The sequence below is a fragment of the Schistocerca gregaria genome, chromosome 1 (assembly GCF_023897955.1).
Source record: "Schistocerca gregaria isolate iqSchGreg1 chromosome 1, iqSchGreg1.2, whole genome shotgun sequence".
Lineage (NCBI taxonomy): Eukaryota > Metazoa > Arthropoda > Insecta > Orthoptera > Acrididae > Schistocerca > Schistocerca gregaria.
Window position 1 is genome coordinate 153,690,711 of NC_064920.1, and position 144,179 is coordinate 153,834,889.

The 144,179-nt window shown below is 40.1% G+C and overlaps 2 protein-coding genes across 10 annotated transcripts; one reads left to right on the forward strand and one right to left on the reverse strand.

The window, feature by feature from the left end:
• Nucleotides 1-8,116: 8,116 nt before the first annotated feature.
• On the reverse strand, nucleotides 8,117-75,766 carry LOC126335150 (uncharacterized). 9 transcript variants are annotated; one of them, XM_049998139.1, is made up of 6 exons: nucleotides 75,688-75,766; nucleotides 24,487-24,676; nucleotides 22,453-22,655; nucleotides 21,833-22,041; nucleotides 18,530-18,804; nucleotides 8,117-10,854 (listed from the first exon to the last, which is right to left on the reverse strand). In XM_049998139.1, exons 3-6 carry the CDS (start codon nucleotides 22,530-22,532, stop codon nucleotides 10,504-10,506), a joined length of 915 nt encoding a protein of 304 aa, XP_049854096.1. In that variant the 5' UTR covers nucleotides 22,533-22,655; nucleotides 24,487-24,676; nucleotides 75,688-75,766; the 3' UTR covers nucleotides 8,117-10,503. The 9 variants fall into 9 exon arrangements, with proteins under 9 accessions (XP_049854096.1, XP_049854080.1, XP_049854124.1 ...); XM_049998123.1 differs by lacking the exon at nucleotides 75,688-75,766 and having other exon boundaries at nucleotides 24,487-24,988; XM_049998167.1 differs by lacking the exon at nucleotides 75,688-75,766 and having other exon boundaries at nucleotides 18,530-18,786; nucleotides 24,487-24,811.
• A 2,006-nt stretch (nucleotides 75,767-77,772) lies between these two features.
• LOC126335201 (uncharacterized) lies at nucleotides 77,773-115,432 on the forward strand. The gene is made up of 4 exons (XM_049998215.1): nucleotides 77,773-78,851; nucleotides 87,498-87,672; nucleotides 101,994-102,175; nucleotides 113,874-115,432. Exons 1-4 carry the CDS (start codon nucleotides 78,705-78,707, stop codon nucleotides 114,051-114,053), a joined length of 684 nt encoding a protein of 227 aa, XP_049854172.1. The 5' UTR covers nucleotides 77,773-78,704; the 3' UTR covers nucleotides 114,054-115,432.
• Nucleotides 115,433-144,179: the final 28,747 nt, after the last annotated feature.

Sequence of the window (144,179 nt, forward strand, 5' to 3'; positions counted from 1 at the left end):
ATCTAATCTTCCTCGACAAATCACTGCAGTGCAGTACACAGTCTGTTCTAAAAAAAAAAAAAAAGGCACACAATGCCTGGAGGTGCTACATCCAAACTCCCCGGTGTGTTTCACAAGATGGGAGAAGCTTCATAGTGAAAACAAACACTGTCTCGTCCATAAAACAATTTAGGCGCTGTTTTGGTGAGTTGCGGTGGCATTTAAGAAATGATGTGACATCCGGAGAAATTTGTCGTCCCGTCTCACTGTGTATGCTGTTCTTGGAATAAACACATTAGGCAGGCACCAGCCCGACCCCACTTTACCTTGATCCGCACACAGTATAGGGACACCAGGCTCCCACATCATGTCCATTTGCTAATAAAGCAGTAAGAACAACGCAGTCAGTTTCTAAGGAAGTGTCACTTCGCATTCAGCCATGGCATTCCCACACTCTTGCTTGGCTCCTAGTGGAACAAGGCAATCTTCCAGAATGGCATCCCACAAACCACTGCCCTGCAGGGCCCACAGCTGTTTCAGTGACCAAAAGGAATCCGCTAACTCGCTTGCTGCTCGGGGAAAGTTCTAAAGTTGCCCCTAAGGCAATGGTTACCTCCAGAATCTAAAAATCTGTCTCTATAGCCGAGATTAATTCTAATAATGCTACTAAAGTCATGTAAGTACTGTTAAGTTCAATCAGTGGTTTACCCTAACCATGGTTTATAATATTGATATCTATCGGGGAAAATTTCGACACACCAGAGGCAAATGAAATTTTATGAGAAATGAAAGAGGAAGTGCCCGACAGGTATTACTACAGCAGTGGCCTGCCCGGAAGGCACCGCTGTCTTTCAATGGTGCTTAATATTGACATAAGCTGTCCTTTTTCAGGATTGCTATGTATTTCTTGTTTTTGTTTTTTGGAAATAAGTCAACTTTGGGTTTTCAGCCTTCTCTGCATACCAGTACTTCATCCCCACATAATAACCAATTTCAATTTGCCTTCATGCCAGAAGTTCCAGATACATTCAATGAATGTAGATATGAGAATAAGAACACAGGAACGAGAGAGAGAGAGAGAGAGAGAGAGAGAGAGAGAGAGAGAGAGAGAGAGAGAGAGAGAGACTCAATGACCAAATACTTGTGCTTCTAAAAAGGACAGTTTCTAACAAAGTATTTTTTATTTGATGCAATGTTTCATTTTCACATGTAAAATAAATACTACAGTATCTACAGCCCAAAGTGTTTTGTTATTGTTAATACAGTAATTCATCTCAAAGACAAGATAGGCTGAAATATCTAGATGTCCAAGTGAAGATAGAGCTGAGGCAAGAAAGTAACGTAGTAATTATGAAGGCAACCACAAGCAAAACTAATGCTTTCCATGCTATCACACTTATGACACCACCATTGAAAGGTCTTATCCTTGAAAATCAAAATGCCTGCAAAGCCAAAATTGCAATAGTGAACAAGATAAACATAAAATAGCTAAAACCTCGTCTTCAGAAATTTATCAGGAACACATACAACCATTTCACTTTATTTTCGCCGGCCACTGGTGGCCGAGTGGTTCTAGGCGCTTCAATCTGGAACCGCGCGACCGCTACGGTCGCAGGTTCGAATCCTGCCTCAGGCATGGATGTGTGTGATGTCCTTAGGTTAGTTAGGTTTAAGTAGTTCTAAGTTCTAGGGGACTGATGACCTGAAATATTAAGTCCCATATGCTCAGAGCCATTTGAACTTTATTTTCTTGGCTCACGATTTCCTCTTCGTTGTCAGCAAATTTTACTCTTGCTAGGCACTTCAGGCCTGCAAGAACCCACCAATGCTGTTCACTGTGAAAGAGGCCACACCTCTGTTTATGACTAAGGCTATTGGCCCTTTCCACACAAGTCAACTTCTTGTCTTTAGATTGCTGCAGAATCATTTTTCGCCGCTACAGAACAGCATTATTATGGCTGTTATGTTCATGAAAGCTAGAAAGCACATTTTCTACATGTGTTAGTAAAATACCATTTATGTTACAATATGGTGTGGAGCCACAGTAGTTGTGAGCTTTTTCAGTCTCTTCATTCTTGGAACAAGGTGCAAATGCCTTTCGCAAGAAAATACCGAGGTTCTTATCTTGAATTTTCTTTTAAGAGACAAGACCAATGTCCAATAATGGCTAAGAGGTTTGGAGCTCATTCATATTGCAATGTGTTCCATTCTTGCAGCTACAGTGTGTTTAATGGGACATCATCCTCTAGCATTACTTTTCCTCAACAGTGGTTGTCGATACCATTATTGGTTTTTGAATTTTGGACAGGTCAATATCAACTCAGTTGCTTTTCTGGAAACTTTTGTATAATTTTATACAAAGTATACTTCAAGCTAAAATGTACAAAAAGGAATTACCTTATAAGGTATTTTAATTTATATATTATAATCAGTAAGTACTAGTCCTGAATGTACAGTTAAATTCCTTTTTTAGAAACATTTGGAATTAATGACTATTTGCACACTTAAAATTTCTATTATTAATTGCACAATCTTGTACTGTTTACTATGTTTATTTCTGGATTCATTTATGAAATAACAATCAAAATTAATAATGTAACAAAAACTTCATTTGTTCAGAAAAATTGTAAGCCCTTTGGGATATTGTTATTCCTGCAGAGAGAGAGAGAGAGAGAGAGAGAGAGAGAGAGAGAGAGAGAGAGAGAGAGAGAGAGAGAGAGAGAGTCGTAAGCTTGCCTCTGATGTGATTGGACATATTTTTGTATAATTGGTGCAAACAATGTAATTATGGCTTTGTTAATGTGAAAAAATACTGCATGATATACTGAAATGTGAGAAAATCAGTGGAAAATATATTTACATAAAAAAAATGCAGCAACAACCATCTTCTAATTTATTAAGTTCAAAGAACCTAACAGATTTTCAGCTTCAAGAATCAAACCCCTAGACAAGAAGAACTGGAGCCATCTCAGCATGACAAGAAGATTACAATAATCTTTGCTTCTCTCAAATCTTCAAAAAAGACTGCTTATTAATTACTTGAACTGGTCATTGTTTAGTGTGGATACTAGATTGAAGAAGGAAGGAGAGGGGAAATCACAACAGGCATCTTTAAAAATGCACTGAAAGAGGTAGAGGTCTTTCTACTCATGTGAAGGCTAAAAAACTTCAACTTGGGGCATACAAAGTGTCCTCTTCACTGTTTGCAGCACCACCAGCATTTGAGCACAGGTACTGTACACTTCCAACTGAAGCCACATTATGCCAATACTAAGTACGCTGTGTCACATTGACTTTGCAGAACATTTCTGCCAACACAGTGGGGAAGCATGTGCAACCCCCTGGTAGAGTGGCAGTGATCTAACAAAGATTGCAAGACGAATAGCACAATGTTTTTCATACACCCTCAAGAAACCCACAGAAACAAAGCCAGTACCAACATACTTTTAATCTGTTGCTGGTAGTAGGTATTGAATTATTAGAATTTTTATTTAAGTTTTATGTAGTACTTCCTCTTTGCAGGTTATGTGCCAGATGCAGCACTGGAAAAATCAATGAACTAAGTAATATCTCTGATCTAGTACACTACTACTGTTTTCATTAAGACATGATAAAGCTATATTCCCATATTTATTATACAGGGTGTACATAAAGTTCGGGAACACTTTCAATTCCACAAGGACCAAACATTTTACAGATATCAGACATGTCATTTTAAAGAGAAACCTTGAAAGATTTTTCCATGTATACCGCTTCAGTGTAGTTTGGTAATTTGCCAACAGTCAGCACTAGTTGCACACTTGGCGAGTTCAGGTGCCGAATATTTACTGCCAAAGACACTTTTCACTTCACTGGGACAGTGGACAGGCATAACTGTCGAGTCTGGGGTACAAAGCATCCACACAAACACATCGAATTTGAGTGAGATTCCCCAAATCTAAATGTTTTTTGTGCCTTGTCGCTTCAAAATCTGGACGGGCCATCATTCTTTGCTGAGAGCACTGTCACTGTCTATTCCTACTTACAAGGGAACTTCCCCATATCACATCACCCCCCCCCCCCCCCCCCATCAGATTTAGTCGTAAGTTGGCATAGTCACTAGGCCTTGAAAAACTGAACACAGATCAATCGAGAAAACAGGAAGAGGTTGTGTGTAACTACGAAAAACATAAGCAAAATATACAAACTGAGTAGTCCATAATGAAGATAAATAACATCAAGGTTATTTGTAGCTCAGGAGCGCCGTGGTTAGCGTGAGCAGCTACGGAACAAGAGGTCCTTGGTTCAAGTCTTCCTTCGAGTGAAAAGTTTAATTTTTTTATTTTCAGACAATTATTATCTGTTCGTCCAATGCGTGGTAACTGCACCGTAGTATGGGGACTCTACACCTAAACGAACATCGAAACAAAACATATGTTTTGACGGAGCACAGGGAAAATTGTGCGACTGTGAAACTGTTGCGTTCATTTTTTGCAGTTTATGTGACAGACTCTTACGTTTTCATCACTTTTTTGGGAGTGATTATCACATCCGCAAGAAAATCTAAATCGGGCAAGGTAGAAGAATGTTTTTACCCATTCGCTAAGTGTACAAGTTAGCTGGGTCGACAACATATTCCTGTCATGTGACGCACTTGCTGTCACCAGGGTCATATGGAATATATCAGACGTGTTTTCCTGGAGAAGGAATCAGTTGACCTATGGCCTTGCGATCAAATGTTTTCGTTTCCCATTGGAGAGGCACATCCTTTCGTCTACTAATCGCACGGTTTTGCAGTGCGGTCGCAAAACACAGACACAACACTTATTACACTGAGCAGAGACGTCAATGAACAAACGGACAGATCATAACTTTGCGAAAATAAAGAAATAAAACTTTTCACTTTAAGGAACACTTGAACCAAGGACCTCTCACTTCACAGCTACTCACGCTAACCACGGGAACACGGCGCTCCTGTTGTCCTTGATGTTGCCTATCTTGCACATGGATTACTCTGTGTATTTTGCTTCTTTTTTACATAGTTCCGCACAACTACTTCATGTTTTCTCGATTGATCTGTATTCAGTTTTTCAAGGCCTATCCACTGTGCCAACTTTTAACTAAATCTGAGGGGGGGGGGGGGGGGGGGAGGGGGGTACGATGGGGATGTTGCAGCAATGGCCAATGCCTTAAATGCTATTAGACTCTCCATTCATGTTTCAGCAGGCTAGGGTTCCACCCCACTTCCATTGTGAAGTTCATGGATACCTGAACACGGAGCTGCCACAGCAATGGAGCAGACGAGCTACAGAAGGGGACAGCTGTTTCATAAAATGGCCTCCCCGATCACCAGATCTCACTCTGTGTGACTTTTTCTGTACCACCTCTACCACATAATGTAGCATAACTCCAGGAGAAAATACGGGAAGCAACTGCCACAGTCCACTATCCCATGCTGGGACGCGCATTGCAAGAATTCGATTATAGAATTGACGTCTGCCGGGTCACTCATGGATCATATATCAAATGTTTTCTACAAACTTTGAGACTCACTCAATTGTTGTTGTTGCCTTCAGTCCTGAGACTGGTTTGATGCAGCTCTCCATGCTACTCTATCCTGTGCAAGCTGCTTCATCTCCCAGCACCTATTGCAACCTGCATCCTTCTTAATCTGCTTAGTGTATTCATCTCTTGGTCTCCCTCTACGATTTTTACCTTCCACACTGCCCTCCAATGCTAAATTTGTGATCCCTTGATGCCTCAAAACATGTCCTACCAGCCGATCTCTTCTTCTAGTCAAGTTGTGCCACAAACTTCTCTTCTCCCCAATCCTATTCAATACCTCCTCAGTTACGTGATCTATCCACCTTCAGTATTCTTCTGTAGTACCACATATCAAAAGCTTCTGTTCTCTTCTTGTCCGAACTAGTTATCGTCCATGTTTCACTTCCATACATGGCTACACTCCAAACAAATACTTTCAGAAACGACTTCCTGGTACATAAATCTATATTCGATGTTAACACATTTCTCTTCTCCAGAAACGCTTTCCTTGCCATTGCCAGTCTACATTTTATATCCTCTCTACTTCGACCATCGTCAGTTATTTTACTTCCTAAATAGCAAAACTCCTTTACTACTTGAAGTAGTCTCATTTCCTAATCTAATTCCCTCAGCATCACCCGATTTAATTTGACTACATTCCATTATCCTCGTTTTGCTTTTGTTGATGTTCATCTTATATCCTCCTTTCAAGACACTGTCCATTCCGTTCAACTGCTCTTCCAAGTCCTTTGCCGTCTCTGACAGAATTACGTCATCGGCGAACCTTAAAGTTTTTACTTCTTCTCCATGAATTTTAATACCTACTCCAAATTTTTCTTTTGTTTCCTTTACTGCTTGCTCAATATATAGATTGAACAACATCGGGGAGAGGCTACAACCCTGTCTCACTCCCTTCCCAACCACTGCTTCCCTTTCATGTCCCTCGACTCTTATAACTGCCATCTGGTTTCTGTACAAATTGTAAATAGCCTTTCGCTCCCTGTATTTTACCCCTGCCACCTTTAGAATTTGAAAGAGAGTATTCCAGTCAACACTGTCAAAAGCTTTCTCTAAGTCTACAAATGCTAGAAACATAGGTTTGCCTTTTCTTAATCTTTGTTCTAAGATAAGTCGTAAGGTCATCATTGCCTCACATGTTCCAACATTTCTACGGAATCCAAACTGATCATCCCCGAGGTCTGCATCTACCAGTTTTTCCATTCGTCTGTAAAGAATTCGCGTTACTATTTTGCAGCCGTGACTTATTAAACTGATAGTTCGGTAATTTTCACATCTGTCAGCACCTGCTTTCTTTGGGATTGGAATTATTATATTCTTGAAGTCTGATGGTATTTCGCCTGTCTCATACATCTTGCTCACCAGCTGTTACAAAACGCAATATATATGTACAATGTTTACTTCTTATGCAATAAGTAATTGAAAGCATTCCTGGACTTTATGTACACCCTCTATTTCGTCTTCCCGATGTAGCAACAACTGCTTATATTTCCTTTCAACTATGTCTATTATTTTGAAACAAAGTTTAAAATAAATCCTGGTAAATTTAATACAAAAGAAAAGAAAATATTTGTTCTAATTTCATTTTATAAACCAACTGTTCCTATATTAACTTTCTTTCTGGAAGATCATACAAAAATGGAAGGCCTGGTGGTGGAGATCTTTTATGTCAATTATTCAAAGCGACAGTCACAATTGCATTATTTATTCTGCAGCTAACCGGTTTCAAATTGCGATGGGGTCTTCTTCAGGGCAATTTACACCATTTGGTTGCTCGCTGCCTGTGCACGGTTGGTAACTATCATGACCCCATCACGGCTTGAAACTGGTTGGCGGCAAAATGATGTGATTGTGACTGTCATATTGAACAACTGATAAGTAAATTAATCACTTATCTCCACACAACTATGTTGCCTAAAAAGAGAGAGAGAGAGAGACCTTTTATGATTCTGTTTCCATAATTAAACATTTTTGCAACTGACACTCGTGTCTTATTTACCTTGCTCAACACTGATACAAAGTAGCCTACTCAATATCGATGTTTTTGTAACCGTGTGGCAGATTTATGCTTGCACTGTAATACAGTAATTGAAAAAAGGATTGGAATTTACTGCAACACATTGTACAAGGCAAATTAAACAAGTAAAATTCAGTGGCAGGAATAAACACATTCATATTTTTTTAAAAATAGCTTGAGTGGTTGGAAAACAAACATTAGTCTAGATTATTCTGTAGTGTTTATGAATCAGAGGCTGAACAAGGTGACAGACTGCTGATATTTCCTTTGCATTTATGCAGGTAAAACATGTACCAGGAAATTTGAATTGTTTCTGTACTGTAAAAAAGAGAATCTATTGAAATGTTAGAAACTAATCGGGAGAAAAAAAAAACATGAAAATAAGTTTTCCCTTTAAACAAATTATACACTCCATACACTTTTAGTCTGCATTAACTACACCATTATACAGCAGAAATTCTAAATGTACCTAATGTTACGAAGTCCAGCAGAATATGATTCTGTATTCACATCCTTATTAACAAATAAGACCATTCTGGCATAACATAATGAAGTATGAAGACTGAATTAATAATTCACTTTCACAGTAGAAATTTAGCTCATAACTTTTATTAAGAATTTGTTGCACCAAATACATCAACTATTACAATGTTTCTGCACTGTAAGAAATGCAGTTAAAATATATCACTTTTAATTGACATTCTTGGTCCATGACACCTATTGTGAAAAATCAGTCTACTGCACAGAGTATTCTCATTATTTTTTTCCATGTTATAAATCACTCAGGAGAAAATATTAAAGTATGAATACACTGCACATCACATTACTGAACCAAGTAACAACAATACACATGATCTTTGTGATTAAAAAACCTATGCCAAACTCAAGAGAAAATACAAATCAGCAATACAATGTCATGAGCATTGTTTTTTTGAGTATTTTGTTACTGGACTTTAATCACATAAGGAAAAACAGTACTGAGAATTTTTTTTTATTTTTGCGCAATATTATAGCAAAGGGTAGGGCAAACACCTAATGTAAAACTTCAGTGAAATGTTTCTCGACAAGCATTTTGAGCATGATGATTCAGGTTCTGGAGCTGTAGTACCAATTTGGAATAAAATGATGTTACAGGTTGTAATTTATTTTTGTTTTAAGTACTGGGATTGGTTGCAGCCAAAATCATTGTCCCGTTGCTACATTATGCTCAGCCATCCACATGCAGTTTCAGTTCTGGAACTGGCTTTATTTTAAGACTAGGCTGGTCACTCTTTAATGAATCTTAAGGAAACTCTTTATTCACCCCCTCCTCCAGTTCTTTAATAATTACACTGGGTGGCTAAACAAGGACCAGGGAGCTTCCTGATACCTCAAATCAACCCATCTTTTTTAATTCATATTGTTTTCTTGTGATCCACAGCTGCCGTTCTACACCCATGGAGAAAGTAGTACATAAATTTCCACAAAAACCATCTTGTTTTTGCAGAAATTCTCCAAAAGTGGAGATTGACAGCCATGGACTAAAAGAGAACTATCTGAATGAAAGAAGAGGAATCCGGTAAAGCACCTCAGTGGCCCTGTTTTATCTATCCAATGTAAATGTAAAAGAAGAATTGGAAGGTGTGAACTGACAGTTTCTTGAAGACCCATTAGAGACTGAAAAATCTTGTCTTCATATAAAGGAAGATCCAGGACTGAAACTGCATGTTGATGGCTCCGAGTATAAAATAACCACTGGATATTAGCCTTGGGGGGGGGCCAAAACCGATCCCGGTGTTTATTATAAAAAGTGTAGCTTGTGCCATCATTTTAATCTCATTCATTGAAATAATTTAACATCAGAGTTCTTTAAAAATTTGCCTGTATTTCTTGTTAAAACCTGTCATAAATGTTTTGGTATTTTGCCAATATAGCTTATAAAGAAATTCACCAGGCATTTTTTATACTTTGTAAAACAAATAATCTGTTGACAAGGCAAGAACAGAAAGGCAAGAAAGAAAATTACAATGAAACACTTATGGGAATAGGAGGCCAAGGTACAATGCAAATTAGACAGGTTACTAGGAGGCAAATTTTGTAGAAAAAAGAAGAAAGCTTCACACATGAGCAGGTTGACAAGTCACTGAAGTTCAACAGTTATGCCAAAACAAAAGATACCACCTTACAAAATCTTTACACAAAAGATGTCCATGTATTCTGGTCTGTTCTCAGACTTTTTTTTGCTAGTTACCCTGCTCATTTCTAGGTTAACATAGAACTCAAAACCCCATATTTCACGTATTGGTATCAACACAGATCAGTTTTCCCTAACAAAGTGGATGGCAGGTCTTGAGCAAAACAAATTATTATTGATCAACTGATAGTCAGCAATAACAGTACCGAAATTTAGACAACCAAATTGAATGTTAGAGGAATGATGTTTACTTTTGTAGACAATTTTCAACATTACACAAACAACTTCAAAATACCATGTGCAAAATGACTAACCATCTAAAATTTGTACTGTGTTTCATAAAAATCTTCAGTGCAGTATGAGTGAGATAACTACACTATACTACATAACTATTAAACAAAGTATGCCAACTAACTTATGCAGGAAGTGCTACCAGAAGCAATGCTAAAAAGTAATGAAAATATGGATTCTAACAAATAACTGAGCACCAAGGAATTACTTATTAAAGGACAGATCCAATATGAGTACATTTGCTTTATAGATTATATGTATTGTTTTAAACCAGAAACACACAGAGCCAACATGGCATGTCATAACTATTTTAACGTCAACAAAGAAACTTCTGAAACACACACACAGCATCATCATATTTACTTTTTTTTTTACACAAAAAAACAAAGAAGGCACAAAATAAAGACTTCTGAACAGAAATAATATTCAATGTCAAATATCAGAACAATATCTTCACACGTACTAATAGCTAAAATACTTTATGGTAACAGACTTCGTGTTTTCACATAGATGTGGGAGACAAGAAATTCATCTCTCTGAACTCAGATGGTTTTGCACGGAAAAACATTTCCTTCTTGACAAGACCTGGTGAGCTCTCACCATCAGATGAGCTCTGGTCTTCATCTCTAGAACCTTCCGTAGCTGTTCGAACAAGTGATGAAGAAGATTTATTCCTGCGTACATCACTTTGTTTTCCATCATCTAATGATGATCTCTGAGATGCTGTCTCCTGAATATTTGTTTGATGTGCAGCAATATCTCTCTGTCCCAAAACTCCAGATAAAATCCAGCTTCCAGGGTATTGGGTAGGGACTCCAAATACACCTGTGAAGTACCTGTTCTGTGGTTCCCCCTGTAAAACAACAATTATGTTACTCAGGACTGCTAATTTATTGCTTTCTACTTACATTGCTTCAATTTCAAATTCTGCTTGATGAAGGGTCCATTAGTATGATTTTACTCCCACTATCTAAGGACAATTGCACCACGCTCATCACAATATGAATGTATGTGTGTATCTCATGCCTCAATTCTGTGGACAAATCTGAATACTTTACAAAGAATTTATTTAGTGGATGCTCCTGAGAAAATTATTTTACAATATGTGGCATTGAATTACTTGTTACAGTATTTTGCAGACATCATTCTAAAATTTTCAATTAAAAAGTATAAAATCTAACATTAATAGTTACATAATTTAATGATATAATATCCTAAACAAATGCAACATTTAACTATTAGAACAGTAACAAATCTGCAGTACCTACAATAATATTCCTATATTAACGTCATTGTCATGATTGGTTTCAGAAATCTACCACCCCTTGTTTGAAAGTGAGATCAAGAGTCCAAATCAAAAGAACCAGTTAATTATTAAAGTATTACATTTTATACTAATCCATCATTGGAACAATTAAGCACAACTGAGGCTATACACATTAACTCATTGCCAACATAGAAGTGTTTAGTCACCAAATCCAACAATTGACAATAACTTTGGTGGTACTGATGACATTCCAACTATATTGCACCAGCACCCTTATCATTAACTGTAATAACTCCTATAATTACAAATTTAAGGAAACTGACTGACTGACAAAAGTGTTGCCAGTAACTACCTTCACATAGATGAATCAAAACTTGAATGCTGGAAATAAAATTACTAGTTATGTAGTGCCTCTTGCATCATAGTTTACGTGCAATACATGTACTAATATGCATCTAAACATTATGATTTTTAATTGCAAAACAACTTTTCTGAAGTTCACTGGTAGTTTTAGTTTTTACACCAACAGGTGCATCAAATTTACATTTATTTCAAGAGCTGCCTGACGAGATTTTAAGAAACTAAACAAAGTTTAATATACCTGACTGACTAGTCTTTTCCCAAATTTAAATACTTGTTCACACTAATATAACAGCTTTGCATTATCTCTTCCTGAGTTCTATGCTTACAGCCACTTTATTTTGGAGTTGAAAATAAGCCAGATGCAATATATCTTTAAAATGTCGCAAACCAACATTAAATTGCAGAAGTGAATACAATTTCAATGAAAACTTGACCAACAATGAAAAAGCTGTGTATTCAGAAAATAGCCCACTATCACTAAAGTTGCAAGTCCCTTGAGCTGAAATGCCAACAGCACTGAATATCAGATAATCACCAGAACCTACAGAATGTCCGGAGAAAAAATGACTTCAGCAGCTTTCTGAACTTCTGCAAGAAAAATTCCTTTCCGTGGTTCATTATATGATCCTCCCGAATGAGAGTCCAGTGTGCTAACCACTGCACCACCTCTCTGTGTTTCCAGTGAGGTGCACAAATGGTAGTTGCCATTTGCGGACACTATCTTGAACCAAGCACATGCAATGCAACTTCTGACAAGCTCAAGTTGCAACGGTGGCTGTCTGATCCAAACTAGATGGACTTGCACAGTTATGTGGGTGCAGTTGCCACGTGTCATCCACAGATTGTGGTCACATTACAGGGAGACAGGGTGAACAAAGTCACCACCACATTATAACCCCATGTGAAGACCAATGTCTATCTCTGCAGTGGGGCAGCATGTCCAATCAGACAAATGAGCAAGTTACAAGAAAGAACGTCATGATCCCGACATCAAGTGCCCCCTGACATCTTGCAGCTGACCTTCAGTTTCGCCTTCACATGCCAACTGGCAACTTTGTCATTGGCAAAACGTGTTATTCGCACGTGAGTCCAAATGTCCTTGGATGCAATGTGATGGCCGTCTCCATATGTGATGACTGGTACATGGCAAATGTTGTCCAGAAACCAACAGATTTCCAAGTTTCTGTGGTGTAGGGTAGCTTCAGTGTTGACAGTCCTTACAGATCTTTTCATTGTCCACTGTCACCTTACCATCAAGCAGTACATCGAAAAGAGCATGTTTAACATGATGACAGCTCCCGCACATGATCGTGGCCCTGAATTCCTTCTAATGCCAGGCCTATGTAGCAGGAATCAGCAAGATGCCTTGCAAAGTCCCAACAAACCCCAGCGTGGATGTGTGGAACATTCAGACAAATGAGTTCACGGTCATCCTGTTCCACCAGACTCTGCAAGAACTCTTGTAGGTGGCTCTCTCTGCAGAATGGGTATGGATACCACCGCGTGATCTCTGTCGACTCATACAGAGCATCCCATGTAGGTATCATGCAGTGATTAACTGCTCAGTGAAGGCACACATTACTTGAGCTCTCTAAGTCCAATAAAAAGCACCCTGAATGACTAGCTGAATGATTTTTCTACTCTGTTACACATTTCAGTTCTTTTGTTTAAACAATCAAGAACGTAATGTTATGTTTTGTTTTCCACTTAATTTGTGAAACACAGAACTACAATTTTGTAACATTCCCACCCCTCAATTATTGCTCAATAAAGTATGGCAGACACCTGAACTCACGTTTCCTTAACTGTTTCGAGCAGTGTACACTGATAACCCAGAACATTATGACCATCTACCTGATAGTTGATATGTCCATCTTTGGCATGAATAACAGTGGCAAAGTGTCGTGCCATGGAAGCAATGAGGCCTCGGTGGGTCACTGGAGGGAGCTGACACCACATTTGCACACTCAAGTCACCAAATTCCCGTAAATTCCAGGAATGGAGGGCAATTAGCGCTCACACTGATGTGTTCAATCAGGTTCAGATTTGGTGGGTTGGGGAGGGCCAGTAAAACAAATGGAACTCAACACTGTGATCCTCAAACCACTCAGAACACACACTTGCCTCTGTAACATGGCACTGCTGTTAGCCAACACAATCGTTAAGCAATGTATGTGGCCTGCAACTGTGTGTGATTCTCCTTGGTTGTCATGGTGCCCTGCACGAACTTCGCTGGACCCATGGATGCCTACAAGAATGTTCCGCAGAGCATCAAGGAACCACCACCACCACCACCTAGGTTAGGTTAGGTTAGGTTACCACCACCACCGCCACCACCACCACCGCCACCACCACCACCGCCACCGCCTTTTCTCTGTTCTGCAGTACAGATATTGAGGACTTTTTCTCCTGGAAGACGATGGATTCGTGCCCTCCCATTGGCATGAAGCAGGTATCTGGATTCATCAGACCACGCAATGCTCTGCCACTGTACTGAAGTCCACTACCAATGGTCTTACGCCCATTTCAGTTTTATTTACCAATGATGGAGTGTTAACATTGACTTATGCATGGGTCATTGGCTGCAAAGCCCCATCATTAGTAGTTTTCAGCACACTGTGAGCTCAGACACACTGTTACTCTGCCAGCATTTATGTTTGATGTTACATCTGCCACAGTTCACCACCTATCAGCCCACCCTATGACATCCAACATCTGTAAAAGAAGTGGCCGCCCAAGACCACGAAGTCTGGATTTGGTTTCACCATATGTTGAAGACACCACATCACTTTTAGAACACCCAACAAGTCGCGCAGTTTCCAAAATCTGCATGCCAAGCCTCTGGGCCATCACAATCTGCCCTCTGTCAAACTCAGATTGTGCACCTCTCCCATTCTACACATGTACACCACACTCAATGATACTACATGCAGTACACATGTGTGACTAGCAGTCATTCCTCGATCCTCACCAGGTGACTGCTATCACCTGGATGGGTTTATACCTATAGTAGGTTGATGGTCATAATGTTCTGGCCGATCAGTGTCACTTCAACACATACAGAAAGTTACACCTAATTTCCTCACAACAAAAGTATCTTTTGTTCTTTCTTGTATTACTATACAACAATTTTTCCCTTTCAAAACAGTACATGTTTACAAATTGTTTTTCCAAATAAAGTTGATCTTTCCATATTTTTCAATGCACACACAACTACGTTATTAACTGTGCTAACGTTTTGTACATTTTTCCACTATGTGACAAGTGATCTTAGAGGTTGCACACGTCTATATATGAGCATGTAGCTTTTCTTCTGAGGCAGCTGCAGATGAATCAGTAAAGAAAAGTAAGTTAATATAGTTTCAGTTAGATGTATCTGGAGTCCATTCATAAAAACTACACACGACTTCCTTTTGTGCATGCGAGTCACTACAAATGTTTACTCACAAACTAAGCAATCTGCTCTGCCAAGAAATATTTGTGATATAAATCCATCTACTAGCACTCTAAGATGGGGTGGAGTATGAAGATGAACTAAATACTTACTGACTGCTCGGAATGTTATCTGAAGTTTAATGGTGCCACTACACTACTACTTTGATTTCGCTTTGTTGTAGGGTATCCACATTGTACCAATCATACAAATGTGAAAACTAATCACCTGCATCTTACTGACAGCATCCAAAAACATTTGCCTACTTTACTTTCTTCATTATTTGCATTGGTTGATCAGCATTTTTGGTACCCACCTTGCTCACGATTTACAATCTTTTCCCTTCATGACAACCATGTACACAGTGGTGTTTCCAACATGAGGAAAGTCAGGCAGAGAACCGATTGTCCATCAGATGGTAGGTTTTCGTTTTTGTGCACAATTTCACCTGTCTTGACATTCAAATCTTCGCCTTGCAAATCTGAACAGCCACATAAAACTCTCACACACTTACTAACCTTTTCTTCATTTATTACTGCAAGTCCATAATCTAGGCACAACTGATGAATGAGTGATTTTACATCTTTTTTATACATGAAAGACTTATTACAGCATACACTTTGCAAATGGCTGGAGCAACAATTTTTGAAACCCATGTCTGCTTATCTATTGTCTAATAGCTATAGATTCAAAACTATCATTTCTGTACCACTGAAAATCATTGGGAGCCACTGCAGTAATTTTACTTTACTCTGAAATGTCAACAATTAAATTTAAGCAGTCAGATCTTACTCTTTGAATGAGCCTTAGGCCATTGCCAATGATTGCATTAGTCTGTTCAAAGTGAGGCAATGAAGGAAGATTGAGTAAATAAATATCTGGACGAAGACGTTCATCTCAGTTAGGCACAGGAAAAGTCTGCTATGGCCTTTAAGAATCCATCCAGTGAAACGACAGGGATGATTAACGAAAATCTAAATCAGCATAACTAGACAGGAATTTGAATCCCTTCTAAAATAAAGAGGCCAATTTGTGAAACAATGCACCATCAATCTGTGTGAAACACTGGTGGCACCAAAATCACCTAATTAATATTAACTCCATGGTATTTTAATTACAAACAACTGCATTTTCCATGAAGTGTAAAAACGCTCTTCTGTCAGATTCTTCACATACACAATGAACTTCCGAAAATGCGCAAAATTGCTATGAAATTTTATTTCAGTAATGGTCTTTATGTAAATAGTGACAGCAACTGGACTGAGATTTTAGCACTGCATCAATGTGTTCAAACAGGTGTGAAAGTATCGAGAAAAGTATACAGAACAATAGACCAGTCACACTAACTCTAATGTCTATGGTAGTGGTTACTTACGAACACCGCTGCCTCTGCCAAACAAAACCAAATGAGAAGCAAATGATATACAAAATACCATAATGGATATTGAACTAACAATAAGGAATCAAATCTGAAGTACAAAGTTAATATTGGATGAGCCTGGTGTACCAACCAAATTTATCAAGTTTTAACTTACCAGTACAATCAAACGTTAGCTACAAGTTTTTCAAAGCAGAATCCTTGAAGAAACAGTTCAGTTTAGCTGCTGCGTCAAATATGGATAAAATCCCAAGCTTTCTAAGTGACTCTGCCATCATTGCTAAGGGGCTAAATCTTACTGCCACAAAAGTGGTGACTGGATTACGCCATAGTATCACGAAAATGGCATGTAGCCGAGATCTATGGCCACAGAACTACAAGACTGGCTTCCTCTGTGCTGTTTCTTTATCAACTGCACATTTCCACACACTGCTACATATTTTCACATCTCATTCTCCAACTCAGCCAACCTATGTATGGCAAGGGAGGAAAGAAGAAGTGCACACTTAATCACCCGTTAATGGATGTACCTTTAACAATCCAGTTCAGTTCAGAAGAGATTTATGCTCAACACCCTAGTATACAGAGTCAGGACTATTTCAGTTAAGGACCATCTCTGCTCCTAGATTAACCATCTGACAATGGTGTTAATGGGGAATGGTTATTCTGTCTGTGATATTAGGACAATGCCACTGAGGAAACCGACACTATTCAACCAAGCCAGGAGGACCAACATATGGCACAGCTTCCATTCTGTGGTGCAACAACTAGCAAAATCCACGAAAATAAAAGAAACATTGTTACCTATTAAACGTAATTTCAGCCCAAGACTAAAGAGATTTCTTGCGAATGTGGTAAAAGTTACTTGGGCCGGTCCATATAGACTGTTGCCAATCCGTATGTTAAGCTTCCACGTCACCCTGAATACAGTAATTTCGAAAAATTAGCAATGGTATAGCACAGCCCGTTAAACCTAAGATTTAGTTTGAATTAACCAGCATTGTGGCTCACACTTCAAAGCACTGGGATCTGTGATTAGACAAGCCATGGAAATCAGACTATGACAAATAGCTCATTACAGATAACCAGTACGCAGTTAGCAATTCATGGAAGTGTGCACTTGATAATAGAAGAGCACATGCCTTAGTTTACTGCCTGATGCAAGTGATGGCTAACAAGTGACTACAGATGGTGTGTGCAAATTTTACCTATGGACAGATAGCAACATCTCAATACGCACCATTTCCATGATATTGTGCTGTCATTCAACCACATACCATACTTTGGGCATAGAAGTGGGAGCCACACCAGTTCCATGAAAGAGTTACTCCCTGATTATAACAATGAAGGCAATTATGCAATTTTACGCAGCAACTAAACCGAAAACTTTCTGTTCACTATCAGACATTGTGATCATTGACAATACTACAACTAAATAAACTGTGGCAAACACTGTCCAGAACAAGAAGCATTACATTGAAAAAACATAATTTAAATAATTTTGTATGCCTGTAGATTATGTAATCAGTGCTGGTTTAGACAAATTAACATCTACGTAATGAGCTAGAACAAAACAGCACATCTGATCTCCAGTATATAGACAGGCTGCTTCACACAACCACCCCCTCCCTTATTTCCGTCCCGTAACGGTGCACTAAGGTACTGTAGAACAAAGGGATTTTAGTGCGTACCAGGACTGCAGACATACCCGTAAACATAAAATTACAAGATTTCAATTTTTCATTGTGATAATTGCTAGCACTCTTATGAGATGTTTATAAATTACTGATCTACACATAAAATCATAACTTGTCCATTGAAATGTTGCCCAAAAGCTATCTAAAGTACACTGTTACTACATGCCCCAAAAACATCTGATCATGTCTTACCCGAGCCCTACACCCTTTACATGTTATTACCTTCCTTTTTCACAATTTCACAACTACTCACGCAGTGTGAGCAAAGCTTATGACTGCCACTATTGACTTAAAATTTAACAGCATGTATAAGGACACGACCATTAGAAATGAGAAAGTGAAATGTTTCGCAACTATAGTAACAAAGCAATGTTATCACTAAAATTGTACCTGTTTCTTTCTCTGCAGTTTAGGGGATACACTTGGTGAGCCAAGCGGGCTTGTTGGGAGAGATTTGCTGTTGCGCCTGTGACGTTCTTTTGGCGGCATGGCTTGTTCAGCTCCTCGCAATGTCAACCTGTTACCTGCAATCATTTGCTGCGCAACTTGCACGACTGATTTGCCACATGCAGCAGCTTCTCCCACATATCCATCGTCTGTTCCCTGTGATTTGTTGACTCTTGACTGCATCTGCGTTGCACCTCCTACTAATGAGGAAGTATTTTCTGTAAATTAACACATTGAACTAATATACTGTAAGCAACTATTTGGCATTGTTCAGAAGGGGAGGGAATATATATGAGAGAGAGAGAGAGAGAGAGAGAGAGAGAGAGAGAGAGAGAGAGAATACTATGCCTGAAGATCTGAAACCACACATCACTTTTGTTACAATAAAAAGCTACTTTGAACACAAACTTTTAAATCAATGTGCTTAAGAGGGTTTTGACCATTTTATGGAAATGGTCTAATATTTTTATACTCCTAACATGCTTTTTCTCCTTTTAATTTCAGTTTTCTTATATAAAAATGGAAATGAGATTCAAATAATTTGAATGCCCACTAAAACACTCCATTCACATCGTGTGATGCTTCTGAAGTTCTGGCTAGCTTGCTGCTGGGACTGTCATAATGCTAATTCACAACAATGTCTTGTTTTGGAATTTGTTTCCGAAAATGGGTTACAAATGGTGTGTAGTGCTTTACTGTACAAATACATTGATAAAAACTCCTGAAAAGTTGTTTTCGCGTGTTCTAGAGAATGAGACGATACATAATATGTGGCTGCAATGTAACGGCAAATGCACGAAGTCCCTAACTTACATCCGAGGTATGATCTCCCACTGTTATGATGTAGGATTGTGTCACTCAACGAAATCTAACTCTTTGTAAAAATTGTCTTTTACCTAACTACATCTCAATTATTTGGTAGTTCATTTCTTAGAGTGGTAAGCCATCTAATTTTGTATAACGATACCCATAGATCACTGGTAGGTTCGAATCCATCTCAAAAGAAAATTTTAACTTATTTGTGAAACGACTCTACAGTCTTCTCTCACATTAAAACAAAATTTCACTACTACAATTAGTTCTTACCACCACTATTGTGGTATTTCGTGTAAGAGTTTTAAAATATATGACCCTTCCAGGATTGAAACACGTGACCTCTTTCTCAGAACTTGAATGTGCTATCCATTGCATATGGAACACCTGCTGAATGAGGCATCTCTGCTCTGTCTTCTACACAGAAAATCAGTACCAAGTTTTGCCAAAAATAATTCTATTATGCTTTGGGTCATAGTTTATGATTGATAGTCGACGAGCTAGTTATAATGTACAGGCACATTTGCAAAAGTTCTTCAGTTCCTTAGTTTTGAGCAGGTTTAATGATGTTTTGCAAGAAGCAGCGAAAACGAAGTCCATCGTTGCACACATCGCCACTCTGAATGGAAGAAGTATAAAAGCATCAACTTTCGCAAAGCTCCCACTATCAGTGTTCACAAAATTCCTTTCTATTGTTCCTTAAAAGTTTTAATTGCATTTTCCATCACTAAATCACTGTACTGTTTGCAGTAAAAGTACATCAAACCCCAACTTCGGCTAACACTCCTACAACACAACTAAAGCTTCATCTTACTCTTAGTCTGATGTCACCGGAGCATCAACAAACAACAGTGTTTTCAATCACATTACCAGATCTCTATATGCAAGCTTTAATTACATTAAAATAACACATCTTGTGAGAATATTTATCACAAATGCTATTTAAATGTTACAATCAACAGAGTGATAACAATCCGAACTATATTTTTTTAACACAGGAAAATAGCCTATTATTGCAACATTATAAAGGTAGTAACTGAGTTTCCATGACCACACAAACTTCATTCATTATAAACCTCCACCTGCCACAGTATGAGAACCAATTTCATTCAGAAAAGATTATGAAAGCAAGAGTGCTTTAAACAAATCTGGTTATTACAGGTATATGTGAACTAAAGCACAGTGCTTCTGTTTAAAGAGACTGAATGCTTGCTTACAACTAAAATGTTCTAATTTGTGGCATTGTGGATGGACCATGATATTTTGTAGAATGGTGGTATTGTTCGGCAGGACTAACTACTACTAGTTTCCAGAAATGAATGTCATACCCACATATTCCTGAAGACCCAGAATGGTCTAAATACCCTAGTCCCACTACTTACATACCATCAATCGGAGGCAGTGCAACCTGAGAAAGCAGCCATGGCGTACAGCCTCAGATGCTGTTTCGACACTGCATTATTTGTGTTTGTGAGCAGCAAATAGCTGTCTGTCCAAATGAATGGTCTCTGCAAACTGGCTAACACCACAGCAGACCATCAAGTGGCAGAAAGTGCTGAGCAGATGATCCTATTTCAACAGCTAAGTTACAACCCTCGCCATCTGGATCCTTTCCTCAAACACCAGTTTTTGTGGACAATTCTAATGGGAGTTGTTCTTGCAATACACCCTTTATCATCACAATCACTCCCAACTACCTCCACTTGCCGCCTCCTGCCCCACGCCCACCCTGCTCTAGGACCCCAACTGCGCTTGTTTTGCACCCACATCATCTTCCCTGAAGCCTTCTGTTTCTTTGACTTTAGTCCCCTTCCAGTACACTCCTCCACATCCACATTATCGTCTCACCCATAACACAAACTGACTTATGCCGGTCCCTATATCGCACAGTTATTCCATGAGCAAAGGTCAAAAAATGATTTGTCTGAAAGCTAGCAAGTTTTGAAATGTTTATGTGCCTGTCAACAATTCAAATTCTCTATATGGGGAGTTATTAACTTTGCTCTTAAATTATTTACATTCTGCCAGGACTTCCTGTTACCAATTTCAAATCAAAAAGTTATTGCATCCAAATATAAATACAAGAAAGAAAGTACGGAAGGTGTCCTATGCACTGCACGCAAAGCTAATTTTATAAATTTCCAAAAATACAGTAAAACACATTGAAAAGATTTTTGTTTTGCAGTTAATTATTTAAATTATACAAAACTAACTTATTTAATTCGCAGTGTCCTTTTTGTTTGTATCAGAATTCACAAGATTTTATAATTGGTAACACACACACACACACACACACACACACACACACACACACACACACACACACACACACACACACACACACAAGATTATATAGGGCAATTATAAAAAGCATCAGCCAGCAGAAGTCTGATGGATTTAAGAAAACTCAAAAAATATTTTAAACGCCCATACCTTTTCCATTTGCTTCAGGAATGAATTCTTTGCAAGGCTGTGTGTGTTTTGAGAAATCTCTCTGTTTCAAAGGCTTCTCTTCCAAAACTTCACTGATTGGACGATAACTGTCATTCTCTGGTTGAGCTACAGGCTTTGATTTTGGATAACGTATGTAAAAGAATGTGTCATCGTGTGTAGGTGGTGAAAAAGTTTCCTCTATGTCGTACCTATAAACGACCGACAAACGAAACATTTAAATGTGAGTAATTTTATGCATTTGATTCTGTGAGTAGTTTAATGTGCATTCAGCAAAATTCAAAAACGGAAATGAGAAAGACTTGACAAGTTCCAGTGTTATAGGCAGGGATCCTCACCTGGATTCCCAACCTAGTCTGGCACATTACCTTGATAAATGTAAATACCAAAAAACTTAACATTTCTTTACATCAATGAAATTAAAGAGTACTGGAAACGTGAAACACATCTAATAAGGCAAATTACAGCCGATTAACAACACTAAGTGAAATTTATTGAAAACATATCATTCTAGTAAAGAGTTAAGAACAATAGTTGAAACACATTATGGATACAACAATTGCGCAAAGTTGTGTTTTACATATTGGAATGAAAAATCTCACCTATCACCAATCTTTGATTTCATCCACTGTGGAATAGAAATGCCAGAAGAAATAGAGCGTTCTGAATCTGTAGAACCCATGGTGGTCAGTTATTTGTTGTAGTCCTTATGAACATGTACAGATGTGTGAAGTAGACTTGATCAAATGGATATGCACTTCAGCTGTGTGCCAAACTAGGAGTATGCTTCCAACATTCTGTTAATCTGAGAAACATAATTTGGTTAACAAAAGCAATTTCACAAAGCTGCAAAAGCAAATCAGTCTGTATTAAGCACTTCAAGGCAAAGCAATATTTTGTGCTAAAGAAATCATATGAACAAACATTACACTACTGTGGTTAAAACAGCACTCTTAAGAAAGCTATAGGATTTTTTATGTCCTTAGTAAACATAATACAATATAAATTTAAGAGACATCAACTTAGTCAGCAAGTTACATGTTGTCTTCACAGGGGTCAACCCATAGTTAAAACAAGATCTTAAATGAATCATCCAGGCCCAACCTTCAAAACAAAGAAGGCTGGGGAAAAAAAGCCATGCACAAGCTGTTTGTCATCAGCCAATGCAACTAGCACCCATAAATTTTGTTTCAGTAACAGTAAACCATTACAGTTCTCAAGTAATTACATTTAAACATTACATTATCACTCACGTGAATGACAAACACCGTCTAATAGGTCTAACCAAAAAGAATTATTGTTCACACTTAATGTTATTAGGCTCAGCATTTTCAAATACACTTCAAAATTTCAGTATACAGATAATCTCCACTGGTATCAAAGGCAAGAAAAGCCAATTTGGGATAAGATTCCTCATATCAAATATAGGACTATGGAGAACGAAGCATACACTTACAGGTGCAAATTCGTTTCAGGTATTCGATATTTTTCACTGCTGCACTTGCTCTCAGACCAACTGCTGAACAAGCATGAATGTCTTAACTTATGGAGACATGACAGGTAAGGAGTGGCTAACCCTATCAATAACAACACAGTGTTCGTAACTTACTGCAAAAGGGGGCAGAGTGTACTTCATGACCACAAAAAATGTGTTGTAATTCACTTTTATTCTGAGCATACTTTTAAGGAAAGATGTTTGTGCGCACATTTAATAAAACTGAAAATATGAATATTACATTCATTGCGAAACGTCACAACCAACAGTAGAACTATCTTAAATTTTTGCGTTATGTGCAACCGAAAAACTTAAAACAGTTGTGGAAACAAAGAATTCATGAAAGACATTTTTCAAAAATTTACAATATGAAGTGCACGACTACATTACTACATCATCAAAAGGTGGCCGTTAAGTACGCTATTGTTGGTATTGCTGGGATTAAAATATGGACAGACAAAATGTCAGACGAATATTATTGCCGAATCTGAAATTAAATCTTTCATAACACACACATTATAGAGAATGAATAGTGTGCAGTCATGTATTTCTCTCACTGCACAAGATGATTTTTTAAAAAGTATTTCCACATGAGTTACGCACAAATTGCCAGTACCCTGACTAACATATATGTCAACATACAGGTGTGAAGTAGTTATCAAACACGACGGGTCTCAAAATTTTTGACACTTATGACAACCGCTCGTATTTCCGATTTTACCTTCCTAACATTTTAAAAGCATAGGGCATGTTCTAGACCAGTTAATTTCAATCATTTGACGAGATCTGGTCTGAATCCAACAATTGTCAAACCAACAAGTTCTTGTTTGTCAGACTGTTCTCCTTGTTAATAAACAGCAAAGCGTACAAAAAAAATTACATCAGAGCAACATCTGAACTCCATGTCACGGGTACATAACTAAATTTCTCACTGTCATTGCGTGTCACTGCTCCCTAACACTTATTAAACACAAATAGTTTATTACTTTTGTATGAAAATACAGTGTGCGCCATAATGTCTCCCAAGCACTGACCTTGAAGTTTACATAGATTAGCGACGCAACTTCGCTTACATAATTGGTACAGAGTTCAATCTACATCACGCCTTCCGTATGACAAAAGTATAACGATGAAATCTTACTTTGCTACGTTTATCTGTCACAGCATTGTAAGTGGCACGACCCATCTTCTTTCCCAAGTTCTACTGGACTACTGCATCACTGCATCGTTTCTGCATGTCCCACGTATGGAAGTCTTGGCAACGCAGCGCATAAAGACAGTTGAATGCAGTAATACACATATCTTCTATCTTGTAATGTAGTGAACTGGGACTGGGGGAACAATGAAGTATTGCTATCGTTAAATTGAGTTCTGGCCACACTTAAAATTGAATTTAGAGTATTCCTTCAAACTATATTTCAAAATATTCAGGTGATACATGCGCCGCAAGAAATCGTTGGCAACACTTGTTCCAGAAAGTTTCAATAATTTTTCATAGGCCTATCGCTTCTGTTAGTATTTGATTTGACTATTTTTTGTGTGAAAGAGGTTGCTGATATGTTCGTTAAACAAATATTTCGCGGAGGGAGGGAGGCAAGAACAAATAGCGTTAAAGAGAACCGCTCAGAGCCGTTCATGAAACAAATGTACACGATAGAGCATCACTTCCCCATCCACTCTCACTGCCGTATATTCTTTTTTATTTCTGCCGCAGCCGACCAAATATTACTAGTGGAGAACATTACAGATATATAACTAATATTCTCAAATAACCGGTAAAGAATGTTACCCGCAACAGATTATTTCAACAGTGTACATTAGCATACAGAATGATGCAAACTTGGGGTATGTAAAATGGGCAGATCTTATTTCGGCTTATTGGCAGTTTGATAAATTGCGTTTTCGTTTAGGCGATGTTACACAGTTTATACATCAAATGTGAGAATGAAAATCATGTACAATTAAAATCGCCTTGTGCATATTACTATAATAGAAATTTCCTGTGGCAATGTTAAATTACTTTAAAAAGAGATTAGTAGTTCTTCAGCAAATGCCAATATTTGTTGAATTGAGAATGCACTTTGACCTTTACTATTCTCAGCAAATAAGGTTTATGGTGGTTAAGAGTGTGAACAAAGAGGGGCATTTTTTTTGACTACTCACGATAGCACCCTAATAGTTTTTTATTTCTCAGTAAAACTCTTGACATTGTCATGACAGCTGCTCTCCAAAATTGAAAATTAAACACCTCAAATAAAAAAGCATAAGTGTTGTGTGATACATGAACTGACACTTCCTGTTGCCTCCTGTGTCAATGTTATAACTTAACATGTACGTAAAGCAGTCCTAAACCTCACTTCATTTGACTACCACAATGCTGTACAAGTGATGGTCTAATTGGAGGTGATATGGCCTTGCCTCCCTCAAATTGTGAAACTGACTTATCTAGCCAGTTATAAGACAACCTACTGGTTAACATGGACTTCAGACAATTTTATGACTCGACCCTGGGTTTTTCACATTGTCAACTATTGCCAGAGATGAAACAAGTGAGAAGTATAAAGTTTATTTCAGTCATTGCTCACATAAATGGCTTAATACCTACACATGTTTCAACTGAATAGCCCATGAACACTGCGGTAGGAGCTTCACGGAATGTTGACTCCTAGCATGCTTTGTAACAGTGCATTCAGCTGAGAAATGTTTATGAATTATTGATAATGACTAGTTAGTTGAAACCCGGTGTAGCCATTAAACAATTTGTGTGTGTACTGACAGAAAAAACTTCATTGTTAAGAATAATGTGCTTATTGATGCTCTTTGCTGATAACATGGCAAATATGAAAAAGTGATGAGCGACAGATTAAAATTTCTCTTGCTGATTGTGGATCAAACCTTGGTCCTTTCGCTGTAGTCTGATGTTTAACTATTGGGTCACTGAGATAAAATAATAAATTAGTTATTAAGGAACAAATAATAAACATAAATTGGATATCCACTGACTGTAATGACAGCATAGCGATGTATGCAATTCATGATTATGAAAATAAAATCAAACGAGAGAAATGTTGGACAGTTATATACACAATATTAAGGTGATAACTTTACAGGCAAGTTAGTTTTGACAGAAGGGACATTCCGCTGGTGTGAAGCCACACTATCTTGAATTCACACATATTAAGAAGTTCAAGAAATTTCAAAATAAAGCCCTTAAAACAATTGTTGACTCTCCTGGTTTCAAGTCGTTTGTACTTTACTTATCAGTGAAAAACTGATCATTCCCAGCTCACTCATTATACGTCCAAAACAAAGGCACAGCTCTTCACAAAATATCGGAAAATTCTCGCCATGATATTATTTAATCTCTCAGCTCATGGCATTGTTGAAATCAGTTATAGAAATTCCGGGTAACTCTTCCCCATTGTGCTGAGTGAGGCGGTGGTAGTGGTTAGCACTCTGGACTCACATTCGGGAAGATGACAGTTCAAATCCGCATCCAGATATGGGTGTTTTGTGATTTCCCTAAAGTGCTCCAGGCAAATGCTGGGATAGTTCCTATGGAAAAGGCCTGACAAGTTCCTTCCACATCTTTTAGTAATATAAGCTTGTGCTATATCTCTAACGGCTGAGATGTTAAACTCTAATTTTCATTCCTTCTCTGTATGTACTAGTAATAACAGAATATAAGTGTGAATTAAAGAGTTTTCTTTTAGGCAACTCCTTGTACTTCACTTCACAGGGACCCTTAAATCCAGGCTATAATGTAAATAATATTTCAGTATAATACTATGATCTTTTTTAATATTAGCCCATTTATCGTACTGACATTATAAAATGTACATCCTTTTCCATACATCCCAGATATTCTTTGAATATGTTTCCTATTTTTTTTCTGAATTTCTGTATCCTAGAGGAAGAATTTCTGTATCCTAGAGGAACTATTGACAGAGGAGACCAGCTTTATTGATTTTCTGTTTCAAAGTCAAGTTTCTGAAGAGCATTGTCACATGTCGTGTATTAAAAGGAACTTTCCACAAATTTCAGTCAGTGCAGTGGATTGGATCAAATTCCATGTGACTGCAGACTAATGAAATTACAAGCAAAGATAATACTGTATGTCTTTCTACAGATATAATAGCAGACTATCAATATATACCGACTGATCATTGACAAAAGTTGATAGATATAGAAGTCAACACATGAGCGTGATTGATTAATTGGGAGGGGTTATGGGACCAAATGGCAAATCATCAGTCCCACAATTCTGAAGTTAGTCTCAGAAGAAAGAGGGTCTGCTAAAAGTGGACAGATCCAGCCAGGGGAGTCAAATTATAAAATAATAAACATTAAACACACACAATAAAAGGCATAAAATTTGAAACCAAATCTAAAAACTGGAAGAAATCGGTGGTCATAGTGTCGCATACCGAGAAGACTGGAAAAGAGGTTCCAACCACAGCCAACCTGCCCCTGCTCCAAGATTAAAGTAGAGCCTTATACTTGGAAATAAAAATCACTTTCACATAGGAAATTGTGGACCAGTTCAACCATCCATGAATCATCTGCTAATATTAAATTTAAGAAGTCAGGGAGACGATACTTAGCACGAAGGGCCAGAAGAAGGGGACATTCCACCAATATGTGGGATACCGTCAGTCTGGCTCCACAACGACATTGTGGGAGTGGATCATTACATAGGAGGAAACAATGAGTGAGCCTGGTACAATCAATGCATAGACGTCATAAAACAGTGGACTCCCTCTGAGAGGAGCGAAAGGAAGAGCGCCAAACTGCAGTAGACTTCTTGATTGTGTGGAGTTTATTACTGTGAAGAGTAGTGCACCAGATGTCATTCCATTTTTGAGCAAAGATAGATTTGCTATAGATCTGCATATCAACATATGGAACCGTAAAAGGAAATGGGGGAGGGGGGAAGGATAAATACCTGCTTCTCTTGCCAAACACTCAGCCAGTTCGTTCCCTGAGATGCCCACATGCCTTGGGACCTGGAGAAAGACAACGGAACAGGCAGCATGGCCAAGGGCAGAGAGAAGGTCGTGGACAGCAGAGACCAAGGGTGACAAGAGTAGCATCGGTCAACAACCAGCAGGCTGTTCACTGAGTCTGACAAATTAAAACACTGTGAAGGGAGGCCAGAGAGACAAAACGGAGGGCTCTGTGAATGGCTAGAAGCTCTGCCGTGAACATACTATGTGATCCAAGCAATAAATGGTGCTCTAAGCCAGTGGAAAATGTGAAAGCATATCCCACCTTATTGATTGTCTTAGGACTATCAGTTTAAAAGATGGTGGCAACCTGGAACTCTGCAAGGCTGCACACAAGACGCTGGAAAACCATAGGAGTAACATCCTGGGGGGGGGGGGGGGGGGGTAGGGAGGTTTCACAGGAAAGGCATGGAGTGCATTCCAGTGAGTGGAGATGGAGATTGCAACAGAGGAAAGTGAGACGCTTGCCAACTGGAAATCCCACCTGTGGATGGTTGTCAGGAGGGAGACATGCCTCATTGGTAAAAAGCACAGAGTACACGGGATGATCAGGAAACCGGCAAATGGCTATTGTATAAGAAACCAAGAGTTGGTTCCGTCATATGCGTAGAGGGGGAATCCCTGGTTCTGTGAGAAGACTATCAACAGGACTAGTGTGAAAGGCACCAGTAGCCAGATGCACCCCACAGTGGATTTACTGGGTCAAGCAGTATCAAAGTGGAAGGAGATGCTGAGCCATAAACCTGACTACCATTATCTAGTCTGGACAAGACCATAGCATGGTAAATACGGAGAAGAGTGGAACAGTTTGCACCCAAAGATATGTGGGCCAGAAGGCAGAGAGTATTAAGCTCCCGCATACATGTAGCCTTTACATGGCGAATGTGGGACAGCCATGTCAGCTTGTTATCAAAAATACGGCTCGAGAAACGAGACTGTGCTACAATATCGAGGAGCTGGTTGACTAAATAAGGTTCTGGTTCGGGGTACACAGTGAGTCAACGACAAAAATGCATAACCCGCGTTTTGGAGGGAGAAAACTGGAAGCTGTGGGAGGTGGCCCACGTAGAGGCTCATCAGATGGCGCAATGGAGCTGGTGCTCAACAGACGCTACCGAGTGGGAGCTGCACTAGATGCAAAAATCATCGACGTACAATGTTGGGATAACCAGAGGCCCAACAGAGGTCACAAGCCCAGTGATGGCAATGGGGAAGAGTGTTACTCTTAGCACAGAACCCTGTGGGATACTGTTCTGTGGGACACTTTGGAGTGCTGAGTGAAGTGCCAACTTGAACCCAGAACAGCCGGTGAGATAAAAACTTGCAGATAAAAATCGGAAGGGGAGTGGTGCTAGTTGAGTCTATCAGTAGATCGGGTTTCGCTAGGCATGGCCTTCACCTCATTAATTATGGGAAGGGGAGGCTGGCAAAGTTTATAGGTGCAGTGTAGTGGGTGGTGGTGGTGGTGGGATCACTCATGGAAAAATTCCTGTAGTAGTTGGTGTTAGAGTTGCACCTTTTTTTAGATTGAAGTCAGCTGATATGAATACCTGCTTAAAGGAAGTCACTCTAGTTAAGGAATCACCTTCAGAGAATGTTATGTTTCCAAGTAGAGAAGAAATTAGCATATTTCATCAAAATATAAGAGGTATTAGAGTTAAAGTTAGTGAACTGCGTATAGATGTTTACTCTGAAATTATTGGTATATCGGAGTACCACTTCAATAATTTGACAATTCAGACGCTTCCTTTACCAGGATACAGATTAGCTTGCTGTTTTTCAAGGAGTTCCTTGCGGTGTAGGGGAGTGTCCATGTACATAAAAAAAAAAACAGTATTCCATTTGAGTCTGAGACATATCACAATGCTGAACTGAACAGATATTTCAATGTTGTACATGGCCAGGTGAATTAAGTGAAACTAAACTAGTAATTTTTGTCTTTTATAGGTCCCCTAACTCTGACTCATAGCATTTTTGCTCAGACTAGAGATGGTTCTTGATTCACTTTATAGGAAGTGCCAGAAATTAGTTATACATGGTGAATTCAGTATTAATTTTGTATATGATTGTGCAAGAAAAAAGATGTTGGTAGATCTCCTAAATTCATATGATCTGATGCAGATTGTGTTGTTTTCCAACTAGGGTGGAGGGGAACTGTAGCACAGCCATAGACAATATTTTTATTTATTCTTCATTACTAGATGGGTATTATGTTTGTCAAAGGGTGAATCTCCTTTCAGACAATGATGCACAAATTTCAACACTAAGAGGCTTTTGTACTCAAACAAATGTCACATATACACTCCTGGAAATTGAAATAAGAACACCGTGAATTCATTGTCCCAGGAAGGGGAAACTTTATTGACACATTCCTGGGGTCAGATACATCACATGATCACACTGACAGAACCACAGGCACATAGACACAGGCAACAGAGCATGCACAATGTCGGCGCTAGTACAGTGTATATCCACCTTTCGCAGCAATGCAGGCTGCTATTCTCCCATGGAGACGATCGTAGAGATGCTGGATGTAGTCCTGTGGAACGGCTTGCCATGCCATTTCCACCTGGCGCCTCAGTTGGACCAGCGTTCGTGCTGGACGTGCAGACTGCGTGAGACGACGCTTCATCCAGTCCCAAATATGCTCAATGGGGGACAGATCCGGAATCTTCCTGGCCAGGGTAGTTGACTTACACCTTCTAGAGCACGTTGGGTGGCACGGGATACATGCGGACGTGCATTGTCCTGTTGGAACAGCAAGTTCCCTTGCCGGTCTAGGAATGGTAGAACGATGGGTTCGATGACGGTTTGGATGTACCGTGCACTATTCAGTGACCCCTCGACGATCACCAGAGGTGTACGGCTAGTGTAGGAGATCGCTCCCCACACCATGATGCCAGGTGTTGGCCCTGTGTGCCTCGGTCGTATGCAGTCCTGATTGCGGCGCTCACCTGCACGGCGCCAAACACGAATACGACCATCATTGGCACCAAGGCAGAAGCGACTCTCATCGCTGAAGACGACACGTCTCCATTCGTCCCTCCATTCACGCCTATCGCGACACCACAGGAGGCGGGCTGCACGATGTTGGGGTGTGAGCGTAAGACGGCCTAACGGTGTGCGGGACCGTAGCCCAGCTTCATGGAGACGGTTGCGAATGGTCCTCGCCGATACCCCAGGAGCAACAGTGTCGCTAATTTGCTGGGAAGTGGCGGTGCGGTCCCCTACGGCACTGCGTAGGATCCTACGGTCTTGGCGTGCATCCGTGCGTCACTGCAGTCCGGTCCCAGGCCGACAGGCACGTGCACCTTGCGCCGACCACTGGCGACAACATCGATGTACTGTGGAGACCTCACGCCCCACGTGTTGAGCAATTCGGCGGTACGTCCACCCGGCCTCCCGCATGCCCACTATACGCCCTCGCTCAAAGTCCTTCAACTGCACATACGGTTCACGTCCACACTGTCGCGGCATGCTACCAGTGTTAAAGACTGCAATGGAGCTCCGTATGCCACGGCAAACTGGCTGACACTGACGGCGGTGGTGCACAAATGCTGCGCAGCTAGCGCCATTCGACGGCCAACACCGCGGTTCCTGGTGTGTCCGCTGTGCTGTGGGTATGATCATTGCTTGTACAGCCCTCTCGCAGTGTACGGAGCAAGTATGGTGGGTCTGACACACCGGTGTCAATGTGTTCTTTTTTCCATTTCCAGGAGTGTAATTACAAACTATGTAGAAAAGTTAACCCAATGGAAATAGAGTTTTTTAAACCTCATCAAGGAACAGGTGTGGGAGGATGTGTTTATAGTGCCAGTAACATAGATGACAAATATAATACTCTAAATGGGGTACTAGCAGTGAAAGGCAGCCTGGGTGGCTGACGAGTGGTATAAGAATATCATGTAGAACAAAGCAGGAATTATATCAAAATGCTAGATGTAGTCACAATCAAGCTACAAAAGCCCATTACAAACAGTATTGTAAGGTGTTTAAAAGTGTTATTAGGAAGACTAAGAGTATGTGGTACGTGAATAGAATAGCTCAATTCACAGCATAAAATTAAAACCACATGGTCAGTTGTGTAGGAAGTGTTTGGTCAGCAATACAGTAAAAATATTTCTGTTACTGATAAATATGTACAGTATTTAATAATCTTTTTCTGAACATTGCTGGTGAATTAAACAAAAATTTAGTTTCTGCAGGGAATTAAATAACTCCCTTGGCAAATGCCTTTCCGAGATTGATGTCTGAAATACTCCTATGTGGTATAGACAAGGGGAAGACAGAGTCAATAATTAAATCACTGAAGACTGAGGACTCTTATGGATATCATGGCATGCCTAGCAGAATATTAAAGTACTGTGCTGCACTTGTTAGGCCTGTATTTAGTCATATTTGTAATTTTTCCTTCAAGAATGGTCAGTTTCCTGAACAACTGAAGTACTCAGCAGTAAAGCCACTTTATAAAAAGGGAGAAAGGGACAATGTACACATCCTTAGACCTATTTCTATGCCATCAGTGTTTGATAAAGTTGTTCATAAGGCTGTGTTTGTAAAGACAATTGATCATTTTATATCACGTAATTTGCTATCAAATGTACATTTCGGTTTTAGAAGTCGTTTAACAACTGAAAATGCTATATTCTCTTTTCTCTCGGAGGTACTGGATGGGTTGAACAAAAGGTTTCGAATGCTAGGCATATTATTTTGATTTAACTAATCTGTTTGATTGTGTTGATCACAAAACATTGCTCCAGAAGTTTACGGAATACGGGGAGTAGCTCACTATTAGTTCACCTCTTACTTTAACAACAGACAGCTAAAGGTCATTATTTACAGTGTTGAGAATGGCTGTGATATGGAGCCTGAGTGGGGTATGGTCAAATTGGGGGTGCCCCAGGGATCAATGTTGGGGCCACTCTTCCTCTTTATTTATATACATGATATGCCCTCTAGTATTATGGGTAATCTAAAATATTTCTGTTTGCTGATGACACTAGATTGGTAGTAAAGGATGTTGTGTGCAACACTGACTTGGTTTCAAATAGGGCAGTTTATGACATAAGTTCATGGCTTGTAGAAAACAAACTAATGCTAAATCACAGTAAGACTCAGTTTTACAGTTTCTAACACAAATTTCAACAAAACCCAATGTTTTAATTTCACAGAATAGAATGAACATATGATTAGTGAAACTGAACAGTTCAAATTTCTAGGTGTTCAGATAGATAGTAAACTGTCATGGAAAGACCACATTCAGGATCTTGTTCAAAGACTTAATGCTGCCATTTTTACTATTTGAACAGTATCTGAAGTAAGTGATTGCTCAACATGAAAATTAGTCTACTTTCCCTTTATCATTTGCTTATGTCATATGGTATTATAATTTGGGGTAACTCTTCCCATTCTAAAAGGATATTTTTGGCTCAGAAATGGGCAGTTTGGACAATAAGTGATGTAAGTTTGCGAACCTCTTGTCAACCCCCTGTTCACTATTCTGGGTATTTTGACATTTGCCTCTCTCTCTCTCTCTCTCTCTCTCTCTCTCTCTCTCTCTCTCTCTCTCTCGACTTACCAAACGAAAGTGCTGGCAGGTTGATAGACACACAAAATTCAAGCTTTCACAACCAACGGGTGCTTCATCAGCAAAGAGGGAAGGGAGCGGGTAAGGAGTCATTCCAATCCCGGGAGTGGAAAGACTTACCTTAGGGGGAAAAAAGGACAGGTATACACTCGCATACACACACACATCCATCCGCACATACACAGACACAAGCAGACATGTCTATCAACATGCCAACACTTTTGTTTGATAAATTACATCATCTTTGTTTTTTTCTTTGTTGTTGTTTCTTGTTAACAATATCAGCTTATTCTCAAGAATAAGCAGCTTTCACTCAGTTAATACTAGGCACAAATCCAACCTGCATTTGGATCGGACTTCCATAACTCTTGTGCAGAAAGGTGTGTACTCTACTACTGCATCCATTTTCGATAAGCTACCACAAGAACTCAAAAATCTTAGCAGTGATAACCGCACTTTCAAATCGAAACTGAAGAGTTTCCTCCTTCTATTCTGTTGAGGAGTTCCCTGAAAAATTAAACTGATTCTTATGTTATATTGTTAATGGCATTTACTTAAACTTATAGCTTTACTTTTTATGGGTAGTTAAATGTTTTATTATTATCTGTTATTACTTTTATGTTGTAATTTCATGTACTGACAAGTTCCATGACCTTAGACATTTGCTCCTCAATTTGGTCCTACAGAACTTGACATGTAAACAAATAAATAAAATACCACAGAAGCCCCAGTTGTGGAGGGTAACTAAAATGTGATGGCGTCAAGCCATGTTGTAAGCCTTATGTAAGTCAAAGAGGACCACTACAAGGTGCCGGTGAAGAGTAAAATTCTTTCAGATTACTGATTCCAATTGGAGTAAATGGTCAGTTGGAGATTGTCCTGCCCAGAAGCTACACTGAAACAGGGACAAAAGGCCCAGAAATTTGACTACGCAACATAATCTGAAGTTAACCATCCTCTTGAGCAGTTTACAAAGTACATTCATCAGGCTAATTGGGCGGTAGCATCGAGAGACATTGGGTTCTTCCCGGGCTTAAGGATGCAGATAACTATACTGTCTCACCATTGTGATGGAAAAGCACCCATGAGCCAAATACAGTTGAAGACCTGAGGAGATGTTGCCTCTTGCGAACATCCAAGTGTTTGGTCATCTGGTTGTGGATGGAATCCGAGCCTCGGGCTGTATCTCATGGAGAGCTAAGAGCCTGCAACAAATCCCATTCAGTGAAGGGTTCTTTATAGCGCTCAGTGGGGTGCAGGATGAAACAGGGGGAGGGGGGGCTGTTCAATTCTGCATTTCTGCCAAAGAAAGGTAGTAAGTGTGTTGTAACAAAAAAATAAAAACATAAATATACATATGAAAAACATTTTGAAAGGGGTAATACAATTGTGTTATTAGAAATGTTGTGTGTTTGTACAAATTTTGAGGCTATCAGACTTCGTCTCTTACATTTCAATTGTAGATGCAGGCAACGGACTCCAAGTATACCATTGTATGTCATAATTAAGAAAATCCTCCTTACTTGGTTTCACTTCACTCGAATAAAAAATACTTAACACTGCTATCAAATTTTTTCTTATTTTGTAACATGTATGATACAAATCACTCGTAGCCCATCATCCTCTGCACGACACTCATTAACAGAACTTCTACATTCAAAGGGCATTCAAAAAGTGTTGCACAGTCGTCTTTAATTTTTTTATTTTTTGCAGGAGGAGAATGAAATCTTCTGTGAACGTACTTGGAGCATTTAGCTATCCATTGAGCCTTCTCAATGCAGCCTCCATCAGCTGTCACACATCTGACCCAAAGTTCTTTCCATGATGTAAATGCACTTTGGTAAAATTCTGGAGATTGACTTTTACACCATCAGTTGACACAGGAAATAAGGTCTTTCTCACTAGCAAATGTTTTGCCGCGCAGGTGGGCCTTCAGATGACCAAAACGGTAAAAATCAGTTGGAGCCAAGTCCAGACTGTAGGGAGGATAAGGAACAATTTTCCAACCCATTTCCCTGATTTTCTCCTACATCATAAGGGCTGTATGGGGTTTGGAATTGTCATGGTGTAGTCTGATGGACTGACACAGAAGCTGTGGTCTGTAGGTCTTGATGGCTTGTCACAGCTTGTCCAATGCCAAACAGTTACGGTCCCGGTTAATTGTGAGGCCAGTTCCAAAAAGTCAATGAAAATGACTCCACACTGATCCCAGAAGAAGGAGGCCATCACCCTTCAGCCTGCTGTTCGTGTAAGTCTTGGTTTCTTCTTCTGATGGGAACCCAGATGATGCCACTCCATGGATTGGCTTTTGCTCTCAGGTTCGGACAAAAACAACCATGTTTCATCCTGGGTAATGACACCGTCAAAATACTGTTTCCGCTCTTCAGCAAAGATCTTCAAGGGACCATTGCACACATTCCTTCCTCATTGTTTTCATTTCTCTTGTCAATAATCTAGGCACCCAAAGAGCACACTGGTGACTGTACCAGTGATACCACACTACCCAATGACAAATGAGTCATTTCAGCATGCTGTCGTGTCATCACACACCTGTCATTTTGGATGTTTGATCAATGGTCTCCTTATTCACATCACACTGCCATCAATGGTCTACCGCATCGTGGATTGTCCATTAGAGAGAAATCACTTTCTTTAAACCTCTGCAACCACCACTGGATATTGCTGCAATCCACTGTGTGCTCCCCATAAACAGGGAGCAACTTCCTATGAATCGATATGGTAGAGTCATCGCCAGTCTTGAAAAGGAACTCCATCACCGATCGTTGTTGCAACCTGACATCTACTTCATGGTCCATTTGGCTCATCTGTAAATAAAATAAAACACTTTTATGTACCAACTTATAGCTAAATGTTCCAAGTATGTTCACAAAAAATTTCATTCTCCTCCAGCATAAAATAAAAAAATTAGACACAAGTGTGCAAAACATTTTGAACACTCGTTGTACAACAGAGTGTGAAAGAAAATTATGTAAAAAAATGAAATGGTGGTTTTTTCATTTGTCTGCACTTTACTGTGCATTCATAATTAACGTCTTTGCCAACACTTATGGTTGATTGGTGTTTCATTTTTTGTTTTTAATAAATTTTAACCTTATGATAGTCTGGGGGTCTTTTATCACGTACCTACACAATTGCCCCCACACTGTATGTTGACATGGTATGGAGACATACAGTGTTTTATGCTTGTACATGTTTACATTTGCCAATAGGGGTCAATGCCCTTTATTTGTCAGTTTCTTTTTATTTAATGGAATGGATATGTCAGCTTATCTTATGTATGTTAGAGTTCTACAAGAAATTAAAAGATTATATATATAAAGATTCCAAGACTTACCAAGCGGGAAAGCGCCGGTAGACAGGCACAATAAAATAACACACACACACAAAATTACGAGCTTTCACAACCGGCGGTTGCTTCGTCAGGAAAGAGGGAAGGAAAAGGGAAGATGAAAGGATGTGGGTTTTAAGGGAGAGGGTAAGGAGTCGTTCCAATCCCGGTAGCGGAAAGACTTACCTTAGGGGGAAAAAAGGATAGGTATATACTCGCGCGCCCACACACACACACACACACACACACACGCACACACACACACACACACACACACACACACACACACACACACACACACACACACACACATATCCATACATGTGTGTGTGTGTGTGTGTGTGTGTGTGTGTGTGTGTGTGTGTGTGTGCGAGTATATACCTATCCTTTTTCCCCCCTACGGTAAGTCTTTCCGCTCCCGGGATTGGAACGACTCCTTACCCTCGCCCTTAAAACCCACATCCTTTCATCTTTCCTTTTCCTTTCTTCTTTCCTGGTGAAGCAACCGCCGGTTGCGAAAGCTCGTAATTTTGTGTGTGTGTTTGTGTGTTATTTTATTGTGCCTGTCTACCGGCACTTTCCCACTTGGTAAGTCTTGGAATCTTTGTTTTTAATATATTTTTCCCATGTGGAAGTTTCTTTCTATTTTAAACATGGTACTGACAGAAATAAAGCTGTGAGGATGGAGGTGAGTTGTGCTTGGGTACTCAGTTGGTAGAGCACTTGCCTGTGAAGGCAAAGGTCCCGAGTTCGAGTCTCGGTCCAGCACACAGTTTTAATCTGCCAGGAAGTTTCATATCAGTGCACACTCTGCTCATTCTGGAATACAATAGTCCTTTACATACTTGAATTTAGGGTGCACTAACAATAATGTTCAGTTTGCTTCACTCTTGCTGCCAGGTTTTGTGCTAGCACTTTTGCAGATTTGGTGGCTAAGAACTAGTTGCCAATGGTCAACATGTTAGATGTTACCATTGCATGAGCATGTACTCATTTTCTTAGTGCTGATTTCACATTGAGTGTCACACTTACACCTGAGTGTCATATATTGAAGAATTTCCATAGCATTTGTCTTCATTCTGGATGCAGTGGGTGTGTGCTTATAGTTCAAAATCTGACGCTGTGGCAGGATATATAAACAAAGTGAAGGGCAAGTTCCCATCTCCAGAGTTCTGACAGGTTGGTGTTCATGGGAAGTATCCAGATAACACGGACAGTGTAACACTGTGCGAAGATGTGCTGGCCGTGCACCAAGGCATGTTTAGCCACAGGGTGATCCTCATTACCAACAAACAATGTCTGCCTGTGTCCATTCATGCAAATGGACAGTTTGTTGCTGGTCATTCCCACATAGAAAGCTTCACAGTGTAGGCAGGTCAGTTGGTAAATCACGTGGGTGCTTTCACACGTGGCTCTGCCTTTGATCGTGTACACCTTCCGGGTTACAGGACTGGAGTAGGTGGTGGTGGGAGGGTGCATGGGACAGGTTTTACACCAGGGGAAGTTACAAGGGTAGGAGCCAGAGGGTAGGGAAGGTGGTTTGGGGATTTCATAGGGATGAACCAAGAGGTTACGAAGGTTAGGTGGACGGCAGAAAGACACTCTTGGTGTAATGGGGAGGATTTCGTGAAGGATGGATCTCATTTTGGGGCAGGATTTTAGTAAGTCGTATCCCTGCTGGAGAGCCACATTCAGAGTCTGATCCAGTCCCGGGAAGTATCCTGTCACAAGTGGGGCACTTTTGGGGTTCTTCTGTGAGAGGTTCTGGGTCTGAGGGGATGAGGAAGTGGCTCTGGTTATTTGACTCTGTACCAGGTCGGGAGGGTAGTTGCGGGATGCGAAAGCTGTTTTCAGGTTCTTGGTGTAATGGTTCAGGGATTCCGGACTGGAGCAGATTCGTTTGCCATGAAGACCTGGGCTGTAGGAAGGGGACCGTTTGATGTGGAATGGGTGGCAGCTGTCATAATGAAGGTACTGTTGCTTGTTGGTGGGTTTGATGTGGACAGACGTGTGAAGCTGGCCATTGGACAGATGGAGGTCAACGTCAAGGAAACTGGCATGGGATTTGGAGTAGGACCAGATGAATCTGATGGAACCAAAGGAGTTGAGGTTGGAGAGGAAATTCTGGAGTCCTTCTTCACTGTGAGTCCAGATCATGAAGATGTCATCAATAAATCTGTACCAAACTTTGGGCTGGTAGGCCTGGGTAAACAAGAAGGCTTCCTCTAAGCGACCCATGAATAGGTTGGTGTATGAGGGGGCCATCCTGGTACCCATGGCTGTTCCCTTTAATTGTTGGTATGTCTGGCCTTCAAAAGTGAAGATGTTGTGGGTCGGGATGAAGCTGGCTAAGGTAATGAAGAAATAGGTTTTAGGTAGGGTGGCAGGTGATCGGCGTGAAAGGAAGTGCTCCAACGTAGCGAGGCAGTGGACGTGCAGAATATTTGTGTATAAGGAAGTGGCATCAATGGTTACAAGGATGGTTTCTGGGGGTAACAGATTGGGTAAGGATTCCAGGCATTCGAGAAAGTGGTTGGTGTCTTTGATGAAGGATGGGAGACTGCATGTAATGGGTTGAAGGTGTTGATCTATGTAGGCAGAGATACGTTCTGTGGGGGCTTGGTAACCAGCTACAATGGGGCGGCTGGGATGATTGGGTTTGTGAATTTTAGGAAGAAGGTAGAAGGTAGGGGTGCGGGGTGTCAGTGGGGTCAGGAGGTTGATGGAGTCAGGTGAAATGTTTTGTATGGGGCCTAAGGTTGTGAGGATTCCTTGAAGCTCCGCCTGGACATCATATATATAGAAAGAAACTTCCACATGGGAAAAATATATTAAAAACAAAGATTCCAAGACTTACCAAGCGGGAAAGCGCCGGCAGACAGGCACATGAACAAAACACACAAACACACACACAGAATTACGAGCTTTCGCAACTGGCAATTGCTTCGTCAGGAAAGAGGGAAGGAGAGGGAAAAATGAAAGGATGTGGGTTTTAAGGGAGAGGGTAAGGAGTCATTCCAATCCCGAGAGCAGAAAGACTTCCCTTAGGGGAAAAAAAGGACAGGTGTACACTCGCGCACACACACACACACACACACACACACACACACACATATCCATCCGCACATACACAGACACAAGCAGACATATATATATATATATATATATATATATATATATATATATATATATATATATATATATATATATATATATATATATATATATATATCTGACATTCCATCCATTGCTTGTACTACAAACATAAATTTCTTAAGTTTTAAAAAGTCATAAAATTTTCATTACCTGAGTTCTGTTACTACAGTTTGTTTGTTACCTTCAACTTCTCTTCATTCACATCACATATACAAATTAATTACATATAGATTATCATGATACAATACTAGCATATGATACATTTATGCTTCATTGTATAGATGGGCTTTTATCACTTATGAGAGCTCATTGCTTCCTGAGGTAGAGGAGGGAGAGAAACATTGGAAAGAGGACAAAAACTACGCATTGCTGGCCTAACTATACTTGGCGCTGCCTCCTTTGTTTGGAACAGAAGAAAGGAAATAACTGTGTACTGATTCAAGGATTTATGAGGAAATGTTACTCATACAGACATGGACTATTTACAAAGGAACTTTTGTTTCATGAAAATAATGTGTAATGACTAATAGTTAATGTAGTATCATGTTGTTTCTTTATGTGCTAGTGCTATGTACTTCAGTTCACATGTAGCTTAGTGCAAAATATGACATTTTAATTGCCGTAGACTTATCTCTCTCAAATACCTGGAAATTAATTGGTTTTTGTAAAATCTCATGTTTAAATGTTTATGTGTACTCTGCAGTGAATAGGTACTGATAATTGTCACAGATATACACTGCAATGATGCATTTTTCATTTGTCTTATGACCTTTGTATTAATATCTTTATAACTAAATTCTTTACTTGAGGTGTGAACCGTTTGGTTATTTGGTACCTGCTACTCTCGACGTAATTCTCTTCTTCTGCACTGTGACAATGAATTGGTCACTGAAAGAAAAAAACTTAAAAAGTAATTGCATTAAGTAGCTCGGTGGCCACTGATACATTTGGCCATTGCATAGGTGCACAAATATTTCCATACTTTGTTTAAAATCATAGACATTTGTTTATTCTGTTACCCATTATGATCATTTACTCTGCAAAGGAAATTATTTAACATATCTTACAGTATTTTGTCATTTGTCCTTAGCTTACATGTCTCGTATAATTTTTCATAATGCTTCCTTTTGCTTGTAAATACGTTGTATATAGCTTAGTATTTAATTAAATCTCTGGGTGCACATCTAATTTTGTTAATGCCTTCCCTTCAGATTAAGCAGTGCAGTACTTCTCATCACTTTTAATTTTATGCCTATGTGTACAAATCAAAAAAATTACTTATGCCTATACACATCAATTTATCTTAAAATACACTCCAGAAGAAAAATTACACTTAGTGTATGTACACTATGTACTATCTTGTGATAGAAAGAAAAGATGCTACCTAGTTTCATCATTCTGTAAAAGCTTTTATATCTTTGTGAGGGTGAATACCGCTGTCTCTCTTTGTTTTCTCACAGACTAATCTGTATGTCCCAGGGTGTGGTATTTTGAAAATTATGTATGGTCCTGTATAGAGTAATTCCCACTTCTTATTCAGTTTGCCAAATTTTGGCGGTTTAGGGTGTGTCCGTAAGAGGACTCCTTACCCTTCAAAAAATTGTGTAACATGTTCCAGTTTCTTATTGTAAATTTTCTTTCTATATTCGGCCCTGTTTTCTAATGTAACTTTGGCTTGTTTGATTTTTTCTTTTAGTGTCATTTCCTGCAGTGGGTACCTTTGGTATGGGCAAGTCCCACTCATTCATTTGTTTTGTCCAGAACATCAGTTCATTAGGTGTGAAACCTGTTGAATAATGTGGAAGGTTATTGACAATGTGCATGAAAGGAGCTATGTATTCTACCCATCATGTGTGTTTATGAAGGGTGTATGTTCTAATAAACCGTTTAAATTCTTTAAAGACTCATTCTGATGAGCTTGCTTCTGGGTGAACAAAACCTTACTAATATGTGCTTTATGCCCTGTGAGGTAATAAATTGTTTCCACTTTTGCCCAACAAAATATGAAGCATTATCAGTTAGCAGTACCTTTGGTTTACCTACTCTTCTCAGATAGTCTCTCTCAATTATTTCTCTGATATTTGTGGGTGTTGCTTTTTTAATAGCATATATTTTGATATGTTTCGAGAAAGTATTGTTTAGTGCTACTACGTATCTTACTCCTCCTTTACATCTTGGATATGGACCAGCTATTTCCGGGGATACTATATCTAGAGGGCTTTTTGTGAGTTTTGGGTGTAGCCCAGTATATCTCGACATGTTGGACTGTTTTGATTTTTGACATATTGCACACTTTCTTAATACCTGTAGGATCGCCTTCTCAAATTTGGAAAATAACAAAGTGTCACAATTTTTTCAGTACATTTGCCTACTCCATAATGTCCCCATACTTCATGTGTGTGTCTTATAAATTCATTGACATAATTTTCAGGAACACACACACACACACACACACACACACACACACACACACACACACACACACACACACACACACACACCACTGATCAGATTTTTCATGTTCCCTATGAAACAAAACGCCCTTTTACTCCTGATACCATTTACTTACCTTTCCAACTTCATCCTGCTTAAGGTTTTGCATCACTTTACTCCATCTGCGAACTCGCTGTTGTATAATTTTCATTTGCTTACAAAAGTTTTGCTAATCAGACTGTTGCATTGTACCTTGCATTAATAATGTTTTGATTTCTGCAGTCTGCTCTGTTAATTCACCAAATTCCTCTAAACCTTGTGGTAACATGGACAAGGCATCTGCTGTAACATTGTGACTTCCTTTAATATGAATGATCTCGAAATTGAATTCTTGTAAGTATAGATACCACCCAGCTAATCTACAGTGTAATAGTTTACATGTTAAAATAAATGACAGTGACTGATGGCCACTGTAATGCCCATATTACAGCTAAACTTTCCAATTCTGACACAGAGTAATATCTTTCTGCTTATGATAATGTGTGACTAGCAAACCTGATGACCTTTGGTAATTCCTTACCTTCTTCTTCTCACATCTGGAACAAGCATGCCCCTGCCCCTGAGATGAGGCATCTGTGCATAGACAAAAATCCTTGGACGTATCGGGGTGGCTAATAATGTTTGATTGACTAATGACTGCTTAATGTTATTAAAGTCCTCTTCACACTTATCATCCTATAACCAAGGCATATTTTTCTCATAAAATGTTGAAGAATGCATCACTGTTCATCAACTTGCTGTGGTATGAATTTATGAAAAAACGATGCTAGTCCTAGAAAAGTTTTTAGTTGTTTTTTATTTCTCAAGTTTTTTCAGCTCAGATAATATATCTCGTTCTGACATAACATGTCCTAAAAATTTGACTAGCTCCCTACCAAAACTAGTGATTTAAAATTGGCTGTTACTCCATACTCTGCAAATTGTTGAAGCACCTGTTCAGTGAGTGCTGTGGGACTCGTGACAATTTGTGGATAGATAGCGACACGTTGTGGTTTTTTCACTGTAGCCTATGTATTATTTACTTGCATATTTCGAGATCCAATAATATTTTCTCCTAAAATGTTGTGGATCATATCTTCCACAGCTTGTAGATTAATGTTTACCTTGTTTACAATTTCGTTTTCTTTTTTCTGAATAGCCCTTTCTACTACACCTGTGTATAACTTACTACTGGTTACTAACTTCTCTGCAATGGTATTACCCTTGTCTAACATACTTGCTTCAGCTTGACTAATGATATCACTCAGATTTTCATTGATCTTCTCTCTCTCCTTCTTAGCACATGCCAAGTCAGCTTTTAATGTTACTATCCTTAAAGTAAGCTCCTCTACAGCTACAGGTACACCTTCATAGTCTTTATTTAGTTTGTAATGTCAGTGGTTACCTCTTTTTACTGTTGAACACAACTGGTTTTGTGTGGCCTCAGTATTTGTGTTTGCATCTGTGATTTTCATCATCTGTTGCTCCACTTAATCATGATGGTCATTAAAAGAATCTACCTTCTGTTTTAACTCTGAAATGTTACCATAAACTTCAGAAGGTACTTCATGCTTTACTTGTTTTTTTTCATATCATTCAATTTTTCATTGATTTCAGTGGTGAAAAGTTTTGGCCAAGTCATCAATCTTCTGTGAGACTGTGTCTTCCAAGTCCTTGAATACTTGTTTTTGTTCTTGTTTCATTGTATTTAGATCTTGTGCAACAGTGTTTTATTGCTGTTTCACCATGTTCATATCTTATTTCGTATCACTGAAATTTGTATTGGTACTATCTAATTCTGTGTTTATGTTAGATAATAACTGCCATAGTAGTGCTTTAGTTGTACTACTGTACTTTCCAAGTCAATGTTTGTGTTGTGACCAAGTGGTGTTTGTAATGTGTTGTAAAAATTCATATTGGAATCATTCTACAATATATCATTCATGAGCGGTATGTCACTCAGGATATGTGTAATATTGTCACGTCAATTGTAAACATTGTGTCATCATTGCTATCATTTGTCACACCTGCGACATTCAGCTCTGATCTACTTAAACTTTCTGCAGTACGCATGCATAGCACCTGAACTTCAGTTGTTTGATCACACAATTTTATGCCATCTTGGCTGATTCGATTTTCACTATCACTATCAGCAACGGGCATATATTTTTTGTTCATGTTTTATGAATATCCAAAAATAAAATTTAAAAAAATGTTAAAAATTTCATATTCTAATTATTACACCTGACAATTGTGGTTTAGGCGATGTCAAAGCCTGTTTTACAGCTATTATGATGTGCAAACTATTGTAATGCAATTCTTTGTGTTTTACTAACAGTGTGTATCACACTGAAAAAGTTCTGTAAATTTTTCACAAATAAAATTCAAGGAAGGGAATAATGAGGAAAAGGCTTCTATCTACTTTAAAAGAGGTGCTGCCAAGCGTAACCATGCACACAACTTGCATAGCTGTCCTACCTTTGCTGCACTGAACAAAATGGCTTACTATGGAAAATTTTACGTAAGCTGCATCCAATTCTTATTCATGTCTAAAATTTCTCCTCAATATTTGCCTTTTTGCTTTACTTGCTCCCCATCATGATTCATGTAAACAGAAAATACAGGCAATCAGTTTTTATGATTCATAACAATGTCACAGAAATTTCTTACTATAATAATAGTTAAGAAACCTTACTCACAACCGGTACCCTGAAATCCGGGCACACAGGTCAACAGTTGTGTTGTAGTAAAAATAAAAAAAATACATAAACATATGAAAAACATTAAAAAATTTTCATATATAATACAATTGCCTTATTAGAAATGTTCTGTGCTTGGGCAAATTTTTAGGCCATCGGACTTCTTCTCTTACATTTCAATTGTAGATCCAGGCAGTGGACTCCAAGTACACCAGTGCATGTCATAATTGAGAAAATCCTCCTTACTTGGTTTCACTTCACTTGAATAAAAAGTACTTGATACTGGTATCAAATTTTTTCTTAGTTCAAAACATGTGTGATACAAAACACTCGAGTCTGTCGTCCTCCGCACAGCACTTCTTAACAGAACTTTTACATACAAAAGCATGTTAAAAAGTGTTCTTTTTCCATTTGTCTGCGCCTTACTGTGCATTCATAATTAACATCTTTTACAACACCTATAGTCGATCAGTGTTTCATTTTTAACCTTCCAATGGCCTGGGGCTCTTTTATCATGTACCTACACATAGGGTAGGAAGAAGACACCGATGCTGTTGCAAAGTGTGTCACGAGGTGTTCTGCAAGGGCCAATGGATCAGTGCACAGAGCACCTTGGAGGTAAGACCCTGGACAGTTGAGTGTTACTGATGACGCAGAAGGCTATGGAGCTTGGAGAAAACCTGTGATGATGAGGCATGCATCCCCAGGGAGGAGTCGATGATGAGGGGACCTGTGGATAGGGGGACAGCAGTGCCAGCAGCATGAAGAATAGTGGCAGAGATGCCTTGCATGACTACATCAATGAAATTCAAGTGGGAGGTGTTGAAGTGCACAGCAGACGTATACAGGGTGGTACATTGATAGTGACCAGACCAAATATCTCATGAAATAAGCATCAAATGAAAAAACTACAAAGAACGAAATTTGTCTAGCTTGAAGGGGGAATCCAGATGGCGCTATGGTTGGCCTGCTACGTGGCACTGCCATAGGTCAAACGAATATCAACCACATTTTTTAAATAGGAACCCCCATTTTTTTATTACATATTTGTGTAGTACATAAAGAAATATGAATGTTTTAATTGGACCACTTTTTTCGCTTTGTGATAGAGGGCACTGTAATTATCACAGACATATAAGTACATGGTATCGCATAACATTCCGACAGTGCAGACAGTATTTGCTTCATGATACATTACCAGTGTTAAAATGGACTTTTTACCAATTGCGGAAAAGGTCGATATTGTGTTGATGTATGGCTATTGTGATCAAAATGCCCAACAAGCATATGCTATGTATGCTGCTTGGTATCCTGGACAACATTATCCAAGTGTCCGGACCATTCGCTGGATAGTTACATTATTTAAGGAAACAAAAAGTGTTCAGCCACATGTGAAACATCAACCACGACCCGCAACAAATTATGATGCCCAAGTAGGTGTTTTAGCTGCTGTTGTGGCTATTACACACATCAGTAGCAGACAAATTGCACAAGAATTGGGAATTTCAAAAACGTCGGTGTTGAGAATCCTACATCAACATCAATTGTACACGTACCATATTTCTATGCACCAGGAATTGCATGATGATGACTTTGAATATTGTGTACAGCTCTGCCACTGGGCACAAGCAAAATTACAAGATGATGACAGATTTTTTGCACATGTTCTATTTAGCGACAAAGTGTCATTCACCAACAGTGGTAAAGTAAACTGGCATAATATGCTCTATTGGGCAACGGAAAAATCCACAATGGCTGTGACAAGTGGAACATCAGCAACCCTGGTGGGTTAATGTATGGTGCAGCATTATGGGCGGAAGGATAATTGGCCCCCATTTTATCAATGGCAATGTAAATGGTGCAGTGTATGCTGATTTCCTACGTAATGTTCTACCGATGTTACTACAAGGCGTTTCCCTGCATGATACAATGGTGATGTACTTTCAACATGATGGCTGTCCAGCACATAGCTTGCATGCTGTTGAAGCAGTATTGAATAGCATATTTCATGACAGGTGGATTGGTCATTGAAGAACCATACCATGGCCCGCACGTTCACTGGATCTGACGTTCCCAGATTTCTTTCTGTGGGGAAAATTGAAGGATATTTGCTATCGTGATCCACTGACAACACCTGACAACATGTGTCAGCACATTGTCAATGCATGTACAAACGTTACAGAAGGCGAACTACCTGCTGTTGAGAGGAATGTCGTTACACGTATTGCCAAATGCATTGAGGTTGATGGACATCATTTTGAGAATTTATTGCATTAATGTGGTATTTACAGGTAATCACGCTGTTAACAGCATACTTTCTCAGAAATGATAAATTCACAAAGGTACATGTATCACATTGGAACAACTGAAATAAAATGTTCAAACGTACCTATGTTCCGTATTTTAATTGAAAGAAACCTACCTCTTACCAACTGTTCGTCTAAAATTGTGAGCCATGTGTTTGTGACTATTACAGTGCCATCTATCGCAAAGTGAGAAAAGTGGTCCAACTAAAACATTCATATTTCTTTACTTACTACATGAGTATGTAATAAAAAAAGGGGGTTCCTATTAAAAAAAAAAAAAAAAGACAGTTGATATCTGTTTGACCTAATGCATTGCCATCTTCCGGGCCAACCATAGCGCCATCTGGTTTCACCCTTCAAGCTAGACAAGTTTCGTTCTTTGTAGTTTTTTCATTTGACGCCTATTTCATGAGATATTTGGGTCAGTCATGATCAATGGACAACCCTGTATAAAGGCCAATTGGCCCTGTGGAATGCTTATCATGGGGGCCTGGCTGCCTGGCAGTGGCAGGGGAATGATAGAGTCACCAGAAAATGGTCACTGTCACAAAGGTCATCATGGGATGATTAATTTAGGGAAGCCTAAAGGGCATGGGAGGAGATCATGAGATTGATAATAGAGAATGTGCCATGAGCGGCACTGAAGTGGGTAGGGGAACTATCATTCAGGATACACAAGTCGAGGTCTGTGGTAAGTTGGTCAATTAGGATACTCCTACCTGTTGAAGTGGTGCTCTTCCACAGTGGGTGGTGGGCGTTGGAATCCCCAAGGAGGAGAAATGGGGATGGGAATTGCTGGATTAAGGTAGACAGTCCAACATAAGGGAGTGACCTATGTGGAGGGAGGTAGACATTGCAGATGGTGATTGCCAGAGTCGTTTGCACTTGAACCACTATTGCTTCCAAGTTGGTACATAGGGGGATCCAGTCACTAATGACATCAGAGCAAACCCAAGTGTGATCCCACCAGATGCTACCCTAAGGCCAGCACAGTTCTGAGAGAAGCCCTGATAACCACAAATTGTTGGAGTGTGGTCATCACAGAAATGTGTTTCTTGAAGAACAAGACAGAATGCAGAATAGGAGGAGACAAGATGTTGCATTTCTGGTAAGTGATGATAGTATCTGTTCGAATTCCACTGGATGATCATGTGGCGAGAGTCTAGGTTAGACATAAAGAAGCCGTGAGGAGGTCATGTCACTCCATCAGTAGTTGTCACCAACAAGGATGGGGTGGCATCCATAAATAAGATGTCAGACCCAGGTTGCAAGGGGGAGATGGCACCTCCAGAGGGCCCTTGTCTTGGGATTTATGTTTCTTCTTCTTCTTCTCTTTTAGAGGTGGAGGAGGGCATGGCACTGGGGGAGTACAGGCTTCTGCAAGATCTGGAACCAAAAGAGAGCAGATGACCTTGGGGAGCACAGATGGTACATCTCATGGCCATGTGGTAGCAAGAATCTTCCAGCCTGAGAGACACTGGGGAGAGGGGTCCTAGGAAGGAGCCTGATCAACAGCAGGTGTCAAAGAAGGGGGGCACATCTTTGACTGGAGTAGCTTCTTGATGGGAGTTTGTGGGAACTGTAGGGGAGGGTAGGGGAGAGGGGGATGGGGCTGGGGTAGGGGAGAGGCAGGAGGAGGAAAGGAAGTAACAGAAGCAAAAGTCGAAGATAGTGACTCTGGATGGAGTGTCTCATACTTTTGGCAAGTGTCAGCATAAGACAGGTGATCCATGGACTTTTATTTTTGGATCTTCTTTTCTCTCTTGTAAGTTGAGCAATTCGGTGAGTGAGGAGAGTGGCAATCAGCACAACTGACACACACTGGTGGCGGAACACAGGGGCTTCCATCATGGGGTGGGTGGCCACAGTCTCTTCACAGAGGGCCCGCCATACAGTGGGATGACATATGCCCAAAATGCAAGCACCGCATTGACCATGACCTTCTCTTGGAGGTATCCCCTTCAAAAGCCAGAATGAAGGCACCGGTATTGGTGTGGTTGTTGTGGTATCATTGCCACAGATACTACTACAGCGTTGCTCCAACACAAGGCTGGCAGCCGTCGTCTGCCGAGCACAGCACACTCTAGCGAGCTGTGTAGCTCAACGGAACTGGAGTGTGCCTCGTTTAGTTTTTAGGTAGATTTCAACCTAGGCACACACACTTTCATAATCGGCCCTCAGCCAGTTCTGTTTGTATTGATTCTCTGAGGAGGGCCCATCAGGCTTAGTCCCTGAGAATATGCTGTATTAGTTCATGGAATTCCATGTTTTCGAGATTGTTAGTTCATAGCCGCAGCTGCAGTCCTACAAACTACTAAAGATAAGTAATTTTCATTGTACTATGTGTTTCTTGAGTAATAACCCTTCTCTCTAACAGTGTGCTATACCACATATTATTGCAACCTGGGCTCCTTCAGCTCCTGTCAACTTGGCCTCCTACTTATTTGCATCTAGCACCGAGCTGAAAAAATCCACACAATAGTTGTCTTTTTGACACTTCTGCACACATCAAACAAAATGAACGCCATACTACTCCAGATTAGCCTGGAGTTCCTCATCTGTTTGCAGGATGAGATCACTATGAAAATTCACTCTATGGACCATATTCAGAGCTTAGTGAGTCATAATAGACACTGGGACATTGCCAAGACGATCACGGGCATGAAGAGCTGTGGACTAGGTGGCAGAAGAAGGTTTTATCGACAGGGAGCTCAACTGCATCTTTCTAAGAGACTCCACTTCACCAAACGTGTCCTTGATATCATCCACAAAAAACAATGGCTTTGTGGCGGTGAATGTGTCCCCATCTGTTCTACTGCAGATGAAGTAACAGGGAAAGTATTTCATCCCATGGTGTAGCCAGGGAAGGGAAGGTTGCCAGATCATATTAAGCAGCATTCAATGATCCTTCAACATTCGAAGACTATATGCATAAAAAATGTATACACATTTAGAAATGTCACATAAATTTTATTTACTATTTTACAAGGTTAAATTTCTGGAAATGGAAAGATTAAAGTCTAACCTGAAAAGTAAATGTACATCCTTTCTAATTAATGTTTGAAATGGTGACCTACAGCATCAATACATTTCTGAGCATGAGTCTATATTAATTCCATACATTGTACCAAAGTAGCTAATAGGATTACTGCACACACTGCTTCAATCTCATTCCAAAGTTTGTATAGGTGTGGTTTATGCTTGTATACCTCATCTTCCACTGTACCCCATAAGAAGAAATTGGCCAGTGTAAAGTCTGGAGGGAGTGGACGATTTTCTTGCTGCATCCTATCCAGTGGCATCGAGCAAGATGGTGCAGTGGTTAACATACTGGATTCACATTCGGGAGGACGATGGTTCAAATCTGCGTCAGGCCGTCATGATTTAGGTTTCCCATGATTTCCCTAAATTGCTTCAGGCAAATGCCAGGATGGTTCCTTTGAAGGTCACAGCCAATTTCCTCCCCATCTTTCCCTAATCCAAGCCTGTGCTCTGTCTCTAAAGACCTAGTTGTCAATGGTATGTTAAACACTACTCTCCTCCTCCTCCTTTTTCTCCACAGGTCAGGAAAATTTTGATCCAGGTATGCCCACATGTATCCATGACAGTGCAGCAGGGTGCCATCTCATTGGCAGTAAACCTTGTCATTCACTGTACAATTTATGAATACCACGGAATATGGAATCTATTTGCCACTAACTGGATTGAGTAACAAGAGCGGTGATCCTGCAGCCACCTGTTGAAAAAGTATAATACTACTTTCTCCCAGTAACTGAACTTTGTAGAACAGGAAATAAATTTTCTATGACAGTTCAAAGTTTTTTGATGCCCCCTGTGTTGATCCTATACATGAATCAGTTGTTTTCTATTTGTAATACAAAATTTATGCAGTACATTCACATAACTTTCAGCATTCATTTAAAGCTCTCATTTGAATTCATGTACAAATTCTGATTTACTTTAAAAAATAAAGTAGACATAAATATAGTGTACATGTGACACAATGTGCTAGTGCTTCAAACTGTAGGTGACTGTGATTGTGTGTGTAAGTCAGCTTTCATAATTCTTTGTAACAATTATCTACTGATACAAACTCTTGAGAATGGTAGTGAAATGACTTCTGGGACTGTTGTTAGAAAGAGATCATCTCTTGACTTGTTCCATACTGTATGACCTGTATTTGGACATTCAGGTCTGGTACAGTCATTAACATTACCTTCAGCATGGAGAGAAAGAACTTTATTATCAGTTCTTGGGAAAGTTTGATCCACTTGACTACTGTTACAAGTCCTGCATCAAATGGACAGAAACTGTACAGGAGAACAAGAATTCAGGAAGGATTAGCCTTGCAATGATTAAATCGCCACCCTTTCACACACCATTGCCTTGTCTGACAACATTGATTTCTTTAATAACAGCCTGAGTGAAAGATAAGGATGTTTATTCATTTATTCATTTGTCATATTCCATAGGACCCATCATGAAGGAGAACTTAAGAGATCAAGAACAAGCTAATGTATACACTATGAAAGTGAAGCAACTACCAGAAACTGTGATAATACTGAACTATTGTTAAACTGCTATGATATGTTTGTGCCTATTCAAGCAAGTTTAAAAAGTACAATGAGTAGGAATGCTTCTACTATGAAACATATTTCTACTTCCAATGGAAAATCCAGGATGGAATGTAACAATATTAGAGAAAAAAAGTTGCTACTCACCATATAGCGGAGATGCTGAGTCACGATAGGTACAACAAAAAGAGTCACACAATTATAGCTTTCAGTCTTGCCTTTGTCTGCAATAGGCACACATACACAAGAACTGATAATAAAGTTCTTTCTCTCCATGCTGGAGGTATTGTTAATGACTGTCCCAGACATGAATGTCCAAATTCAGGTCATACAGCATGGAACAAGTCAAGAGATGATCTTTTCCTAACAAAATTCCCAGAAATCATTTCACTACCATTTGGTGCCAACAGCCAACTGTCGAATGGAGCATAGAATGTAATTCATCTGAAAAGGACACCTGTCCAGTTGTGGTATTGGTGTGTACATTTCAGCCTTCATCACCAATGAACAGCAGGCAGCATGGGGGTATGAACCAGGTGCTTGATACGGAGGCCCATATGCAGCAACTTTTACTTACCAGTGATTGAGGAGTCATTGTTAGTAGCTCTGTGTTTCACCTGGATGGTCAGTTCTCAACAACTGAATGTCTGTTCTGCAGCCATCATTCATCTCTTTCATCCATGGCCTGTGGTGCACCACAGTTGCTTCATCACCAGTTTTGGTACTGGCATTTTATTATGCACAATACACTTTAAACACAAAGGCCTGCGAACAGTTTAGAAAGTTAACTGTTTCAGAAATGCTCCCAACCTTAGGCTGAAAGATAAAAATCATGCCCTTTTGGTGGTTTCCACATTATGACAATGACTGCACTGTCTTCCAAATCCCCCGACATGCTTCACAAACCCTCCACTGTTAGTGCTGCCAACTGACATCTGTGAGGGGTTATTGCACGTTGATGTTAAAAATAGATGTTGGTCACATTAAAGTGAGGGAGACTTCTAAATTCCACATTTAAAAGTGTATTCATGCAAGAGAATACTACTGTGTCAATCTCTGATTGCCACACAGACTCACAAATGAATGATCTTGATATTAGCACCTCCAGTATAGAAAAACAATTAAAACTGCTTAAAGTGAAACAGGCACAAGTCCATAACAGAATTCAAGTTAAGTTTTAACATGAATACACCATGGAATTTATCATGAATCACTTGCATTGTGGACAGTCCTGTGTGACTGGAAAAGAGTGTACGTTGCTCCTGCTTACAAAAAGGGTAACAGATCAGATGCACAGAACTATAGACCATTGTTCCTAATCTTCATTTGTCACAGGACTCTAGAACATATTCTGAGCTCAAAAATTATGAGGTTCTTGGAGGGAAACAAGATTCTCTCTGATAATCATCACAGATTTAGAGGAAAACCAGTCCTGTGACACACAGCTTGCCTTATTCTGGTGTGGAATTTTGCAAACAATAAATGCAGATGAACAGGCAGATTGCATCTTATTATATTTCCATAAGATGTTTGACACTGTACCACATTGTCAACTACCATCCCAGACATGACAACATGGAACATATTCATAAATATGTGATTGGGTGAAGGAATATTTGACTAATAGAATACAATATGTTTTACTGGACCATGAATGTTTCACAAAAATGAAATCAATGTCGGCATGCCCCAAAGAATTTAACAGGACCTCTGATGTTTTCAATGTACATAAACAATTTACTGGATAGGCTCAGCAACACTATAAGGCAGTTCACTGACAGTCTGTTGTCTGCAGGAAAGTATCGTATCATCATTGGACAATTGTATGGAATTGCAGGAGTATGTGGACAATATTTCCACCTGGTGTAACAAACTGCAGCTCTCTTTACATGTGGATAAAAGTAAGATAAAGCCTGCAACAAAGAGGAGGAATGGTATAGTATCTGTTTACAAGATTAGTGGTAACATCTTGGGTTCATCACATTGTGTAAAAATGTCTGCTTGTGTCTGTTTACGTGCGGACGGATATGTGTGTGTGTGCGAGGGTATACCTGTCCTTTTTTTACCCCAAAGGTAAGTCTTTCCGCTCCCGGGATTGGAATGATTCCTTACCCTCTCCCTTAAAACCCACATCCTTTCATCTTTCCCTCTCCTTCCTTCTTTCCTGATGAAGCAACCGTTGGTTGCGAAAGCTTGAATTTTGTGTGTATGTTTGTGTTTGTTTGTGTGTCTATCAACATGCCAGCACTTTCGTTTGGTAAGTTACATCATCTTTGTTTTTAGATATAAGTTAATACTAAGAAGCACATGCTATGAACCATGGATCTTGCTTAGGTGATGTAGCTTGTTTGCCTCAATTGAGGCATACGTGTGGAGAGGACAGAGTACCTTGTGGTTCTTGAAGAGGGGCACAGCCTTTTCAGTAGTTGCAAGGGCAACAGTCTGATTGACTGACTGATCTGCTCTTGTAATATTAACCAACAAAGCCTTGCTGTGTTGATTCTATGGAAGTATGAGAGCAGATGCCTGGGCTGAGAGATGTGGGAAGAGGGTAGGAAAGGACTCATAAGGCAAGGAGGGGTTAGCAGAGTAGTGCAAGACAGGAGCAGGGATGATAGATGTCTCAGCAGCTGCTCAACAAGATCAAGGGGATTGTGAAGGAGTAGAGCATGTAAGAGATACAGAAAAAAGGAAAGGGGAAAAGAGAGAAAGGTGGAGATGGAGGGAGAGACATGGAGGGAAGTGAGGTGGAAAGAAATGAGAGAGAGAGAGAGAGAGAGACCGCATAGAGAGAGGGAAGAAAAGTGGTGGGAGAAGGCAGTACATGATCTAGATAGGGAAGAAGTGGTGGACAGTGACAGAGGAGAAAAGGGAAGATGTAAGATGAGGCACTGGCAAAAGATCAGCTGAAGTTAAGGCCAGTGAGATTGCAAGAGCACAGGAATGCTGGAGAGACAATTCCCACATGTATAGCTCACAGGAAATTGTGGTAGAAGGCAGTATCTAAATGGCATGGTGAAGTAGCTGTTAAAGTCATTTGCGTTGTGGTGTTTTCAGTATCTGGATGGTCAAGTTGATGGTTGGCTACAGTTTGGTAGTGGCCATTCATGTGAGCAAATGGTTGGTCATGCTCACATTGAACATTGCACAGTAAATGCTGCATAGCTGCTCCTCACTCTAGCAACCCCCACACCCCTACATTTTACTGCTTCACAAAGCTAAGACCTCAGGTTTCCCTCTGATCATCCCATTGTGGCTGGTCCCGTAGAACACAACTTCTGCCTTTGTTGATCACGCCTTCAAACTATTGCCCACAATGCACCATACTACATTCACGACATTGCTCACTTCCGTCCCTGCCATTCCACAGACCCTGTCCTATTACCACAATGTGGATGCAAGATGATGGTACACCAGTTTCTCCCACCTCCCTTACCCATGGTCTTGGGCCATGGGACAGTGCCTTTTCCAGCATCCTCCTGATACTAAACCTACCACCTCTTTATTAATCCCCATGATCAACAACATCTTGACCCACAATTATGAGGGGCCTTCAATAAGTAATGCAACACTTTTTTTTGGCCAGTTCAGTTGAAAAAATGACGAGTTTGTTATGGGACATCATAGAGTATTCCTGCTTGAGTCCATATAGTTTCATGAAGTTCCAAAAGGTGGCAGCTATATATGTAGCCTTCAAAATGACACCTGTAATGGAGATGCTTTCCAAGCAGAGAGTTGTCATTGAGTTTCTTTTGGCAGAAAACCAGAGCAAACAAATATTGATAGGGACTTGCACAATGTCTACAGAGATCTGACAGTGAGAAAAGCATGGTGAGTCATTGGGCAAGGTTTCTGTCTTCGTCGCAACACGGTCGTGCAAACCTGTCTGATCTTCTGCATACCAGCTGGCAACACACAGATGTGACAACTGCAGTGTTTGAAGGTTTGGACACTCTCATTTAAGATGATCAACAGATCACCATCAAACATACTGCTGTACAAATGGATGTCTCTGTTGGTAGTGTCAACACACTCTTCCACTAGTTGGTGTACACAAAGATGTGTGCCCACTGGGTTCCTCGACAACTAACAGAACACCATAAAGAGCAATGAAGGACCATTTGTGCAGAATTGCTTGTGCATTATGAGATTGTGACAGTTTTTTGTTGAAAATCATCACAAGTGATGAAACATGGCTTTATCACTTCAAACTGGAAACCAAACAGCAATTCATGGAGTGGCGTCACATCACCTCCCATCTGAAGGAATAGCTCAAAGCCACATCCTTGGCCAGTAAACTCATGGTGATGGTCTTCTGGGAATCTGAGGAGGTCATTCTGTTTCATTTCCTCTGTTGTAAGGCAACAATCATCTTAGAAGTGTTTTCTGTTACCCTCCAGAAATTGAAGCAAACAAACAAACTTCACCTTTTCCATGACAAGGCAAGGCCTTACAGAAGTCTGTGCACCCAAGAGGAGCTCACAAAACTTCATTGTACTGTTCTTCCACCCTACAGCACAGGTCTCGCACCTTTCAACTTTCACCTATTTGGCCCAATGAAGGATGCACTTCACAGGAAGCAGTAAGTAGATAATGATGAGGGCATTGATGTGGCAAGATGTTGACTCTGATGTTGACCAGTAGAGTGGTACCATGAAGGCATATGGGCCTTCTCAGTAAGGTGGCATAAGGCCACTGCAGTGAACACAGATTATCTTGTATGATATGGTTTTGTATCCAAAAGAGTGGGTAATAATATGATATACTGGAATCCTGAATGAAACAAACTGCTTTCAGAAAAAAGTGGTGTTGCATTACTTATTGAATATCTCCTCATATTTCCCCTTTGAAGAAAAAAATCTATAATTAAATCCATGGTACTGCCATTGGTATTTGTGGCACCATCTTATGCCAATTTATGGGCCATCTGGGAAAATCGTTCTTATCCAGTCATCACCTGGAACCACTGGTCTGTTTTACATTCAATGATGACAATTTCATGATCTGGGCTCATGGCAACAACAACCTTTGCTCTTTCCTCATAACTTCAGTACCTACTCCAAAATCTGCTTCACCTTGTCCTCCCAAAACCTTGGTCTCCAACTCTCAGATGGCTCCATAAATACATCTGTTCGTAGCAAGCACACCAATCACCAACAGTATCTTCACTTTGACAGCTGTTACCCATTCTATGTCAGAAAGTCTCTTCCTTACAGCCTTGTCACCCACCAATGCTGTATCCACAGTGTAAATCAGGAGTTTTTGAATTATACTGATAACGTTAAAAATACATTATTGACAGACAATATCCTATTCAGCTCACTGGTAAACAGATCTCCCATGCCATCTGCTCTTCTACACCAATAAATCTGTTAATCAGCCACCCACCAATGCTTCTCTGATCACTAAGTACCATCCTGGCCTTGAAAAGCTCAACCACATCCTTCGCTAGGGCTTTGACTACTCCTTGTCACGCTCTGAAATGAGGGACATCCTACCCAAAGCAGTATTCTGCCAACCACCCAACCTACAAAATATACTTATCCATTCCTATTCCAGTGCTGCTCCCAACCCTCCGTGGGTCACTCCTGTGTGGATGATCCAGGTGCAAGACCTGTCCCATGCACTCACTCACCATCTCCTACCACACTTCAATCACTGGTGTTTCCTATGCTATAAAAGGCAGGGACATTTGTAAAGGCAACCAAGCTATACATCAACTATGGTGTAATTACTGAGTAGCATTTCATGTGGGCATGACAGGTGATCAACTGTCTACTAACATGAACGGCCATTGCCAAACTGTGGCCAGTTATGAACTTTACCATCCAGTCATTGAGTATGCTGCATGTCACGTCACAAATGACTTTAACAGCTGCCTCATTGTGCATGCCATTTGGATACTCCCCTCTAGCACAAATTTCTCTGAGCTACACAGGTGAGAATTGTCTCTCAAGCACATCTTGTGTTGTCACATTCCCCATGGTCTAAACCTCCACTTTTTCCCATTGCCTCAACTTACTTTTTTCTTCTCCCACCTCCCCCACCCCACCACCTCTTCCCCCCTGCACATATACTGTATTCTCCCACAACTCTCCCCTCCTGATGTGGCCACTCTCTCTCTCTCTCTCTCTCTCTCTCTCTCTCTCTCTCTCTCTCTCTCTCTCTCTCTCTCTCTCTCCCTCCCCCTCCCCCTCATCCCTCCCTCTCACCCCTCCCTCCCTCCCCCCTCTCTCCTTGACCCCCCCAATCCCCTACTCACTCCCCTCTGTGCCTCCCTCTCCATCTACACCTTTCTCTCTTTTCCCCCCTCCCTTTCTCCCCCATCACTCTTTCTATACCTCTTATATTCTCTACCTCCTCAGAAATCATTTGTCGTGTTGTGCAACTGTTGATTCATTTGTCTTTCCTGCAGTCTCACACTACCCCATTAAACCTCCTTTGCCTTGTGCATCCTTCCCTACCCCTTCCCTGCATCCATTAGCCCAGGCAACTACTCTCAATAATCAATAATCAGTGTCATTGTGGCCGCGGTGTTGTTCTTTTGTGCCTGTGTGGTTGTGGATTGAAATGTATGTATTTTCTATCAGAAATAAAGCGTGATCTTGAAAGCTAATGAAAACTGTTTTCAGTCACATGTGTTTATGCACCACCATTGGTCTGTTACAGGTGAGTGGTTGCCTTTCCCTTATTTTATATATCGTTCCATCCAGGAATTTCTGTTATTTCTGTACACCCATGCACTACTACTTCTTATGTGGATACCCAAAACAAAATACTTATGAAACAAAATGAGAAATACACTATAAATTGCAGAAGGAAATTAAGAAACAGTGTCATCAATTCAAATGTAATTATTTTCTTAACTTTCCCACCCCATTGTTTTATGGCAGCAGCACTGTCTGGATAGGGATGGTCATCAGTTTGAGCATTTGTTACAGTAATTAGTGTAAATTTAATCCACCACATCAACTGCTCAAAAATAATTTTGCATCACCTACATATCTGCAAACGTATGGAATTAGATTCAATGTGAGCAGGGAATGAAAGGATAAACATAAAAAAGTAAAGAAAAACCTGCGAAGAATACCTGCACTAACCAAACTAAATGCAGTTTGTTCAAAAGTGCGTTCTGTGAAATTAAAATCAACTGCAGATATGATATTACTCCATTTTTTGCATTGGACCCTCCTGAGGAAGGTGTCCACAAGGTGGTCAAGATGTTGTTGACCACACTTGCTTCACTCTTTGACAGTGGCCCACCTGAGGCTGTCCAATATTTCACATACTGGAATGATACACTGTATGTTCAGCTGATTTCAAGCATACTTAGATTCATGACATCATAGGCAGCAGGGGTCAACAGTACGTTGAAGGATCCTGTTTCAGTACTGCACAGCTTTCAAATTATCCTGAATTTTGAATAGACTTTGTATGTATATAAAAATACCATGGCAAACATTGATAGGTTCCGCTGAGTGATGCCAGTCAAGTAGAAGGGTATGTTATGATTTTGTATTGCAGATTTTTATATGATTTAGTGTATTAAAATGTTTGTTTTGTATTTGTTTCATCACCCACAATTGAGTTCCGCAAGGTGTTCCAGTAAATGTCGTGTGACTAGGTCCTCCCGTCGGGTAGACTGTTCACCAGGTGCAAGTCTTTCAATCTGATGCCACTTCGGCAACTTGTAGACTTGTATGTCAATGGGGATGAAATGATCATTATTAGGACAACACAACACTCAGTCCCTGAGTGGAGAAAATCTCTAACCCATCCGGGAATTGAACCTGGGCCCTTAGGACTGACATTCTGTCGCGCTGACCACTCAGCTACTGGGGGCAGACAAGTATTCCAGTACTGTTGTGAAAATGCACGTGTACCAGGTGTTACTGTGATCCAACTGACAGTCAGTGGGTGGCAAACAACCTGGAAGAAATTTTCCAGACTTAATTTAATTATTAAAAATGTCTTGCTAATAAATGAAATTAAAATTGTATCCGATGTTGAACAGTTAATATTGAAAGGTTGTGAAGTCTCAGAGCTGTATTGGTGAATGTTTCATACATTGTAAGTGCTGAGAAGACAATAAGATAGCTTAGTTGCATGAGTTGATCGATATGGCAGTCCTTAATTTAAAACTTTCTAGTTGCATGAAGATGAGCCAGGCAACTTAAAAGGGCTATTCTTATAACTCAGTGAAAGTTATTAGAAGCTTAAATTGACATTTAAATGATAAAAAAATGTTCTTATGCACAGAACAGGATCAGAAGTGTAGCAATATATCTGCAGTGAATATTGCAAGGATTTATATTGATGATTTTGCAGTTCAGTATTCTATGTGTACTGAACTCTAATAAAGCTTTATGAATGGTTAATGCTTGTTTAACCAGTTTAACAGTGGTGTGGTGGTTAGAGGAAAATCAGTGAACAATATTACTGTGAGTGTGAATTTGGTGAATGTGAGTTACGCCTAGTGAACTGACTAGAATTAGTAACGGCATTTAACCAAACAAGATAGTGCAGTAGTTAGCACATTGGACTCATACCTGAGCATGCAGGTTTATTATGACTTTCATTGCAGCAGTAGCAATTTCCTGTGGCCAAAAGAGTATTGAGAATGAGGTTTCTGAAACAAACAAAAAGTAAAATCCTGTACAATACTGATGGCAGTCCAAAACTTCTATAATTCTGAAGGTGGTACAAAACTTTTTTGGAACCCTTTGTAAGACTACATTGGCTTTTGTGTTATATCTAAAATAAACACCTTTCTAAATTACAGCATGTTCATGAGTACTTTTCCCTCCATATAAATAATAAATTCATTTGGGAGGATGGTACCACATACCTGCAGGACTGACTAAACACATATTTCTCTGCCTTGGAATTGTTGTCAGTCCTATGTGATGCACTTTGTTACTTTCATTTCAAAATGGCATGCAGAATAAATTTTGGGGTAACTCATCACAGTGTGGTGATTTTTTTTTCCAAGTCCAAAAGTGTGCAATACAGGAGGGAGTCATGTGAAAATGTCAACAACATAATAAACATTCGATATCCCATGCTACTGTTCAGTAATACAGCCAACCCCAGGGGTTGGATATCAGGAAGGCAGGTTGTGGAGAGTTGAGGCAGGATATCTGGCTGGTGAAGATCCAGAGAGATGTGGCTATCAAAATTAATGCTTTATTTTCCACTCCTACATTGTTGCTGCAATGGTGCAGGGTGCGACCATGCCCCTGCTTCATAGGAAGATAGTCGGGTGACCAGCTAGATGATAGCTAGCATCTGACCATCTGGTTGCAACATGTGTACCCAGTTCCTGATGCCTGTGCTCAGTGTATGGTGCATGACCCCAGTGCATGAGTCACACCACAAACACCTGGTGTCAACTGTGCACAAAGCCAGTTGAGAATTTTTTCATAGTAGTCAGTTGTATAGTGCATGATCATGTCCTATTGGGCACTGGTGTGCATCACTGATGCACACGACCCCCGATGGCAGAAGACACCTGTCACACATGGAATGTGACCCACTGCCGCATGTGCAGGAGTCTGGCTTGTTGGTGGAGTGAGCCTGGAAGGCCCATAGTGCCATGGCACTAAGTCTGGAACGACACCTTTGTGCTGGAAGCTCCTCCTGCAACAAAGAATCAAACTCTTGACTTGACTGCTGCTGGTAGCTTCATGTGGTCCCCTCATCTGGTGTAGCACCCATGTCCTGGTAGACTGGTGGATTGCGAATGCAACTGCTACAAAAATGACAGCTATTTATCTATTTATACAAGATAGCATCACACCTACTATGCCAGTGTGCCACTTCTAGTCACTTATCTGTCAACACCACTGAAAGCCATTGGTGGAGAAATCCCCTTACCTGTACCACAAGAACCCATTGATGGAGAAATCTCCTTGTCTGTACTGCAAGAACTGCACATTGCTGCTGTGCTGGCATGTTATGCCAAGTGACTCTGGCCCACCTCATAATAATTCAGCAGCTCAGTTGTTATAACCAAAATGTCAACACTCATGCATTCACCAGGTATCCATGGCTGCTGCAATACTTCACTTCACTACATACTCCACAGATTTGGCCACAAAATGGTTACAGCACAACAGTATGTTGACAGGACAGGTGCCAGCACTTTAAAGAATACTTCAAATGAGGCAGCACGCTGCAGATAAGCAAAACTCTGCCACAACAACAGCTTACAATGGGTGCCCCATTTTCCTTCTCATAATATTGAAGGTTCAGAACTTATTGAAATCCATTATCGAATGCACTCCAGTGTGGTGACGAATGTTTTTCACTGTGTAGGAAGTTCAGAAACAGCTTGACTTCTGTAGCAGATGCTCCCTACCCAGTTCAGGCTTCAGGCACACCAAATTGAGACACTGGAGTCTACTGCAGTAGCTGAAGCCATTGTGATGGACAATTACCCCATGATGATTGATGAAATAGCCACAGATCTGAAAATTAGTCATGGCTCAGCACATCACATTATTCATGATAGAGACCTGCGTAAGTTTACCAGTGCCTCCAAAATGTACATGACAGCATCTCATCCCAGAACTGAAAGGACACTGCACTGAAGTCTGTTAAGAACTTTTGTGGCACTTTGAAGCATAAGATAATGGCTTTCTTGTGTCAACCATTTCAGTAGATGAAACCTGGATCTACTATCACCAACAAGGAACTAGTAGAGCAACAAAGGAATGACACCATTCCACCATTCGTTATCAACAAAACTCAAGAAGTTTCAGGTACAGCCATGTGCTGGTTATATTGACTCTCTTTTGGAATTAACAAGGCATTATCTTGAAACACTACATTTCTAGGAGATATATCATAACCAGATTATCAGCTTATGATTGCTGAAATATAATCTTTGCCTTACAATCAGATCCAATCAATGTGGACATCTGACTGCAGATGCCATTTAGCAATATGACAATGCTCAACCTTATACTACCATACTCACCAGTTCTAAACCCAAGTGGTTACCACATATTTGGACCACTCAGGGAGGTGATGGGAGGAAAGAAATTTCATTCTGAGGGAGAGGTGCATCAGTTGGTGCACTAGTATATTGCAACTGCATAAATCATAATTCAGCTGAACTTCCATTACCATTACAGAGTGAATGCATTGAGAAATGATAAGTTCTTTGAAAAGGCCCTTGCAAGATGTTAATATTTCTGCTCTATTGCGTCCTTCTGCTGAATACACAATTCATTCATTTTAGTCGCATTGTCCCAGAAGATAATTCTGGACAACAACAAAGATTGAAAAAAATGCAAAACAAACAACTACTCTGATCTTAAAGTCAACACACTAAGAGGGCAAAACATACTGAACTGAGCTTCTTGTTTAGTAATTCCCTTTTCTTGACCCATTGAACCTGTTTTACATTAATTCTGCCATTTGTTGTTTCTCGTTTCCACTCTATGGAGGAGATCCTAGAAGAAGCAAACTAAGACAAGTTATTAATTAACAAAACAAGGCAGAAATATGGGTACCCTATAATATAATTAATTTTAGTTAAGTTTCTATGAACTATTTATGATTAAATTTAACAAAGTAAACTTAGCATGTATGTGACTACTTCGAAAAAATGCTGTTACTTTCTTGATTATATGGAACAGGTGCTGTTTATGTACTACTTCTAATTTAATATGTAATAGCTCATATTTATATTTATTGGTGAATATCTCCTTGTCATAAGAATATTAGATCTGTTAGAAAAGTATAAAACCTTATTTTTTTGCAAACAAATGATGGATTTGAATCTAGCTCACTTGTATGGAGCCTTCCTTGGACCTTCATGCTCATGGGTGAATTTTTTCCTGCCTGTTCATAGCATCAGTTGCTGACAAGGGGCAGATAAGTGAAGTGTGTATCTTCGTGTCAGTTTTTCATTTTAAGGGAAATGACAGACAACTGGAGCAATACTACTGCATCAAATTTTGCCAGAAACTGGGTGACAGCTAGGTGGGAACCTTTTGGAAGGTTCAGATGGCTTTTGATGATGATATTATGGACATCACACAGATTTTGGAGTGGTACAAACAGTTTAAAGATTGTTTAAAGATTGTTGCACATCAGTGGAGAGTGAGCCATGCCAAAATGACCAGATCATTGCCAAAGTGAATGCTGTGGTGATGCGGGGTTGTCATGTGGCTGTCAAGGAAATTGCAGAACAGGTGGGCATCAGCACGTTTTTGGCACATTCCATTCTGACCAAAGACTTTCCCATGAAAAGAGTGTCATCGAAATTCGTGCTGAAGCTCCTGAAGGCGAAGAAATGCAACTTTGTGGTGAGGTCTCACAGGATATGCTGGATTCCACAAACAGTGCCCCCAACTTTGTGAACATCATAGTAACTGGTAACAAGACCTGTGTGTATGGGTATGACCCAGAAACCACATCCCAGTCATCACAGTAGAAGCATTCCTTGTCATCAACACCAAAGAATGCCCATCAAGTGGGCACAAACATCAAACAGATGCTGACTGCTTTCTTTGACTCCCTTAGTCTGGTACACCATGAGTACACACCACAGGTTCAAACACTCACTAAAGAGTACTGCAAGGATTTCCTCTGTCACCTACGTGATGCTGTGTGGTGCAAAAAACGGAACTTGTTGTCAACATCAAAACAATGCTCCGCACATTCCTCACACATGATTCAGACTTTTTTTTTGTGAGAAACCACATTCCAGTGCTTCAACAGGCTCCTTACTCTCCTGATGTGGCCCCCTGTGACTTCTAGCTGTTCCCCATACTCAAGACGCCATTGAAAGAAACACAATTTCAGACAAGAGAGGAGATGTCAGCAACAACAGCCAAGCTAAACTCCATTCCAAAAGAAGCTTTTTTGGCATGCTTTCAACAATGGTGGCACCCTTGGAAGAAGTGTGTGGAATTCCAAGGAAACTACTTTGAGGGTGATTAAATGACCTTCACTCATTGTAAGCCATATATATATATATATATATTTATATATATATGCCTGTCTGCCGGCGCTTGGTCCAAGCGGGAAAGCGTCGGCAGACAGGCACATGAACAAAACACACAAACACACACATACAGAATTACTAGCTTTCGCAACCGATGGTTGCTTCTTCAGGAAGGAGAGGGAAAGACGAAAGGATGTGGGTTTTAAGGGAGAGGGTAAGGAGTCATTCCAATCCCGGGAGCGGAAAGACTTCCCTTAGGGGAAAAAAAGGACAGGTGTACACTCGCGCACACACACACACACACACACACACACATATCCATCCGCACATACACAGACACAAGCAAACATATTTAAAAATATATTAAATATTTTAAATATATTTTAACATATTTTAAAAACAAAGATTCCAAGACTTACCAAGCGGGAAAGCGCCGGCAGACAGGCACATGAACAAAACACACAAACACACACACAGAATTACGAGCTTTCGCAACTGGCAGTTGCTTCGTCAGGAAAGAGGGAAGGAGAGGGAAAAATGAAAGGATGTGCGGATGGATATGTGTGTGTGTGTGCGAGTGTACACCTGTCCTTTTTTTCCCCTAAGGGAAGTCTTTCCGCTCCCGGGATTGGAATGACTCCTTACCCTCTCCCTTAAAACCCACATCCTTTCATTTTTCCCTCTCCTTCCCTCTTTCCTGACGAAGCAACTGCCAGTTGCGAAAGCTCGTAATTCTGTGTGTGTGTTTGTGTGTTTTGTTCATGTGCCTGTCTGCCGGCGCTTTCCCGCTTGGTAAGTCTTGGAATCTTTGTTTTTAATATATTTTTCCCATGTGGAAGTTTCTTTCTGTTTTAACATATTTTAACATATATAAACATATTTTAAATATGTCTGCTTGTGTCTGTGTATGTGCGGATGGATGTGTGTGTGTGTGTGTGTGTGTGTGTGTGTGTGTGTGTGTGTGTGTGTGTGTGTGTGTGTGTGTGTGTGCGAGTGTACACCTGTCCTTTTTTTCCCCTAAGGGAAGTCTTTCCGCTCCCAGGATTGGAATGACTCCTTACCCTCTCCCTTAAAACCCACTTCCTTTCATCTTTCCCTCTCCTTCCTGAAGAAGCAACCATCGGTTGCGAAAGCTAGTAATTCTGTGTGTGTGTGTTTGTGTGTTTTGTTCATGTGCCTGTCTGCCGGCGCTTTCCCGCTTGGTAAGTCTTGGAATCTTTGTTTTTAATATATATATATATATATTTCCACAGCCAAAGATTGGATACTTTCCTAACAGAAACCATAGAACCCCACATACAGTGAACATTACTACTTGTCATGCAGCGTACAGAAATCTTCATTTTTTTTAATATAGAGAATGAGATAATTTCCGGAAGGAGTGGCGCATGAGAAACGTGTCTAGTATGCAAGAGATCTGGGTCATGTATGTTGAGTTGTATCTGCATGAGTTTATATCTATTGTCTATTTTTGACAAAGGCCTTGCTGGCCAAAAGCTTATTTGTGACAGTCTCTCTGTTGTGCCTATCTGCAATCCTACAAGAAGTATTTCCATCAGGAATAGAGTGCAATGTTCTCATTTGTTTAACAATGTTGTGAATTGATTCATGTTGTGGAATTCTTTGCGCATGAGGTGAGAGTCTCATGCAGCACTACATATCCCTCCCCTACCTCACCCTTCACCTACTTAAGAGCATACACAAGTGGAACTCTGCATACAACCAATGAGTGCAGTGATGCAATGAGGCTGCCTGCCTCCCCTCCTTGTGTATACAGCTTGCTGTGTTGACATGCTTATCAGAATGCCCCGTTGGTAGTTCCTTGACAAGGTATAAAAGAACTGCAGAGCTTGGGTTGAAACAGTTTCTTTCAAAGATTTTTTTTAATTGTAGAAAGATGTAAAAGAGTGATCAAACTTATTGTTAAGTATGGTTACACCATTTGCTTACAGACTATTATTTGTGTTATAGGTCGAGCCATAGAAATGGCTAACAGAACCACTGAATCATTCCCTACACGGTAGGGCACATTGCCTATGAAAATCTTTGTATCTAATTGTACTAGGCAGCTTGCTCATTGGACAATAACAGAACTGGCCAGCGATTATCATGAATGAAGACTGTCCAAAAATGGGCCATGTAACATTGTACTTAGCTGTGAGGACATTGTGACATCCAACTACATTTTAATCGCTTTACAAACCGAGATTCTCGAGGAAGTAATGCAAACTTGAGCCTAATTTATGTCAGTAATCGTATCCATGACATGATAACCTTTGAATCCCTTTGATCTGATAACAACAAAATAATTCTTTTGTTTCAGATGTTAAGATTAACTGACATTCATTTCAATTTCTGTTGTAAAAGTATTTAAAGATCTACAAAATGTTAAACTGGAACACTTGTTTTACAGAGAAGCCCAAAGAAAAGTTTTATGGAGATGAACTGCCTGCACTGATTTTAGAGTGTCTCAAGTTATACAAGACATACATAAGGATAACTGGATTTTATCGGGAGAAAATTTTAGTGGTGTGTTGGAACAATTTTAATGGTGTACTGGACAATTTAATCCTCTTGCCACTGAAAAGATAAGTGAAATCAGTATTACTGTCAGTGATGTTGAAAAACAGCTGAAGTCATTAAAATTGAATGAAGCTCCAAGGCCTGATGGAGTTCTTATCATATTGTATGTTAAATTGGTGGCTGAGTTACCCCTCTTCTAACTATAATCTGTCATAGATTCATTGAACAAAAAAAAAGACTGTGCCCAGTAATTGGAAGATATCATGGATAACACCCATCTACAAGAAGGCTAGTAGAATTACGAATTATTTAGGACTAAAGCAGATTACTCACAGAAAGGCAGAAGCACTGCATCATCGATAGGTACATAAATGAAAGGTACAGAGCTTTGCTAGCTTTCATAATGAACTTCTTTTTTCAAGCTCATAGGAAAAACACACACACACACACACACACACACACACACACACACACATATATATACTATGAGGGTTGGGGGGCGGGAAGGGGGGCGGGGGCGAATTACCTTAGGTTTAGGCCAGGGAGGTTACGAGAGTGAAGGATGTGCAGTAAGGATAGCTTCCATCAGTACTGGGGAGGATCAAGATGGCATGGGTTGAGAAGCAGCCATTGAAATCTTACATGTTGTGTTCTGCTGCATGTTGTGCCACTAGGTGGTCCACCTTGTTTTTGGCAACAGTTTGGTGGTGGCCATTCATTCTAGTTGACAGCTGGTTGATTGTTATCCCAATGTAAAACACTATGCAATGGTTGCAGCAAAGCTAGTATATAACACGACTGCTTTCATATGTAATGGGGTAGGATAAGCCCGGAGTAGGTGGTGCTGGGTGGGTTGATTGGGCAGGTCTTACATCTGGGTCTTCCACAAGGATATGATCCATGTGGCAGGGGATTGGGGTAGGGAGTGGCATAGGGATGGACTGTGATGTTGTGGAGGTAGGGTGGGCAGTAAAACACCATTTTGGGAGGGAATGGAAGCATCATGGGTCCCTCATTTCAGGACAAGATGATAGATAATCAAAGCCTTGATGAAGGATGTGATTCAGTTGTTCCAGTCGTGAGTGGTATTGTGTGGCAAGGGAGGTGCTTCTTTTTAGTTGGTTTATGGGATTGATGTGAGGATTGGTTGTGTATGGGGACATGGCACAGGAGATCTGTTTGTGAATTAGGTCTGGAGCTTATTGCCTGTCTGAGGAAGGCCTTTCTGAGTATTTCAGCATACTGGGCAAGGAAGTCTCATCACTGAAGATGTGTCTACCACAGGTGGCCAGGCTGTGTGGGTGAGGATATTTTGGTGTGGAAGGGGTAGTATCTGCCGAAATGCAGGTAGTGTTGATGATTGGTGGGGTTGACATGAACCAAGGTGTGGATGCAGCTGTCTGAGAGGAGGAGATCAACATCTAGGATGGTGGCACAATGATTGGAGGAAGATCAGGTTGATTGGATGGGAGAGAAGGCGTTGAGGTTGTGGAGGAATCAGGATAAGCTGTCCTGGCCTTGGGTCCAGATTATAAAGAAGCCACCAATAAACGTGAACTAGACCAGTGGTTTGAGGTTCTGGAAAGCTAAGAATATTACCTATAGGTGGCCCATGAAGAGGTTGGCATAGGACAGTGGCATGCAGGTGTCCATGTCTGTGCCATGAATTTATGTGTATACCTTCCCTTCAAAGCTGAAGTAGTTAGGGGTTAGGGTGTATTTGGTTAGGTGTACAAGGAATGAAGTGGTGGGTTTGGAATCTACAGGGCATAGAAAGAGGTAATGTTCAATCACAGCCAGGCAGTGGGCATGAAGGATGTTGACATATAAGAAGGTTGCATCAACAGTGACAGGTCATGGGAGGTAAATGTGTGGGAATGGAGGACAGCTTGCACAGGAAGTGTTTGGCATCTTTAATGTGGGAGGTTAGGTTTTGGACAGTTGGTTACAGATGTTGGTTAACAAGGGCCAAAATTATTTCAGTGGGGGCACTGTAACCAGTCACAATGGGGCACCTTCGATTGTTAGGTCTGTGGATTTTATGGAACATTTATCACATGGGTGTGCACGCTGTTGTTGGGATGAGTAGGGAGATGGATTCAATGGAGAGGTTCTGGGAAAGGCCTAAGGATTTCAGCAGGGATTGGAAGTTATGTTGGACTTCTGCGATGGGATCACTTTAGCAGAGCTTGTAGGTGGAGCTGTCAAACAGCTGGCAGAGGCCCTCTGCCAGGTATTTACTCTGGTTCATCACAACATTGGTGGAACCTTTGTCTGCCAGGAGGATGATCAGGTCAGATTCCATTTTTAGGTCATGTAGGGCAGTCCTTTCTTCAGCTGAAAGGTTGTAGTTCTTAGGGAGGGACTTGGGGAAGGATGGTAAGGCCAGATTGGAAGTTAGGAATTCCTAGAAGGTGACAAAAGGATGGTTAGTCAGAAATGTGGGAGGGTCATGGTTGGATGATGGTACGAATTAGGACAGGCACGCTTCAATGTTGGGATTGGATTAGCTTCAGTTGGCTGGGTTGGTGACACAGAAGTGTTTCCACTGTATGGAGTGGGAGAAGGAGAGTAGACCTATCACAAGTCCAACATGGTTAAACCTGGGAGAAAGGCTGAATGTTAGTCCTTTGGATAGGACTGAAACTTCTGAGAATTTTGGTGGAGAGGTTAACAGCAGTGTTCTCGAATTGCTTTGCCTGTGAATTTTATGGAGTGTTAGTAGGGGTTTTTGGAGAATGTGGTAGGTTGAAAAGGTCAGCTAGGCAGGGTCTGGGTGCTATGATGGGTTAAAGAGGAGGAACACTGTGGGTAGGACAGGAGTTGGATAATGGTGCCCCAAGGCAGGAGTACAATGTCAGCAGGCTGCGTAACATGTGGAAGTGGTGTTTGAAACGTTCTTATAGGTGTTGGAGCATCAGGACTTCAATTTCGGTGATCAGGTGTAGCTAATGGGGATTGGATAGTAACAGAATTTTGCAGAGAGAGTGAAGGTGATTCAGGGATGCCTGTGCCATGGAGATGCTTTTTGTAGAACCAGGTTTATGAGGGAAACGAACTGACGGAATAAAAAAGGTGAATGTCACTGAGGAAGCATAGGTGGGATCCGGAAATAAGGATTTTTATGGTCAGGCCATTGGGGAAGGGGGGGGGGGGGAATTCCAAGGCTTAGGCAGCATTTAAGGAAGAGGATATGGAACATGGTGACATGGTTTTGGCTGGGAGTAGGGAAACTTTTCTGAATTGATGCACATAAATACAGCAGGGGTCCATCGCATAGGCAGGGGGGGGGGCGAGGTTAATGACACTGGGGAAAGAAGTTGGCATTGGAAGTGGAGAGTAAAGGTGTCAGGTGGTTGAAGGGGGAGTTAAATAACATTAAGAGGTGTAACGAGTCAAAGGAATTGTGTTGGTGGCAGGGGGTAGAATTGTGACTTGACGTATATTTGTGTGTAATATATCATCACGTGTGCAGAATAAAATTGTTTCCACCTGGTTTATTGCCATGTGTGAGAGATAAAAAGAAAGCAAGCACAGGCAGATCAGGAGCAATATGTGTGAGAGAGAAGGGTGTAGAAGTGACACACAATACTACTGTATAAAATCTTTGACACTGATTAGCTGTATAATTTTAGAGCATATTCTGAGCTCAAGCACAGTGAAATATCCAGAACACTACAACCTCTTCTGTGCCAACCAGCATGGACTTAGAAAACATTGACCATGTGAAACTCAACTCACGCTTTTCTCATGACACACTGGTACTGAAAGCTTTGGACGAAGGCAGTCAGACAGATGCAATATTTCTTGATTTCCAAAAAGCATTTGACTCAGTACCACACCCAAATTTATTGCCAAAAGTGAGATCATATGAGATATCACGTGAAGTATGTGACTGGATTGAGGACTTTTTGGTAAGGAGGACACAGCAGTCATGTTGTATATTAATATCCTTGCAGACAATATTAATAGTAACCTCACACTTTTTGCAGACGATGAGGTTATCTATAATGAAGTACAGTCCAAAAGAAGCTACATGAATATTCAATCAGATCTTGATAAGCTTTCAAAGTGGTGCAAAGATTGGCTACTTGTTTTAAATGTTCAGAAAAGTAAAACTGTGCACTTTACATAATGGAACAACATAGTATCCTACACCTATAACAACAATCAGTCACAGTTGAAAACTGTCAACTCATACAAATAATAGGTGTGAATCTTTGTAGGGATATGAAATGGAATGATCACACAGTTTTAGTTGTGGGTAAAGCAGGTCGTAGGCTTCAGTTTATTGGTAGAATACTGGGGAAGTGCAATCAGTCTACAAAGGAGATTGCTTAAAAATGACTCGTGCAACCCATTTTAAAATATTGCTGAAGTGTGTGGGAACTGTACCATATAGTACCAACAAGGCAGAAAGTATTCAGAGAGGGGTGCACAAATGGTTACAGCTTTGTTTGACCTGTGGGAGAGTGATACAGTGATACTGGCAGGCTCTTGAAGATAGACATAAACTGTCCCGAGAAAGTCTACAAACTAAGTTTCAAGAGCCGACTATAAATGATGGCTCTAGGAATATACTACCCCCCCTCGCCTCCCCTACGTATCACTCACATAGGGATCATGAGGACAAGATTAGAATAATTATAGCACACATAGAGGCATTCAAACAATACATGAATGGAACAGAAAGAAACCTTAATAACTGGTACAATAGGTCATACCGCCCTCATGCACTTTTCAGTTTCTTGCAGAGTATGGATTTAGATGTAGATATAGAAGATGTCATTCTCCATGAAGTTCTTAGTTTTTTATGAGTGTGTTTTTATAAATATCTATTACTTTGTTTCAAAAGCTTATGTAGATATTTTATGCATCACCGGAAACATTTGCAATGCCTCCACTATTTTTAGGCCTTACTGCAGAAACTAGCAGCTGGACCACAGCATTGGAAAGCATCCAGCAGGTATGCTGGTATTCCAGTTGCAGCATGAAGGGTATTTAGACCACATGTGACAGGTTAGACCAAGCACCACAATAATGCAACAACATTGTAACGTTACAGGGTGAATTAAGACATATCTGCACTACTAGCCCACAGATTTGTTATTCACTACAAGACAGGAAACAGCATGTTGACAACCTTTCAGAACCATGTGGACTAAGTCATGGTGTTCCACAGGGCTCCATTTTAGGTCCCTTCCCATTTTTTTTTAATTTTTTTTTTTATCTACATTAATGACTTCCCATCACACGTTAGGGATTCTAGACCAGTGCTGTTTGCAGATGACACCAGTCTATTGATTGAAGGGATAATGAAGAAAATCTTACTTCATCTGCAAAAGATATTACAAAAGGAGTGTCTGAATGGTTTACCAGAAACAGCCTGTAATATGTATAGATAACCAGAACATTAGTGCTGTCAATGAAACTAAATTTCTTGGGATTAATATCCAGGAAAATCTTAAATGGAACACTCATATCACAGCCCTAAATTCAAAACTAGCAAAAATGAGCTATGTATCCAGAATGAGATTTTCACTCTGCAGCGGTAGAGCACTTGCCCGCGAAAGGCAAAGGTCCCGAGTTCGAGTCTCAGTCGGGCACACAGTTTTAATGTGCCAGGGAGTTTTATATCAGCGCACACTCCGCTGCAGAGTGAAAATCTCATTCTGGAAACATCCCCCAGGCTGTGGCTAAGCCATATCTCCGCAATATCCTTTCTTTCAGGAGTGCTAGTTCTGCAAGGTTCGCAGGAGAGCTTCTGTAAAGTTTGGAAGGTAGGAGACAAGGTACTGGCAGAAGTAAAGCTGTGAGTACCGGGCGTGAGTTGTGCTTCGGTAGCTCAGATGGTAGAGCACTTGCCCGCGAAAGGCAAAGGTCCTGAGTTCGAGTCTTGGTCGGACACACAATTTTAATCTGCCAGGAAGTTTAATATGAGCTATGTAGTAAGATTTCTCTGCAACAGTACTAGTGCGGAAACAGTTAGGGCTGTATACTTTGCTCATGTACATTCGATAAAGAAGTATGGTATCATTTTCTGGGGAAATGTACATCGGGCCATAACAGTTTTCAGGAAACAAAAGGCAATTATAAGTATAATGAAACAAGTGAGCCGCAGAAAGTCATGCAAACTTTTCTTTTAAGATCTAAAGATCCTACCCCTTCCCTGCATTTATATACTGGAAGTAGGCACGCATGTCAGAAAAAGCATACTAAGAAAAGAAAACCATATTCCTCAAAACAAAAGTGTCCATGATTACAGTACCAGGTCAGTCAGTGACATACATGTAAATCATTGTAACACCACATTATGCCAAAAAGGTGTATATCATGCAGGAACAAAACTTTACAACAGATTACCAATACATATAAAATCTCTTACTTAACTACAAAGCTTTAAAAAGTCTGTGACACCCTACCTTCTGAAAGACTGCTGCTATTCAATCTCACAGTATCTTATGTAAGAAAAAATGTAATATGTATCTTTAATTGTAGAAATAAATTATAAATATAATGTATTTCAAAAATTTGTAATTATTGACTGTATAGATCCAATTTGTCATACAAATTTGACATTTGAAAAACCAGTAATTAAAAAGGTTTTCTGTCCAATATCCTGTGTACAATATATGTCCTGAAAAAGAGATTTATATGGACAAATAAATGAATAAAACAGTGAGCTATGAATTAGTATAAATAAAAATTAATTTTAGCAGAGAGAGCAGCAATCTGTCAGTGCCTATGGAGACAGGAGGGCCACATCGGATTACCAGGCCATATGGGGCAGCACGCAGCCACTACAAGTTCAGGGTCCCACCACTGTACCTTCTGCTAGTGCCAAGTCCTTTGTGGACTCCACTGGTAGGCTGCCTCCTGGCCCATTGCAGCAGCAGCCAGATCCCTGCCCTGGATGGCAGCAGAATGAGACCTAGGTGGTACAGCCTCCATACTGATGCACGTACCTAACCACCATCCCAGTGACTTGCTGGGGTTAGTCCCACCACCCTTACACACAATGTAGCAGTCTACAATGCCACATGCCTGTGAGGCCAAAGACGATGTGCTGGAAATGACGCAAACAACAGCTGCACGAGATACTCCCCGGGAGAAAGCAGAAGTACTTGAGGGCAAGAAGGAAAATTTCTTCTGCTTTGGGAGAGAAAGTGCACTTCCGCCATGTGCTCAACAGGATCTCAAACAGCTTTTACTCAATTCTTCAACAGGCGTAGAGATGCTCTAGGTGTTTCCCACAATCAAGACCCTCTAATACTGGAATACCAAGTAGTACATCAGTAGAAACAGTTTTCAATGCAGGGATTATTGTGTTACGACAACGAGGGGCATATTGGGTTGGTGAAACATTTGAAAAAATCTTTTGTTGACATGAACAAACAGTTCAACTGAGATGGAAGCAGTTGTAGACACTATATTCAATTATTGACTAATATTAATACTTGTTTTCTTTCTTACTGTATAGGGTTAATTATTTATTTACAGGTGAGCTACAATTATAATTTTAAAAGTATTGTTAACTGTAAAAATAAGTGTGCTGACAGCTGTATCTGAAAAAGTTACTTTTGATGTACAATAATTGTAACTTACTTTCCCTGGAAAGTAACTTTACAACTAAGATTACTACTACTACTAATGCTGCTGTAAATATCTTACGGTAACGAAACCCATTTCTGTTATAGTGTGTCCAAAATTACTTTAGGATTGACACCGTCAGGAGTACGTTGATGGCGCGGAAGAGAGTTGCCACGTACCACACGGAATACAAGCGTTATCTTATGTTTCAGTCAACTCGCTCCAACAGTCAAACTATTCACTTTATAAATATGGAACTTGCATCATTGTGTTCTGAAAGAATTACACTACGTTTAGGTTTAGGTTTTAGTTTTATGTGCTGCAACAAATTATTAAGATGATAGTAAGACAGTTATCGAAAGTCCATTTTCTCACGTCATTATTGGATCTGTCGACACGCGGGAAACGTTTTTGTTGTTGAAGTTAGGTGAATATATTATGCGAATGAAATCTTAAGAATGCATCATATTTTCATATGTTCGAAACCAGAACTCTGTCTGAGATCTCTAATGCGAGATAATTTGATTTAAATGTAACGCACAATAGTCCGATCGGCCGTCAGCTACCAATCGGGCTCCGAAACAGTTTCGGCACGTGAAATAGATCGTTGTAGGTTTGTAATGAAACTGTTATTAATTTTTGCGATCCACCAACGTAATTCTAACGCAACCAAAAATAAAATTAAGCGTTTTTATCACGGCGGGAAAACGTATCTTAAACGGGCCAAACTTCATTGTTTTTATATTGTAAACAGCAGTATTTATTTTATGTGGTGCGTACTGCATGCTTGAAGTGAAATTCCTTTAAAATTAGTTGCTTTTAAGACCTTATCACTGAAGTTTCAGAACTTACGACGATATAATTTTGTTTCGTTTACAGATGTAAACTGTGCACTCCAGAAAAGTGGCTGGATCCGCCTGTGCATCATTTCTACGCGGTTATAGGAAAAGCTCCACTAATGTGCTTTCGTCGCAAAGATGAATTCCTATAGTGCCACTGGCACTGCAGTCATTTAACGAAATCATCATCTCCTCCAAATAATTTTCCAAAAGAATTTCATTGTTCAAATGTGTGTGAAATCTTGTGGGACTTGACGGCTAAGATCATCATCCCTAAGCTTACACACTGCTTAACCTAAATTATCCTAAGGACAAACTCACACACCCATGCCCGAGGGAGGACTCGAACCTCCGCCGGGACCAGCTGCACAGTTCGTGACTGCAGCGCCAGAGACCGCTCGGCTAATACCGCGTGCCTAGAGCTTCATTCTGCCATGCTCATTCCATGATGTTCTGCTATGTTCGACGGCTATCTTCAGTTTTCAGCGGTGACGTTCCTGACAGCTTCTCTTGTGAGTGCTTCAACTGTATAGAGGCTACATTTATTATTATTCCTGGCAACGTAATCCTTAATTTGAGCCCGTATTAACTGTATTGGGTTGAAATGGCAGGTGTGAGGTGGTAGCCTAACGACTGCATGTCCATGTTTTTTTGGCCAGTTCGTCGATTTCGTATAGGGGGAGCTGCCGTTCTCCCATAAGCTGCTCCTTTTCAATGTCATCACTTATATCGGCGTTCTGATGCTGAAGCCAAACAATCATTTTCTCCTTTCGATTTGTCATGGTAGAAGCCTTGTCAATAACAACTGAATTGTAAGGACCATTATATAGTAAAATTTTTGACTTTTTTCCAAGATTTGGTATTAGTGAATCTTCGAACCACTTTGTAAATGTAACGTTGTTCATTTCTTCGTGATAATCTCCTATTTTCTTTGATTTGAAAAGCAGGAGACAGCGGGAATCCTTTGCAAGGCGCCTGTGTGAAGAAGAATAAGTCTTGCCAAAAGGCATTGCCATTGTTCCTTTAGTTGTGTCGTTTCTATAATGTCTTGACAACGTGACCACATTTCGTCAAGCCAACCCACTTCGTCGATATTTATACTAGGGATGTCCCTTAAAAATCGTCATCGCCATGCAGCTATATCTTCCCTCTCCATCAACAGTTTACGGCCACTGAAATGTCCATAATGAAAGCCAAGGCTATGTAAAACTGTGCACAGGAATGAGCAACTTCCTTGAAAAAATCTGAAAACAAATCGATATTGGCAATCCACTTATCCATATGACATTTAGTCCCAGAGATGTTACGTTTCGATGGTTCTTCAGCTTCCTCTTCTTTGTAGAACATTTCCTTTCCATTGTTCACAACATTTTTTTTTTTGTTTATGTTCAAAGCTGCAGCATTTCTGATCGACAGAACACTTTGGTAACGGAAGGAGCAGGTCACCATTAAGTTTTTCACTTTCGAATTAGGCATGTCAAGACGTTTCTCTTGGCTGCACTCGTTTGGCAGTCTCATGGCCAAGAGAACGACGTCGAACTTTTCCACTTATAACTTTGGACGAACTTCCTGCATTGAGTGCTACACAACGAATAACTGTAACAACTCCTTCATCCGTAAAAACCGAACACATAGAAAGTCACAAGGCGCAACAACCACACAGGACAGCAAGCTGGCTTCAAATGTAGCCCACTGCAAGAAGAAAGTGTTGTCTGGGGTAAAGGGTTTGGCAACTTCGGGGATTTGCTGCAGCACCAGGTAGCGTGGTATTGGCGGAAAGTGGCTCGGGCCTGCTGCGTGGGTTCCTGCCTCCTTACCGCTTCCGTCCTCGCTATCAATCACAGCTGTCAATTCTAAAATAATTTTGGATAAGCTATAAAAATCATTGTTTAGTTTCATCGATTATTGGTGCGATTAATTGTAATGGTGTAGAACGAGTCACTTTACATTCACATTCTGAATAATGAATGTACCATCATAAAGATTATATAATAGTTTGTCTACAATTATTAAATAAATTTCAAGTTTAGTTTTAGCTACACCTTTTATTATTCTGCACAGCAAGTATTTTTCCCACACTTTCTTCGTAGGTCTTCCATTTCGATTGTCGTAAGTTAGATGATGTACACTATCGAATGTATTGAATATGGTGTTGACCACATAGAACCTCGTTGACAGCAAAGAACCAAAGATGTACCTTAAGTTTGGCATTTTAGGCATGTTTTGTGTGTGCTACTAAGAGCATGTTTAATAGTTGTATGGTTGGGATTTAATATGTTGTGATATATTGTTGAAGGAGAATGGCTAGTAATTGGTCATCCCCAATTAGAGGACTAGTGGTCGTTGGTTCAAGTGTTGCTGTTTGCGGTTGTGCTTATTTAATCTACAGGTACTGGAAGCAGAGGGACGCGAGAAGTATCGACGAAGGATTTGAAGACGTTTCTCGTGTATGTAACATAATTTAACGCTATAGTAGTTTAATTGACTGATATTTTCTCTCGTAAACTTATCACACTGGCAGCGCGTCCTAAGAAGATTGGCATTCTATAAAATGCTAATGTGTTTGTGGCCTACAGTGTTGCCCTTTGGTTCCCTTTTTTTTTTAGGTATTTATAATATATTATTCAGCACTATTAAATAACGTTACCCAAAAGGAATAAAACATTAAGTGCAGTAAAGGTATTTTGGCATGGCGACGACGACAGCGGTAATTTCCCCATGATTGTAAAATACTTGTTCCTATGATAACTTCATCAGTTGCTTATATGGACATTTCATCCCTCCATACCCTGACCTAACATGGTTGCTTCATGTTTCCAATTGAATTATTTGTATACATTGCGCAAATGACAAGGAATCTAAAACATTCGACGATGGAGCTTAAATAAACTGTAGACACCCGGAATAAGTTTTTCGTTTTTAGGGTAAATGCAGGCTGCTGATGGACTGTTTTCATTTTTTAAGCGTATACCGCATTAAATGGGCTGAATCCCGAATAAAAATTTATCCTAATTAATGACGTAATATTTCAAAACGTATCGTTAGAAACACAAATTATAGATTGATCGACCACCATGCCAATTTATATCGTGTCTTGCCACTGCATAATTGACATAATTCTAGATGTATTAATTCAGCTGTTCTGTTGGGTAATATTCAATATAGTCTATATTAGGCCTTCCCCATCATCCACTTCTCAGTGATATGGCATTGTCAAGTACAATAATTGTTGGTATGACACAAATTCTGGTTGCATCGAGCCTATTATCAGATTATATACAGAGGGTCATATTTATGAAAGAATCCAAAGATTGTAGGCTACTCTTAAAAGGATGAGTGATTGAAATTATTGGGGTCACAGTTGTTTAATTTATTTTACTTTGTAGAACCAGTATAACAACAAGACCTTTCTCGTATTCAGTACATAAAAGTATAAAGAATGCATTGAAGTAATGTGGTAACACTGATGTGCCAGTATAAGGTGCTTATTTGAAAAAATTAGTTTGGGGTAAATTGGAAAGTTGATAATTTATTTGGAATTGTTGGGGCATTTTGCAGTATTTTATTCAGTAGACATTTGACATTTTGAAGTTCAACTTACCATTGTTCCAGTGTTTAATAGTTGTCATGTAATTTTTTTATTTATGAGTAAACACAACACTAATGTGTTGAGAAAAGCCACTGATGACATGCAAATATTTTATTTTTGTATATAAAAAATAGTTTACTGGTAGTTTGCATACTGTGTGCCGGACCAAGACTCGAACTTCGGACCTTTGTCTTTTGCGGGCAAGTGCTCTACCGCAGAAGAGCTTCCGTCAAGTTTGGAAGGTAGGAGATGAGGTACTGGCAGAATTGAAGCTGTGAGGACGGGTTGTGGGTCATGCTTGGGTGGCTCAATTGATAGAGCATTTGCCCGCGAAAGGCAAAGGTCCCGAGTTCGAGTCTCGGTCCGGCACACAGTTTTAATCTGCCAGGAAGTTTCATATCAGCACACACTCCACTTTAGAGTGAAAATCTCATTCTGGAAAATCCATATTCAAAATGTAAGATGATGGAGTAAGAAATAGTAACCAAATGTTTCTGTTGGCTACTTGCAGCAAATATGGAAGTGTGATAACGTTTCTAGAAATCTGGGAGTGGTTCATTCATGAGTCCTCCAATTGCACTGTGGTATTAGGAGGGTATTTCAATTTATGAATAGTAAATTGGGAGATGTATGAATTTGGTATAAACTGCATCTTATAGCAATAAATGCACCTGAACAGTTCAAATTGGTGAATATAGAGGGACTTGTAACCATAAAGCATCAATGGATGCTAGTGTTGAAAAATGTAGGCAATTGTTTCTACTGAGCAAATATGACAAGACATAGGCTTCCATCAGTCTGCCCAGTGGCAAACACTAAAGTTCTGAAGAGCAAGTTGATAGAGGATGTCACAGTTTCAAGACTTTGTTAGTTAGGTATGTGATATATGCCTCAAGGGATAGCAAATTATGAGGGGGACACACCATGGTTCAATAATAGTGGTAAACAATTATAAAGACAGCTATATTAATATCATCCAGTGAAATTGAAACAAAATTTTATGTGGGAAAATGTAAAGAGGCCATAGAAGTTGCACTTCTTTCTAAAATAGACCAATGTATCAAGTCACATGTTATTGATAAGTGGTCAGTGTTGAAAACTAACTAAAGTACGTCAGAAGAGGAGGGTCAGCATCACAGTCAGGTCTACCATTATATTCATCAATATCATTGTGTGAAGCTCTGTTTGAAAATAAATTAAATTATAAGTTCCTGACATTGATTTAAATAAGTTATGGTACCACTAAGGCTATAAATATTTGATGGCTGTAGACCCAGACATAAGGAAAACAATTCCTGGCTTTATTCAGTATTACACCTACTAGGCAGTTGATGTCCTTTACTATTTGGATGGAAATTAGTTTTTTATATACCATAACCACATAATTAGAAAAATTTACAAAACTTTGGATGAAAAGAATTGACGTTTGCCATCAAAGCTTTCACTCGCAAATATTTTGTAAAGCTTGAATTCTGTACTTTTTCATCTAGTTAATGAAGTCCTTTTGAATATGTTTCCTAATTTGTGGTGCAATCTTGAATATTCTTGGTCACTCAAAAGCCATTTTCGGCTGTGTGCATCATTGATAATTCATGATGTTCAGGTTGTATTCTGGAGTCAAAATAAGATGATGCAATTTTTAGAGCATATTCAGTTTATTGGCAGAGCTCCCTCCACAATTACCTCCAGCAACATGACCAGCTTTAAATGGTAATACACTTGTCTTCATTACCACAAAATTTTATCATCTCATGATGCTTTTGCGAACCCCATCATCAGATCTGTGCATTAAACATAAAGCACAAGACAAAATAATGAATTTAATTTATAGCAACAGTGCAGTGGGCTTTAGAAACATACATATTTAAATTGGTAGAGGGTATCTTGCCACTTCCTACTCCATTCCTTAACACCATCAGTGTCTTACTGACACAGTGAGTTAAATGTGGTACAGAGTAAACAATTTTGCCATGTGGGTTTGCTGATGACTGTAATTCGCTCAGAAGTGGTAGTGAACTTGGAAGAGCATTTGAAGAGATTGGATAATGTCTTGAGATTGTAAGACAAATACCAATAAAAGTGAAAGAAAGTTAACGGAATGTAATTAAATTAAAACTGATGATACTGGTTGTATTAAATTAGGACATAAGACACTAGAAGTAGTAAATGAGTTTTCTATTTGGACAACAAAAGAACTGATGAATAGAGAAAGACGTAAAATACGGACTGGCAATGTAAGAAAAGCATTTCTGATGAACTTGTTAACATGTAATCTCAATTTGCGCGTTAGTAAATGAAGGCAGGTTTCCCCCATTAGCAAAAGAGTTGTATACATATCTGGAACAATTTGACAAAAAGGGTAATAAATGTAATAGAGCTGATGTTTACAAGTTGAAATCTGGGTCTGCACATGACTATTATATTGAGCAGAAAGAACGTGATTTCAGCGTGTTTCAGGGAGCACACTTATTATAGTACGTAAGTTCTCGGAATGGAGAAAATTGCATCATCACCGAAACTTTATTTTTTAATGTAGTCTTCTTGTGGATTAATGTGCATGGTCCAACAATGTTTCAATGCATTGATCCCATCTCAAAAGTGAGTTTCCTCCAGGCCTGCAAAATAGTTGTCAACTCTGGCTATCATTTCTCCATTTGAAGTGAATCTTCGTTCACCACAAAAAATGTTCTGTTTTGGGAAGAGATGGAAATCTGACGGAGACACATCAGGTGAATAAGGGTGTGGCAGCAATTTGTACCTCAGTTTGTGTGATTTTGCCATGGCGATGGCACGTGTTCGGGTGCACATTGTCTTGATGGAAGCTGGCTTTCTTCCTTGCTAAACCTGGCACTTCTTACAAATATCTTTTGTTGCAGTTTGTCCAGGAGATTAGCGTAGTATTCTCCAGTGATTGCCTAGTGGAGAGAGAATCTACAAGCAGAATCCCCTTCGCATACCGGAATGCTGATGCCACGATCTTTCCCTCCGAAGGAATTATCTTTGTTGGCGGAGAATCAGTATGTTTCCACTGCTTTGACTGTTGTTTTGTCTCTGGGGTATAGTTGTGCATCCAAGTTTCATCTGTGGTCACAAACAGTGCAAAAAATGTTGTTTGTTTCTTCTAAAACGGACCAAACATTGTTCTGATATGTCCATTCTCATGCATTTATGATTCAGCGTCAAGAGTTGCGGCACCCAACTTGGAGATAATTTTTTTCATTTCTAGTTTTCTTCACTTAAAATGTGATATACCCTTTCAGATGACATGTGACAAACATGAGCAATTTCACGCAGTTTCAATCGGCAACCCTCCATGACCATTTTGTGCACTTTTTCAATAATTCCCGGAGTAGTGACACATCTTGGGCGGCCACTGTGCAGATTGTCATCTAAGCTCTCCCGACCAAATTTAAATTAATTTGTCCACTTGGCAACTGTTTACTATGAAGCAGCAGTCCCCCAGTGCATTCTGGAAATCGGCATGAATGGATACACTTTTTTATTTGCACAATATTTCGATCATGTGACCTGCAGTCTTCATCATGTGCTCCCTGAGGTTGAATCCATAGTGGAACAGGTCCAGTATTTATGCCTATGTGGGACTAGGTGCTACTTCGTTGGTCCATGCCACACTAGGGGCTCTGTCTGAGCTTCACACCTGTCAGTGGCAGCAGCCATATTATTTCCTAGCCACAGCTGTTCTGATAGTTGTTCGCATGCTTTTTGGCTGTTGTCTGTTAATAATTTTATCATCTGACATTCTGTTCCACTTCCCAAGTTGTACTGAGTTTTCAGTCTTCAGACTGTTGTCACTTAATCTTTCTTGTGGACTATACTGTTCCATTATCATCACTGACTGTGTCAGGTGCTCTCTCCGAGGTATATGCCTGCTGGCTGTCAAATTATTTACTGTCTGCTGGTGTTCAAATTGCCATTCACTCTCGAAATCACTGTCCTCAGGTACTTGATATGCTATCTGAAGTACCACTGATGGTGTGCCCTGCTTTGGTTGTGCTGGGTTACTTGCTCTGTAACCATTTTCAAAGTTATTTCCCTTAGAATTTGGCTGTTTCCTCCATTGTGTATTTAGGAGATAGAATGCTGGATTCTAGGGGAGCTAAGTCGAAATGCTGCGTCACGGTTGATAAGAAACTGTGTGACCTTTATTCTGATGGATTTTTTAATAATGTTTCCCCAGTATTTGTGTGTCTGTGTCAGAATCTTGACATCCTCATAATTCATCAGATGATGGAGTTCCAAACAATGTTCCACTATAGCTGACTTGGAAGCTTGTTTGAGTCTGGTGTGCTGTTGGTGCTCCTTGCACCTGACGTCTACGGTTTCGGTGGTCTGGCCGATACATGACATTGTATGTGGGAAATGCTCAATTTCTGTAGGCCCAGATCATCCTTTACATTTCCTAACAGAGCCTTAATCTCTATTGGTGGGCAGAAAATGCTCTAAACATTATATATGAGAAGACTTGTGTTGATTTTGGCAGATATTCGTCCGACATATGGTGAAAAAGCCTTCTTTGCTTCGTCTTGTACATCTACTGACTCCTCTGGTGGAGAAGGAGGGTATAGTACCGTATGAACATCTCTTGAAGAATGTCCATTTCTATAGAACACAGACTGCTGGTGTTCTATCTCCGTTGCCAAATTGTCTGGATCCAAAAGAGTTCTTGCTTGATGAACCAGAGTTTTGAGTACACCATTCTTATGCGCCAGATGGCAGCAGCTACTGGCTTGCAGGTATAGATTGGTGTGGGGTGGTTTTCAGTAAATACTATGACCAAAAGTATCATCTGAATGATAGACATATTTTACAGTACAGGCACTACTGTACATTACGCTTTCGTCTAAGAATTTTTGGTTTATGGATATTGTCTTTTCAGTTTGTTAATATTTTAACCTGGAAAAATATTTTGGACAGTATTTTCAGCTGAAAATTAAAATTATACTGTTAAGTGTTACAATGTTACAGGTCAATAAAAGTGTTCCTCTGATAATGTGACCATTTTTGCATTTCAGTCATGCTCTCTGTACCATAAGAAATGAATTAGCAAAGTTGTACTGTAGTACAGAAAAATATTGGAGAAATTAAACCAGTATAAAAATTTATCAGACAAAACAATTTTGTTGTTTGGTAGTATAATCATACGACAGCTGAAGCTTAATGAAAGTGAAGAGGAAGATTGCATTGGCAAAAGGTGCTTTTATGACTGAGAAAAATATTTTAAGCAGCAAACATATGAATGCAGATGGCAGGAAATTTTTGCAAAACCATTTGTATGGGTACATGCTGTATGGAAGTGAAAGTTGGACTCCATGTAAATCGGAAGGAATCTACTTGAAGCTGCTGAAATGTGGATGTGACAGAAAATGATACAGTGAGCTGGATAGAAAGAGAAACCAACTTTAAAATACTAAAGGAAGTCAATGAAGAGAGAGAATTAAATGAGTGGAAAAGAAAAAAAATAATTTATTGGGTATGTCATCAGACACAAAAATGTCATCATTAATATCTTGAAGACCTGAATAAAATTTTGGGGCATGAACAATATTTCACAACTTCAGGGTATTTAGAAAAAAGATGATTGTATTCAGTCCAAATGTGCTGTATTGTATGCTTCATTTGTCAAAACCAGTTTCACTCATGGTATCTTATTTAGTCTACATATTAACAAATAGTGATTATAATAAAACCTCACTAATTTTAACTTTTGCGGCAAATCTGTTAAGGCAAAATCTGTAGAATTGGGAAGTGTATAATTCATACGGTTACACTAGTAAAACCATGTCATATAACTTGTTCTAACTTTGTATCTTATCACTGCTTGCATTGGACAATACTACTGCAAAGTCAGCTATGATACAGGCCAGTTGCAATGATCCTTTATGTTGGAAGACTGATGTCTGTTTACATGTAGAAATGACATTGGAGCCTGAGGGTAACCAATCATACATATGTTCTATCTTTGTACAAGATTGGACATATGACAGGATTTTTGACAAACAGAATATTATTATTTAGATTGTCAACCCATGGGATACTAAAATTTTATGTGACAGATAATTGATAAAACGTGTGTACATACACAGCAGTATGAATAGACTCCTTTGTAGACCACTGCATGTGGTGTATGAAATTGTTTGCACTATTTATGAAAGTACAGTATTAAAACCCAAATTTAGGACACCCTTTTATGTTACAGTTACCTTGGTGAATACGCTTTCCAAACCTTCTTTCATATTGTTGTTGAACTAAAATGTGAGTTACCTGCACTATACTTTGATTTTTTAATTAGAATTATAACTCATTGGCTTACCTTCCCAACATTACTTTTAACCTTACCGTATTGTTTGTAATGAGTTGCTGCAGATCTCTCTTGATTTTGCTGTAAACTTTCGTATTTAATGACTGTTGTGGCCCATGCTGATGGCTGTTATTCTCATCATTGTGTTTCATGTATATTTGTCAAAGGAAATAAAGACATAACGGACGTCATTAGTAATGTATCTTATCGAATATTTTAGTGAGATTTGCTCTATCTATCATGCAATGGATTATCATTTCTGAATTGTATGAATGATGCTGCTGCTGCTGCAGCACGTGTGTTCATGACTGATTTCTAAATTCTAATAGTCCAAAGAAGTCGCGAAGTTTTATCATCATCTCAGTAAAACAAAGTTATGTAATTAATTTGTTATCGTTTTAGATGCACATGTCTGCGGTCCTTGTACACATTGGAATCCATGTGTCACAGTACCATCAACTAGAGTGACCAAAACAAAATTGTGCAGCCCAATGAGAAAATGGAGATTGGATTTCAAATATTTGTTTTGGTGGCTCTAGTGGCATGTTACAATACTACGGTGTGGGAATTCCATAGTGTATCTGCAAATAAACAAAAATATAATTATGTAATTTTATTTATTTATTTGAAGATTTAATTAAAGATTCTCTAACCCCTGTACTCTGATGTGTCACTGTATCTTTTGGTTCTTAGGTGAGTGTCTCATGATCTGGGGCATTGTCACATTGCCTTTTATAGGGAGCCGGGATGGTTCCTTTGAAAGGGCACGGCCGACATTCTTCCCTAATCTGATGAGACCGATGATCTCGCTGTCTGGTCTCCTCTCCCAAACAACCCAACCCCTTTTATAGGGAACTTATCGATTTATGAGACGCCAGTGAAAATATCTTTCTTTTTATATTGCTTCCCTTTTTTTTTTGTTGCAAATTTCAGAAACAGACATTAGTGTCACGGCATGAAAGCATGTAAGGGGTCTATTTCATTGACCAAATTGGGAAAAGTTGTTCAGAGACAAGTGTTTAGTGTTTTAGTAGTTCATTTTGTCATCCAATCATGTACCTTAGGATCAGTTTGATATCAGACCTATAGTGACGTCTGGGGTAGAGGTTGAAATAGGTTTTAAATTGTATAATCTGTTTTCATTTTTGTTTCTGCAGAAGTAGTTATGATTTTTAAACTTTTCAGTTGGAAGACAATCCTGAGAGAAGAGTCTTGGTGCTTGGTCTTAACAACTCTGGGAAGAGCACACTGCTAAATCAAGTGACAACAGGGAGCACTGATGTTAAAACTGTTAAACCCACTGAAGGATTCAGGGTCACCAGTCTGCAAAACAAAGATGTTTCGCTTAACATCTGGGAGAGTGAGTATATGACAGGATTCTGACAAGTGTTATTATTCACTCTAATTAAGTAGTGGTTCCCCAAGCACATGCAGCTGATAGAGGAACCATTGAAACCAAGTCACTACAGTGTAAAGTACTATGGCCCCTGTATTTAACATAAGCATAGTTGTGTGATGTACCAGCTTTCTTTGCTCAAAATTTTCCCTACTGCTGGATTGTAAAGCACTATCGCATTCCAATGGTTAGTTTGCAGGTTCCTTCCAATCGAACATTTTATGTAATATGGTGCCAATGATCCTGTTTTCAACCAGTAAAATTTTCAGTTTATAGATTAGTGTACTATCAGCACAGTTGATTGTCTGTAATCAGAGACAAGCAAAACTGTGTGCAGCAGCTAGCAGTACTCTCTGTAAGCAAATAACTTATTCTCAGCTAAATTCAGATTGTAATTTAAGATTTGGTTCTCACTCTGATCACTTTCTGTTTTCAGTGTTGGATGACTTATAATTTCCTTTGTTTCATAAAATGTCATATAATCTGTCATAAATTTACTTCATTATAATAACACAAAATCAGATATATTATAAACTTAGTACTCCCCATAAAATGCACTGTCTCATTAACTTTTTTCAAAATAAATAATCATCATCCAAATGATCAAGATAGCACAGTCGAAAATAGATTTGCTCATTGCTAGAGACTTTCAAAATTCATAACCCCACAAGTAGTTATTTGATCTTTATCAAAACAACTTAAAGTTCTTTGTTTGCATCACAGAATACCACATATGCCATGTGTTAAAAACTTTTAAGTTATTTAATTAGCTAGCTAGATTAGTACTGATCTCAGATTGAACATCTACATTTTTAATTATTAGAACAGTGGTTGGAGAAATGGGGCATAGGCTCGGGCTTCTTGTCCAGTATACATGGCTGTTGACTCGGTGAAGAGTTTATCATATGACATGAAATCTCCGACTGTGTGAGGAACTGCCATCAGCTGTCACTCGATGTTGCCACCACTTATGCAACACAGAAATATACAACAAACAATTCGTAGTTTTTTGTTATATTAGATTGCTACTGTTGTAAAAATTATAACATCATGTTAAAAAAGTAAATTAGGGAAACATTCCAAGTGGGAAAAATATATCTAAAAACAAAGATTCTTTAACTTACCAAACGAAAGCGTTGGTATGTTGATAGAAACAATAACAAACACAAACACACACACAAATTTCAAGCTTTCACGACCCAAGGTTGCTTCATCAGGAAAGAGGGAAGGAGAGGGAAAGACGAAAGGATGTGGGTTTTAAGGGAGAGGGTAAGGAGTCATTCCAATCCCAGGAGCAGAAAGACTTACATTAGGGGGGAAAAAGGGACAGGTATACACGCGTGCGTGCGGACACACACACACACACACACACACACACACACACACACACACACACACACACACACACACACAAGCAGACATATGTAAAGGCAAATAGTCCGGGCAGAGATGTCAGTCGAGGCGGAAGTACAGAGGCATTCAACAAAATCTTTGACTCTCTACTTCTGCCTCGACTGTTATCTCTGCCCAAACTCTTTGCCTTTACATATGTATGCTTGTGTGTGTGTGTGTGTGCGTGTGTGTGTGTGTGTGTGTGTGTGTGTGTGTGTGTGTGCGTGCGTGCGCGCGCACCAGTGTATACCTGTCCCTTTTTCCCTCTAAGGTAGGTCTTTCCGCTCCCGGGATTGGAATGACTCCTTACCCTCTCGCTTAAAACCCACATCCTTTAGTCTTTCCCTCTCCTTCCCTTTTTCCTGATGAAGCAACCTTGGGTTGCGAAAGCTTGAAATTTGTGTGTGTGTGTGTGTGTGTGTGTGTGTGTGTGTGTGTGTGTTTTTTGTTTGTTTGTTTCTTAGTGTCTCTATCAACATACCAACACTTTCGTTTGGTGAGTTACATCACATACTAAACTGTGGTATATTGTCTTTGCCTTAGAATGCATGGTTTCAGAAAATTCATGTAGGATATTAACAATTATTATGGTGTTGGTTCTGTTTCTCTACTGGAGACAGATGTGTCTCCAGCAGAAGAAAGCAGCTTGAGTATAAGAGAGACCCTTTAATGCTGTTTGTTTACATTCATTCATTCATTCATTCTTTTTTTTTTTTTTTATGCTGCTTGTGTTTGACCGTGGGCGAGCTCGGCAAATACATAGACGTGGTATCTCCCAGTGTGATGACCTCCCGGCCTGACTTTGTCAGCAGTAGCACAAGCTGTGCACTGCTGCTGCTGCTGCTGCTGCTGCTGCTGCTGCTGCATCATCATCTTGCATTTCTGGACCCTGGCTGGATGGCCAGGTGTCATCTGTTGTCACAGAGGATATGGCAGACTGTGACTTGCCGTATTTTGAACATGAGCGGATGCAGAGATGGCTAGATCCTGGTGTTTTGGACCCATCATGTAGGTGGCAGAGTGCAGAGCTGCCCAAGCACCCAGGCCATTACGCGATGATCTAAGATTCGAGGCCCAGCAATGGTGGCAGTGGCCTCATCATGGGCATGGTGTTGTCTGTCACAGACTGGATGCCATAGTATAGCCCAGTCAGGAACAGAGCGGCAGTCCGGGTAAACAGGCCCCTCATCCCTCTCGCAGTGCAGCAGTCTCCACCCGTGTTCTGCGAAAACAGAATTGACACATTGTCACAGGGATCTCCAATTTGTTCTGGTATTGTGAGGGTCCTGTTTGAAATCCTTGATGGACCGGGATTGATCGGTTCACTCATTTCAAAATAAGAAACAATGAGCAAAGCACAACACAAAACATTTGGGAATGGCTACCGTGCAGTTGCTTGTCGAGATTGGCAGACTTTTGTTACTGAGGTTGCTCAAGCCAGACCTCGAGTGCTACTTGGCACAACCGCAGTTCGTAATACCAGCCATCTAAAACTCCCATGTTGAAAGTGCCTGCAATATACCAACTTTTGAACATTAGCTAGTAAACATATGTGTTTATTTGTTTTAAGATGCTAAATCCTACAATTGAGTACTTAGTTGTATTACACACCTTGTATGTTGTATAGACCATTCAACTGCCCCCAGTTGGCATGGCACCAGAACATCAAGCATACTGATACTGCATTGGGTTTATGCATTTATTATTAGCAAACACTTTGATAAGTGCATTATCTTGGGAGGTTGGGCCTTGCTATATGACATGCAATACCATTAATCAAAAACTGGTTATGTTTTTTATATTTCTATGCAGAAAGTAAAGCTATTTCAAACTATTTCTAATAAAAGAATTCATCTGTATATAATTTTGCAATAAAGTTCTGTTGGAAAATTTCATGTTTCCACATTTTGAGACAGAATTTGCCATCTATATTCACATTTATTGCAAATTTTTCTTGTCCCTTATGATTATAGAAGCTACACTAGGAGCTCCGTTACTCTTATTGCATTTTTTAAAATCATCAGTACATAAGTTTTACTTATTTTAATTTGTAGTATTAGTGTGTTATGCTTCAAATAAATAAGAGCTTCTCAGGCAAACATAATGAGTTTATTAATTTCACACCACTGTCCTTCTAATTAGTAATCTGGGGTATTGTAAGTCACAAATTTTTGATTTGGCTTAGTGCAGGAACAAAGGTACAAATGTTAAGAGTCTAACTCAAATTTTTGTGGACTTCTCCCTCCATCACAACTATAACTTCATTGGCACCTTCTGGGCAAGAACCTCAGACTCCTTGGTCTGAAAGATCTATTGTCTCTGCAAGTGACATCACGGGATGCTTACCTGCTAAATCCCCTGTAATATTTACTACATCACTGTAATGAGAAACCTTTCCTTATCTAACTGAACAATTCATAGTATTTACCCCTTTAGGCTGACTGCATATTCTTTTAGTTCTTGTAACTTAACAGCCCTACCATTGTGTGTCTTACTTTATAGTAAGACAGCAACTTGTTCTGATTACCCCAATATTAAGTTCCATATCTTTATTACATTGTGCAGGGAAGCCTTGTCTCAATACCAGCCGAGCTTGATGGCTGTGTAACACATTCTCTTAACTACATATTATTACTCACATATTGCTCATCTGATCTTCATAATTGCACAATTTTCTTACTATGGCATAGGCTACCACATCACGTTAAAAAATCATTTGAGTAATGTGTCATGTTGGTGAATACTCCATATTTGTGATTGTCTGAACATACATTATAATGCAAGAGCTGACAGTTTCAAAACATTCTATTCTAAATCATGAGTTAGCAGCCAAGAAATACATAACTGCTAAATTAATTATAAAAAATATATAAATTTTCCTTCCCCTTAATATTGGAGCCAGTGCAGTACCTATAAAAAATGTAAAATAAATAAATAAATCACCACCACTTGTACAGACTGAAATTTTCTTCAACAATGTCAGCTCGAATATTAAAGGTATTTTGTTTTCTTTCTCATGTGAAACATGCAGTACCATAACACACTTTCGTAACTAGTAATGGTTGTAAAGCAAATTGCCCATCTTTCCCTAGTGTTATTTAGATGCTACTCAAAAATCCGTTTGTTCCTTCCTCACCTCCTTTCATATGGGCTAGTGTCTATCAATTTTAGAGTGTGTTCGTACTGTTCTGCATGAGACCAGTATTTTTTTAAAATGATTTACAAAACTCTTGCCAGTCTGTAAACTAATTATGTGCAACACTTACCATTCTGTGCATCTCTTCACACCTCTTCCACCCCCATCCCCCTCCACCCTTCATCCCTAACACCTAGATACCCAGTAACGAGCTGAATCTTTCTTTTTTGGTTCCCTCAGGTGGGAAATGTGCAATCGAATGTTTTGAAAAATATGATTACCTGGTTTAAATACAGGAAATGTATTTGATAGTTTGTTACTTTTGAAACCAAATTCATCCCTTAGTACCTCCTCACATTCTCTTTCCAACCTCTCACATTCAGAATGTGTATTTTTTCTGTGCTTCCCAAATATCAATCTTCAATTCTCCTTTTACATCTTTTGTATCAGTCTTTATTTCTCTTTCTTATCTTTAAGAACCTTGCGCCCCATTTCTTTAATCAGTTGTATTGAGTTGGCGCACAGGTTCCTAGTGTTTTTTTCCAAAATTAAAAAAAAAATCAACAGATACATGTAACACAGACTTCTTTCATCAATAACATGTTCTCCTTCACTATTTATAAAAGTCTGCTGATGCTGCCATAACTTTGTTTCAATTACTGTAGAAATCATGTGGTTTTGAGGCAAAGAGCTCGTCGCCCATGTTCAGTATGCGTTTTCAACCAGAAAGGGAGTTCCTTGTAGGTTGTCTGATATAGAGCGGAGAAGGCAAAAATTGGAGAGCACAGGATCAGGTTAGTGAGATGAGTGTGGAGTGACTTCCCAGTCCAACTCCTGTGTAGTGTTTTTTGTCAGTCTAGCAGAATGCAGGTGTGCATTATCGTGGAGTAGCATCACTTTACACAGTTTTCCTGGTCATAGTTCTTGGATTGTATGTGCAAGACATCTCAGTTGTAGACAATAAAAGTCAGCAGTAATGGGTACACCTCGGGGAAGCAATTCATAGTACACCACACTGCTGCTCTTCCTACAGACTTATAATATTATTCTTTTGTGGGTGTGTCCAAATCTTTGTACAGGCACTAAGACATTTGTGAGGGTAAGCTATTCCTTTCTTTTCCTTATGTTAGCATAAAGACACCGCTTCTCGTCACCAGCAATGATACAGGATAGGAATGGTCAGTATTGGTCGTGAGACAATTGATGATGAGCAAGCATAGATGCATGTGTGGCAACCTGCTTATTTTTGTGATTTTGGCTTAGAGCATGCACTACCCATTCACAAGATTTTTGAACCCTACTCATTGCACGATATTGGAATGATCACAGTTCATCTGATTTGCCAGTTCTTGAGTACATTGACATGGATCATTGTTGATTAATGCGTTTAAACTATCTTCATCAAATTCTGAATGTCTTGCTGAACGCTGAGTCACTAATGTCGAAACAATCTTCCTTACAACGAGAAAACCATTTTCTTGCCATGCTCTGTCCAATGGCATTATCTCTATACACGGCACAAATGTTTCTGGCTGCCACCAGTGCTGTCAGCCACTGTATGAATGTCTTGGAAGTGTTCTGATTTCTTCACTTGGCACTCCCATTTTCTAACATCCACAGCTCCCAATGACAAAATGTAAATTCAGATAGCAACAGTGAATTACAAAAAAAACTGATTGTCGATAAATAAACCCATAACTCATGTTTCTTATTTGAATGTTTCAGTCTAAAAAACCTAATTTATATGTTTTCTAAACAAGTACGCAATAATAATTATCCACTATTGACACACAATACGTAAATTATTATTATTATTATTATAAAAAGAGTAGGTTAATAGTTCTGCTGCTAATTGTATATTGCCTCTCCTAGTCCATGTCTCAGAGATAGTGTCTTTTCATATAATTGCAGTAGTCACTTTTTAGTCACTGGATTAAAATTTCTGTCAGTTGATCTGAGTCACTGAGTATTTCTACTGTAGTAAATTAGTATTAACTGCAAGCATTGCTTGAGATAAGAGGGATGCTCCTGTGGAATGCTGCAGCTGCTCTTGTGAGGTGAATATGATTTAGCACCACAAGCTCAGACAGCACCAACTTGAAGAGTCAATTCAGTTATGTAGCTCAGAAGCCTGCCAAACTCAAATTAATAGTGCCACCTGGACAAAGAAGTCTTATCTTTGTTATTGCTTAGTCTTGCATCTTTTTCTTCTTTCATGTATCTGCCTTCTTCCAGATGATCTTGTAAAGGTGAAAGAAAGGACAAGGGAGAGGTAACATAAGAACTAAATAGATAAAAACCATGATATAATTGAATATGCGGGATATAAGGGGCATGCCTGTGGAAGGTGAACATGCCATAGCTGTGTGGAGAAGCCAACTGCTAAGTTAGGGTGTACTGAAGTCCAGCATGTTAGGAAGGAAGATTGGTTGTTGTCAGGTCAGAGAGAGAGAGAGAGAGAGAGAGAGAGAGAGAGAGAGAGAGAGAGAGAGAGAGAGAGAGAGTCCTATGAATCCAACTTGTGCTCACATCCGCCAGAACTCACATGACCATATTCCCGCATTCCTTACATTACCGTTGTAAGGCATGCCTCAGAAGCAAGCTTTAGGCAGTATGAACCACTCTTGACCTACAACATTGGCCATTCCAGTGCAAAAGTCATGGATAAAGTTGCGGGAACAGACAACAACTCAGACTGTGAAATAAAATTTAACAACTCAGAATCATTAATAAATTGCTCCTGAATTCCTGCAAGTAAGTGGCCACTTGCACAACCCTCCCCTCTTCTGCAGGAGTGGCGACTGACAGTGTTAAAATATATTATCACACACTTCTTTGCAAAGACAACTTGCCCAAATAGGAGACTTACAGACTACTTGGGGAGGGGGGGGGGGGGAGATGTTAAAGAATCTCAAATTTTTTATGTAAGGACATAAGTGCACAAAAATGTATAATTGGATAATGCAGGGACACAGTTGGCAAGGGGTTTGACATTGTGTAACTTGTCTGCATAAACTAGGCTTCAGAAACCAATGCAGCGGTTGCTGGGCAGTGGGCTGTAGATATAAGGTGAATGCCCTGGTGGTGAGTGGTGACATCGCCTACTTGATAGTGCATGCATTAGGAATTGGTGGTATGGATACACAGCATTCCAACCAATGAGCATTAGAGGGTGCCTTGGGGGATGGCATACAATGAAAGCGAAATAATGTAGAATGGATCCTACTTCTGTAATAATTAATATCTCATCCTGACCTGTTCAAAATACAGTTATATCGAGACGCTAGTCAGAAAGTGGGTTCCCCAGGTGGGCTCACTGCTCTTTGGCGGGTTTGTGCTTGGCTACCACAGGACCATGGCCTTTACTGCATCTTTTCCGTTCCGTGCTGCACACGTCTGGACTGTATTTGGAAACGTGTTCTGCATATTTGGCATCAGTATCGGAATACGCTCCACTGTTCCTTTTCTGTTTATTTATTCACCTTGTACTATCTTTCCTCCACTTTGACATTTGAGTTTCATCTTTTTCTTCTTCCCCCCTGTGCTCTCCTGAATGGCATATATTACGAACCCGATGCACTGCTACCAGTGTCATTGTTACAACCACACTTGAGAGTCCTGTCAACAACCAACTAAATGTGTAACCTGTGGTAGGAATGCCCACAAGGCTGATTGTCCACCTCCTTCTCTCCAATGCATCAACTGCAGTGGTGACCCCGCTGCCTCCACTTGCTATTTTCTCATGTATTTTGATAAGTGAACTGTCCAGTAGGTCCGGGTGAAGGAAAAAGTGTCTTACCCAGTTGTTCACAAGTTGTTGGCTAGTCGAAAACCCTGCGTTCTACCATCTTTCACCTACAGTACTGTTCTTGCTACATCTCATTCCACGATGGACATGGCCACTCAAACAAGCGACCTCAAATTTAGCACCGCAGTTGTGGAATCGCCCACTGTCATGGTAGTGTCCTTGTCTCTTCCACCAGCTGTACAACACACAACCAAACTCTTGCTTCATGGGGTGAAGTTACCTTCTATGCAACCAGCAGTCCAGTAGGGACAGAAGGAATACTCTCACGAAAACTTCATACATCCCTCCAGCCAACCAACACCTGAGTTCCTCTGCTAACTGGAAAAGCTCGAAGAAGTGAAATAAAGGCACCCTCCTCGATGGTGTCGCTACATGATTCCCTTGCCTTGGCGACCTCCGTGTTCCCGGTGTGCACCACCAACCATTTTTCTGCCCTGGACTCCACAGGTCGACAGCAGAAGAGTGTCGAGGCTTCTGTAGATCTCATACAGTGGGATCTTCCTGCCTCTTTGCCCTGTAGCAGCAAGTCTTTTCCCGGTGGGTGTGAAACATTCATCACCTTGGCTTCGTGCGGCAACCTGTGTTCACTTTGCCATTCATTCGCTTCCTAAGGACACTATACCAGACTCACTCTATCACCTTCAGTTTGCGATAGTACTTTTGTATACACTGATGGCTCTTGGACTGACCATAGTGTCGGGTGTGCCCTCGTCATTGCCACTGACATATTTTGGTATTGGCTTTCAAAACAGCTCGGAAACTGCTGAAGTGACTTCCCTTCTTTTTTTCCTCGTCATTACTCTCCTCCAATGGAGCGTACATGGTTTTTGATCCAACAAAGAGGATTTATGACTGCTCTTAAAATCACAGCATCGAGTTGTTCTCTTCAAGAAACAAAATTGCATCCTTTTGACCACTTTGAGCACTTGCATTTCTTCCTGGTCCATTTTGACCTTCCCCCCGAGGACGGCATTCCATCTCATGGGGGAATCGTGCTGCTCGTACAGGATGGCGTTCATAGTCAACCCACCTCGATGGCTACTGTCTTCAAGCTGTTGCAGTTCACCTTTTCCTTCTTCACTTGACCTTTTCCCTGGCCCATTCCCTCTGACACATACTCGAGTCACCATTTCCAGTGTGCTATCCATTTGCTTACTCGTACCCCATCTCCATGCCAACCCAAATGGCAACTTAAAGCCAGCTGGAGGCTTTACTCGTCCCTCAGTTGTATGATCAGTTGGAATATCATACAAATGTTATCCTTACCTCTGCAGAATGTTCCATTCCTTGCACTTCCTCTTTAGCATACTGTGTCGCAGTCCCTTGGTGAACTGAGGTGTGCCACGATGCAATTCGCACACGGAGACATGCTCTCCTTGTTTTTAACAGTCATCCTATGAAGGTCAACTGCAATCATTATAAACAGATGCATGCACAGTGTAATCACATTCTTCGACATAGCAAAATAGCTAACTGGATTTCATCCACTAGTTCTTTTAACAGTTCCACTCCCTCTTCCGTCGTGTGGGCCAACCTCTGACAGCTCTCCCCAATTCCCCATTTTCCAGCCTGACTGTAGCAGACGATGTCATCGTAGACCCTATTGCTGTGTCCAGTGCCTGGGGCCACCATTTTGATTTTGAGATTTCAAGCTCCTTCCACTATCATCCTGCATTCCTCCATTGGAAACGAGCGGAGGAGGCTTGGGCGATACTTTCTATTCCCAGAATCATGAGTGCTACAATGCCGCCTTTACTATGAGGGAGCTAGATCACGCTCTCACTTTATCCTGATCCTCCACCCAAGGGCCAGATGCTGTTCATATTCAGATGTTGCAGCACCTTTCTCTCATGGGCAATCACTTTCTGCTTAATATGTACAACCGAGATGCTGGTGTGAAGTCACTCTCATACCCATACCTAAGCCCGGTAAGGACAAACACCTTCCTCCTATGTGCTGCCTCATTTCTCTCACCAGCTGTGTTTGCATGGTAATGGAACATATGATTAATGTCCGCCTGGTATGGTGGCTTGAAACTTGCAATTCACTAACCACTGCACAGTGTGGATTTTGAGCACTACGCTCTGCACTTCACCATCTTGTCACTTTGTCCACCCAAGTCATGAATGGTTTTCTGAAGAAATCCCTGACTATGGCCGTGTTTTTGTATTTGGAGAAACCATAAGACACCTGCTGGAGGCCTGGTATCCCTTGTATTCTCTACATGTGGGGCTTCCATGGCCGCCTGCCCTGTTTCTTTCAGTAATTTTATTTAAAAGACTGAGTTTTCAAGGTACTTGTTGGACACCTTTAACCATAAAAACGGTGCACCTCAGGGTTCCGTCCTGGAGCAGCGTCCCCTTGCTATCGGCATTTCGTTGGAACTACGAAATTCCTGGAGCTTGTGCTTGATAGGAAACACTCTTGGTCCTCCCACGTCTCACCTGGCAGCCTGCTGTATGCGGTCTTGTTCTACGTGCCATGCAGGATCCATGCATGGTGGATGGACTAGATACCACATTCCACAGGTTTGGGAGACATAAGTCAAATTACACAACTTCCAAAGTTATTGAAGTGATTGTAGAGTCCACATAGTAAACCATGCCCAAGTCCACATAGTAAACCATGGATGGTAGATTGTACAGACAGAAGGGCATGCACAGGGAGAGCAGTAGTGATGAGGGCTGTGGGCAGGTGCTGTAGGAGAAATGCTGAGCATTGGAGGAGAAATGGCATTCGAAAGTGAAGCCTACACTCACATTTTTTTGTAAATATTAAGCAGGCCTCCTCCACACCCAAACTTGCATTGCGACCATTCAAAAATATGTCACCCTAGCTTGGTTAGTATATGCAGCAATTTATTTTTGCCTGGGTTGTTAACCATTTGTAACTTTCAGAGAAGTGTCATGAGTGGCAAATTTTGAGTAAAAGCTTTTCATTTCTCTTGTTGCTATGATAAAATTTGCTTCTTTTGACAAAACATAGCTGAGTTGATATGGTCTCACCTCACAAACATGTTGTGCAGATGTAATTGCGAGATAATTCTGAAACAGTGGTTTATTAAGTTTATTAAGATAGGAACTGAGGAAAAGTAAGACCATTATCTTATGAAAATGCACATCCTCAGTACAAAATAAACTTGTAATGTCTACACTTTTTTCACCCTCTATCGATGAACCATAAAAATTACATTCTTATATCGAAAAAGTCTGTTGGTAGTGGAATAACATTGTAGATAATGAAGGTTTGCATAATAGCTGTATGGCAAAATACTCTCCTCTTTGCAGTTTGCCAACATCTTATTTCGATATCTCAAACAGTCTATGAAATCTGAGGAATGTTGTGGATATTTCACTCTGGCTTTACAGCTGGCGTAGTCTGTTTGCTACTTCAGGTCAATGTGTCCTGTGGTTAGTGATAGATACAGACCTAAGTCTAAAGAAAAATTCAGTATGTTGGCTAAATTCATACACAGCAACATATTATGTAATATGCAAAATCATAACAACCCCTGTTTTACATTGAAAACTTTTTCGAATTTTGCTCAGTATCTTAGGGCCACATAAATATCACAGTAACTATGATCATTAACAAAATGATCTGCACACCATAATGACCCTGACATATAAAGCTAGAAGTAAATCAAATATGATTTTTTTAATCATATAGTTCTTGTAAAATCATTTAAGAAAGATTGAGGGTGTGCGCCTCGATTATGTCATCGCCGATGAACCTAAGGTTGCAGAAAAGTGTCAGCCACCCCTTCTGAACAAACGAATGAACTTTCCCAGCACTCAGGATGAAAATTGGTCACTTGCATTGGCAACTGTATCCTGCGTTGACTCTTAAAGACTTCAGACATGTAGACACGAGCTACACTACTGGCCATTAAAATTACACCACGAAGATGACGTGCTACAGACGCGAAATGTAACCAACGGGAAGAAGATGCTGTGATCTGCAAATCATTAGCTTTTCAGAGCATTCACACGAGGTTGGGGCCAGTGGTGACACCTACAACCTGTTGACATGAGGAAAGTTTCCAACCGATTCCTCATATACAAACAGCAGTTGACCGGTGTTGCCTTGTGAAACGTTGCTGTGATGCCTCGTGTAAGGAGGAGAAATGCATACCATCATGTTGCCAACTTTGATAAAGGTCGGATTGTAGCCTATTGCGATTGCTGTTTATCGTATTGCGACATTGCTGCTCGCGTTGGTCGAGATCCAATGACTGTTGGCAGAGTATGGAATTGGTGGCTTAGATGACAGGCATCTTATCCGCATGGCTGTAATGGATCGTGCAGCCACGTTTCGATCCCTGAGTCAACAGATGGGGACGTTTGCAAGACAACAACCATCTGCACGAACAGTTCGACTTTGCAGCAGCATGGACTATCAGCTCGGAGACTGTGGCTGCGGTTACCCTTGACACTACATCACAGACAGGATTGCCAGTGAAGGTGTGCTGAACGATGAGTCTGGGTGCATGAATGGCAAAAACGTCATTTTTTTCGGATGAATCCAGGTTCTGTTTACAACATAATGATGGTGGCATCCGTGTTTGGCGACAACGCGGTGAACGCACATTGGAAGCGTGTATTCGTCATCGCCATACTGGTGTATCACCCGGCATGATGGTATGCGGTGCCATTTGTTACACGTTTCGGTCACCTCTTGTTCGCATTGACGGCACTTTGAACAGTGGACATTACATTTCAGATGTGTTACGACTAGTGGCTCTACCCTTCATTCAATCCCAACGAAACCCTACATTTCAGCAGGTTAATGCACGACTGCATGTTGCAGGTCCTGTACGGGCTTTTGTGGATACAGAAAAAGTTTGATGGCTGTCCTGGCCAGCACATTCTCCAGATCTCTCACCAATTGAAAACGTCTGGTGAAGGGTGGCCGAGCAATTGGATCATCACAATACGCCAGTCACTACTCTTGATGAACTGTGATATCGTGTTGAAGGTGCATGGACAGCTGTACCTGTACACGCCATCCAAGCGCTGTTTGACTCAATGCCCAGGTGTATCAAGGTCGTTATTACGGCTAGAGGTGGTTGTTCTGGGTACTGATTTCTCAGGATCTATGCACCCAAATTGCATGAAAATGTAATCACATGTCAATTCTAGTATAATATATTTGTCCAATGAATCATCATCTGCGTTTCTTCTTGTTGTGGCCAGTAGTGTAATTTATCAGGACTGAATATCTGAATTCTTGTGTCAAGTAACTGAATCGTTTAGTAGACTGCAGAAAAAACTATATTCCATTATGTACTTTTCAAGGAAAGTTGGTTGCTCTGTAAGAAATGGATGTTAATGGTACGACTACTGCTCCTTTGTGTAATGGGCAGTCACAGAAAACACAAAATGGGGCTTACTCAAATCAGTGTGTAACAGTAATTTAAAATTGCAGTCATGACCTAGTCAGAAAAGTTTAAATTTCGTGGAGAGCAGTAAATTTGGGAACTTCATTATGAATACTACGGCAATTAAGTAGGTAACATATGAGGTATGACAGATTAAACATTCCAAGAATGTGGCCACTGGAAAGGAAACACGTGGTTGAATGTTTGGAATAAGCTCATTATTCCACAACAGCTTAGCATTTATTTAATTCATGTTGGGGATTTTTAAGACCAGAAGCTCATTCTATTTCAGGTACTCGAATTCTTTTGGAATGTCGCAAATGTTACCAATGTTTGCAGTGAGTCAGCATTATCAAAATTGTTAGAAATCCCTGTGATTATGTCTGTTTAAAGCCTGCCATGCGAAACTGTCAGCTGATAGTAAAAAGAATAAAGTAAAGCTAAGTTGGATAAAAACTGTTAATTTAATCTCAGATATCTATTTTCACACACATGTAACGTGACGTCCTTGTTGTTTGAGTGTTACCACTTGCTGGTACTTTACGATGCACATTTTTCTTATCTTACAGTTGGTGGTGGACCAAATGTGCGTCCCTACTGGAGTAACTTCTTGCAGGACACAGATCTCCTGGTGTTCGTGGTAGATGCAGCAGATGACCATAACTTGCCATTAGCATTTCGTGAGCTTAAGAGCCTTTTAGGAGATGAAAGGCTAGCACATGTGCCTCTACTTGTTCTAGCTAATAAGCAGGTTTGTGATTGTGTGGCAATACATAATAAAATTTCATAACATAACATGGCATGTTAAGATGCAATATTAACCTTATTGTTAGTCGTATTTTTGTTTACATTTTCTATCCTACCGAGGTTCTAATATATAACATTTAAATGCTTCATTTAAATTGTTTCTAGCCTTAATGAGCTATAAAGATCCACTTTTGTATTGACATTCATGGCATGGTCCTGGGAAGGGTGCCAAACAGTGGTAGAAAAAGATGCAGCTGATTTCCTTCTGCACCCTTCCCCAATCTGAGCTTCTGCTCCATCTTAAATGATATTTCAGTCATCGGACATACAACCCATATTTTCCTTTCTTCAAATCCTGGAGAACTTCTTAAATACTAAGAACCAATGCAGTGCGAGATTACCTTAACAGATGAACTGTCCTTTTTTGAATCCACTCAATAAATCTGATCTTCTGTTTTCTTTCCCTATTATTGATTTCATGTTTCAACTGATCACTTCCGTTATTACTGTTAGGCATTTGAAGAAGGGGGCAGGCTTCAAATGTTAATCTTTAAAGTTATAATAGGGTGCTATAAAGTGCTTTTCCTCAGTTATGGTATTACCTTGAATTTACCCATATTTAAGGGGAGATGCAACCAACAGCTGAAGTGGAAATAATTTCTTATAACTGTTCTTGCAATCATTTAGTAATGGTACTTTGCCATAGGCAACAGCAACATACTGGAACAATGTGAGAGTTCTGCTGACAATTTGTGATAAATTGTGTATACTGACTTCATTTATAATCCTGTTACACTTCAGGACTTGCCCTATTATTTTCATTTGTGTTTATAATTTTCTGTATGTACTATCATGTGCAATGCTCTTCGTCATCAAATAATTACTGCAACCTACATCCATTTGAACCTACTTAACTGTATTTCATCCATTGGTCTCCTAAAATTTTTACCCCTGCCCCGCCACACACACACACACACACACACACACACACACACACACACACACACTCTATGTCTTCCCTCCATTACAAAACTGAGGCATTTCTCATGCCTCAGAATATTTGCTATAAATTGATCTCGTCTTTAGTTAAGTCGTACCAGTTGGCCTCAGTACCTCTCCATAAGTTACTGAATCTACCCATCTAATCCTCAGCATTCTTCTATAGCATGATATTGTCTTCACTGTATGCCTTAACATCCCTGTCTCACTTTGATATGGAGTAACACTCCAGACCAGAAGAAATAATTTGCAGCACTTAAATTTATATTAAATATATATTTTTAAATGCTTTTCGTGCTATAGGCAATGTGCATTTTATATCACCACTACTTTGGCCATCGCCAGTTATGTTGCTATCAAAGTTGCGAAACTCATCTACTTCTAGCGTCTCATTTTCTAATTTAATTAGGTTATCATTGCCAGACATAACTGGAATGTATCTCATTACCAGTGTTTTACTTTTGTTGATGTTTATCATACAACATATTTTTCAAAACACTATCCATTTCATTCGCCTGGTATTCCAAGACCTTTGTTGTCCCTAACAGAATTAGTCTCATTGGCAAACCTCAATTTTTATTTCTCCTCCCTGGACTTTAATCCTCTTCCCAAATTTGTCCCTGTTTCCTTCACAGCTTGCGGATTGGAGACAGAATACAACTTTTTGCTCACTGTATTTTATCTCTGTTATCTTAAGTGTTTCAGAGAGCATATTCTTGTCAACATTGTCGAAAGTTTTCTGTAAAACTAAAAATGCTGTAAATGTAGGTTTGCCTTTATTTAGCCAGTCTTAAAAGATAATTTGTAGGGTCAGTATTGCCTTGCGTGTTTTTGCATTTTTCCAGGGACCAAAATGGTCATAGCCAAGATTGCCTTCTGCCAGTTTTTCCACTCTTCTGTAAATAATTTGTCAGTACTTCACAGGCATGATTTACTGAACTGGTTGATCAATACTGTTGACAACTGTCAGCACCTGCCTACTGTCAATTGGAATTATTACATTCTTCTTGAAGTCCATGTGTATTTCACTTGTCTCATTTATATCTTGCACAGCAGAGAAAATAGTTCTGTCTCGTGGTTGGCTCTCCTAAGGACCTCAGTAATTCTTAGGGAATATCATCTACTCAAGGAGCCTTGTTTGCACTTAGGCATTCCAGTGTGTGGTCACTTTTTTTAGCATTCCAGTGTGTGGTCACTTTTTTTCAGCATTCCAGTGTGTGGTCACTTTCTTCACAGTATAAAAACAATTGAAATTCCTAGATGTATCATATTTCCCAACTCTTCTCCATCTACTTCCACTTCCTTTTCTATAACACTGACTTAAAGTTTGTTACCCCTGTGTAATAGTTCTGCATAGTTCTTTCACCCTTCAGCATTTCTTCTTTACTTGGTACTGGCTTGCCATCTGAGGTCATGGTTCTCTTTCCCCTCAAAGGTCTTTATACACTCCTGGAAATGGAAAAAATAACACATTGACACCGGTGTGTCAGACCCACCATACTTGCTCCGGACACTGCGAGAGGGCTGTACAAGCAATGATCATACGCACGGCACAGTGGACACACCAGGAACCACGGTGTTGGCCGTCGAATGGCGCTAGCTGCACAGCATTTGTGCACCGCCGCCGTCAGTGTCAGCCAGTTTGCCGTGGCATACGGAGCTCCATTGCAGTCTTTAACACTGGTAGCATGCCGCGACAGCGTGGACGTGAACCGTATGTGCAGTTGACGGACTTTGAGCGAGGGCGTATAGTGGGCATGCGGGAGGCCGGGTGGACGTACCGCCGAATTGCTCAACACGTGGGGCGTGAGGTCTCCACAGTACATCGATGTTGTCACCAGTGGTTGGCGGAAGGTGCACGTGCCCGTCGACCTGGGACCGGACCGCAGCGACGCACGGATGCACGCCAAGACCGTAGGATCCTACTCAGTGCCGTAGGGGATCGCACCGCCACTTCCCAGAAAATTAGGGACACTGTTGCTCCTGGGGTATCGGCGAGGACCATTCGCAACCGTCTCCATGAAGCTGGGCTACGGTCCTGCACACCGTTAGGCCGTCTTCCGCTCACGCCCCAACATCGTGCAGCCCGCCTCCAGTGGTGTCGCGAAAGGCGTGAATGAAGGGACGAATGGAGACGTGTCGTCTTCAGCGATGAGAGTCTCTTCTGCCTTGGTGCCAATGATGGTCGTATGCGTGTTTGGCGCCGTGCAGGTGAGCGCCGCAATCAGGACTGCATACGGCCGAGGCACACAGGGCCAACACCCGGCATCATGGTGTGGGGAGCGATCTCCTACACTGGCCGTACACCTCTGGTGATCGTCGAGGGGACACTGAATAGTGCACGGTACATCCAAACCGTCATCGAACCCATCGTTCTACCATTCCTAGACCGGCAAGGTAATTTCCTGTTCCAACAGGACAATGCACGTCCGCATGTATCCCGTGCCACCCAACGTGCTCTAGAAGGTGTAAGTCAACTACCCTGGCCAGCAAGATTCCGGATCTGTCCCCCATTGAGCATATTTGGGACTGGATGAAGCGTCGTCTCACGCGGTCTGCACGTCCAGCACGAACGCTGGTCCAACTGAGGCGCCAGGTGGAAATGGCATGGCAAGCCGTTCCACAGGACTACATCCAGCATCTCTACGATCGTCTCCATGGGAGAATATCAGCCTGCATTGCTGCGAAAGGTGGATGTGCACTGTACTAGTGCCGACATTGTGCATGCTCTGTTGCCTGTGTCTATGTGCCTGTGGTTCTGTCAGTGTGATCATGTGATGTATCTGACCCCAGGAATGTGTCAATAAAGTTTCCCCTTCCTGGGGCAATGAATTCACGGTGTTCTTATTTCAATTTCCAGGAGTGTAATTTTCATACAGGCAGCATCTGTCTTGCTCTCAGTTACACATACTTCTTATGTCTCACATTTGTCCTCTAACCATTTCTGCTTAATGTTTTGGAGTTTTGGTCAATCTCATTTTATAGATATCCATATTCCATTTTGCATGCTGTGCTTTTACGTTTTCCCCTTATGTCAAGTGTCAGGTTTGGTATGTTCTGCATTACCCGAGGATTTCTACTGGACTTTTTGCTTATTTTATCCTGTGCTGTCTGCACTGTTTCATTCCTCAAGGCTTTGCATTCAACTTATTTTATATTCCTCACCCATGCTTCAGTCAGTTGGCACCTAATTCTCCCTCTGAAGCTCTCAACAGCCTCTGATTTTTTTTCCCAACTTTTTCCCATCTCTTTAATTTCCTACCATCTTGAAATATATTGTGTTAATCTGCAGTTGATAAACAATAAATTATGGTCAGGTCCATATCTGTACCTGGATATGTTTTGCAGTATAAAACATTATTTTGAAACCTCTGTCTTTCACTTGCGTAATCTATCTGAAATCTTTCTGTGTCTCCGGGTGTCTTCCATGTATACGTCTTTTTACGGATATTTTTCTGCAATTTTGTGCATTCCTTCTTTTACACTTCTTATAAACAGTAGCAATGTGTGCTCTTTATCTGTCTGTGGGACTCTTGGTTGAGAAAGAGATTTGAGTAATGTCAAGCATTAATATTAGTTAAGAGTTTAATGTTAAATCTAACATAAATTTTGTTAGGGCCTTTCATTGTGTTAACTGTTTGTAGTTCCAATGACTTTTGCAAAATTTCACACATTTGTTTATTTGTGTAGTAGTGTAACTGTGGTAAGTTCAGTGGACAAAATAGTAGTCACTTCATGAAGACAGTACAGCAGTCACATTGGAGCACTATTGAATTGGCGGCAGGCAGTCATTTACCCCTTCACCTATTGTCATTCATGGCAATGAGTTTAACATAATGGTAGAAAGGAGCTATTGTGCTATATTTTGTCCATGAACATACTATGAATAAATATGACAGATTTGTTGGTGTATATGCAGACTGTCCATCATATCTACAAGGAACAGAATATCCCTTCCAATCATGTAACATGGCATAAGAACAGTGGCCATAAAAATAACCTAAGTGAGAGGGACTGGAGTAATGTCAATGGTTTTTTGGTATGCTGTCTGTGTTAAATTTACTTTATGCATCTGTAACCCTCTTATGCTCAGTGTCAGAAGATCTACTTAATAAAATTTCTCTCGGTCACCATTATTGATGTTTGCTGACATGGCCTTGTTATTCTGTTCCACCTAACTGTGTTGCAGCAATCTTCACAGGACTTCATCCCCTTGTGTGTGCATGGGTGCTTAAAGAGAGTGTTAATTGTCTTCCATGTTACTCGGATGACATAAACTACTGAAGTTCGAACCTCATGTATTAACACTTTCTCTTACAAAAACATCGTGTTTCAATTTGAAACCCTGTATAAAAAACGAATTGGCGGATCTTTTTAAACTGATATAGCTCGGATAAGATAAAGGCAAAAAGTATTTGCTACACAAACCTGTTCAACAGTCAGTTTTCATGGTGTCCATTGTAGCCATGGCCTTCTCTTTCTCTCTGTGTCTTGTTAACCTCTTCAAACCACAATGTCAAGGAACAAGTAGCCCCACATAGCAGGCGGATATGCTCATTTGCTGTTCTGCCTCGTAGATGCGATGGGTTCAAGACATTTTTGCATCTGCACATGTTGTAACAATATCTCACACAGTGGGAAGTCCCAACACTTAAAACATCATGAACATATTTCATTGTCTTGGAATGCTGGGAGTGGAACATTCACTCTCCAAAAAACATTACATTACGTTTCATATCCTGCCAACTGTGCATTTTAAGTGCACGTTTTCATCTTCTAGCACGTTTTCATCTTCTAGCACGTTTTCATCTTCTAGCACGTTTTCATCTTCTAGCACGTTTTCATCTTCTAGCACGTTTTCATCTTCTAGCACGTTTTCATCTTCTAGCACGTTTTCATCTTCTAGCACGTTTTCATCTTCTAGCACGTTTTCATCTTCTAGCACGTTTTCATCTTCTAGCACGTTTTCATCTTCTAGCACGTTTTCATCTTCTAGCACGTTTTCATCTTCTAGCACGTTTTCATCTTCTAGCACGTTTTCATCTTCTAGCACGTTTTCATCTTCTAGCACGTTTTCATCTTCTAGCACGTTTTCATCTTCTAGCACGTTTTCATCTTCTAGCACGTTTTCATCTTCTAGAACGTTTTCATCTTCTAGAACGTTTTCATCTTCTAGCACGTTTTCATCTTCTAGCACGTTTTCATCTTCTAGCACGTTTTCATCTTCTAGCACGTTTTCATCTTCTAGCACGTTTTCATCTTCTAGCACGTTTTCATCTTCTAGCACGTTTTCATCTTCTAGCACGTTTTCATCTTCTAGCACGTTTTCATCTTCTAGCACGTTTTCATCTTCTAGCACGTTTTCATCTTCTAGCACGTTTTCATCTTCTAGCACGTTTTCATCTTCTAGCACGTTTTCATCTTCTAGAACGTTTTCATCTTCTAGAACGTTTTCATCTTCTAGCACGTTTTCATCTTCTAGCACGTTTTCATCTTCTAGCACGTTTTCATCTTCTAGCACGTTTTCATCTTCTAGCACGTTTTCATCTTCTAGCACGTTTTCATCTTCTAGCACGTTTTCATCTTCTAGCACGTTTTCATCTTCTAGCACGTTTTCATCTTCTAGCACGTATGGTATTGTGTCATAATAAAGAACCAAACATTAGGTATTACAGTACTGGTACTCCAAGAAAATTTGCATCCCCAAAACTGCACTGAAAAGCTTAATATCAGGTTGAGGCCTACTTCATTGGGAATCTGGACATACGAATGTGCACTTTAAGGTGAATTATGCATTTTAATGTGCTTCACGAAATTCCTACGCTCTTGGAGTATCCTCTGATGTCTTGTTTCCTTTATGACGTAATGTAAGATCTTTTCCCGCAAGATGAACTATGTGCGTGAATGCACGATGAATTTCTTAAATCATAGAGCGTTTGACTCTAATTTGAAGATCAACTCTTCGCTGTCAAGCTATTTAGAATAATTTTGAGCCGAGAACATCAGAGATTTTTGTCGGTATTAAAATAATATTACTGGCACATCTGTGTGATGTATCTTAAAGTGTAACACGCGCAAAAAAGATGAACAACATATGTGAAAGCTTAGCTGTTTTTCTGGCTTATTAATCTTAGAGACAAATTTTATACGTGAAAGCTTTGCTTTTCTTGTAGCAACACTGTTCATATTAATTTGAAACATTAACTTTCCCTGTTTGTGTTTTTCTTTACTTAAATATGATGTTGCTATTAGCTGACTATATCATGTGTCCTATACTCTGAATATCCGCTGTCATCGGCTGGTGAGATCACGTGACATGAGCTATGACTGGTTTACAAAAGCACATCGCGATCTCGATTTCAGTGCTTCGCAAAGTAACACGCGGTTTCTGATGGAATTCAAATTTATACTTTCGTAATACGAAAATATGCAGCGTAGATGTTGCTGCACATCAAAGACATTTCCAAAACGTGTTTTTTTCTGCTGGAGTCTCTTTTTCATAAGTGCCAGGAAATTCTAAGCCCCTGTATAAAACCATAACCATAACCATTCAAAGTATTGATAAGTTTTAAAGTTCTGAAAGAAAGTGTACTGTCACTTACTACAGGAAAAGTGTATTTCCATGTGGGAGAAAGTGTATTTTTAACCGGGAAATTTGGGAAAAATCCAGTAATTTTTTTTCTTACCAGGTATACACCCTGAACTACCTTGAGTTGTTATCAAAATATCATCATCTCCATTTAATTTTTTTCTATCTTCAGTTGGAACTTACTTGTATAATTTGGTGTATCTGTGTTATTTGTAGACAAGATTGCATAGAAAAAGATGGATATCTGTACTCATCACAGTTGCCTCGTTGTTGTTGTTGCGGTTGTTGCGGTCTTCAGTCGAGAGACTGGTTTGATGCAGCTCTCCTTGCTACTCTATCCTGTGCAAGCTTCTTCATCTGCCAGTACCTACTGCAGCCTGCATCCTTCTGAATCTGCTTAGTGTATTCATCTCTTGGTCTCCCTCTACGATTTTTACCCTCCACACTGCCCTCCAATACCAAATTGGTAATCCCTTGATGCCTCAGAACATGTCCTACCAACCGATCCCTTCTTCTGGTCAAGTTGTGCCACAAACTTTTCTCCCCAATCCTATTCAATACTTCCTCATTAGTTATGTGATCTACTCATCTAATCTTCAGCATTCTTCTGTCGCACCACATTTCGAAAGCTTCTATTCTCTTCTTGCCCAAACTATTTATCGTCCATGTTTCACTTCCATACATGTCTACACTCCATACAAATACTTTCAGAAATGACTTCCTGACACTTAAATCTGTACTCGACGTTAACAGATTTCTCTTCTTCAGAAACACTTTCCTTGCCATTGCCAGTCTACATTTTATATCCTCTCTACTTCGACCATCATCAGTTATTTTGCTCCCCAGATAGCAAAACTCCTTTACTACTTTGTCTCATTTCCTAATCTAATTTCCGAATTTTTCTTTTGTTTCCTTTACTGCTTGCTCAATACACAGATTGAATAACATCGGGGAGGGGCTACAACCCTGTCTTACTCCCTTCCGGACCACTGCTTCCCTTTCATGTCCCTCAACATAATCTTATAACTGCCATCTGGTTTATTTACAAATTGTAAATAGCCTTTCGCTCCCTGTATTTTACCCCTACCACCTTTAGAATTTGAAAGAGATTATTCCAGTCAACATTGTCAAAAGCTTTCTCTAAGTCTACAAATGCTTAAAGCGTAGGTTTGCCTTTCCTTAATCTTTCTTCTAAGATAAGTCGTAGGGTCAGTATTGCCTCACGTGTTCCAGTGTTTCTACGGAATCCAAACTGATCTTCCCCGAGATCTGCTTCTACTAGTCTTTCCATTCGTCTGTAAATAATTCGTGTTAGTATTTTGCAGCTGTGGCTTATTAAACTGATTGTGCGGTAATTTTCACATCTGTCAACACCTCCTTTCTTTAGGATTGGAATTATTATATTCTTCTTGAAGTCTGAGGGTATTTTGCCTGTTTCAAACATCTTGCTCACCAGATGCTAGAGTTTTGTCAGGACTGGCTCTCCCAAGGCAGTCAGTAATTCCAATGCAATGTTGTCTACTCCGGGGGCCTTGTTTCGACTCAGGTCTTTCAGAGCTCTGTCAAACTCTTCACGCAATATCATATCTCCCATTTCATCTTCATCTACATCCTCTTCCATTTCCATAATATTGTCCTCAAGAACATCACCCTTGTATAGACCCTCTATATACTCCATCCACCTTTCTGCTTTCCCTTCTTTGCTTAGAACTGGGTTTCCATCTGAGCTCTTGATATTCATACAGGTGGTTCTATTTTCTCCAAAGGTCTCTTTCATTTTCCTGTAGGCAGTATCTATCTTACCCCTAGTGAGATAAGCATCTACATCCTTACATTTGTCATCTAGCCATCCCTGCTTAGCCATTTTGCACTTCCTGTTGATCTCATTTTTGAGACGTTTGTATTCCTTTTTGCCTGCTTCATTTACTGCATTTTTATATTTTCTCCTTTCATCAGTTAAATTCAATATTTTTTCTGTTACTTAAGGATTTCTACTAGCCCTCGTCTTTTTACCTACTTGATCCTCTGCTGCCTTCACTACTTCATCCCTCAAAGCTACCCATTCTTCCTCTACTGTATTTCTTTCCCCCATTCCTGTCAATTGTTCCCTTATGCTATCCCTGAAACTCTGTACAACCTCTGGTTCTTTCAGTTTATCCCGGTCCCATCTCCTTAATTTCCCACATTTTTGTATTTTCTTCAGTTTTAATCTACAGGTCATAACCAATAGATTGTGGTCAGAGTCCACATCTGCCCCTGGAAATGTCTTAAAATTTAAAACCTGGTTCCTAAATCTCTGTCTTACCATTATATAATCTATCTGATATCTTTTAGTATCTCCAGGGTTCTTCCATGTATACAACCTTCTTTCATGATTCTTGAACCAAGTGTTAGCTATGATTACGTTGTGTTCTGTGCAAAATTCTACCAGGCGGCTTCCTCTTTCATTTCTTAGCCCCAATCCATAGTCACCTATTACATTGCCTTCTCTCCCTTTTCCTACACTCGAATTCCAGTTACCCATGACTATTAAATTTTCGTCCCCCTTCACTATCTGAATAATTTCTTTTATTTCATCAAACATTTCTTCAACTTCTTCGTCATCTGCAGAGCTAGTTGGCATATAAACTTGTACTACTGTAGTAGGTGTGGGCTTCGTATCTATCTTGGCCACAATAATGTGTTCACTATGTTGTTTGTAGTAGCTTACCCGCATTCCTATTTTCCTATTCATTATTAAACCGACTCCTGCATTACCCTTATTTGATTTTGTGTTTATAACCCTGTAGTCACCTGACCAGAAGTCTTGTTCCTCCTGCCACCGAACTTCACTAATTCCCACTATATCTAACTTTAACCTATCGATTTCCCTTTTTAAATTTTCTAACCTACCTGCCCGATTAAGGGATCTGACATTCCACGCTCCGATCCGTAGAACGCAAGTTTTCTTTTTCCTGATAACGACATCCTCTTGAGTAGTCCCCGCCCGGAGATCCGAATGGCGGACTATTTTACCTCCGGAATATTTTACCCAAGAGGACGCCATCATCATTTAATCATACAGTAAAGCTGCATGCCCTCGGGAAAAATTACGGCTGTAGTTTCCCCTTGCTTTCAGCCATTCGCAGTACCAGCACAAAGCCAGATCAGTCAATCATCCAGACTGTTGCCCTTGCAACTACTGTAAAGGCTGCTGCCTCTCTTCAGGAACCACATGTTTGTCTGGCCTCTCAACAGATAAGCCTCCGTTGTGGTTGCATCTATGGTACGGCTATCTGTATCGCTGAGGCACGCAAGCCTCCCCACCAACGGCAAGGTCTATGGTTCATGGGGGGGGGGGAGACAGTTGCCTCAAGCAAAGGAATTTTGTTTACCTTAAAGAAGAGCATAGTGAAAGGGCTTTGGTGCTGTCAGTAAATTAATAGTTAAGATAAATATATAAAATCAAAGGTAACAAATAATTGCTTTAGTAGAGGTAATCATATCTTCTAGATTAGCTACTGGTAGGTTCAAACAGCATGTGAGTATAACACTTCGTGAACTCAGTTGGAACCCCTAGAGGGAAGATGATATTCTTTTTGCAAAACATTATTGAGAAAATTTAGAGCACCGGCATATGTGGCTGGCTGTGGAAAGATTAAACTGTCGCCATTGTACATCTTGCGTTAACGGCCATGAAGACAAAATCAGAGAAATTAGGGCTCATAGGGAAATGTTTAGACAATCACTTTTCCCTTGCTTGATTTGCGAGTGGAATGGGAAAGAGAATGTCTAATTGTGGTCAAGGTACTTTCCACCATGCACCGTATGGTAGCTTGCAGATTATGTATGTAGAGGTGTATAAGAAAAGACAGGCATGTTACTATGAAGCGAAAGGGCAGTGCTTGTGAGGCAGAATTAGTTTGAATGATAAAGAAACACATTATATGGACAAATAAGAAAAAAATATGCAGCAAAAGATGTGTGACAAATACCAAGCCCATTGTGTCAACTAATTTGTGTAACGGGTTGAAAAGCAACAGGAAAAACATGTCCCAGTTAAAACATGTTTACAGGTCCTTGGCACCATGTCCTATAATATGTACAAAATAACTGGTTCTTATCTGTGTTGCAGGATCTCCCCAATGCAAAAAACAGTGAGGAGATTGCAGACATTTTAGACTTGAACAGCATTCCTGCTTCAAAACATAAAGTTCGTGTTGTGGGTACTACAGCCATACCTTCAACTGAAATAGCGAGGCATCCTTCAATTTTGGAAGTGCAACAAGCTCTTTTCAGCATGACAAATGTCTAAGTAAAATAAATTTCTTTTGTATATTTAAAATAAATGGGTTGATTGTGAGACAGTATTTCACAGTATCCTGCTGTTCTTTTTTATGTGTAGACTAGATGTTTTATACATAATGATTTCATACTCTTGGAAATAGGACATTTGTGCTATTGCATTTGCCACTCTTTCAAATGAGATTTATTGTACTTTTTTGTGTGTGTAAAACTGAAATTTCAAGGCTGATTATTTAGATTACATTCCACGGGGTGTCTGAAGTGTGCAAATGTGTACTATGGACATGTGTGATTTTGTTAATGACAAGATTTTGATTGGTAAATATGTCACTGTATGAGCAGTTCTTGGCCTAGGATCCTGTCAGAGTAAGACTTCGTTTTACAGAAGCATTTTGTCATCAACTGAGGCTCAGAATAGTAAAAGTGCTTTGGAATTATCTGCTGTGTATCTATTATCTGCTGGTGCAAAATGAAACAAGGTGATTGTTTTCCTTTATGTTGCCAAAATATTAGTATGCACAAGATGAGTAAACTTAGTTGTGCTAATGTTTAAAACTGATTATTTCAACAAATAACTCTTGAATTTTAAGAAAAATTAAGGAAAGACAAAGTAAAATAAAATAAGGAAAAAGTGTTGTAGCTATGAATGAGAGAGATGGAGTAAAATCTGAGCTTGATGAATTAAATTTAAAGTTTTCTTTTTCAATTCTTGTACTCCTTTTTTAGAATGTTTATTTCCACTTGTTAAATCCATTTTATCAAAACTCTTAATTTCAAGTGACTTTTACAGAATTTACGAGTCTTAAGTTCAGTTCCAATAATTCAGACTGTGCCAGCAGCTTGGAGCTCTTAAACCAATTCTGCAGTTTTTTTTATTTGTAATAGGCCTACCGAATCTCAGTTTTTGTAAATATATAATAGAGAAAGAAACTGATGATGAGACTGAGGATTACTGGTCCTGTTAACATGACTTGATGTAACATTCTTGACTGCCTGTCTCAGTACTTTGAAATTTTTATTAAACTACCTGAGGTATTCTATCAGTACCTTCTTGCCTTATGTCTGGTAACAGGCAGTCTCTTATATTTAATCTAAAATATCTATTTATTAATTTTGTAAATGTATATCATTATAATAAAAACTAATGCATTTACTGTATTGTGTGTTTTATATATCTGAAAATGTTCAACGTAAACTCCATGCTTTTAGATACTTCGCATCTAAATTTTATCACATTATACCAATCCACTGTCATATGCCTTTGTGACAGATCTCAAAGGTTCAGCTAATAGATTGCAGCATTTTAACCAGCTTTGATTTCTTAGATCATTATTTGCAGAAAAACATTATCTTGTGAAAAACTATTCAAAGATAAAGTTGTAACTTTAACTATTGATGTTGTGACTCAAATTTTAAGATCCTCTTCCTTTCCATCCCCTTCCTTCCTTTCCATGACATCCACGTAAGAAGCAATAAAAACTTCATCTTGGTGTTGCTCCTGCAGCTTTGTTCACATTATTCTGCATTTCCACTTAAACATTTCAAAATTAGAATTTATTGGCAAATTCACCCATTAATATGTCAGAATTGAGATTACTAAGAATTAACTGTATAAAAAATTACTAAAAATATACTTCAGTGCACAATTGTGGTGGTGAAGTCATTGAGAAGGCATCAGTAAATGCTAGATTTATAGTGGAAATGTCACTTGCTACATTATGAGAATGTAATTACAGGTAGTTTGCTCAGTATTATGCATGTTCTTATTTAATTTCATTTGCCAAGTTCAAGACATTTTCAGTCAGTTAATCAACTAGGAAAAGGTATAGTTACAAAACCATAATGAAATTTGTCTCTTCGGGATTTGTTTGGAAGTATGATAATTCATAATTGCATTAGGTCTTATAGAGTGAGAAATCAGTGCCAACTACTTCTACCTCTTATAGGAAGAGATATATTTTTGTATATGTGATTTAGCATTTATTTTTCTTTGTTTCATTTAATAATAGAAAGGTAGATTGGTAGATCACGTGACTAATGACAAGGCACTGATTAGAATTGGGGAGAAAAGAAAGCTGTGGCATGACCTGACGAGATGAAAACTTTCAGAGACATCAAGGAATCACTAATTTAGTAGTAGAGGGAAAGGGGAGGGCTGTGAAAATTGTAGAGGGAGACAAAGTGATGAATACATTAAGCAGATTCAGAAAGATGTAGTTGCAGTAGTTATTCAGAGATGATGAGGCTTGCACAGGATACAGTAGCATAGTGAGCTGCATCAAACAAGTCTTTGGGCTGAAGACAACAACAACAATAAAAAGGTAGCTGTCATAATGTATGTTACTTTCTCTGTATACAAGCACCCGTATTAAACATCACTTTTGTAGTGGCATAGTCATTGATTGGTCTATCTGTGACTAAAATTAATAGCACAGGGTGTTTCAAAAAACATATACACATTTCATACGAATATGAAACTTTACACACATACCTATGAACGTCTCAAGTTCGTTCAGTATGTCTTCCATCAGTAACACGAACAATGTCACATCGATACTCAAATTCCTCCCATACTTGGATAAGCATGTCGTTTGTCACTGATGTATGGCAGTACGGGTGTAGTTCTTCAACTCGTCGTGGTTCTGTGGGAATGGTGGTACATAATTGTTGTCTTTAACAAAACCTCACAGGAAGAAGTCAGAGGGTGTCAAATCCGGTGACTGTAGAGCCCAGCTGAGACATGCTAAGTTGCCAGCTCTTTGTCGAACAATCCAACTGTTCGGTAGAGTTTCATTCAGATATTCACGCACTTGGTGACTAAAGTTGAAAAATGAAGTTGACTTTGTGCAGCCTCAGAAACAACCAGTTTTGTAATTTAGCAAGATACTGCTGACTGTTAACCATGTTTCCATCAAAGAAGAATGGGCTGTAAACAGACGATTGGGATATTTCGCAAAACACATTGACTTTGGGTGAATCTCGTACATGTTCAGTGGCTGCATATGGGTTCCGTATGCCCCAATTTCAAACATTGTGTTTGTTTACCTGACCACTAACATCACTTCATCACTGAACACGATGCATTGTGCAAAAGTGATATTGTCAATAGCATCAAGAATCTTATTACAAAATGCCACACATTTGTTTTTGTCATCAGGACGCAGAGCTTGTAACAGCTGTAACTTCTACACCTTCATAACCAACCAATGTCGCAAAACATGCCAAAGCAGTTTGAATTTGTGCAACATTTTGTTCAGGAACACAAGGGCGGCCAGGACTCTCTTCTTTACATACACAACCTGTATCTAGTCTGTCGATACCATCTGATAAATGTTCAACCCATTCGTGAGATCAATTTGGTACCTCAACCTGAAATGTCTTTACACTGTAATCACGGAATTGCACTTCGCAAACTCAAGAACACAAAATGATTTGTGCTGCGGAGTAACCATTTTAAACATATGATGGTTACCAAGCAAAACTGAAGACAACTCTCTCTCTCTCTCTCTCTCTCTCTCTCTCTCTCTCTCTCTCTCTCTCTCTCTGTCTCTCCCTCTCTCTCTTCCTCCACGAGTCTTCTGACTTGTTTGGTGTGGGGTGTGGCCCGCCACGAATTCCTTTTCTGTGCTAACCTCTTCATCTCGGAGTAGCACCTGCAACCTAAGTCCTCAATTATTTGCTGGATGTATTTCAATCTTCGTCTTCCTGTACAGTTTTTGCCTTCTACAGCTCCCTCTGGTGCCATGGAAGTCATTCCCTCATGTCTTAACAGATGTCCTATCATCCTGTCCCTTCTCCTTCCACATATACCTTTCCTCTTCAATTCTGCACAGAACCTCCTCATTCCTTAACTTATCAATGCACTTAATTTTCAACATTCGTCTGTAGCACTGCATCTCAATGCATCTAACGGCTATTAATATAAACTAGACTATGTATTCGTTTCTCCAGTAGTGGAGCTGAGGCACAGCGATTGATAGTTTGGACAAATAATACTTTGTAATACATATATTCCTTTTTAAACATCCTGTATATTTGAAGATATCACTTCATTTTTTTCTGAAACATTAGGAATGTGAGCCATTGTACACAGTGTCTTAATTTATTAATGTATTTATTGATTACATCCTCCTGAAATTTTCCAATTCATTTGTATGACCATCTGTTAGATCACTATGTATTAAAAACGATCAGGCTTTTGGTTCTGAAGAGATTACGTACATAAATGCTTGTCTGTCCTCTGCTAGAATATTGCTGCAGTGTTGGATCCTTTCCAGATAGGATAGACAGATTACATGGAAAAATTTCAAAAAGGGGCAGTTTGTTTTGTATTATCGTGAAATAGCGTAGAGTGCGTGATGGATATGATACACGAGTTGGGGTGAAAATCGTTAAAATGGAGGCGTTTTTCTGTTGCAGTGAGACCTTTCCCTGAAATTACAATCACCAAATTGATCCTCTGAACACAGAAATATTTTGTTGATGCACACCTACTTAATAAGAAATGGTCATTGTAATAAAATACTCACATGGAAAGATTCAAGTTTTAATTTGTCCTGCACGTTGTTTGAGAGTGGAATGGAAAAGAGAGAGAGAGAGAGAGAGAGAGAGAGAGAGAGAGAGAGTGTAAAAGTAGTTTGATGAACCCTCTGCCTGGCACTAATGTGTGAATTGCAGATCACTGATGTAGATTGTTTTTGCATTTCTTCATCAGTCTTAGTGTTTTCCTTACCTTCTGCTAAGTGAATAAATTCCTATTAGTGTTAATGAAGTATTAATTTTGTTACATCACATTTCCATTGTATTTCAAACTGTAAGGTATCTTTTTAGTTTAAAATGTGACACCTACACTTAAATACTTTAATTTTATTTCTGTTCAGATGTTATTCATTGTGCCCAAGATATTTTAATCCAGATTATATAGTTTTACGAAGCCTTGCTCATCCTTGAAATCCATGAAGATTCAAAGTAATTGTCAAGACCTCCTAGCTTCTTTTTGAAACACTGTGTGGGGTGCAGACAGTTATGAATTTTTAATATCCTTAACAGTTACTGTACTTTCAATATCTGTACTGAATCCATGCATGCTCTAATCACATTGCAATGAAGCCAGGGGACAAAAAATGGCTCTGAGCACTATGGGACTTAACATCTATGGTCACCAGTCTCCTAGAACTTAGAACTACTTAAACCCAAACTAACCTAAGGACATCACACAACACCCAGTCATCACAAGGCTGAGAAAATCTTTGACCCCGCCAGGAATCGAACCCGGGCGCAGGAAGCGAGAACACTACCGCACGACCACGAGCTGCGGACGCCATGGGACACAGATGGACAAACTTCTGCTGGCATCTTCAGCTCATGAACATAGCAAAATTCACCTGAAAGGTGTTGTCTTGTCAGGTTAAAACTTCTGGACTCATGGAATTGCACAGTTCAGTATTACTGGGAATAAAACCAGTGAAACTAACAAATAGTTCTTGTGCGTTCTGAAAACCCTTCCATGACGTAGTGGCTAATCTTTTACTCTAAGCCTGAACAGTTTCTACTCATCTCAAACCAACATAACATTTATCCAGCTAGTGTCCACTCACATCCACTAGGCGCATATTCTGACTACCTGCAGTTAAGCTACAAGTTTGGTCACCATGTTGTACTTGTGTCAGTCAGTAGGCAGTGCACAACAAACGACAACAGAATACAAAATTAATTTACCAAAAGCAATTTCCTTTAAAGTATTCATGAAAGTAAGTGGGGGAGTCTAATGAAAACCTTAAATTTGTAATAACAAATCGAAATATTGCGCCGTTATCATGTAAGTTGGTAAGCATGCTACAAACAGCATGCAAAGTGGCCTGTAGGTGGCAACATAGTGCAGATGCACACATACCGTCGCATTATCAGTATAAAGATGGCCGCCCCACTTGCAACATGCACCAGGGAAGAACAGCATTCTGTTTTTGCGTAGTGAAGGTGTGGAACCTATTGAAATTCATCAACGACTGAAGGTTCAGTACGATGACACATGTTTGTCACAGCAGCAAGTCTATGAATGGAGTAGGAAGTTCGCAAATGGTGTGACTTCAATGAAAGATGTTCCTTGTCCAGGTAAGGCACAACGAGTTGTGACTCCACAGAACATTGCAGCAGTTGCAGCCATAGTGAAGGAAAACCTCTGAGTGATACTGAATAACATTGCATCATGTTTACAGATTAGTCATGGATCAGCACACCACATTGTGCATGATGTGCTCCAGTTTCACAAAGTGTCTGCAAGATGGGTGCCTTAGCAGCTGACTCCTGAAATGAGAGAACGACATGTTTATGCTTGTGAAGAACTTCTTCGGGGAGAGAAGGTGATGGCTTCCTTGCAAGAATCGTTATTGGAGACGTAGCCTGGGTTCACTTACACCCACCAGAAACGAAGAGAGCGAGCAAGGAATGGTGTCATTCCTCATCACCCAAACCAAAGAAGTTTCAAACAGAACCATTAGCAGGGAAGATTATGCTGACTGTCTCTTGAGAAGAAAAAGGCGTCACTTTGAAGCATTACATGCCTAGAGGGACCACTGTCACCAGTGCATCATACACAGATCTCCTAAAAAATCATCTGCGGCTTGCAATCAAATCAATGTGACATGGATTGCTGTCAGCAGGTGTCCTTTTAAAACATGACAATGTAAGGCCCCACACTGCCCATACAACAGTTTCAACAATCACAGACCTGCATTTTGAGTGTCTTCCTCATCCACCATACACACCAGACCTTTCCCCAAGTGATGTCCATATGCTTGGACCACTCAAAGACGCAATTGGAGGAAAGAAGTTCTGTTCTGATGAAGAAGTAGTCACGTAGTGAATGAGTGGTTGTGGGGACTACCAAAAGAATTTTTTTCTAAAGGAATTTATGCACTTTGTAAGTGCTGGAGGACTTGCATTGAGCATGGGGGAGATTATGTTGAAAAGTGATACAGCTTTTTACCACTTCTACACAATAAATAATATTTTAAAAAATATTTAAGATTTTCATTTCACACCCTCCTAACTAAAAGGACTGGATTCATTTTTCTTTTCTTCCAAACTTCAGTATCCGAATAAGAAAAATTTGCAATTAGCCATCACATTTGCATAACATATATCTTTTTCAGAGTATATGGTTATAAACTACATTTTGCTTTCAGGTGCAAAGTTGAATAAGTTTTGTGGTTGCCTTAACATGCTACACTTAGTTGTCTGTGAGAGGAATAAGTTTTTTAATTAACCCCACAACACTCTAATGCTTGCTGTGGGTTTATATTGATAGTGTATACTCGCCTTACTGGTTATTGGAGGCTTTAACAGCTGCGTGGTAAGTCAGGTGAAATAAGTGGAATTTGCGGTATGAGTACTGGCTCGCATTATCTTTTTGAGGTAACATTTGTACTGTGAAGTTTTATGAAATTGTTTAGAAACTTTTCTTGATACAGTACACCAGGAACATTGAGCATATTTAGAAATTCTGTTGGAAAGTTCATGCTTTTGTCTTGGTTAACTATTGTATTAGTGAATTTAAATATCTTTTATTCCCCTGGTACATTTTGTACTTACTAATCTGTTTGTATCGGACTCTGTAAATTTTTGTTCCTAAGATTGTGCTCGCACAAAAATTCTTTGCTTACATAGTTTTTCTCTATAAGCAGATATTTTTGGGCATTGTTCCTCTGTCTTTATTATGTTACACAACTCATCAATTACAACAATATGTGCAATTTCCAAGTTGTATTGCAGAACATTGGAGCATATTCTAAAGCATTCAGCAACGTTAATTGACATTAGTTAATATTGGTAGATGCTTCAGAACATTATCGAAAAATGTCGAATTTTTTTCATTGAAAATTACATGTATGTGAGACAGACGATGTCCTGGCAACAACCACTATTTGATGGCACCTACTTCAGACAACTTCACAACCACAACACCTGCCACCACTTCATATAGCTGCTGTTGACTGGTGTGTTGGGAAATCCCCTGAGAATAATTTACCAAAGATATCATAGGTACCTCAATTATTATTTTCTCATGCGGACCCTGTCTTCTCTCAGGAAGTATGGGATCTATAACTATTCTTCCACTTCACTGTGAGGAGGTAGCATCTGAGGGTAGGGCTAGGTGCCCTGTACATGGAAGAAAGGGGCCAAGGAAAGCTCAGGGTGCTACACCAATCCCCATAACCAACAGGTTTGAGGCACTGGCCCACTGAGACACTATTCACGTGTAGGGAAACCCCCTGGGTTTTGTGTCGAGGAGGAAAACACAAAAGGGTAGGGGCTTATTAATCATCAGCAGTTCAAACACATTGTGGAATTGTACCTCTTACGGAATTGTTAGTAAAGGATGGGAAGGAGTACCATGTGCACTCAGCATGTATGTCTGGGGTCCTCATTCAACAAGTTGAAATGTTTACCATATTTACTTGAATCTAAGCCGCACTTTTTTCCCCTGTTTTTGTAATCCAAAAAATCGCCTGCGGCTTAGAATCGAGTACAAAGTAAGCGGAAGTTCTGAAAAATGTTGGTAGGTGCCGCCACAACTAACTTATGCTGTCGAATATATGTAGTGCTACACAGGCATGCTTTGCAGGCACAAAGATAAATACTGGTGCCAAAACCTCTGTATCAGTAAATAAATTAAAAAAGGTAGAATAATGTAAACATTATGCCATGTATTCTTTCATGTTTGCTGCTATCTCATTTAAATCCTGTCTGTCTAATAAACTATGAAACTAGGGTGAGACAACAGCAAACGTCATGTTAATATTCGTATTATTCTTATGCTGAATAGCGATACAGTCAGAAATGAAGCACGGCAACTGACTAGATTTTTAAATCTAAGATGACTAATTTGTGTGCAGAATGAAATGTACTAAAGAGGCGTCTGCAAAGATTTTCAATGGAGAAAAATTTTTGTTGAACTCTCGTTCAGAACATCTTCTGTGATATGCAGTCTGTTATTTGTTTCTTGTTGATCACTATCAAAGAAAGCAGCAGTGTAAGTAACAACAAATAGCAGTCTCTTGCCATTGTTTCGCTTATGAGACAATTCCCCTCTCTTTCTTTTTTTATTATTATTTTTTTTTTATTGTAAGCTGCAGTAGTGCGCACAAAAGCAAGCCATGCAGCTAGTGGCGACAGGTCATAAACACTCATTATCAGAATGCGACAAACAAAGCATGACACATTAAAATAATGCAGTTTCAGCTTAGAATGACGTAAACACCTATAACAAAGAGAACAACACTTATCAGGTCAAAGCAAAATAAGCAAGTGATTCAAACCAGATGAAGTACGTGAAAAAGGAAGGGTACCCGTACAAATAAGGACAGCACCGGACACATAGCGATGGCTACTTGGTAAAGCTTACCTGTTAAGCTTTTGTTCAATTTGGAGGTGTGGTCTAAAATTTTTATCTCCCCTTGAATTTCGAGTCTCAAATTTCAGGTGCAGCTTAGGTTCGGGAAATTTTTTTTCCCTTAATTTCGAGTCACATTTTTCAGGTGCGGTTTGGATTCGGGTGCAGCTTAGATTCGAGTAAATATGGTATTCTGGCAGCCATTGAGGGAACAGAGTTCAACCAACTTCAGATTGTAGTGCACATTGGAACAAACAATGCCTCTTGTCTGGTTTCTGAGGTCATACCTGGGTCATTCCAATGACTAGCAGAGAAGTTAAGAAGACCACCCAGCCTTGCTCATAGAATTTAGCGAAGCTCACAATCAACAGCATTGTTCCCAAAAATGATTGTGGCTTCCAGACTGTGAGTCGAGTGAAAGGCGTGCATCAGAGACTTCAGAGGTTCTGTGACAAACTGGACTGTGACTCACAGGACTTGAGTTACAGAGTAGAGAACTGTAGGATCCTCCTGAATGGGTCAAGTGCAAACTACCCAGGTAGCTGACTAGTGTAGGATATACACACAATAGTTTTTTTTTTTTTTTTTTTTTTTTTTTTTTTTTTTTTTTTAAGATAAGGTGATTCTCTATCCAGTCCAAATAATGGCTGTAGAGACCAGGAATTGTCTGTATAAGATCCAAAGAAATGTCCCCTACAGACAGGAGTTTAAAATTCTAGTGACTGACTTTCAAAGCATACGCAATGAAGTTTCAGAGTTTGAAGCACCCCTTGAAGGAAGTGGAGCTCATATAATACTAGATACAAGAAGCTGGTTAAAATCTGAAATTGATAGTACTAAGATTTTCGTGGAAAATTTGTGTGTATACCAGAAAGAGAGGCTAATGGTAAATGGGAATGGTGTATTCGTCACAGTAGACCAGGAACTCAAATCCACCGAGACAGAAAGTGAAGGTGCACACAAGATAGTTTGGGTGAGATTCAGTGTCAAGGGTGGAAATAAAAATATTGTTGGATCCTTCTATTGACCATCAGATTTACTTCCTGATGTACCTGAAAACTTCAGAGAAAGCAGAAAGTTCACTTGCATGTAGGTTCCCCAATCGTATTGTCATCATTGGAGGAGATTTAATCATCCAACAAGCAAGTGGGAAAGTTATAGTTTTATAAATGGCGGATATACTTCCTCTGAGGCCTACCTAGAACAGTTACATCGGAAGCCTCTCCATGATGGATCAGACGGCAACAAATGAACATGACCTTTTTGAGGATGCCCTCATTGAAACTGGTATCAGTGACCATGAGGCAGTTGTAGCAGCAGTGATTATCAACATAAAAATAGCAACTAAAACAAGTAGAATGATTCATAGTTCAGTCAACTGGTGTTCAGACTAGCTGTTTTTGTAACAAAATTGCAGATTTTTTTTCCAATGATTCTGTGTGTTTTTCAAGGTGCTGAAACTGAATTCCTAGTTGGCTGCCTTGTCAGAGGTCAGCTTCACAATGATAAACATAAAAAACCTCAAGTTTTGCACTTTTTACAGTTTTTCCTTTATATTTTGAAAGCTGTGTGTTTTTCAAAAATGAACACACACTGCAAATTTATAGTACACAAAATTTGCTACAAAATGCTCTAGTCACCTTTGATTTTATGATGAGCTGTAATGGCATTAGAGCAGGCTGAAAAGTAACGATTTTTTTGGCCTTTCTGCAAAAATGTAAAAAACCGTCCACTCTCCACCATCTACAACTTGAAAATTATACATGATAACAATGAAAACCTGTACAGGACGTGAAAGTACATTAAATTTCCTACATGAGATGTTTATTAACATTCCATTTTCTCTTGGGGGGGGGACTAGGAATCCAAAAATTATAAAAATGCATTCTGTACCGTACAGCCAAACAAGCACTCCCATCTGTCTTCTCTCTCATCAGAGCTATGCTTCTCGTGTGTTTTGCATAAGAGGTTGTTTGAATGAATTGTTGGGAAAGCATGTTTGTTCAAAACATTGACAAATAATACTGTATTCACAACATATTAGGTACATGACACTGCATAGAAAGATGGGTATGAAATCTGTAGGTAGTCATGTAAATTTGTCATTAAATGAGTGAGTGTGAAGCACAAGATGGTGGCAAGTGCTAGTTGTGATGTGTCAGCTCCTACGAAAAGTAGTTTTGTATTGGATGATAAGTGTCGTAAACATAATAAAATAGTGAAAAACGATATCTTGTGTGATTTATGTGACAGATGGTGTCATTTTAAATGTGGAAATTTGCCAAATTTTAATGAAATGAATATAAATAACGACTGGTTTTGTGGTACTTGTGCCCGTTGTGACGAATGCAGAGGTGTGGTTAATGAAAACAGTGAATATTTCAGTGCTTTAGAAATAATTAATGTGTTGCAAAAAGACATCAAAGTTTTGAAGAATGGGAACTGTGCTTTGAGAACTAGAATAAAAAATCTGGAAGAAACCAGTAAAGATATGACTGAGGAGGATGTGCCTAATCTAAATGGGGATACAAGTAATCTAAACATGCCTAGGAGGTGGAAATCAGTTAGGTCTCGTAAGCAATCGATCAGAATAGCAAAGCAGGAAGAAGACCAACATAACAGTATACCCCCAATCAAGAATAGATTTGAATCTCTCCTGCTTCCTGGTGACAGTACTGTAGAAACTAGGTCTATTCCATCTGCAGATAAACCCAGACTTGTTTCAATCCAAAATAAAAAGAGCTAAAATTCTTCTTTTTGGTGACAGTCATGGTAGAGGTCTTTCTTTCCAACTGAATCAATCTGAGAACGTTCAGAGTTATACAGTATGTGGAGTTGTGAAACTGGGGGCATTCTTTCGTGACATCGCTTCATCAGCTGTAAACAAAGCCAAGGATCTTTCTTTCAATGACACTGTGGTGCTGATGGCAGGAGCAAATGATATGGCAAGGAATAATACTTCAAATACTGTCGATGAACTAAAGAAGACTTTGTCATTGCTTACACATACAAATGTAGTGGTGATAAATATCCCTCAGTGACATGATCTTGAGTCTTGGTCTTGTGTTAGCAAGGAAATATATAGGGCAAATGAAAAATATTGGCATATCAGTAAGCATTTTAGAAATGTAAGTATTGTCAATGTTGCTAATTGTAATCGCAGCCTTTTCACTAGGCATGGGCAACATCTCAACACCCCTGGCACAGCTAGTTTGTGTAGCACAATTATAAACATTTCAAAAGACAGGCTTACACACTTAAATGGTTGTGAACCAATCCCAATGATGTTTACTAGTGATAGTTTTTTAGGGAATGGCTGGGGCCTACTTTGACACAAGTAAGTATAGATGATGGTATGAAATTAAATCTATGTCTTAACCCTGATAGTTCTGGAGATTTAATTAATAAGCCCACCATTTTTGAAGATATAATTAATAAACTGAAGAGAAATATACAAGGTGATGTAGGAATACTTAAAACAGGTAGATCTGAGTTTAAAATAGGGTATCTCAATGTTCAATGTCTGCGACATAAATGTGGACTAGAAATCAACTTTGCTGTTGATAATTTGTTAGATGATTTGTGTTTACGTGAGCATTGGTGTAGTAAGAAGAATTGCCATTTGAACCATTAGATGGTTGTATATTAGTTAGCAGTTTTTATAGGGAACAGCATAATAATGGAGATACTGCAGTGTATATTAAAAAGCATTCTTTGTGTAATGGTTTTAAATTGAACCTCGATTTTCTTTGTCATGAGTTTGATTTTGAAGTTTCAGGTTTTTGTTTGGAAGATGCTAAACTGCTGATAATTGTACTTTATAGATACCCAACTGGAGATCCTTCTGTTGTTTTTTCTTTTTTTCTTTCTTTTTTTCTTTTTTCTTTTTCAAGACAACGTTGATGATTTATTTAGTTCTTTGTGTAGGTCAAAATGGGAAAAATTTATCATTGCTATAGGTGGTGGTGTCAATTCTACATTTGATGTAACTGGGAATAATTAAAGTGTGAATGCGTTAAAAAATCTATTAAGGCAATATAATTTTAATTTTTTAAATTCCAAAATGACAATATTTTTACAAATGTCAATGGGACATATTGTACCACAGATGTTGTCACTTTTCAGTTTTCAGATCATGATGCTGTGATATGTGAATTAAGTAATATTATGTTTCCTAATAAGAATACTGTTGCTGCTAAAAGTACTAAGTTAGTAGTTTCTAGACTGCTAAATGAAGTAAATTTATGCAATTTTAAGAATGCATTATGCAATTTTTACTGGAAATGTTTAATTGGCTGCTATCAATGTTGCTCAACTGATGTTATGTATAACAATTTTTTTCAATTTTCTTGTTCACTTTTTGAGGAGTTTATTAAAAAAAAGAGTGCAAGGTCAATCCCCATACACGGAAAAAAAAGAAGGAGAACCAATGTGAGTTGCACACTCCTTATTTATTGCATATTAAAAATAAAGTACATTTTTATTTAGATTTGTATAGACAGCATATTTTGCATTTTTTAGAGTATCATTTGTTATGGAATTCTTTTCTGGGGGAACAGCAGCCATGTCCAGGATATTCTTCTGCTACAGAAAAGGGTGGTCAGGATGATTACAGGTTCAAACAAGTGGGAACATGCAAAGCCACTATTTGTAAAATTAGGTTGTCTTACAGTTGTTAATCTGTATATATATCATGTTCAATTTTACATAAAAAATAATTTATCTAGCCAGCTCTTAAAAGGAAGACATTCATTGTCACAATACCAGAAATAGCAAGAAAATAGAAGTGCCATTCTCTAGATTGTCAAAATCATTAGATAGTTACAATGTTTTAGGCTTAAAAATGTATGATAAGTTACTTTTACAAATAAGTAATTTATCTTTAAATTTATTTGAATGCAAGTTGTATAACAGCTGGTTTATCTTTTTATTCTGTTACTGAATTTTTAAATGCAATTCTATGGGAAATTGCAGTGTGAAGCACGAATGAGGAGATACTTGTCGATATATTAAGAAAGTCTATCCATCACAACTTAGTATATAAACTTATATATACACTCTTTTACTTATTAATATTGACATTGTCTATTGCTTGTAAATGTTCAATGACAATAAAATTTATATTATTATTATTATTGTTATTATTATTACTGGTATGAGCAGGTTCTCCAACTGAAAGGAACAGGGCATTCAGTGACAGAATATGGATACAAGTGACAGATAAGTTGTATAGTGAACTATCAGTGTGTGAAGAAATACTCATACTGATGTCATGCATGCAGTTTTTTTATGTGTCTCATTTTTGCTGTTGATTCATTGGCACTGGAAGGTCCAGGTGAGAGTCTTGGGCAATGCAAGCTCAAGAAAATGCGTCAAGGACTGTGAAAGGTCCAGGCTGAACAGTGAATTATTGCTGTTCTTCAGTTGGAAAAACGGAATTGAATGGTTTTATTTTTGTGATAGAGAAAAAGTGATTTGAAATGCTGCAAAATATTATTAATACCTTCTGCCGCCTTGGCCGCTTCAGTGGTACTGCACAGGCATCATCGATATCATTTTCTGCATCAAAGTTGTTGTCGATGTTGGAGTATGACCCATCACATTGCTGGCACAGTTTCACACAGAACATTCCTGATCGCCTACACCCACACTGACCATAGCAATCTGTCTTTCATTTTGAAGATGTAAGCTGAAGAAGCCTCCTGGGAGCCAGAGGTTTCAGTGTGGTAATGGGAACCAACTCATTTTTGGTCAGTTTCCAACCCCAAGAGTATGTCTCCAAATAGTGTGGTATATGTGATTGATGGGGGCTTTCTGTAGTACAGATTTTTATGGTTGAGTTGGCATACCTTCAAACAAATTTGTATATAACTAATGTACCAAGTAAGTATGATCAAAGTTGAAGTGCAGCACCATGATACCAACAGTTTCACCAATAAATTTTTCAAGGAGTGTGAAAAATGAGGGTAGACTGATCACCATGCTGATGACAATATGCAATGAAAGTGGAATTGCCTCCAAGCAGGCAGCGGATGATGCAGATACACTGATGACGCGGACGGCAGAATTGCTGGCTTCAGCCAGCAAGTGTCACAATTGTGGCGAAGATGCTGACCTTCTGCTCATAATCATGGGTCTCTCAAACTCCCCTGAATGTATATTTCCTCAAGCCAGGAAAAGGTACGGCTCCTGTACCATCCAAGAAGAGCAGTGCACAACAGTGTTGCCAACCACTTGCTCTTCCACTACACAATGAGTGGCTGCGACATTAGTCCACTTAAATCATACATTACTAAATTCACTGATCCTGCAACCCTTCCAAAGGAAATAACAGCTGCTGGTGAGAAATTTCTGATTGCCCTTTGTGGTGATAACCACCCATCCACAACATTCAACAAGCTGAGATTGTTACCCTATTCCACACCAACAACGGGACTGTCCACCTTGAGGTTCTCCTACAGCAACACAAGAATGAGAAACCCATCAAGGCTACTGTCGAACGTTTGCTCCAGGCAGATGAATGTGTGGGTTGACCAACTCATTGTTACCTGATGTCTACATTGCATCATTCACCTGCCAGCTACTCTTTACTATCACCAGACAAGCAAGCACAAGGCCAGCTAAGTCAACCAACACAACCACCAACACTACACCATCGCTGGACTAGTCCACACAGGACATCTGCCCAGTTTCTCCTGTTCTACAATCATGAAGGCTGACAGAAGCATACAGCATGAATACAGGGTGAGTCAAAAGGTCTTTACAACTTTTGGGATGATACAGAAATTTATTGAGATAACACACAGAATCCGTAGACGTGTCATTTTGTAGCAAAAACACCAGGTTTGATGTACGTAATGCATCAGTATTCCAATCTGCCACTAGGAGCAACAGCATAGTGCATTCTTTCACTGCTGTAGAGTGTGTTCGTTGTGTGGTTTGTATGTCGTGATATGCTTGAAAATTTTTTAATACTACAGATCAATGAAGGTGATGAAAATAGGATGGTTTACTACCAGTAAGACAGTGCAACACCTCATTTCCTCACGAAAGTTTGATGTTTCCTCAATAATCACTTCCTGGGTCGGTGGATCGGCCGTCTGCCACCTCACTCCCCAGACTTGACACTACTGGATTTCTTTCTCTGGTGTTCATTAAAGATCATGGGTATGTTCCTCCCCTACCAAATAGTTTAGCCGACCTGAAAAATTGAATCTACACTGCCGGTGCACAAGTTACATCAGATAACCTGTGAGACGTTTGCCATATCACAAAAGGTAGTCACATTGAATCAAAATGACACTTTTCTGTGAAACTTGAGGTTGTTTGCTACAAAATAACACATCCGTCGATTCTGTAAGTTATCTGAATAAATTTCTGTATTATCTCAAAGTTGTAAAGTCCTTTCTGACTCATCATTCATCCTGTATTTATTCATCCCAGGAGCTCCTCTATTCAAGGCAGGGAAGGGGGGGGGGGCTATATGGCAACACAATTGGTCAGAGACTAAGACTGAAATCAGAAGTGTCGAATATGTTTCCTTTGTGTTGTTTTTCCTGCCATGTTTCCATGTATCATGTATCGCCATTTTGCTGCATGTATTCTTTCAGTAAATTAATATTGTATGCAACTTCTATTGTTTGCTCTTTATTAGTTGCAAGTTGCCAGTCATTCTGAGTCTTGCTAGGAAGTTCCTACTGAATGTTCGTCATATCCTCAAGTTATCAGGTGAGATAGAAGCATTAACCAATAGATAGATGCTGGTTAGAATTTGGTAGAAACAGAACAACAAAATAATTGAAATCTTGTATTGGATTAATAGGTTATTATTGGCGTTTCTTGACTTACTTCAGCAAAGTGCAAACCATGAATTATTTTAAAAAAGGGTGTTAAGTATGAATGGGGCACAGAGCAAGAAAATGCGTTCTGGGTGCTAAAAGAGAAGCTGCTTAACCCCCTGATATTACAGTATCCAGATTTTTCAAAAATGTTTATCACTGCATCTGATGTGAGTTCATTTGTGATAGCGTCTGTTCTATCACAAGGAGCAATAGGCATAGACCTCCCTGTGGCCTTTGCATCCAGAATTTATTAGTCCACAGCTCGTGGCCTAGTGGCTAGTGTTGCTGCCCCTGGATCACAAGGTGTAGATGCACACCAGGCTCAAACTTGTAGGGAAATCATTGAAATGTCATGAATAATTGTCAAGGGGCACTAAATTAGTGTGTGGATAAGTTGAGAATTTGGGTCTGACAGGAGATGTGCTAGGATAGTTAGTGCGGTTGCAATGGCCACTGTGTCCTGATGGTTTAGTCATAGTTGGCTTTCAGTCGTGACAGTGCAGACTGAACTCAGCGTGCCAAGTAGAGCTCCACAGGATGCTTGTTTACCCACTAGCGTGGAGTGCTGTGGCGTTGTACTGACATACGAGGCCTATTCAGAAAGAAGGGGACGTTTTGGGATTAAACAAAACCAAGTACAAGAAATACATTTTACACTCCTGGAAATGGAAAAAAGAACACCGGTGTGTCAGACCCACCATACTTGCTCCGGACACTGCGAGAGGGCTGTACAAGCAATGATCATACACACGGCAGAGCGGACACACCAGGAACCGCAGTGTTGGCCATCGAATGGCGCTAGCTGTGCAGCATTTGTGCACCGCCGCCGTCAGTGTCAGCCAGTTTGCCGTGGCATACGGAGCTCCATCGCAGTCTTTAACACTGGTAGCATGCCGCGACAGTGTGGACATGAACCGTATGTGCAGTTGACGGAATTTGAGCGAGGGCGTATAGTGGGCATGCGGGAGGCCGGGTGGACGTACCGCCGAATTGCTCAACACGTGCGGCGTGAGGTCTCCACAGTACATCGATGTTGTCCCCAGTGGTTGGCGGAAGGTGCCCGTGCCCATCGACCTGGGACCGGACCGCAGCGACGCACGGATGCACGCCAAGACCGTAGGATCCTACGCAGTGCCGTAGGGGACCGCACCGCCACTTCCCAGCAAATTAGGGACACTGTTGCTCCTGGGGTATCGGCAAGGACCATTCGCAACCGTCTCCATGAAGCTGGGCTACAGTCCCGCACACCGTTAGGCCGTCTTCCCCTCACGCCCCAACATCGTGCAGCCCGCCTCCAGTGGTGTCGTGACAGGCATGAATGGAGGGACGAATGGAGACGTGTCGTCTTCAGCGATGAGAGTCGCTTCTGCCTTGGTGCCAATGATGGTCGTATGCGTGTTTGGCGCCGTGCAGGTGAGCGCCGCAATCAGGACTGCATACGGCCGAGGCACACAGGGCCAACACCCGGCATCATGGTGTGGGGAGCGATCTCCTACACTGGCCGTACACCTCTCGTGATCGTCGAGGGGACACTGAATAGTGCACGGTACATCCAAACCGTCATCGAACCCATCGTTCTACCATTCCTAGACCGGCAAGGGAACTTGCTGTTCCAACAGGACAATGGACGTCCGCATGTATCCCGTGCCACCCAACGTGTTCTAGAAGGTGTAAGTCAACTACCCTGGCCAGCAAGATCTCCGGATCTGTCCCCCATTGAGCATGTTTGGGACTGGATGAAGCGTCGTCTCACGCAGTCTGCACGTCCAGCACGAACGCTGGTCCAACTGAGGCGCCAGGTGGAAATGGCATGGCAAGCTGTTCCACAGGACTACATCCAGCATCTCTACGATCGTCTCCATGGGAGAATAGCAGCCTGCATTGCTGCGAAAGGTGGATATACACTGTACTAGCGCCGACATTGTGCATGCTCTGTTGCCTATGTCTATGTGCCTGTGGTTCTGTCAGTGTGATCATGTGATGTATCTGACCCCAGGAATGTGTCAATAAAGTTTCCCTTTCCTGGGACAATGAATTCACGGTGTTCTTATTTCAATTTCCAGGAGTGTATTATATACATCTGAAAGAGCGACTGACACACTACTTTTCCTTATAGTCACCAAACACATTGAGGCATTTATCATAGCAGTGAACAAGCTTTGAAAGACCTTCGTCGTAAAATTATGCCGCCTGAAACTTCAGCATGTGAGTCACGCCCGACTGGAGTTCTGCGTCGTCATCAAAGCACTGCGTTGCAAGCCAGTTCTTCATCCTGGGTAACAAGTGGAAGTCGCCTGGTGCAAGATTGGGACTGTAGGGTGGATGAGGGAAAATTTCCCGTTTGAATGAATTAAGGAGTTCTTTAGTGTGGTTTGCCATGTGAGGTAGGGCATTGTCGTGCAAAAACAAAATTTTGGACGTCATCTTTCCTCGGCGTTTGTTTTGAACTGTTTTCCTAAGACTGTGCAAAGTTTGACAGTGCTGGGCAGAATTTATGGTTGCTCCACATTCGAGAAAATCAATAAGAAGCATACGTCTATCCCATGACACAGTCGCCATCAGCTTCCTTGCTGACAAGGTTTGCAAACATTTTCATGGTTTTTGGGGGGACCTTGTGTGCTCCCACTCCATGGACTGTAATTTTGTCTTGCAATTGACGTGTTTCAAACAAGTCTCGTCACGAGTTACGATTCGATCCAATAATGAATCGCAACGTTTATGGTAGTCCTCCAGAAATGTCAACATTGCCACCATTCGCTGTTCTTCATGGTACCCTGTAAGCATTTTGGGTACCCATCGTGCACAAAATTTATGTAGCCTAGGTTTTGAGTTACAATTTCAAACGACAAAGTCCGTGAAGCTTGTGGAAAAGAAAGCGAAAGCTCTGTTATTGTGAAGCGACGGTTTTCACGAAACTTTTCATCAACTTTAGCGACAAGATCGCCAGTCACAATGCTCGGGCATCCACTCTTCTCTTCATCATGAACGTTGGTTCGACCATTTTAAAACCGAATGCACCATTTCCGGATGGAACATTCACTCATTACATTGTTTCCATACACTGCACAGTTCATGATAAATTTCTGTAGGTTTTAGGTTTTTGCCAACAAAAACCATATCACAGAATTCACCTCACAACTGGTGGGATTTTCGATTGCAGCACACATTTCAAATTCGAATATCGAAAAAACCAGATGCGCAGATGGATGCCGACTGAGCTGCTGAGCACACAAATACCAAAATATACGCGATCGGAGCACGTCTAGTGGCGTCGATCGGCGCACGTGTAGTGGCGTCGGACGGAAAAGTTCCCTACTTCCTGAATAGCCCTCATATTACCACCTCACCATGGCGTTGTCATATCGACAAGCTACGAGCAAACTAACGTTCAATGATTTGTACACAAGACCGAAGGCCAATGAGACGGAAGGATTTCTTCGAGACAAGATGCATATAGAACCACAAGAACTGATAGGCATCCTTTTGTCTATTGAGTCCAGCACAGTATACGTCAAACCGATTGACGAATCATATAAACAAATACGTAATCAGTGCCGTTTGTTGCATTGTAAAATGTTAATTACATCCGGAGATATTGTAGCCTAAATTTGACGCTTGAGTACCACTCCTCCGCTGTTCGATCGTGTGTATCGGAGAGCACTGAATTACGTAGGGATCCAAACGGAACGATGATGGACCTTAGGTACAGAAGAGACTGGAACAGCACATTACGTCCACATGCTAACACCTTTTTATTGGTCTTTTTCACTGACGCACATGTACATTACCATGAGGGGTGAGGTACACGTACACACGTGGTTTCCGTTTTCAATTACGGAGTGGAATAGTGTGTGTCCCGACATGTCAGGCCAATAGATGTTCAATGTGGTGGCCATCATTTGATGCACACAATTGCAGTCTCTGGCGTAATGAATGTCGTACACGCCGCAGTACATCTGGTGTAGTGTGGCCGCAGGCTGCCACAATACGTTGTTTCATATCCTCTGGGGTTGTAGGCACATCATGGTGCACATTCTCCTTTAACGTACCCCACAGAAAGAAGTCCAGAGGTGTAAGATCAGGAGAACGGGATGGCCGATTTATGCGCCCTCCACGTCCTATGAAACGCCCGTCGAACATCCTGTCAAGGGTCAGCCTAGTGTCAATTGCGGAATGTGCAGGTGTACCATCATGCTGATACCACATACGTCGACACGTTTCGAATGGGAAATTTTCGAGCAACGTTGGCAGATCATTCTGTAGAAACGCGATGTATGTTGCAGCTGTTTGGGCCTCTGCAATGAAGTGAGGACCAATGAGGTGGTTTCCAATGATTCCGCACCATACGTTTACAGTCCACGGTCGCTGTCTCTCTACCTGTCTGAGCCAGCGAGGATTGTCCACGGACCAGTAATGCATGTTACGTAGATTCACTGCCCCGTGGTTTGTGAAACCCGCTTCATCGGTAAATAGGTAGAACTGCAACGCATTCTCTGTTAAAGACCATTGACAGAATTGTACTCGATGACTAAAGTCATCACCATGTAATTGCTGATGTAGCGACACTTGAAACGGGTGAAAGCGGTCACGATGCTGTATGCGCATGACACTACACTGACTCAGTTCACCGGCTTCCGCAATGTCGCGTGTACTCATGATTGGGTTCATGACAACAGCAGCTAACACACCAACTGCACCCGCTTCTCCTGTGACGGGCCTGTTACGGACCCGTTTGCGTGCTACGACCATACCTGTTGCATACAGTTGGCGGTAGATGTTTTGCAATGTGCGGAACGTTGGATGCTCTCTGTCCGGGTACCGTTCTGCATACACCCTGCAGGCTTCAGCTGCATTTCGTCGACACTCGCCATAGATGAGTATCATCTCCGCCTTTTCAGAGTTCGAATACACCATGGTCACAATTCCTACAACACTACACTATCACAGACGTCTGGTAACACGGTGTACTACAGTTGGTCTGCATGCGGAGACGAATGCAGAATAACAATAGCAGCAAGCGCTACATGCGGGCACTGCGACAGCTAGACCAAACCCCAACAGTGCACTACAGCCACACTCGTAAACACGGTGGTATTCGTAAACATGTCCTTGCAGATGCCCCTGCTCGCCGACTGTGGCCCGTGTTTGTTACAACACGCAACTGAACGTCGGAGGTTTCAAGCGTCTACTGTAGGTTACAATACCTCCGGATGTAATTAACATTTTACAATGCAACAAACGACACTGATTACGTATTTGTTTATATGTTCAGATGTGCTAACGAAACTAACGGGATTGCATTTAAAAAAACGTAGGTTTGTGGAAAAAACATACTTCCGTGCATTTTTGTATGGTTTGTATTAAACAATTACACTAGCGCCTCTCCTCACCTTCTGTCTGTGGAATCGGTTCGTCAGTATTTGATGTAGGTTTACGAAATATATCCAGCGGTAACGTTAGGTGACTGGTTGGAACCGACTCAGGGGCTTAGGAGGCGTTTTTATCCGTATTATGATTGCATGTACAAGTCACACTACACAGAAGGGCCAAAGAAACGGGAACAGGCATGCATATTCAAATACAGAGATATGTAAACAGGCAGAATATGGCGTTGCTATTAGCAACAAGTGTCTGGTGCAGTTATCACATCGGTTACTGCTGCTACAATGGCAAGTTATCAAGATTTAAGGGAGTTTGAACGTGGTATTATAGTTGGTGCACGAGCGGTGGGACACAGCACCTCTGAGGTAGCGATGATGTGGGAATTTTTCCCAACGACCATTTCACGAGTGTACTGTGAATTTAAGGAATCTGGTAAAACATCAAATCTCCGACACCGCTGCGGCCGGAAAAAGATCCGCAAACCATTCAACGAAACATTAATGATATGGTTTTCCAGAGCCGAAGGCCCACTCGTGTGCTCTTGATGACTGCATTACACAAAGCTTTATGCCTCGCCTGGGCCCGTTAACACCAACATTGGACTGTTAATGACTGGAAACGTGGTCGGTTGGACGAGTCTCATTTCAGATTGTATCGAGCGAATGGACGTGAACAGGGTGGAGACAACTTAATGAATCCATGTATCCTGCATGTCATCAGGGGACTGTTCAAGCTGGTGGAGGCTCTGTAATGGTGTGGGGCGTGTGCAGTTGGAGTGATATGGGACCCTCGATACGTCTAGATACGATTCTCACCAGTGACATGTACGTAAGAGTCATGTCTGATCATCTACATCCATTCATGTCCATTGTGCATTCCGATGGACGTGGGCAATTCCAACAGGACAATGCGACACCTCACACGTCCAGAATTGCTATAGAGTCGATACAGGAACATTATTCTGTGTTTAAACACTTCTGCTGGCCACCAAACTCCCCAGTCATGAACATTATTGAGTATATCTGGGCTGCCTTGCAACGTAAAGTTCAGAGGAGATCTTCACCTTCTCATACTCTTAAGGATTTATGGACAGCCCTGCAGGATTCATGATGTGCTCCCTCAAGCACTACTTCAGACATTAGTCGAGTCCATGTCACGTCGTGTTACAGCACTTCTGCTTGCGGGGGCCTTATACGATATTAGGCAGGTGTACCAGTTTCTTTGGCTCTTCAGTGTATTTCATATGCATTTAATATAATTCAAATATATTTGAACACATGTTTTACGAAATCTTCTGAGAATCTCGTCCTGCAGTTTCGTTTCCACGCGGCTTAGTGTTCATGATGTCATATATCTCGAACTACATGTCGTACAACTATATAATTTTGTAGGAAAATTCTGCAGCATTCTTGCAAGCTATACACATATTATGTTGTGATTAGAATTAGTACCAAAGAAGTAATGAATTTCAATGTCAAGCTGCACGTGGATGTGGAACTTACATTTTTATAGTATGTATGGAAAGGGCGAAAGTCACCTTCGCATGATGTGTCATTGCAAATAACATATCTCTATGAAACTTGGACCATATGTAGAAAGAACTACTACAGTATAGTACAGAAAGTAACTGAAAGAAATACGCAATAAGACGAGCAGAAATGACACTTTTGTTCAAAGACAACTATTATACTGAAGTATTCATGATTTATGGTGGTTCCCCTCCACAGTCAGAAAGTGGGAAATGGTTCTTAATGGGGAGTGAGGTCTAAGATGTGCTCTCGTATTAGTCACAAGTTTCGTAAAGCATTTTTGAGGTAGCAAGTTTCGTAAAGCGTTTTTGAGGTAGGGCATTCCTTTGCTCCTCCAGCGTATTTGACAGCTTCTAGATGGTCACTTGTACATGCGAATGTGCTGAAACGCACCTCCCCTATGCACCCCACATGTGCTCGATGGGATTTAAGCCCGAGGAACGGACAGACCAGTCCTTTCGCCTAATGTTCTCTCGTTTCAAGAGCTCCTTCACGTACGGCCTTTGATGAGGTCGCGCGTTGTCATCCATAAAAACGAAGTCACAGCCGAATGCACCCTTCAAAAGACGTGCACGGGGAAGGAGTACAGCATTACAATAACGTCGTCTGGTGGGCGTACTCCCATCCAACATTATGCCTTCCCACATCATGACACTTAGACCACCAAACCGGTCATGTTCCACAACATTCCTGAGTGCACTACATGTTCCCATCTCTCTCCATAAGAGAATGTGCCCACAATTGTAGTACATGATAGTTTTGTAGTCTGGGGGATATGATGTAGGGTAGCATGGGCATATTGACCTCCATATCGTTGAACACAGTACATTCAGCATTCAATGTTTTTGTGTCACTGTACCCCTTATCATTATACGTCTTTTTAGCGTGCATTCTGCCACGACTTGATTTTATGGAAGGCAATGTCATGACCATCCATCAGTTCTCAACCGCTTTGCTGAAGGCATGGATTACGCTTCTACAAGGACTGCTTACCAACATTGTAGTCACTGTGAGTGCACGTCATAGAGCAACATATTCTGGTTTTTGTGATGTCCAGCAGTCCAGCATAAATCACGGTGGCTTATTGTCTTTGAATAAAAGTGTCATTTCTGTTCGTCCCATTGGTATGTATTTCGGTTAACTTCTGTGTTTTATCGTAGCAGTTGTTTTTAGTGTGTTGGGTTCAAGTAAGATGTAGGATTTTAATAATACCCTGATGCGCATTGACAAAATAATTTTCATCGGTAAAATCTCCTAACAACACAGTAAAATAATGAAAAAATAGAGATGTGGAACAAATCACAGAACTTCAACCGACTCTAAATATTGCCTTTGATTGATGGAACAGAAAATTAGCCCCTTTAACTAGTTTTGGATGGTTAATCTTCTCCTTAACGCTGCCAGCAGGAAATTCAATGTGCTCGCATAAAACGCTTCTATGTTGCCTTCCTCCAATGTCTATTACTACTGTCTTTTGAAGCACTGACTTTTTAGTTCTTCTCGCTTTTTACACTGCCCATCTTAGCTTGTTCATCTATATTCCTACTGTTAGAAGGCAGATCAATGTCCCTCAGGCCACACCCTTCCTTCACACTGTAACAAAACTAAAATCACTTTCTCCTGATGACAAGACGCTGAAATTATCAGCATCTTCTAATGTTGACTCAATGTCGACTTGTTTTGATGTTGTTTTTTTTTTCAGTTTTCTTGGCGTTATTCAATTTTTCTACAGTTGTCTTGTTTCACATTTTTAACTTTTTACCCTTTAAACACTTTTCCATTTTGACACCTGCAAAACCATTGTATTTGCGGATCCCATGCAATTTTGTATATTTAAACGACTTAGTGAGCCTTAAACCGGTGAAGGAAAAACCTAAATTGCTTACAACATATTTTGTATAAGGTGAAAATTGAAAATAACTTGTCACAATCTGTAACAGGTGTTTTATTTTGATGATGATGAGTATGCGGTTCTAAGGATTACTTGGATCCAAGCCGGTCGTGGGTTCAAGTAGCTCTTGTATTTGGTTGTAAGCACACCAGCGTACATTTTGACAAATAATATGGTGAAGCTGATTTATAGATAAACATTTACCTAGAAACTACCTAAAGCGCTGTTTAAGGCATAAAAATGTGCGCTTACTGTATTCAAAATATCAAATCTCCGCACGTTGGACAAAGAAGCTGTAAGACGAGAAACACAGTACATATATTCAACCATTGACATAGCCTCACTAAACTCTAGCAGAAAGTCGTGGAAATACGTGGAGTGTGCCATAGTCCGCTGAGTGCTCGTACCTTGTGGATGAACTAAAAACTATGCTGAACATTTTAATAAACCGTGAAAGTTGGGCATCTGTGATTCTGCTATGTGCAGAGAGAATCTGAGAGATTATTATGGCGAGTAAAGTCGGAAGTGGTCGACGCAGATTGCAGTTGAGAGAAGCCGCGCTACACGAGAGGTTGCAGCCGGCTGTGATCGTGCTAGTAGCGCCAGAGGAGGTTATGGTATTAATTGAAAATTGTTTTTTGGTAATTTGCGTTTTCGCTGCACGCAGTTGTTGGTTGCTTGCACACTGGAGGATTTTTATCAGATTTATGTTTGTATACACTTAGAGTCATATTCGTAACTTTGTTGTAGCCAGAAACACGTTTATTGAGTATAGACATCGTGGAATAATTAAAATTCTTTGTAAAGTCACCATTTAAATCTTCAATTTTCTGAATATATATAGTGTATTAAAAGTTGTTATTCGGTTCTGACATTTTTCTTTACATCGTTTAAGGTTAGTTGACCAAACCCCTCCTGATCATTCAATTTCTACGTATAGAAGTATGGCGGTAATTGTTGCAATTAGTCCACGCATTGCAGTCTACATGGATCGCAGTATTGCTAATTGAAATATTTTAGCATGTTGCTGATCACGCAGTTGCAGCGCCAAGACGAGGTAAGCGTTCTGTTGCATACAGAAGCATTGCAGAACAGTTTTTAGGAGACGTTAAGGATTTTTTAAAACCCGCAGGCATGGTTGAGAATTCGTGTGAGGAGTAAAATTTTCTGCTCCATTTTCTGTTTCTTTTTGTTTCCTATCAGAATTCTATTACTGCTACAGACGGAACATCGCAGGCACATTTCCGTACGTTTTTTAAAATAATTACGAACTCGTTTCAGCCAGTTTCAGGAACTGCTTAAATCACTTTAAGGTTTTGGGCTCAAGTAAACCGCCAGGTCTAGGGTGTATACCCCATCATTCTTTGTTATTAATGCTTAACAAAGAGCCATGTTCCTCGGCGGCCATCTCGTATATTATGACTTCTCCTCACGACCAATGAATATTCTGGCGCATCGGAATCTATTGAGCTGCCGTCACGAGATGTTAGTATGTAATCAGCAATTTTTCTTTGCATACTATAGGGACTGAGATGCCGATAGGTAAAGGTAGGTCGATGGGTACTGTTTCGCCGACAGCTGTGTGTTAAATATCGTGCGGAGTGATCCTGCACATTTCCGCGATGTTAGGTAAAAATGATAATCAAGATTTGTATGTTCAGATGGTGTTATTATTCTTTGTATGTTAAGTCAGTGATTAAAAACTGAGGAAGCGTCATCAGTGCTCAGCTCGTCGCTGTAAGCAGAATGCTAACATTTGCTCAGTTCGGTTCGGTGCCTTTGCGAATCAGTATTCACAGCGCACCATTCAAATATTAGCTATGCAATTCTATTTATTAGTTGCGCTGGACTGTGAAGTGCGCATCTGCCTTTCGAATCAGTACTCACTGCTCACCATTCAAATATTAGCCGTGCGATTCTATTTATTAGTTGCGCTGGAGTGTGGAAGTGCGCGTGTGTCAGATATCCGTTTCCATTTATTTTCTGGGGCTTTTTCAATAGCTTGGAGGTTGAAAGACTTGATTATCGCTGCTTATGGGAGTAGGCATTCGTTTTTATCACAACACACGTCTTTCAAGCCCACGGCGGACAGGTCGATTGTGTCTGTACGTTTTCGTCGTGCCTGTGACGATATCAGAGTAGTGTAGCCACATGCGCGAGGTAGTTGCGAATTAGTTTTATGTGTGTAGAATTGTAAAATGACGTAGCGTGCAAATGCGTTTAGCTAGAACATTGATTCAGTGTCATTCTGAACAGCATGCGGGGCACCACAAGAGCCCACAGCGAAAAACAATTAAAATATTTAAGGGAATATTAATGAAAATCGCTATTACATTAAAAATTACAAAATACTGAAAGATGTTGTCTCATGTGACTTGGAAGTAAGCTCGGAACTGTAGAAGACGCAAATTAGAGGAAAGCTCGGTTCGGAAGGAATCCAAAAAACGTAAGCTGAACGAACGTGAGAGCTACGGCGGTGTCGATAAGAACATGAAAAAACGGAACAAGGCGATTACGTAGCTGGAGCATCGGTAACACAGCGACCAGCGACAGTTGAGGCTTCTGATTAATGTATTCCTTAATCATGGTACTACTATTTGTAACGACTGTATTAAAAAGATTGAAAATTAAATTTCATGTTATTATATTTTTGTCATTACATCCCCGTGTTTTCCCGAAGAATCTGAGCACATAGATTTTTTTTCCCCGCTGGGTGTGGTAAGTTTGTCGCTATATGAGTCTACGGAATATGGGACAGGCGCACTGAGAGATTCGATTCGGGAAATTGATTGCTGATTTATTTCAGGTCTACGATCAATAAGATAGATCGTTAATGCACATTAGCTGTGGGTGTCAACCACTAGTAGTGGTAGAACCTACTTTCACTAAGGTGGATTCGTAAGTATAAACACACGAAAGTTAAAATGTGTCGTGGATCATTTTCACAGCGTGCTGCCATTTAGGTTTTATATACTACAGTCGCCATCTTTCTGTATTTTTCTAACTTTCCGAAGAATTTCGTTATTCTCATATGACTTACTTGACCGTCTGTAACCTCTCACCCACTTATCGACCTTAATGACAGTGAAAAATTAAACCACGTGTACCTAATGGAAATTTGGGAAAAGCAATCGTCACCGAAGTTAATCTGTCGGTAAAGCGGGAGGAAAGGGTTACATCTAAAGGAAAGGAAAATGAAAATGAAACTGGTGGAAATTAATTTTGAAAAGGGGTAAAGTTCATAAAGAAAGTAAATGTGCGGCCGTTACGTTAACAATTAACCAGCGGTAATTAGATATTTGAGATTTGGGGGAAATTACGGTCGCCAGTCCTATGAACAATTACTATAGTAACTGAAAAAGAAAGGTTATTACACATATAATTAGCACTAGAAGCGTGGCAACTGAAGGTTGACACGTGTAGTGTGAAAAGTGAAAGTTTGTCAGAAGTAATAAATTCCGCTACACTCTGACTTAATTTAGCCAAAGAATTAATAAAACCGGAAAATTGAAAGTTAATTTAGTGACTGAAATTAACAGTGAGCTTTGTTTCTGAAGCACATCGAAATTCAGTAAAATACGGTTAGTCTTGGGCTACCTCAACAATCATTTCAAAAGCTACTTGAATCTACGCAATTTAGAAATAAGAGATTTAACTTTGAACTTGAATTAAATGATTCTGAACAATTAACAATAGTAAAATTTAGTACGTACCAAGCTGAGCTGCAGTCACAGGTAAGCTAAAATACGGTAACAAAACTCGCACTCTTAATTTGTGCTTGTGTAATCTAAATATTGTAGCCAGCTATGAATACCTTAACTGAACTTTGAAATTAAAGCAGTGAAATCGAATGATATTACTTTAATGTTGGCGTTTAAATTTCAACGACACTCGGGTTCATTCCGGAAAAGGAGGGGACGCTGCTTGGTAATGCAATTGGGACAATGAGCAACAAAGGTTCATGCTACGTTGCTGTAATTTAGTGAGAAAAATTTAACAGTTTGAAAAGCTGAGGTCTGCCATACGGTTCTAAAACTTTACGTGCTAGCAGTCTTCCTTGTTGGTTGGATTGAAGGTTTGAAGTCGTCGATCGCGGAGGTGG

What these genes read in the sequence shown, in the direction of transcription:
- LOC126335150 (XM_049998139.1), bottom strand. Translation starts at nt 22,532, where the DNA reads ATGGGTTCTACAGATTCAGAACGCTCTATTTCTTCTGGCATTTCTATT. An exon ending in AAATCAAAGATTGGTGATAG is followed by an intron (nt 22,042 to 22,452) that starts GTGAGATTTTTC and finishes GGTCGTTTATAG; the next exon opens with GTACGACATAGAGGAAACTT. An exon ending in TCCTGAAGCAAATGGAAAAG is followed by an intron (nt 18,805 to 21,832) that starts GTATGGGCGTTT and finishes GTTAATTTACAG; the next exon opens with AAAATACTTCCTCATTAGTA.
- LOC126335201 (XM_049998215.1), top strand. Translation starts at nt 78,705, where the DNA reads ATGGCTAGTAATTGGTCATCCCCAATTAGAGGACTAGTGGTCGTTGGT. An exon ending in TTCGCTTAACATCTGGGAGA is followed by an intron (nt 87,673 to 101,993) that starts GTGAGTATATGA and finishes CTTATCTTACAG; the next exon opens with TTGGTGGTGGACCAAATGTG. An exon ending in TTGTTCTAGCTAATAAGCAG is followed by an intron (nt 102,176 to 113,873) that starts GTTTGTGATTGT and finishes TCTGTGTTGCAG; the next exon opens with GATCTCCCCAATGCAAAAAA.